At 39.5% G+C, this 120223-nt stretch overlaps 4 protein-coding genes and 1 long non-coding RNA gene across 8 annotated transcripts in view; all 5 read right to left on the reverse strand.

The window, feature by feature from the left end:
- Positions 1–2696, reverse strand: part of LOC124122608 (ankyrin repeat domain-containing protein 29-like) — a 9284-nt gene extending 6588 nt beyond the window's left edge. The window contains exons 1-2 of the mRNA XM_046485686.2: positions 2587–2696; positions 2171–2181 (exon numbers count right to left, since the gene is read on the reverse strand). The gene's annotated coding sequence lies outside the window, so the exon portion shown is untranslated. The remainder of the gene's footprint in view (positions 1–2170; positions 2182–2586) is intronic.
- Positions 2697–5937: 3241 nt separating this feature from the next.
- On the reverse strand, positions 5938–19292 carry LOC125377428. The gene is made up of 4 exons (XR_007219585.1): positions 19241–19292; positions 12415–12470; positions 9394–9459; positions 5938–8182 (listed from the first exon to the last, which is right to left on the reverse strand). It is a non-coding gene; the product is annotated as an uncharacterized LOC125377428 (long non-coding RNA).
- A 1721-nt stretch (positions 19293–21013) lies between these two features.
- On the reverse strand, positions 21014–118029 carry LOC124122616 (multiple epidermal growth factor-like domains protein 6). 2 transcript variants are annotated; one of them, XM_048390316.1, is made up of 4 exons: positions 117620–118004; positions 116171–117160; positions 22480–22606; positions 21014–22165 (listed from the first exon to the last, which is right to left on the reverse strand). In XM_048390316.1, the coding sequence occupies exons 1-4, from the start codon at positions 117798–117800 to the stop codon at positions 21478–21480; spliced, it is 1986 nt and encodes a 661-aa protein (XP_048246273.1). In that variant the 5' UTR covers positions 117801–118004; the 3' UTR covers positions 21014–21477. The 2 variants fall into 2 exon arrangements, with proteins under 2 accessions (XP_048246273.1, XP_046341654.2); XM_046485698.2 differs by lacking the exons at positions 21014–22165; positions 22480–22606 and adding exons at positions 110344–112308; positions 115682–115808 and having other exon boundaries at positions 117620–118029.
- LOC124122617 (multiple epidermal growth factor-like domains protein 11) lies at positions 23027–31401 on the reverse strand. 2 transcript variants are annotated; one of them, XM_046485700.2, is made up of 3 exons: positions 31146–31401; positions 30923–30981; positions 23027–24003 (listed from the first exon to the last, which is right to left on the reverse strand). In XM_046485700.2, exons 2-3 carry the CDS (start codon positions 30972–30974, stop codon positions 23105–23107), a joined length of 951 nt encoding a protein of 316 aa, XP_046341656.2. In that variant the 5' UTR covers positions 30975–30981; positions 31146–31401; the 3' UTR covers positions 23027–23104. The 2 variants fall into 2 exon arrangements, with proteins under 2 accessions (XP_046341656.2, XP_046341655.2); XM_046485699.2 differs by lacking the exon at positions 31146–31401 and having other exon boundaries at positions 30923–31125.
- LOC124122611 (ankyrin repeat and KH domain-containing protein 1-like) lies at positions 54029–101257 on the reverse strand. 2 transcript variants are annotated; one of them, XM_048390315.1, is made up of 10 exons: positions 101192–101257; positions 93603–93659; positions 85531–85798; positions 77159–77167; positions 74427–74531; positions 67928–67941; positions 66678–66752; positions 65647–65721; positions 65355–65429; positions 54029–55543 (listed from the first exon to the last, which is right to left on the reverse strand). In XM_048390315.1, the coding sequence occupies exons 2-10, from the start codon at positions 93634–93636 to the stop codon at positions 54201–54203; spliced, it is 1998 nt and encodes a 665-aa protein (XP_048246272.1). In that variant the 5' UTR covers positions 93637–93659; positions 101192–101257; the 3' UTR covers positions 54029–54200. The 2 variants fall into 2 exon arrangements, with proteins under 2 accessions (XP_048246272.1, XP_046341648.2); XM_046485692.2 differs by lacking the exon at positions 77159–77167 and adding an exon at positions 78214–78483 and having other exon boundaries at positions 74427–74529; positions 85526–85798.
- Positions 118030–120223: the final 2194 nt, after the last annotated feature.

Genomic DNA, 120223 nt, shown 5'->3' on the forward strand with positions numbered 1-120223 from the left:
GTGAACAATTCACTTGCCTTTGCATGTTTTTGTGATGTGTGCCAACGGCGTGGCAGGATAACGCTCACATTTTCTGTGAAAACCTGGTATTATTACTATTTGATAAACACATTATCATGCTTTCGTCGGAATTGTACAATCGATGCCATAACCTCATCAGTGACATCCCCTAGCACTGCACACAATCCTGAATATGGCCCTTGAACACAGGAAGTTCAACGACTTCAATGCATAAACATCTTAGCATAAAATACGAATTAAGTTCTCTCAGCCACAGCTTTGGTACATTTAAACGGAAGCCATCGGATGGGAAATCCTAAGTGTTTTTAACTGGCAGAGCATGGCATAGGTTGTTTGTAGAGATTATGAACATTTAACAGAGTATGTTATAGTGACCCACTAAATAAACTAAGCAAATGTTATATAATACATATGTAGGCTATGCATTATTATTTCAATCTTCATCAAGTAAGATAAACAGTCAGAAGTTATCACTAAATTATATTCTATCACTCTAGTGAATGAATGTGTGCTAGTGTTGTTTCACTACTAGAATGTTTTATAAGCTTGTCTAGATCGAGTTTGTAATGTTTGGATTCAGATGTGATACATGTGAATAATTTTTATTAGAATGCACATATTAATATATTAAATGTAAATGTATTAAGTCTATGTATTACTCATTGAGGTCGATGAATATGGTGCTGCCATTACTGTGGCAGTTGGGTAATATTGATGGCCTTGTGTCACCTACAATGTAAGCATTGAATTGTTTATGTTTGTGTGACTTTCTGTATAATCTAAATGTTATCATTACATTTAATGAGTAGTATAGATGATCAGGGAACAACGCCAATCCACATAAAATTATATCATGACGCAGCAAGACGCTAACATTTACAAAAATTATGTGGTACCACCCAGCATCAATATTTATCAAGATGCCATCCTATATCGAGGAAAATGTTTATTCTTAATCTCCAACCAGAAATGTTGAATATAAATATGTCCGAAATAATGGTATGCGTATGAGTAAAAATAATAGAGAATATGTTCATTACAATTTGGTTTAAAGGTTACTTAAAGAATAACACCATATTTATATGGATTTTCAAATGATAGCACATAATACCACATAATTTTTGTAAAAGATAGCAACTTGCCGCATCATGATATGGATAGGTGTCGTACCATCATCTATACTACTAAATGTAATATTATATATCATTCTGTCTCAAAGTATTGTATATGCTTATACACTATTGTGTAAGCATAATGAATGTATATTGTTTATATAGCCAATGTCAAAGTCAAGGAGTTATTTCCCTTGGATTATTTATCTCAACATTGCATTGTGTAGTATGTTTATTACTGTATATGCTACAGCAAAGTTATCTTGAAGTGTCCGGATTTGTCAGGTCGTCGACTCATCATGTGCTCTACGGTATTTCACACGTGTCTGTAGCAGGGCGTGGAGTCATCCCACAGATGACATCCTTACCTTGTCAGCTTGCTGACGGGGTTAACCTCTTTGGTCATGTGGACAAGGCGTCCGACCTCGGATCAGAAGGTCCGTAGTTCGAATCCCATCACAGGACTCGGAAATTTTATGGCCACTACATTGGCGCCCAACATGGGGCTGAGCACGTTCATATCAAATTTGATGTTGAGACTTGATATTCAGCTATGGCCATTTGTGTTGTATGCTTTATCACATACTGTGAACTCTGATCCGTTATATATATATTACTAAAGAGAATGGAGCTGTTGATGTTGATTTGTGGCAGGGGAATTGTAGGCATGGACGAGTGGACTTACAGGAGCTTTCCAATCCTTCTTCCTGTCATGATCGAGGGTGCATATCCCAGTTTAACGATAAGTAAACTCAGGTGGCCAGTAAGCACTCAGAGCTTCTGGGCATGGGGCATATTCATGTCATAATTATGACTTATTCCATATTTTTTGGAGTGTGCTCTTTTTTCCCCAAAAACACAGCTTTGTAGAAGGGTGTGCGCATATAATACACGTCATAATGAGTTTTGATGTTATTTTGTTTGAAGGAAGCTGGATGAATCTGTAATGATGGGTGTTTTTTAACTACAGCTTTAACACTTACCTATGTTTATTTTGGTGTTTGTAACGATCTTTCAACTACTGTGTTCATACTTACCCCGATAAGATCTGAAACAGAACAGCAAACAGTAATTAGCCGACTAACAAACAATCATGAGATCATCATTTACATGTACTATCAATACTTGAAATCTATTTTCTCCCTATTATGAAACAAAAGATAATTAAGGGTGTTTTTTATGTTTGTTGTGCACATGATAAGTCACAAATTTGATTGTATGGAATAACTTGACCTCTGTGAAATCCCGCTAGATCCAGTCAAATATGCCAAACATGTCCTGCATCAAAGTAGAGGAAGATAATCTTGTATTTTCCCAATTCACCCAGTTTATAAAGTAGGGACGTAATATATACACTAAAAGCCACGGTTTATGGTCTCAAGTTGCAGAACTGATCATTTATCCTCGAAAGGCAACTTCATGGCTAATCATGTTGGAGTGAAAAAACTCATACTTTCTGTGTCTTATGCAGAGTACAGTCACAGTGATGATGATGATGATGAGTATGGCGAACACGGGGACAAGTATTGCAGCAAGAGGTGTTGAGGCATTTTTTTTTGGTCCTTCTCTGTAAAATAATACATCTATCTCAGTAGTGCTAGGCTCCGACAGAATACTTTTCAGGAATGTGTCACTATTATGACAGCATGTGTATCTCCTATGGTTATTCATAGTTTTTACTTCTAACTTTTTAAATAGAAAATCTATCAGGATGTGACGTCTTTCATACATCATATTTGGTTAATATTGTTAACCAAGTTTGAAAACTGTCATTAGAAATCAATATTTTACAGTTACGGCAGAACATGGACTACACTGTACCACAAGTGCGACAGATTTTCTTGGAAACTGATACAGGGGACATGGCTGCTAATAATTTTGCATATGTCATAAGAGATAAATATTGATCAGATTTCAAAACCATCATCTAAACTTCATGTATTACACAGTTACGATCTTTGATCTTTTAGACAGGATGCACAGTACCTCCAATTTCTCAGAAACTTGTAGGGTTTCGGGGAGGAAGATTACTCATGATGAAATAGCGCTGGTACTCTCAAAAGTATATACAATGATAACTATTCCTTTGAATACCCGTCCTCTATTACATCATAGCCAGAACACACCAGAGGGAAAGGTGTGATCTGACATCAGATGATCACAGCATAACGTAATAACTTCTAATGGGGGGATACCATTCTGAGCTGATGAACGCAAATATAGACACAGAGAAACGGTCTACGCCAGCGGAAATTAAAAAAGTAAAGTATGCGTGGCTAAAATAAGATTCCAAGATTAATGTTATGATTTGCACTTGTTGTTGTGTACAAGCTGCATACTTCATAGTTGGTAGTTCCAATGCTAAAAAGTCAAGGCTGACCATACATTATCTAAGTGGGAAACATTGCAGAGATTAAAGGAAGGTTTTTAAAAAGCTTTTTGTGGCTACTTAGAAAAAAATATATTTGAACTTGGTCAAACATTTAACTTTGAGGGCTGCATTTCCAAAGAAAAAGATCAAAAGGTGACAATTTTGAAATATTGTATGTACAAAAAAAAAAGCAAAATCATATAATAATAACCTAAAATTTTAAAATACAAATATAAAATTCAAATGTTTCAAAAATTTATTTTTTAGATATAAAGAGTTTTTCTGTCACTTAAAACTTGGGAATGGGTGAGTGGAGTTTAATTCTGCTTTGGACAGTATTCCAGCTATATCATTTCATGTTTGAAACTTTAAGACACAGTACAAATGAAGACATTTAACTGTCACTCCTAAAATGATTATTTGAAAAAATAAATCTTAATTTTCTACAAGATACAGTACATGCCGTGAAATGATAGATCGCCTACCTACCCTTATTTTAGTATTTTGTTATAATTGTAACAATCACAGGTGCCTTAGTATGTACATAACAGGAACTTCATGGACTTTCAGTGTCAAAAAGTGTCAAACACATTAGCTCCTAATATGACGCAATACGTATGATACTATTGCAATACCTATACCTGTATCACAATATTTTGCAATACAATTATTTTGCCAATACACAGCCCCAGTAATCTACCAGTGAAAAAGGCTACGGACCTGTAAAATATAACCCTATCGGTCCACTGGACTGGGAGTAAATATGACATTATAATACTAACATAGAAATCTTAACCAAATCTCAATAACATTTGTGAAAAAATGCTGTCTTAGAACCGAACAATGTTTTCGTGTGTTTATTATTGCAAGAGGCAGGGAAATTGATAGTCTGATAAATTGATCATAATTGTTTAGCCGAGCTAAACCAATTGTTCATATGACAGCCTCATAGCCAAATGTGAACAGTGAAATAGGGCTTTGTCTTGACATGGGAGGAAAGCAGACAAATCTTTTAAAAAATTTTTTGGATAAAATTAGAATGGGGAAAACGAAAACGAGATTCAGAAGATGTTGTTGATTCTGATATGGTTATGAAATGCATGTTCTGGGGCAAGTGTACAATTCATATAGGACCAACTGGAGCACATTTATCAATCACTTAGATATTACTTACCTCTTTGATATTATATGGCAGTGTAATTCATTGTTTAACAATGATTGTAACTGTGTTGCATTGTATCTGTAGAGATTTGGTAGACGCTTATTGTATTGTGTTTGGACAGTGATTAGTTGTCAGCAATGCAGTACTATATAAGGTAAGCAGTTGTCAGGAAGTTACTTTATTTAGATGCTAGTGTGGTTCGTAAACTTCAGGAAACAGCAAGACTCGTCCAGCTTTGTTTAGAGCCTTACAGCATTGTCTTGAAAGTTCCAGAAACTTCCAGTGGCTGGGTAGGTTGTATATATAGTGGGACAAGGGTGGGTACAGGGATCTTTTACACATGACGACTCTCACACTTTTCATCGCTTTCGGAAATTAGTTTGATGTGAGGATCGCTCATCATCCCTGATTCCCTGCCTAGCCCATCTCGGAAGCCTGACCACCGTCGCCGCTGGGTGAATATACTACTATCACTGACATTTGCCATCACCACTGTATCTGTGTATTTGATACTGACTACTGCCATCATAGTGTGCACTGTCATTGTAATTGCTATGCAGTAATATGTATTGATTTGTAAATTTGTTGAATGGAAACCACTTGTTGGTTGTTTGTTGGTTTCACACTAAGTTCTTCTTTTACGTGCAGATTACTGAATTAACATACTGTGACAATTTTGGAATTGACACGTAACATGATAAAGACACAATTCAGGAATCATTGATGGACAAATAATTGTGTACCTAATAGCATGCAGGCCAAATACATAAACACATATTCTTAAGTCCACATACCTTTGATTGTCTCACAATAACGTCCTGAATAGTTCACTTTGCACTTTATGCAAGCTCCATTTTGTACGTTACAGACATTGTTGAGGCAGTTCTTGCTACACTTGTGATTACATTGGTCACCGTGCCAGCCTGTCTTGCATCCTTCCGAACACTTTCCAGTCAGTTTGTGACAGTGGACTGATTGTGCCCCAAATTTGGCACAGTTATGGTTGCAGTTCCTATCACAGTTTAAACCATATTTACCAGAGGGACATTCATCACCATTTCCATGGATTGCTGGAACAGAGAAATAATCAATGTTACTTACACTATTGGCACTTTCTTATCATTTATTGTGCTATTAAGGATTTTTACATTCAGCATGAGTCCACTGAGAACACTGAAAATAGCTGCAACCCAGAGTGTCACTGCACTGTAGCTCACCTAGATATGTAGTCAACAGTTTGAAATGTCAATATAGACAGTGATAATAAATAATTAGGCAATCCACAAGGCTATCGAGAAAATATCTCTTAAAATTAAGAGAAAAGTTATGAGTGGCTAGTACCTATCGTAAATCAAACATTTCTGTCGTAACTTTAGAATCAGTTGCCTTCATATTTGTTGCTTGGCTTATATGAAGAAAAATCAAAACGGTCACAACCAAGAGACCGAACTAGGGTACCTGACAACACTGGACGAAGACAGCATTATCCAGCCCTACCGGTTACCACATCATGCAATATTTGCTTACAAACACTAAAACCATATCTTGCTTCCCAAACAGAGCTTTCCCATGCATTGTCCCCGGAAACACAGGTTTTGCTTGCCCTCAGATTTTATGGTCAGGGGTCGTTCTTCACTGAACTAGCAGACTTGCATGGGGTATCCCAGTCCACTGTGTCACGGGTGTTTACCCGTACAAATGAAGCCATTGTCAAACAACTAAAACTGATTTTGTTCCCAAAGACAACATCCGACTAACGAGTTACAGAGGAAGCATTTTATAACATTAGTAGATTTCCAATAGCGCTTGGTTGTATAGATGGCACCTCATACCTAGTGTGTGACCCCCCGAAGATGAAGACGTTTGCAGGAAGGGCTTCTGTGCCATAAATGTTCAAGCTATCTGTGACTCAGAACTAAAGTACATCACACTGCACAGACTTTAACAACTCCCAGCAACATCCTTATTTAACAGTAAAATAAATTAGTTGTTCACATGTAATAACAAAATTAGTAAGTGAAACATCGAAGGATAGACACCTTGATTACGCCATTAATGACCTTGAGAATGACTAGTACTGTCACCTGTTAAGAGCTTGATGTTACCAGACGTCACTACTATCAAGTCATAACAGATAGAAGTGGTTGGTCAATGGATTTACTTCTTAGTTTCAAGAACACCATCAGACAACAACAGTGACGTAATACACAAGTGCGTACAGTAAGGGAGGTAACTCTCAAGTCATCAATATGTAATACCACCTACTCATTGATATTAAACAAAATCATTACCTGAGGCACGATATTGGTTTTGTCATGAGGTCCAAAACAGGTTTCTATTACCGAAAGAATTTCCATTGTGATAAAGGACGATTGTTTTACAGCAATGCTCACTACTGAATACAGAATGAAAAAAGGAAACTGTAAACAACCAGTTGGATGATCACACACAGACATAGATTAAATAACTTTAACATTCATTAATGAATGCATGGCTGATATAACACAAGAGTGCGTATTATACCCGAATAAATAAGTCTTTTGTACATTGATCAATCGGAAGGGTTGCTAATTGGGATTTTTCACTAGCCAATATCTTAGCAAATGTCGCCGTGGGCACTTATTAGAGCGGAGCGCTTATAGCGTCGTATACGGAAATACAAAATTTCACAATGTAAGCTGACACCATTAAAATTGTCACAAAATGGAATAACCTTTGAAATTGGGACATTTTAAGTTGTTTTTCAATTTTTAGTGGCATGGTCAGTATGTTTAACGCATTGACACTTTTTCAATCAGATAATCATGTCGCCCATTGCTGCTATGTAAGAGTCAATCCTATCCGCCCCTATTTTTTCTGCCGGGGATGAAATTCTCTTGCGTCAGGATAATTCTCCCTAGTGAATTTGAACCTATACCAGTGTGGCACTAAGGTAGGATACTATACTCTAGAGTAAAACTTCCCCCAGGATAATATTTAGGTAGGATATAATCCTTGCCTACACTTACACCAATAGTGAACCCTACAACACCGTCTGAGGAACACTACAACACTGCACACTGTAGAACACATCATACCGTGGAGAGGGTTTTGGACTCCTTAAGTCCAGGTCACGGCATGTACATCACTTATTTTACTCACTGACATACAACATTTATCAATATTTGAGACATTAGTAAGGTGCTGATGACATTAAGATATGATACTTTAAGATAATACTACTACTGTTTCTCTTAATGATTGTGTGATAAAGATTATTATGTCTTTTAGTAACCGATCATCAATGAAAGCAGAAGCTACATTTACTGTCTGAATTGTTTTATTTTTGAAAATGACACAAAGTTTATATGAACTGAATAATTGGTGACACATTGAGTCAGCCAGAGCGGCCAGCTTCCAGTGAAATGATGTTGGCCCGTTTCTGTTCTTCCAAGTGGAGTCTGTTTTTTTGGACCTCAAGAAGATCCTTTAGGACTTTCAGTGTCTCCCTCTCTATGTCAACAATGGTATCCTTGTCTGAAAGAAAGTTTCATGACATGACACAAGTCTCACAGCAACAGTTATATCATCCATCTGTATACAAACTTTATCAAAACAAAAATCAGGGTTTCTTCAGTAAATTACACTTTTTTACAACTTTCCAATGTGATGTATTGCTGTATACACCACTGAGAGTGTTTGTGGCCTTCAAGTGTGAAACTGCATCAACTGTATTAAAGAAACAAATCATTTAACTGAGACTTATGAATGTTGTCTTTAAAACATAACCACATGAATACGAAATTCTGAGTTAAATAAAGAAGTTATGAACTATATTTCTAAGTCCTGTGATATTGTATACATGATTTCGTGTTATGTTGTGGAAGGTATACTTACAATAAACTATCAGTTGTAAATCTCTCCACACCCAGAATCCTTTAAACATAACGTATTGTGCAGTACCGGTATTTCCATTATGTATATGGTAATGACCTTGAGGAATATTATCTGCTGACATCACACTGTCAGAGATATAGTCATTAACATAAACTATGAGACCTGTTTAGTAAACAACTGCACATACAACCATTCACACTACCTATCACACAACTTACAATCCCATTCTTCGCTTTCAAAGCCACACTCACAACCTTGAATTAAGCAGGAAGGTGTGAAATCAATATTCCTATTATTGCAAAATTCCTAAGAAGCAATAAGTTCTTTACCTAAATACTTATTGGTCCAATGAAGACTTGTTATAATCACAATCTAACTGCTCTATTAAGACTTTTTCATATAAACTGTTAAGTAACAATTCAATATCAATTACAATCACTTGTACAAAAAAAACGAGGAAGCTGGTCGTTAAACAATCATAGAACATTCATGAAATGCATGATTGAATAAATACAATGAAGGCTCACCTGCTGTTCCATTTCAGGAAGGCTGGATGGTGGAGCCCCCCCCCCCTACACCAGTGTTTGTTGCCTCTCTCCCTCCACCTTTCTGCTTCTTCTTACCATGTCTGACTCCCGATGGAATACAATGTGGAAATAAGCAAACATACCTTGACTGATCTCCAAAAATGTTTTGTACCATTATAAATAACTTCTCTCTATATATTAACAGTCTAATATGAGGGTTTCCCTCAACATATATAGTGCCAGGACATGTTATTTTACATGCAATAAGTATTTGTTTACATAAATAATATCATGTTCACAATATTTCTGTGTGTATACACATACTTGTAGTCCATCCACTTCTTCTCAACATCTTTGGTCAGTCTCTTGACACCACTGTTTGCAATAATGCTGAAACAATATCAGTGAACTTTTATAAATGCCCAATGAAGCGAGTCGATTTTGGTTCTTTCATATAAGTTATTACTTCGGAAAAAGTAACCGAACTCCAAATCCCAGCAACATATCTAGAGAATGTCTCGTCTAAAATACGGATAGAAAAAAATGGCTGCCCTTATAACTGCAGCGCTAGTTGCAGGTTATATAGATATATACCCTTCACATCAAGTTATTACAAAAAACAGGCTGCTGAAATAACACTGTGTTGACAGGTTGGTGAGATAAGCTACAGATACAACAGTCACTGTCATAATGTGTTACTCTTCCTTCAATATTAAACACAAAACATCAATGTATTATGTGATCATTATTTACATATTTCTTCACACACACACACACACACACACACACACACACACACACACACACACACACACACACACACACACACACACACACACACACACACACACACACACACACACACACACAAAATTCCATTGATTCACTCACCTCTGGGAAATGTCCTCCCATGCTTTCTTCTCCATGCTGTTCGACAAATTGTTGGAAAACAACGATAACAATGTTTTCTTTTAGTGAACAACCCTTATTAGAAGGGCTAACTCACTGTCCAGTTTTTACTCCTTTGGCGTTAAAAATTATGGTAGATGACTGACTCGAATCACAGGACCATGCAACTGACAATAATAACAGAAAAAAAAATTGGAAAAAAAATCGTACACGAAGCCGAAGGCTTTTGGCCTCATCTGTGAGTTTTTTGGTTGTCATTATTAGTTACATGGTCCTGTGCTCGAATCCATTGATACCAACAATGGAACATGTTGATTCTCACAATCACTGTTTGATACCAATGAAAGTAATTTCAACACACTGGATCATGAAATAATCACCTTATTTTTTCGCAGGAAATTTGTACATTATGCACTCAATTTAATGTAATTAAATATAAAATGACAATATAGTTCAAAATGATATTTGAGAACGTATTTGCCAAGACTCTTCAAAATATATCAGATTTATGCAGCTGTCAGAATGCAGAGAAATGACAAATTGTGAGGGGGGAGCCATTTTTAATGGAAAAAACATCGAAGACCTAGTGTGGACTCAAGACTTTGTTGATTTTGGTAGCAGGGATCATCCTGGAATTTTTTGCCTATGAGAGAAAAAATCTCCCCTGGTCCAAAAGTTACAAGCTTGTTTGGAATGTGATGAAATTTTGATAATTATCAGAGTGAGTGAGTGAGTATGGTTTTACGCCGCTTTTAGCAATATTCCAGCAATATCACTGCGGGGGACACCAGAAATGGGCTTCACACATTGTACCCATGTCGGGAATCGAACCCGGGTCTTCGGCGTGACGAGCGAACGCTTTAACCACTAGGCTACCCGACCGCCCCGATAATTATCAGAGATACTTTGTATTCAGTGGAAACTATATTTGATTTTCGATATTTGTGACTCAAATTATGTTGCAATTAATGTTTCTAGATGATATAGATATATCCTTGCATACAAACACTTAATTATTCCACTGCAAGTTTTAAAAGAAGTGTATATTATTGGATAATGAGCACTGACAACTGAAATATTAGACTAATTAAATTATTATTTAATTATTTCTGTTCATTGTCAACTTTAGAAGGAATTATTCACGAGTACAAATATAATTAACAGTTTAACAGATATTTGTATACTACGATCAGGTGTTCATTATATTAGCAGGCGGGAGACAACAATCTGCCATTATGAAATTTCTCGGTCTTCGATAATATGTGTTTAAATCCTATATATATTCAAAGTGATAAGATATTCCGAATAGTGCATTATGTAAATGGTGTTACAGTTTGCTGGCAAAAATATATTATTTACAATCTAGAATGATATTTTATGATACACAGGGATTTCGTCAGTTTTGCTGTCTATTTCTGTTTGAAGTGCGTACAGTACAATATCGAAGGAAATATTGTTGAATTTTCAATAGATTAGTAGTGACAATTCATCATATGTTCAGTGAAAAATGACTATTGTTCCAGGTTCACACTTTTGTTCAATTAGTAACAGTAATTCATTTCCCGCCGAAGGCAGTGTGTTTGCCATGTGCAGCAGCCAGAAAATGTTGACGAGTAACCAGAAGTTGAAAAGACTGTTGCCATTCACAATGTTTATGAGTTACTTTTGAATGATTAAGTCACATTTCCAATTTTGAGACAATTCATGGCATGGTATAAACTCTAAATTAAACTTGCGGTTTGGCCACTAGAAATAGATAAATATTTGTAATTCTCGCACGGTGACCATTCTTGCTGGAGGGTACGTTCATGAAAACGCTTCCACAGTTGCTTCCAGCTAGGATAATATCATCTAAAATTTGATTGTTAGTGAATTGAAATTTGTATATTATTATGGAGAAAGAGATGTAGGTACCGTATTCGACGTAATAAGCGCCCTGCTCTGGTAAGCGCCCACGGCGATATAAATATGCTGATATATTGGCTAGTGAACAATCCCAATTAGCAATCCTTCCGATAGATCAATGTACACAAGACTTATTTATCAATGTACACAAGACTTATTTATTAGCGTATAATACACACTCGTGTATTATGTGCACCCTTAATTATGAACAATTAAATTCTGGAAAAATGTATCTGTCGTACATAAACATTTCAGGCTGTCACTATAAACCACAAAATTTATCTTTCAACTCTGTTTTTTTTCCACCAACATAATGTTCTAATAAGAGCCTCCTACTACTAATTTTGAGAGCGCCCTGGGCGCTTATTACGTCGAATACGGTATATCCATTCAATATTTGTTTTGTTTTGTTTACCCGAGATTGTTTTTTTTCTTTTGATTTCTGGTAGGATTTAAGTAACTAAAAAATATGTTTTAATAACTAAAGATTAGTGTTTCAAACAGAATACTGATGGACAACATGAAACTCACCAAGGATTATAACAAGCAGACTGTACTTCAGCATCTCAAAATCCTTGGCAGACTATCTAAAACAAAAAAGAACTTTATATCTTTTATTTGTTAATATATAGTTTGTTATTGTACCTATTCCTGTTGTGATGGGGTGGGGAGCTGGATAAGGGGTGGGGTGGGGGGAGGAGGGGGTGGGGGGGGAGGAGGGGGTGGGGGCATGGGGGCATGGGTTGCCCAGTCATCTAAGGCGCCGCGATTCGCTGTGCAGAGTTGCGTCCCTTGGGCACGCCAGATACCTATGATTGTGGGTTCGAATCCCGGTTCGAATCCCGGTTCGCCCCGATTATGTTTCTAGGTTTGTCAGCACCATGCCCGAGCTCGTGGGTTTCACCGAAGTGGTAAACGTCTAAGACCTGCATCACTTCGGGCTTTCCTCCCACATTAAGCTGACACGCCGTGATATGACTGTAATACTGTCAAAAGCGCCGTTAAACCAAACTCACAAAACAATGACTCACTAAAAGGACATATGATTGCATTAACAGAAGTATTGTATGGTAGAAAGTAAATATACTATGCACAAGAAGTAGGGGATATTTTGTTTTGAGGTGAAACTACAGGAAAATACACCAATGTCTGGCAGTAGCGAGAATATTTCCGATGAAATCAAGCTCCTAAACACAACACTGGGACAGTCATGAAGCACTAACCTCGGACAACATGCAAGGGGTGGTATAGTCACTCAGACTTGGTTGTGAGGTTCAAAGACACTTGATTAAACACATTTCATTGAGGAAGCAACATCACTGATCATGCGACGTGCTGAACGTTTACGTGCCATAGGCATGTTGCAGGTGGCACACGTCAGAATATTGTTGCCCAAACGCTGCATGTGCCTCAGTCTGTCATCAGCAGACTGTGGGCCCATACCAACAAGTCATAAGAAAGATGACATATCATCCCTGCCAGCTGTCTGTAAAGTAACCACAAGTAAATGTGCAACTCTGTATGTAATGAGTCAAGAGTTGAATGTTCTTGAAGAAGCATACATTGTTTACCCACACAAGATCCACCATGGTCGCATCCATATGAAATGGAAAGTAAAACAAGTGTGTTTCTGTGGTTTTTTTTATGCAAACAAATGACAAATTACAAGAAACAATAATAAACAAGTCATCTTGTCAAGGAAGTCATCTATATCCCCCACCCATTTTAACACCTTATGGTCCCAAACCAGGTAACTGACCCAACATTTCTCTTAGCCCATGTCAAAATAGTTGCAATGGAAATTCTAAAATAAACATTTCTAAAACACCTTAATTGATATCAAATGGCACCAGTTATGGAACCTAAGTCCAACTTGTTGCCATGGAAACGTAAAAAATAAAAATTTCTAAAATTCCTAAACGAAACGAACCCCATCCTCAATGGAGTCTATGTCCAACTTCTTTCCATAAAAATTTAAAAAATAGCATGTGACTGATAGATTTGCCAAGTTTTGATCAAATACAGTTCATGGTTTTCGAGTTCTGCCCTGGAAAAGGAAATGATTATGGACAGACAGACGGACAGACGGACGGACAGACTGGCTGATCACTATATCCCCCTGCATTATATGCCGGGGGGATAACAAACACATAAGCGTGCCTCGAAGAATTTTTGCATGTCTGACAGAAGTGGTTTTACCCGATAGTAGTGACGTTAGCTGCAAAATGCAAATTTGAATTTCGAATTAACGACCTAGTGCGACACCATCTCATCCCAACAACCATTGAAGTGAGTGAGTGAGTATGGTTTTATGCCACATTTAGCAATATTCCAACAATATCACAGCAGGGGACACCAAAAATTGGCTTACACATTGTACCAATGTCAGGAATCAAACCTGGGTCTCCGGCGTGATGAGTGAACGCTTTAACCACTAGGCTACCCAACTGCCCCCAAACAACCATAAGAACCCATTGGATCTGACCGCCTACTCCGCAGCTCCCTAAGATCGGAAAGGTAACCTCCCAATTGTCAAACCTCCCATTTGTCAGACAGCTTATACCAGGATTAGTCAAGGTTGGTTAGTCAAGCAATACCCAGTAGTTACCTGTTTACCTTTCAACAGACCAGAAAACACACATTTTTAGGAATTTACAGACTACATGTGAGGCTTATTATGCACTTTTAATCATCACATCATACCAGAAAACACACATTTTGAAGTATTCACCAGAAATCACAGTTTTAAAATTATTTACAGGATATATTTATTCAACTTTAACTTATTTCACTATTAGCACTTATAAAAGTTTGTTTACATTCATGAATCTGTAGCAGGGCGTGGAGTCATCCCACAGATGACATCCTTACCTTGTCAGCTTGCTGACGGGGTTAACCTCTTTGGTCATGTGGACAAGGCGTCCGACCTGTGATCAGAAGGTCCGTGGTTCGAATCCCATCACGGGACTCGGAAATTTTATGGCTGTTACATTGGCGCCCCACGTTGGGCGCCATTTTGTAGCCGGGCGTGGTGTAATGTGTCCAGCCACTGGGCTGCTAGTCAAAACATGAGGCAGTTCTTGAAGATGATGATGATATTTATTCTGGTGTAGTAGATGGTGGGAGGGAAGCTGTAAACAAGAGTCCTCCCTCCATAAAGAGTTCATGCAGAATTGTTAGAATTTAATTTAAGCCAAAAGGAAACAGATTAATTTATAAGGATATGTTGGGTAGCACATGGTTGAAGCACATGGTTGAAGACCATGTGCTCAATTAATGTAACACAAAATGTGTGAGCTGGCAAATATTTAGATATGACAAATTAAATAATAATGCAATTAAATATATTTTACTTTAATGAAAAGCTGTGATACCCTTTCTATGAATATATTTGTTTCCAAAGCAGGATGGAAAGAGATAAGAATATTGAAATGTTTCTCACCTGTAAACAAGAGTCCTCCCTCCATAAAGAGTTCATGCAGAATGCATGAGGAGGGCAGGTGAGAAAGGAAGTTAAAGAAGTGGACCAAAGGGCCAATCAAAAGAAAGGTAGCATCTGACAGGTATTAAAGGAAGTCAAGATGCTTCAGTCACATAAAGTGGTGGACATATCTAAAAACAGATAGGGGGAAGTCCAGGTGAAGCTGGAGAAATTACAGAGGCTGCAGAAGGGTATCAGGTTGGTGTTAGTTGGCTGACATTCAACTGCAGACAAGGACAACATATAATGAACATATAATGAACACAGAATGAAGTGATGGTGATAATAGATGAACATGTATATATATGTATAGAATGAATCTAAGGGGGTTATAAGTGGGTGGTACTTATGTGGCTATAACTCATTCAGAGTTAGCACCACCACCCGGCTACAAATCTATAAAGGCGGCGTTTGTTTGGGATGTTATAAAAATTTGCTGTGAGTTTAGCATTGAGTATGAATTGTATTATTGTGTTGTAGACTGTAGTGGGATTGTTGGGGCTGAAAGGTAGAGACATATAGTGAGAGGGGATAGAGTGATAAGGTTGGGAGTGAAGGGTGCTGTAGAAAGCATGATTTAGATCGTCAGGTAAGATCTCTGAAGAGAATGTAATTTAGTATTGTGTTACCACTAATGATACTAAAAATTAATTTATCAGAGGTTCGAATGGTTAAAGTTGTGGCATTTATTTATATGTTTAGTAAATAGTGTTTTGTTCCAGTTGGAGTTAGAATTTTGAATCAGGGTTTTAAAATTTTGAATTTTGATGTTGTGTTTGCTTTTAGATTTTATTGCGGTCTTGGATGTATTAAAGTTAAGTTTAGGTGATGGGTTGCTATGTCTGCTTTGTCATTCCCACTCATTGTTTTGTGAGCTGATTTAAGTTATGAAATTGGGTGAATGATGTTTTTTATTAAATCAGGTCAAGTTTTTTAATATTTGTTTAGAAATTGTTTTAATTGGGCCAATTTCTGAAATAATAAGAAAATTGGATTGATTTAGATTTTTGATTTGATGTAGAGCTGCTGAGATGGCAAGTATAACAATCGATCTTAGGCAACTACAATCAACTTTACAATCACCATACAATTGTCCTATTCCACTTGCACAAACCGATCTTAGCCTGATTGTAAGGTGACTTGGATTTAAGATCGCGATCTCAGCTGAGATCCATGTTAGATGTTGGTCAAATGTAACTTTTTTTGCTTCTTTTTGGAAAGTAATTTCTTCATTAGTGTAGTTTTGGTGTATAATTTGTCTAAATGGTTTTTTAAGCGTATGCCAATTATATTTTTAGTTTTGATTTGGCATCCCCACTTGTCAGACGATTTTGTAATGCTATTTAAGTCACATTGTACCTGTGTTATTGAGCTGGAGGAGGTCCAGAGGGAAATGTCATCTGTAGTTTCTGCTGATGATATATTATTTTGAATGGAATTTGGAAATATGTCATAGATCATGAAATTAAACAAAGTCGGTGACAGGATGCTGCCTTTTGGGGTGCCATTTTGTAATGGTTGTGTATCTGATAATGTGTCATATGATTTTACTGTTATGTTTCTGTCAGTTAGAAAAGAGTGAATGAAATTTAGGATCTGCCCATTAATGGCTTTATTTTCTAGTTTTTTTATAAGGCCCTTGTGCCAAACCATGTTTAAAGCTTTTAAAAAATCTATGAAAATGGCCAAAGTGTATTGTTTTTGTGCTTATGCTTTTCTAATGTCTTGTTCCAAATGTAAAATATGGTCTAAAGTTTGGAGTGAAGCTACTCTGGTCAGGGTTTATTAGATATGTTTGTGAAATGTCTGCTATTAATTATAGATTCCATGATTTTGCAGATGTGAGAAGTGGGAGAAATGGGGTGGTATGAGTGGGGCTCATTTTGGAGTTTCCCCAGTGTCAGGATTGGTACTACTTTGGCATGTTTCCATGCTGTAGGTGTGGTGCCTGCAGTCCATATTTGGTTGTAGAGTTGTAGAAGTAGTTCTTGTATTTTAATTTGAAGTGCCGGGTTCTTAGTTGGGCAGGGTCTATCTTTCGGGATATATATACATGTATATAATTTGATTGGTTTGATTGGTTTGTATGGGGTGGGTTTGTGGGGTGAATGTCAGCTGTGGTAGGGGTGGAGGAGATGGATTGTAGAGTCAAGTGTTTGGTCTGTAAGTGGATTGAATTCATCTTCTGAGCTAATATTCTATATTTGGATGGTTGCGAGGTTTGGTAGGTCTGATTGTTTAGTGTTTCTGTTAGTTTAAGTATGTATTGTTGTTTAATTGGGCATGTGTTTTGATTTGTTGTGTGTCCTTCAGAGTGGCAATTTATACAAAGGCGGCCCATTTGCATCCTTGTATTTTATGGTTTTCATAGCCATATTTGGGGCACAGTGGGATATTTTTACATTGTGAGGAGGCATGTTTGAAAGAGTTGCAGTGTTGGCCTTGAATGGGATTTTACCTGAAGGGATGAATTTTATAATATAGGCCACCCAAGGTACTGTGTATGGGTAGTGTTGTGTATTTGAATGTTATGAAGACTGTTTGTGAGATTGGTTGCTTCTTGTTTATTGCTTTGTAGGCTGTAGTGAAGTATTGAGCTGTACTGTGGAGATCGGGGGAGCTTTAATGGTTGTTGATGGACGAGGAGTTGACATGATGATGAGATAAGTGAGTGAGACTCTCACAGGTGGAAATGATATGAGATACATCGGAAGACCATCAAGAGAGAAATGACAAAAAGGGAACCGAATGATACCTTACTGGCTTAGACTTCATGGAATATAGTACGGTACGAATAGTACATGTGAGATTATACTCAGGTTATGGAGAAGTTTAATCTAATTTAATGTGTTCTTTTTCTAAATAACATTGTATTTAATGAAAAATGCAAAACAAACTCAACAGTTAAAAGTTTTTTATTAATCTCTCAATAGTTTCCTATATTCTTTATCATTGAAGAAACTACTCGAATCTACTGTATCGAATAATGTGTTCGAGCAGCTCAGTAATAAGTAGGTAAGATCAGGCAGACACCGGTCACACTTGACTGGTCTGTTGCATGAATGGGTCGTCGGACATTTGGGAGTGAATCATCGAAAGGGGGTGGTGGATACACAGGGGCCTGTAACGCAAGGAATAGCAGCTACAAGATACATGGTCACACCCAGTGACAGTATACTATATAAAAGGAAAGGGATGCAACCAGGCCAACTCACTAAGTTTGTTCAAGGACGAATCCATAGTAAATACCCCTTTGAAACTATACTATCATTTCAAGCCAATACATTTAGCTACACATTGAGGCATAGATGAAGCAAAGACGTAGCTACATATTTATATACGTCTTTGGATGAAGAAAATCGAAGCAGTGCTAGTGTCCAGAAGCTTAAAATATCGTGATTTTTCTATTCCGAGTCAATCAAACGAACTTAGTAAGTTGGCCTCGTTACACCCTTTTCCTTTTTATTTAGTATACTGACACTTGGTGTGAGCAGCATATATCTTGTGCATTTGAGCGTGAGCCACGGTGAGGGTATAGCGAGACAGCGGTAGCGGGGAAATTGAGCTGTTGGCAGATTCTGAAGCTGCGCCCGGTAAACTGCATTGTTGACGTAAATTTAGTACTCACCGTAGTCTTCTTACCAGGGCGTTGTCTTAGAGAGACTGTATGCGGCCATACGTTTTCAGATTGACATTTTAAAACACTGCGTCAACAACCGTTTTGACAACATTCCACCTGTCCTCCGATCCAAACACCTGTCCATACCTTCCACACCCAATGTGACCCATCTACAACTATTGAGTTGCAATCGCAATATAGTTTCCTGTCTAACTACGATACTCGGTAGTTAAATGATAGAATTGGTGCATACTTACAGCGCGAACTGCAAACACGTCCTCTTCCTGGTCGGTATAAAGATCTACTTTCGTTATTGGAAGGGAGACAACTCATGATTTTACGTTATCCTACGGACCCGTGAAGATCCAGGGTAGAAAAGGTCTTCAGCAACCCATACTTGCCGTAAAAGGCGACTATGCTTGTCGTAAAAGGCGACTAACGGGATCGGGTGGTCAGGTTCGCTGACTTGGTTGATGCATGTCATCGATCCCAATTGCGTGGATCGATGCTCATGATATTAATCACTGGATTGTCTGGTCCAGACTCGATTTTTTTACAGACCGCCGTCATATAGCTGGAATATTGCTGAGTGCGGCGTTAAACAACGACCAACGTTATCCTACGGCCTGCACCAGACTGTGGAATATATTTGTTTTATGGAAAAAAATAATCTAGAAATGTATACAAAAGCAAGTCTAGCCAGCTCTAGCTAGCTCTATTCCACAAAGGGAAAAATTATTATTTTTAGAGCCGAGAAGGGTATTGTGTAATATAAGATTTCATAGACTAAATGTTGGCATAGGGAAAATTATTCATTTATTTATTTAGAGTCGAGAAGGGTATTGTGTAATGTAAGATTTCAGAGACTAAATGTTACTCTAGGTTATCCTCATCAGTGCAGAAAGCGATCGTAACGCTACGTCTGTCGGAAGTCATATACTTTACATAGGCTTACGACAGAGGTAGCGCTACGATCGCTTTCTGCACCGGGGCCCCGCGGTCAGCTAATTGTGATATATCCTGCTTGTCTTACCCTGCAATGATGAGGGTCCCATCAAACAAGTAAAAGATCTGCATCACCATGCATCCTAATCATACATTAGATTAAGCAAAGACGAATATAGATACGTCTTTGGATTATGATTAAAAATGCTTATTTATATCAGTTTGTATGTGTGTCATTTACACCGGTGATCGTAAAGCCACTTTCCATGTACCGGTGTAAATGACACACATACAATCTGATATAAATAAGCATTTTTAATCATAATCCAAAGACGTATCTATATTCGTCTTTCCTTAATCTAATGTATGGTGTAAGATGCCGACTATAATCACGAGCATGTGTTTATGAATCACGTTCAATTAGTGATGATACCAGGTGTTCGCGGAAAGGTGAGAACAGCCTGTCAGTGTACGCTGTAGGTTTTAGACTTACTCTCAAATACTTTGTTTCATAGAAAGTGAACATGCAAAAACCGGATTGGGTTTTGGAAAACAATAATAAGGTCCACACGAAAACACCACCGGTTACTCAGCTGTTACCAGACGCGAGAAGCGATGAGGTCCGTTAGATAGGTCTCGAGTAGTGGACCTCATCAAAAGATTCAATGTATAGAACACAATTCACCTTAAACCAGAATATAAAATTGACAAAGCATATTATTTTCCATTCAATTACCCATAAACCCCAAAACTATAATCGCATCAGACTCCAGACACTCTCTTTAAAATCAGCTAGATCAACAGTATTGTAAACACTCGCATATATAGGAAGGTAGTCTATTGTATTTTACGTGGACTTTCCTTTGACGGCAAAAGTCGTGGATCAATTTAACACGTATACATATATACTTAGGGAATACGGGGGCACGGGTGGCCCAGTCGTCTAAGGCGCCGCGATTCGCTGTGTAGATTTGCGTCACTTGGGCACGCCAGAAACCTATTGTTGTGGGCTCGAATCCAGGTTCGCTTCGATTATGTTTTTAGGTTTGTCAGCACCATACCCGAGCTCTTGAGTTTCACCGAAGTGGTAAACGTCTGAGACCTGCATCACTTCGGGCTCCCCCATCCCCTATTAAGCTGACACGCCGCGATATAACTGGAATACTGTTAAAAGCAACGTTAAATACAACTCACTCACTCACTTAGGGAATAAGCAGCAAGCTGTCCGGGTGAATGAATGGTGTTAATCCCGAGCCCTTAAATCTTACCGAGGCAAGGAAGTTAACTGACCATAAAGCCCAGTTTAAATGTGAAGTAAAAACAGATGTAGAAAATGTCCAGTTGCGGTCCATGCAGCATCTATAAATTAATACCTTCAGCAATATAAGTTTTTCATTAAACATAGCACCGGCTTTTCTCCATGTCCCAGACGAGCGAGAAGTGGGGCAGTACAGTATATTTACAAGTGGTATTTACGTCATCATTGTTGAAGCGTAGAGTATTTATCTGTGTTAATGTAGAGAATATACACTGTATCAAATCACGAATGTTAGTCCTCAACTGGTGATATATATGTGACGACCGTTCCCGGATCAGCACCGACCAAGTCCCGCACGAGATGTGTGTAAGAAAGGTTGTCTGTGACAGAACTGTCTGATGCATTGTCATTTTCTACGGCTTCAATGTCGGCATCTCCTGCTTCAATGTCACCATCACCGGCTTCAATGTCTTCACCCCTGGCTTCAATGTCTTCAACCCTGGCTTCAATGTCACCATCTGTATCTTCAATGTCATCATCACCGGCTTCAATGTCGGCATCTCCTGCTTCAATGTCACCATCTCCAGCTTCAATGTCATTATCACCGGCTTCAATGTCATCATCACCGGTTTCAATGTCATTTTCACCGGCTTCAATGTCATCACTGGCTTCAATGTCATTATTACCGGCTTCAATGTCATTATCAACGGCTTCAGTTTCGACATCTCTGGCTTTAATGTCATCACCGGCTTCAATGACGTCATCACCGGCTTCTCCCGGAAAGTAATCTGCTAACACGAACATTGCAGCATCACTGGCATCACTGCTACTTTCGTGGTTCTGGTTCCGAATCTCGTCGCCCAATTCTGCTGCATCTTCTCTGATTTCCCAATAATCATGTAATACCTGGTACTCCATATAAGCGGCGTCCGCCTGCTCCAATACATTGTTGCGTGTACCAGTGGCAGCTGGGTTTGTCCTATTTGAAGAGATAAAACAGAAATATATGGCACCACAATTAGTAATGTTTTATATTGTTACTTTGTCGCCAATATTCGAGCAATATGACTGTGGCGCATATAATCAAATGAACAATCTCATTTGCCCTAATGTTGATATGATGTGGCCCAGGCGGCGTGGGTCCTTGCTCGTGCTCTCTGTCACTGGTCTGGTCAACACTTGTATGTCAACACGCTGTCGTGATATGGCTGGAATATTACTGATCGCACTCGCGTTTACAAACAACATTCACTCACTCACTCATACTGTTCTGGATAATTCAGCTATACTAACCTTTGTATACACGGGCATTTGCGGAAACAGAAACAGCATACGGAACTTGCTACCAGAGCGAAAAGGACGACTGCACACACAAGCGACGTCAGTGTGGTTGTGCTGACATAGGGCCAGTTCGGGAGAGCTGACAGACAAAACACAAGCATTAGCCCTGGGACAACTGCCAACCGGGACAAAAAAGCCATATTCTTGTTGTGAAATAAAGTCAATACTGTCATGTACACATCAATATTGGCGAATAATTAATCGCAAGCACGTCTAAGGCCTACGGCACCAACTGGCAAACGTCTCATACACCTGGTATCATAGTATGATACTACTTAATAGTGATTTATAAACACATGCTTATGATATTGGAGATTTCTTTACGATTATGGAAATGGTTTTGTGAATTCTGTTACACACGTGTTGGTATGCTCCATTAAAAGAACAGATACAGAGTAAAGAGGGAAACAAGTAATTGAAAATTCTGCGTTAATTTTAAATTAATAATAGCCATATTGGATTGTAGCTATGATTTATAAAGCCTCACTGGAGTTACCATAGCCTGTCGAGCATCCTGGTGGGGAGCAAGGCTGTGTACAGTTGACCTCACGTCCTTCCTGGGTGACATGGCAGTCTGTCACACAGATACCAGTGTGCTGATCACAGACACCACGAGGACATAACGTACAGGTTTCATTGCAGTGTTCCCATACAACCCGTCACGACACCCAGCTACACAGGAGCCGTTGTTAGAGTCACATGTCTGGTTGACGCAGTTCTCAGGACACGGTTCAAAGGCTGGACCGAAAAGCTGAGGTTCACAGCCTTCAGCACAAGAGCCTGTAGCATTACATCTTTGATGTCGGCATCGAGGATTACAAGGAGAAGAACACGTCGACCCGAACCAGCCATCCACACAGCCATGGAGACACTCGGCACTGTGTTTGTGACAGTCACCTGGACAATTGTCTGACGTCATGCCAGGAAATGGAAGACACTTGTGTACTGACTTAGGGCGGCATGTTTTACTGCAAGTCTCGGCACAGAAATCCCCGTAGAAGCCAGGGACACATTCACAGCTGGACTCACAGGATCCTGCACAGTTCTCACACGACTTCTCGCAGTTCTCTCCATAATGTGCTGGGTCGCACTCGTCACATACTCCTGTCATCCTGTTGCAGGTTCTGCAGTGACTGGGGCACGTCTTGCATCCCGCTCCGTAGAAGGAATCTCTACATCCGGCAAAACAAGCCCCACCCAGCTGGCAGTAGTCCACATCACATCCCCCTGGGCACAGCGTACATTCGACTACCTGGTCACAGGGTCTGTCACAGCTTGTGCCCTGGAATCCTGGTACACAGCCATCAGTACATTTGCCTATACCTCTATCCTCAACTAGAGTGCATGTATTGTATCTGCATTTGGTGCTACATGGCGACTTGCATATCACTCCAAAGTATCCCTTGTCACAATCTTGTAAGCAGTTGCCCGTCGTGTCGCAGTCTGAGCAATGCTGACCCTCTGTACACCATGCACCTGTCAAACACAAGGAATATAGTTATAACTGCTGCAATATCCTTTCTGCACATATCAGATCGCTTACGTCAAAATAACACCTGTGATAAAATTGGCATCCATACAAATAAACAGACAGAATTCTTTTTCCCTTGTCTGATATTCATAATCCATGTGACACTGTAATGTGACTACATGAATATAATGATGAAGATATCATACAATACCAATTGACCGACCATTTGATTTCTTTGTGGGATTGTGTTTCGAAATTAGACGTTTTTCAGCCAGTGCTGCATAAAAACAGATATTTTATTTTTAAAACTATGAACCTGACTATGTTTAAGAAAAACACCTTAGTAGTAAAGAACGGGTCGCAAGAAGGTAGTTTTGGTTGATCCGGTTGATCCAGGCGGATGCGAAGGTGATTGGTTGATCCAAGTCACGTGATCGGATAGGATGACTCATGCATCAACAGCGCGTCGGGAAAGGGGGCAATGAAAGGTGTGTGTTTATAAGGCAGAAAAGAATTCGTAAGTGAACAAAAGTAAAGGGTTATGAATAGAGCTATGTGTATGGCGTTTCAAATTGTTTATAGGTCATAATAGTTTCGTTATTTCAGGCGTTAGTAGAAATTACAATTAGTGTACAACTCACGTAGTCGTTTCAAATTGCCCGCTCGCTAGAGCGTGCGACCTGGTTTGATGAATGCAGGGCGTGTGTTGAAAGTACAAGTACCACCATAGAGACGGGTTGTGTCAACATGATATACGCCGGGTAATGTAAGGAAAAAAAAAATGTACGTCTAGCTGGATCAAATTCGTCTTATACGGTCTACACGTTGTACACCATAAACGTTAGACAACCTGTATGGAAAAAATATAGACAAAATAGATAAGACTACGCAATCAGCAAGCTAGCAGTTTACATTTAGCGTGTAAGAACGAGCAGAGAGACTAAGCGACCGGCCACCCATAACAATGTCAACATACACTACCCCGGCCTTACAATTAATGTTAACATAACAGCCTCGCCTGAAGCTTCCCATTCATAAACTGTGTGACCAGTGTCCCGTATTTATGATACGTTAGGGAACATGTGTTGTACATTTGTTATTTTAAAAGGGAGTTCAGAGAGGATATATATGGGTATTCCCCCTCATTAAACCTTTCTTTCGTTGGTGTCTATTAAACGTATCCGGTATTTAATACATTTGAATGATGTAGGAAAGTATGTGCGTGAAGATGTTGTACCTATATCCGAACACGAATGTATGACACCTTTCAATAGATCAATTACGGTTCTAACCACGACACGAAACATGACTATGAGCGTGGTTAGCAGTTCATATTTATAAACACATCGTAAATGACAGACTTCTGATGAATGAACTCGCCCGCACACATGTCTATAGGGTTATGTTCGCCCGAACTGTAAACAGTGACACATTGATAACAGGAAGGGTGTGTGGAATGCACTCGTCCTTGTAAGGGTAAAATACGCGTTTAAACTCACCATTTAAATGATGACATTACTTTTTAGATGTATTGGTATCAGTGAGTGAGTGAATTTAGTTTGACGCCACACTCGGCATTATTCCAGCTCTAGGACGGTGGTCTGTCAATAAACGAGCTTGGACCAGACAATCCAGTGATCAACAGCATGAGCAGCGAAATGTGCAACTAGGAACCGATGGCACGTGTCATCCGAGTCGGCGAGATTGACCAACAGATCCCCGTCAGTCGCCGATAAGCATGGGTTACTGAAGGTCGATTCTATAACCCGGGACCTTCACGGGTGTAGTATGACGAAGACTATATACTTATATGCAAAAACTGAGAAAAAAACCAACAATTCATTTGTTTCATTTATTGATTCGAGTCAATCGGTTCCATACAAAGCCGTGAATGGACAATAGTATTCACTCTGGAACATTATTTAGTCACTCATATACACATGCTGCTGCTGCTGCTCGAAGGCCCTATTGTTTAAACAGCCAGTCCATGTTTTGAAACACATTTCGCACTGTTGAATGTTTTAGGGTTGAATGGTTGTCTATAGTCTATGCTTTATCCATTGCTTGTAACGATTTCCGTCCAGGAGGTCCCAGTTTCACAATTCCTCTCACGTAGAGGGAAATTCGGCGTTGCTTATCGTTCAAACGCTTCAGTTCACGAGGTGTTTTCAAAATATGAATCAAACTAGACGCGTGGCGTTGACTCGGCATTCTCTTCTGACTGTTAGACTGATATAGTAGTGATGGGTATTTATGCCTAATCGTTCTGCTCACGATCATCCTCCTCCTCCTCGTCATCACCGTCGTTATCCTCTGCAACGCTATCAGATTCAGTCTCACTTTCTATTTCCGGCATATCAATCAAAGGCAGGATCTCTTTCATCTTGGGTTTTAGGAGGAGTTTGATTTTATTTTTGAGAACGGATTGTTCCGTGGAAGGATTCATGTCTCCCAGGTTGTATAGCATGTTTTGAAACAGATATGCCTCTTTAAAGTACGTGGTATATTCCAACGCATAGTTGAGAGTACTATGCACTAGATCCTCCCACCTCAGATTCAATCATCTCTCAATCCATTCTTGCGTTCGTCCCTGTCGCTTGTACTGTTTTTTCTGCAGTTTCATCTTGTCATGAAACGTATCGTACACCTGCTTCCAGATGCGTTGTAAGCCTACATTTTGCCACTCCTCGTCTTCCATATTAGTGAATGTTGACTTCCCACGTGGAGGTTTGACGGCAAGACCACTGCCTTTCTGGGAATAGGCTAGGTCGTCAAAGTCACTGTCATCGTCATCACTCTCGAGTCTGGCACGCTTTCTCTTAGGTTGAAGGCTATTGGCCGGACACCAGTGTTTGATATGTCGCTGTAGATCGTGCATGTTATCTATCAGCACCCCGCAATCTGCGCAAGCCGTGGCCATTGTCAATGATGTCTCACTACTCGTGTCTGAATCGGTTTCAATTGGAGTGAGCTGATGTTGGGGCAATCTCTCTTCTTATGTCGGAGGACTATCCAGAGATTCTGTTGTAGTCAACTTCTCCCTACGCAGATCAGGTTCAGACTGTGCTGTTGTTCTCCTGTTTTCCTCATTTATGAGGTTAACATGCAGTCGATCTTTATCTTTGGTGGTAGGTTTTAGATCGATGGTGAGTTGTCCATAGGGTGTTTCAGCAACCTTTCATACATAGCCATAAAGTGATCCATATGTTCGGGGAAAATTCTACGAGCGAAGAGTTTGATTTGCTGTTTATCTATGGGGGAATGAAACAGGGTGACATAATGCGCGTTCAAAGCAATGTCTCTCGATTCCTTACCTCTCGGAAACAGATTTTGTATCAAGAGAAAGATCAATACATTCTTGTGATGTGAGGTTTGAGTAAACAGCCGCGAAATACGCTTGTCGTGCTTTGCTTCGGCCAGGAAATCATCCAGGACCAACACGTTCTGTTGACGAGCATCAAAGTAATCCTCGTCCAAGATATCGTAGGGAATTCCTTTTACAAAGGTCAGCTGAGGCAGCTGCTCACCGAGGTCCTGATATAATGGCTGCGATTGAGTATAACACCAAATGATGCGGGAAGGTTGGGGTTGGATCAGGCCATGCCGGAGTACATGAGAGGTAAACACAGACTTTCCACAACCACTGGGTCCAACAACGAGCGCATTTGAGGGAATCAGGAACTTGAATTGTTCTCGAAGATCAGATATACATGGTATATGAGGCAGCCACGAGTGCACCTGCGATGGCGATGGCGGCGGCGGCGGCGGCGGCGGCGGATGTGCTTGTAATGGCGGGTTGGCTTGACGCAGCGGCGGCGGTGGGGGGACTTGCGGCGGCGGCGTTAGCGGGTGGGCTTGTAATGGCGGGTGGATTTGCGGCGGCGGCGGCGGCGGCGGCGGCGGCGGTAGCGGGTGGGCTTGCAATGGCGAGTGGACTTGCGGCGGCAGGTGGGCTTGTAACGGCGGCGGTATGCTATGTTTATTTCTCCTGTGTCGTAACATGACATCTCTCCTTGAAAACATATTTTCACAGTCCGGACAGGTGGCAACCCCCATGGTGATCCAATACGGTGTGCGATAAGAGGGTATGAAGCTTTCTTTTATACCCTTGACTCTGTTGACGCTTCAAGGCAGCAAGTGCCCGTTCCACCACAGCCTTTCACCTCCGACACATGTTGTATTTTTACGGGTTTAGTAGTTGTCTTCGATCCCTGTTTGGTTGTCATCGTTTAAATTTTAGGTGTTACCTGTCTCTTCTTTGTCTTCAGCGTCGACTTCTTGGCTGCTTGTGGTTTCTTTCTCTGTTGTGATTTTCTCAACGTAGTCTTCCTAAATATATCTCTAGGGTCAAGTCTAATCTCTGATGCTTTCTTCATGTTGTTCACGTCCAATCCGTTTGCTGGCGAGAGTAAAACTGTTTGTCGGGTCTTACACGTGCAGGGATTCTTGGAAGACACTCTTTTCTTCACAGCACACTTGTGAGTATGTTAAAAAAGCGATCATATTAGTATATAGTCTTCGTCATACTACACCCGTGAAGGTCCCGGGTTATAGAAGCGACCTTCAGCAACCAATGCTTATCGGCGACTGACGGGGATCGGTTGGTCAGTCTCGCCGACTCGGATGACACGTGCCATCGGTTCCCACAGATCGCTGCTCATGCTGTTGATCACTGGATTGTCTGGTCCAAGCTCGTTTATTGACAGACCACCGTCCTAGAGCTGGAATAATGCCGAGTGTGGCGTCAAACTAAATTCACTCACTCACTGATACCAATACATCTAAAAAGTAATGTCATCATTTAAATGGTGAGTTTAAACGCGTATTTTACCCTTACAAGGACGAGTGCATTCCACACACCCTTCCTGTTATCAATGTGTCACTGTTTACAGTTCGGGCGAACATAACCCTATAGACATGTGTGCGGGCGAGTTCATTCATCAGAAATCTGTCATTTACGATGTGTTTATAAATATGAACTGCTAACCACGCTCATAGTCATGTTTCGTGTCGTGGTTAGAACCGTAATTGATCTATTGAAAGGTGTCATTCATTCGTGTTCGGATATAGGTACAACATCTACACGCACATACTTTCCTACACCATTCAAATGTATTAAATACCGGATACGTTTAATAGACACCAACGAAAGAAAGGTTTAATGAGAGGGAATACCCATATATATCCTCTCTGAAATAAATCCCTTTTAAAATAACAAATGTACAACACATGTTCCCTAAGATATAATCAGGTGTCACCAATTCTAATGACGGGGTTGCTACTACCACTTCTACTACTGGTACCCACGTACCTATCACTCCAACACCATAAACAACTGCATCAGCTGTTGCTGCTGCTGCTGTCCAATCAGTGAATAAATATGTCTCAAAACTTGAATATCTTGTTTTTCCTTAGTTTATCGTAATGTTGTCAGTTTTGACTACACACGTAATGCATTTTCATCTCATGACAAAAAGATAAATAAAATAAAATAACTTCTCAAAAACCCTTCAAAATCATGAACAACAACACACTTGTATGTGTATGAAAATGCATTACGTATGATGAGTAGTCCCTCGCTGAAGCTCACGTTATACGAGGTCAATAAACACACGCTGCGGGTGTCACGGATTCACCTCAATGCTTACACAGTGGACGAAGGGAACAAAGTTCCGACGCTGGTCCCATTCATTCATTTATTCATTCATTCGTGACACGAGAGTACGCTACGCTACCTTCTGGCGCGTGTGTGTGTGACATTTCAATTCCAATAACGTATATAGTTGGAATTTATCACCAGTGCGAGAGACCGCGGTCCTTCCGTTCCAAAACTATTTCAGGCATCCTCAAAGTAAATAGCCGTCTTATTTGCTCACTTAATCCTTTCTTTTGTTGTCCCCGCATAGTTAGAGGAAAACCCTATTGTTTTCATGAAGTACTACATTATTATCTACTCACCTTGCAACAGTGTATTTTTTGTGGCAGGCAATTCCTTTTTTTCAAGAGTCTAAAACATAATTTTTTTTTTCAGAAATTTTCGAGGACAATATATTTTTTTCTATAGTGAAATAAACCTTGAATAATATGATATTTGGTGACCTTGAGCTTGAACAAGTTTTGGATGCTTGTCTCATATGAAAAACATTGACATCCAGTCACAGGTAAAAACTCTTTGCACGAAAGTTCCATACCTTACTGCCAGGAACTCCTACATTCTACAAGTCTTTTTCATGAGCTCGACATTAAAACTGATCGTGAAAGTTTATACAACCGTGACATCCAAGTGTTAATTTAGTCACGTTTTTTTTATCCTGACTTCTTAGAAACATTTCATTTCTCACGAATTAAACCAAACGTTTCCAGATGTTGACCAAGGTGCCATCACATGACCTGTGCTGCTCTTGGCCATCACCCACAATCTAATCAGGTTCAGACCCCAACGAGACAACGTATAGAAAATGTCCTTAAATACCAATCTTAAATATTAAGATTCTTTTTAGAAGCTTTCTGAGCCTACAACACATAGAGTGACCTTCGACATCAACATCATCCAACATCATATGTCGGAAATACCAGCATATCGGATATGGGGTATATCGGAGGTATATCAGAAATACAGTCAACTATGGGTTATGTTAAACGGCTATCAAAATGGCGTGAGCGCTTGCTTCAGGCGAGATGTCTAAAGTTTACGACTGACGTAAAGGACGGACCGGCGGACAGAGAAACGCACAGATTAGGTGAGCTAAACATCCATCGCGACAACATGACTTTGATATCTTAACGTGGCGATACATATTGGAACAGCATCGTATTTTTTATTATTCAAAACTCACAAAGAGAAGAAATATTTATTCAAGTGAGCTTATGCCATGGCATGTTATCCGTCATTTCGTCTTTAACGTTTACATTCGTCCTTCTTACCTTGTGTGGAATCAGCCATACAGACCATGACCATGACAAACAACAATGCCATCGTGCACCTGAAAACACGAAATATACACACATTAATTTCAAATGATAGTACGCCCACACTTATGACTAATTTTATATTGAACGAAACACAAATATGACTGTAAATGAAACGAGTCAGTCAAGTAAACCTGACAAAAGCAGCTTCTGCAGTGTCAAAATGAAATATACCTACTTGAACGTCTCCCCTGATCGGTATTGCAGTGTTTCCCACCAACACCTCTATTCATGGGTATCATTGTTTTGATGGTTTCCTGCTCTCGGTCTTCTTTACCCTTTCAGTTTCGTCTCCTGGTTGTCGGCGACTAGTACGGCGTGTGTGAGTATCGACATCACGGATGTGTTCCTTTATTGATGTATTATTAAACTGAAAATGATTCGGGGCGGTCGGGTAGTCTAGTGGTTAAAGCGTTCGCTCGTCACGCCGAAGACCCGGGTTTGATTCCCGACATGGGTACACTGTGTGAAGCCCATTTCTAGTGTCCCCCGCCGTGATATTGCTGGAATATTGCTAAAAGCGGCGTAAAACCATACTCACTCACTCACTCACTGAAAATGATTCAAAGGCATTTGATTGGTTAACCAGGAACAATGCTACCATAAACGAAAAACGTTTACGCCACGTCGACTAATTGACAACTATTTCTCGATTGACAATGGACGTGAAACACCGGTGTGTAGACAACAACATCAATTCTGTAGCATCATTCAGCTCAACAATGCAACACAGTGTCCCGACCCTACAATTTTCAGCCAATCACGAGACATTAGTCTTGTCCGTATGAAACGGTATTAATTATCTTCGGTTTTTGGAAACGTAAAAAAACCCACAATTGCCTGGTTAGCCAATCATAATGAACAATCTCGCAGAGTGCAGATCTCGACGTTTAAATTCCGACAAGGCAGAGGCAATCTGTGTGCTGCGGCAAGGTAGACCATTTACCTGACAGGCAGACATTAACTTTGAAGTTGTGGCCTCGACAAACTTGACAGCGTTATGTACAGATTCGATTCGATTGGGACCAGCGACGTTAGAACTTCTGTGAATGGTGGTGGCACATTTTGCCCATGGGCTGTGACATTTGACATTGTATTATCAGTCGTGTTGAAATATTTAATTAGGTACTATATCGAACTTATATATTATATATCGTGATGCATGTTCTTTGTGGTAATTCGAAAAAACATAGCATTATTTTTCGAATTCATGGCATGAAAGTACATTTGCATATTGACATATTCGCTGTTATACTAATTATGTTCTGGAAGGTTCAAAGGTTTGATCATTACTTCGATAATTTTCTTGTCAGTTCGCGTATTTTCTTGTTATTTTAAGTTTATTTTTAAAAATCGAAATTGTGAATTATCAAAATATATTGAAATAGCGAGAAATAATTCGAAATTACGAAACAATAATCGAAGTAACGAGAAAGAAAGTCGAAATTTCGAAAAAATAAGATAATCAAAATAAAGATTGAATAATGGACATTATCAGAACATAACTGAAATTACGACAATGAACTCGGAATTCTTTTAGAAAATTAGAAATAATGAAAAAAAAGCATAATAATAGAAAACATCGAAATTTCGAAAAATATGAAAATAAATAATTGAAATAACGAGAAAAATACTCCAAAATGTGAGCTGCCAAAGTCGAACCTCGGTGGCTTCAGTTGATCATTCTGTGACGAGCCTCTCCAGTCCAGTTGATTGCGTATTCAGAGATGGACTGAAGCTTGGTAAAGTTTATGTATCAAACCTTGTGTTGTGTAAATGCTTGGGGGGGGGGGGGGGGGGGGGGGCAGCACATGAATAAAGGTTATCACGCGAGTGTGTTCGGGGATATTTACCATCCCCAGACACACAAGCGTGATAACCTCTTTATCATATAATGTCTTTCTTTAATTCTGTGCTTCAAAATCGCTTTGCCTCTCTCACAAACATTACCGAGTTTTCCTGGAATGCGCGCATTAATATTTATTACGTCACAGGGTAAGTGGTGTGTCAGTCGGACAGTGACAGTAGGCAATATAGTTCCAACTGAAATCTGTTTCTTATACAGTGGCGCAGCAACATATACGCAAAACAACAGTTGTTTTTAATTGCCTTTCGCGCCAATCCATCGGTCTGTCCGCTAGAGTAACTGCCCTTTGTCAAAGGGGAGCTACTCTAACCCTAGTCTATGAGACGTCTTGGCCACGGTCAGACGTAGTTGACAGTCTGTCTGTCCTGTCATAACGTTAAGAAGTGTAGTCAGATGTACCCACAGCGACAAAACGAAACAAGGTAACAATTCAAACATATTCCGGCCAAATCCAACTATTTTAATTTGTGGAGAAGGTTTCAAGCTGCAGAGGTCTACAAGCACAGATATTGCTACTGATCCCGCTTGGCTAGGCCTCGTGCCCTCGCAAAATTGTTTCTCCAAAGTTGCCAAAACTTATAAAATGCCTTCGCTACGTCACAGTTAGACACTGATTTTCAGTATATTAGACTGTTCTTTTGATAATGATAGCAATTATCTCTAGTTTATCCAGATTCCCGATGGTGCTGACAAACCTAGAAACATAATCGGGGCGAACCGGGATTCGAACCCACAACCATAGGTTTCTGGCGTGCCCAAGGGACGCAACTCTGCACAGCGAATTGCGACGCCTTAGACGACTGGGCCCCCCTGTGCCCCCCGTGAACAGTGAAACCTACGAGCACGGATATAGTGCTGACAACCTTAGATACATGGCAGGATATTGGTTTCTTGACGTGCCCAAGGCACGTAACTCCCCACAGCGAATTGCGGCGCCTTTGACGCCTGGGTCACCCGTGTCCGTGCCCCAATTATTAAAGCGATTAAAATATAAATCGTTTGAAATGAATTAGTTGAAATAAAAAGAACTGTAATGGACGCCTTACTCAATTAATGGGCATAAAAAAATGTTTGAATGCCAGTAAATGAATAATCAAAGACAAATGTCGTTTTCAACATAATGTGACCAATAAGGTCATTTGATAGTATCACATTGAAAACATATTTCCGTACGACGCAATGAATGATGTGCTGATGTCTTTCGAGTACACATTAGATCCAAAAAGTCCCTTTTCGCCCTGAAATGGAAATATATGCTTTCCTGGAAAGTTACTTAGTTTCTTCCATTACAGACTTAATACTACATAATACCATTGATACATTAATTCATAAAGCCTACAGTAAGAGTACTGTTACAGTCACGTCACAGACTTACATTATTATGCCTCAATGTATCACCGACCAATCAGAGAGCAGTTCTACTGACCCTACATAAGCCCGCATACCGTCAGTAAGATACGACAAAGATAAAAGCAACAAGTCCCATGCACCACGCAGATAGGTTTCCTGGTCACGGTTCATGGCTGGCTGGTGTCTCCTGATGTCAATGGCTTCTTGTAGTTATCTTTTGCCGCCAGTGGCTACTGCAATCAAGGATAGTGCCCAAGCCTTGAGAGCAGTTGACGTAGAATTCCTTATCGTTAGCTTTCCATAGCCCCGGGTCTTCAGGCTGTCCATATGAACTCCCCATCCTGAGTTGGATGCGTCAGTGAAGAAGTGGAATGCCCTTTATCACAGGAGTGGTTATAATCTCAACCTTTCTCTATACGTCATATCCTGTAGTGACGTCAGGTTCCCCAGCAAGGACATCCACCGGGGAAAAAAACAGTTGGGGCAACATGACACTTCATTGATCATATTCAACTATTGAGATAACAAGAACAGCTGAAACCGTGCTCCGATGTAAAAGATCTCTGGCTTGAGATAATGATACTAGCAAGTGCACGTATAATGCACCAACTTCCATACACCGAGTGAATGGACGTAGCGCTGCATTATTAAGACGACCCCAGTCAATAGATCAGTTTCTCAGCTCCCTGGGGAGTATACAACCCACGCTGCCTGTAACGTGCCAGAAGGTTAACAGTCACATTATCATCTCCTCCTATCAGGTACCCACTCACTGCTGGGTGAACCGAGGCACTTGCCTAGGGGGACACTACATGTGCTTTATAGAAGCGTAAGAAACTCTCAGGAACCAAGCTGCCGAACACGGTCACCAATCAAATTACACTTCGCGACCAACACTGCTTAGCTTCGCTTGGTTTGTGATCTGTGCACTGTGCATAGGACCACGTGCCACCACAAGATCAATCACGAGTTGAATTAGGAAATTCATGTCCTTTTTGGTGTTGTTTTCATAGCCCTTTTAGATGGACCTTGTGTGACCTATAACCTGAAAACTACTTCAGTGATTCGTTTAAAATTAGGGGTAGTTTCTATACCAATAGGAAAGGTGCAGTGCCAAATTTTATTTCCATAAGCGAATTTTCCTAGAAAATATGATTTTTTTCATACTCGTAAACAACATTTGTGCGACCTGTAACTTGAAAACTTCTTCATGGATTCTTTTCCTCTTGTTTCTATACCAATAGGCAAGGTGCAGTGCCAAGTTTTATTATCAATAAGCTGATTTTCGGAGAAATACTGTTTTTTTCATATTTTGAATATAGTGAGTGAGAGAGTATGTTTTTACGCCGCTTTTAGCAATATTCCAGCAATATCACGGCGGGGGACACCCGAAATGGGCTTCACACATTTTACCCATGTCGGGAATCGAACCCGGGTCTTCGGCGTGACGAGCGAACGCTTTAACCACTAGGCTACCCGACCGCCCTTATTTTGAATATAGAAAAATGTTGGAGTCGATGAAGGGGTAATAGTGAGCCCTGCTCACTACTTGTCTTGTTTATTAATTGAGAAAGTTAAAAACACATGGTCAAAATTCACATTCCAATAATTGTAGTGAGTGAGTTGGGTTTAACGCCGCTTTTAACAGTATTCCAGTCATATCGAGGCGTGTCAGCTTAATGTGGGAGGAAAGCCCGAAGTGATGCAGGTCTCAGACTTTAAAACTTCGGTGAAACCCACGAGCACGGGTATGGTGCTGACAAACCTAGAAACATAATCGGGGCGAACCAGGATTCGAACCCACAATCATAGGTTTCTGGCATGCCAAGGGACGCAACTCTGCACAGCGAATCGCGGCGCCTTAGACGACTGGGCCACCAGTGCCCCCCAATAATTGTAGAAACTTAAAGATATTTATTTTGGAATCGGTTTTAAAAAAAAGGTTTGGTAAAATATTAAACATATATTATTGACTGCAATGGCGTCATCCTTCAGCAGGACAACGCCAAACCCCACCTCGCACGTGTTTGTACAGAAATTCTGCTTGGCCTGCCCGCTCGCCATACCAATTGAACATCTGTGGGACGTGCTGGACCGTCATATCCGTGAACGTCAACCACCGCCACAAACACTTAAGAAACTTTTTGTGACCCTAAAGCAGGAGTGGCAGAACACCCCCCGGGCTGTTATTCAGACTGCCGTGAGGTGATAGCAGCTCCAGGAGGCCATAATCTTTACTGAATTTCCATCTACCCCGGACGTCTTTGCACCTGTTTTTGTTAAGTGCATATTGTGCATAATTAACCTATATATTATTCCACTATTTATAATATTTATGAAAGCTAAACTCGAAAAATAAACCAATACTGATGTATAGTTTCTTTTTTTGAAGAGTATACTTACATGAGTACAGACATTGCACCAAACTTACTACAGTTGACTCTTAATCAGGCAAATTGAACTTACACTACAAAACCTAATTGCTGGAAAATAAGGAGAGTGAGAAAGTTGATGTTCACTCTAGCAAACACAGAGGTGAGGTTTTCCCGCCTTGGCACACAGAAGAGCTACTGTAGAGAAAAACTAGTTGTGTGTAGTTGACAGTGAAGAGGACTTCTGTTGAAACTCTGAAAATTTAGTTATGGTGTGATTGCAGCTAAAATACAGTAATTTGAAATACACAAGAATCACAAGAATTAGAGGTTATACTGTTAGGTCTTGATTCCCAAATTGAAACAATATGTTAATCCATAAATCTGTTCGTAAAAGAACTTAGTGTGAAACCAACAAACAACCAACAAATGGTAAAAATCAACAAATGAATTACAAAATTCACAACATTGTCATATCAATACAAATTACAGCACAGCACAGCAACTACAATATGCAATGGCAATACATAATATGATATCAAATACAAAAATACAGTGGTGATTGCGAAAGTCAGTGATAATATACTGAACTGCAAAAGTAACGTCACCATGGATACATATATGAGAAACCTTATTTGTCCAAACACAGTAAACATTCTAAAGAGATGAAACTTGGAAAAACTAATCATCAAGGTTGAAATTAAAGTGTCAAATGTTCTCAAAATGAAACACAACACTACTCTCTGAGAAAATGGCATCACAATGTGTCCGCCATGTGCATTGATGACTGCCGTGCAACGTCGATACAAGGAATGGATGAGGCGGTTGATGAAGGCCATAGGCACTTGAGCCCACACTGAGGAACGCCTGACGCAGTTCAGCTGCAGTTGTCGGCCTTGGTCGGACGTCTTTCAGCCGTCTTTGAATCTCAATTGGATTTAAATCGGGACTGAGGGCAGGCCACTTCAAGGCTCTGATGCGATTCTGCTGGAGGAAGTCTCTTGTTGCTGTCACAGTGTGGGCACAGGCGCTATCATGCTGAAACGTGTTGTTGCGGCGACGCGCCAAATGAGGTATGGCGTGTGGTCTCAAGACTTGATCAATGTACCGAGCTGCTGTGACACCATTGCCTCTCCCTGGACCTGATGTTCTGGAAGACCACAGAGCCGACCCTCTTTGCAAGACCAATTCCACCCCACACCATGATGCTCGGACCACCCCACGAGTCTCTCTCAACCACACAAGCATCCGCATAACGTTTCCCACGGCGTCGCCAGACTCTCTCTCTTTCTCTCTGCCTTCTGCTGTTGAGATACAGTAATGGCTCTCGTCTGAGAAGAGGACTCTTCTCCACTGCTGGTGGTGCCAATGCTGCTGCTGTGTTGCCAACTGAACCCGATATTGGCGATGACGTGGTGTCAGAATGGGACCTCGGTATGGCCTGTGACAGTGGAAGTGTCTGCTCGCCAATCATCGACGCACGATGTCTGCACTAATGTGTTGCTGGGTGTCCCCATGGTCTGTTGAGCAGTTTCCGTAGCAGCGACAAAGTGATCTTGAAGATGCTGTCGCACAACCTGACGATCCTGACGTCGGTAGGTGACCCTTGGTCTTTCACTACGTGGTCGGTCATCTGTAGTGTTGGTTGTCTGGTACCGTTGCTGAAGCCTGTATGTGGTCCTTAAGTGGACTTGAAATGCATTGGCTACTTGCCGGGCGGTTTGTCCAGCTTGCAATCGTCCAGGTTGGTGTCGCTGATTTCTTGTCAATCTTGGCATGTGGTAGCATTTCAAAAACGAATGAATGTTATCCGATCTGGGTGGATTTTTATAGGGCAAGAAATGGGGGATATGTGCATTTCAATTTGCACGGAACTCAGGTGTATCGGGTTACCATGGCTGTTGCCATGATGCATTTGGACGATCGGTTTTATTGTCATCTGCTTTGTTTTTGTTATCATCAAATTTCATTTTTCTGGAAAAGGTAATGTTAAATTTTAGAAACTTTGAAATAAATTACCAAGATATTTCAATGACAACTTTTCATACAATGTTTCTTGGGGTGACATTTCTTTTGCGGTTCAGTATAGTATATTCACCCAGCAGGGACGGTGGTCTAGCTTTCAAGAATCAAGGGTGATGAGTGATCCTCACATGAAAGGTGGTCTTGATGTGATGAAATGTGTGAGAGATGCATAAAAAAGCTCTTGTCCCTAACAGCCTAACTGGCAACTGGAAATTTCTACACAGTGCCGTCACCAATCTAGAGGCACTAGAACATTCCACATGTTTCTATAACACACTATCACTCTCCATGGTATACCGGATGTTTACACACCACACTGGCATCTTAATATAGTTACTTCCTGATGACTACTTACGTTAAATAGTACCACATTCCTGACCCATTGTTGACCCGTTACAATTGCGATTCTGTTAAACGTGATGTCTGCGTCCATTGTGTCAATCTTGACTGACAATAATAGGCTGCGACTCTCGACACCTTACTGATTACATTATGTGAACCTCGGTTCTACATGAGACCATTGACAGCAGTTTTCATTGATGTCTCCAGCAATAATAACTTTCTTATGTATATCAGCAGTTCACTACCTCAACTGAATGGTTAATCCTATCCTAAAATGCAACAGTGGTCTATAAGCTACACATAATAAATATGTTACATCCTTGGAAGTCATTTCAAGTTAAAGGGTTGGATCGAGATTATTTTCTAAGTCTAATCTCCTCCTGTATCAGAAACCTACCTCATGACACCCCTACTTTTGTATGTATGTCGAATGAATTTCACTGTACATTTAAACTGTTTTGATTGAGCCCATTCCGTATGCTTCTGGTGTTCATATGAAAGATATGGAATATATGAGAAATATATGCGTTTCTTGGAAGGTGTTCTGATCTGGAATAAGTAACATCTCTGGAAAGAAACATTAGCATATACATGTATACATTTTCATATAAAATGTTATGTGTCTGGAATGATGTGAACAGACAAAAATGGCCAAACAAAGCAATTAATCAGGCCTTTTGACAAATAAAAATGGTGTCACCAGTTATAGTCAGCTGAAAATCACAAGTGTCATCAATTGTCTGATCCCTTTCAAATTAAATCTATTAACCTGAACAGAGTCTGACAACAGTTGCTTATGATAGTTTGCTTTATTTTTCAAGGCATATAACAATTTTCTCAAACTACATTAAATGTTGCACTGCACTTTTCTGATATTTCCAAATCCGTACATAAGAATAAAAATGTAACAACAGCCTCAAAGTCAACTGATGGAAATGACAAGAAGTAATCAGCAGCTTCAGGGGCATGTTTGATTTTGTCGCTGATTTCGGCTTGCATAAGAGTGGCAGATTCTCTTGCATAGGCTGTCATACAGATTTGTTATCTTCGGGTGGGAGGTTTTGGTCACTTCTGATTATCCTTAAGTTATACTACCTTTGGACATCTTCCCACTGCATCTCGAGTGAGTGCAAGTCTGACAACATTCTTGTTGTAGACATCATTTGGGGACCCGTTAGCGGTAAGATCTGGCTTAGAATAGGTCTTCAGCAACCCATGCTTGCGTAACATGCACCTATGCTTGTCAAAAGGGGCGACAAACAGGATCAGGTGGTCAGGCTTGCTGATAAGTTGATGAATGTCAGTGTAAACCAATTGCGTGGATCGATGCTCATGATATCAATCACTTGATTGTTTACAGACTGCCGTCATATGGCTGATATATTGCCGAGTGGAGCATTAAACAATAAAGAAAGAAACAAAAAAACATAATTTGGGAAAACAAATTGAGAAAAGAAACTCTCTGAAGTAACTTACTGAAACATGGGGCATGGAGCCTTAACATATGACAATAACATCCAAACTAACAAATTCAAACAATTGTCTTCTTTTCTTAGTGTTTCTCTTTTATTTCATAGTGCAACAAACACTTGGTGAGTCTACTCAATTTCATATCAAAACAATAAAAAAAAGTGACAAAATTAATTGGTTTCAGTGCAATGTTGCTGTATGTTGCAATCATATTCTTCACACTGATCATATGTCCTGTATTCTTTCAAAGTCTATCCATTTAAAGTCACTTTAAAATCAAAACACAACTTTAGCATGAACAATTCAGGCATATCCTTCTACCCAACCAAATCTCACATCACTAGATAAGTGCAATAATCTGTAATGCAAGGTTAAACCCTATTTCACCTCATCAAACCTCGCCAACAAATACTAAATCTAAATGCAATTGGGCTGTCCCCATTCTAACAATACCTAGACCAAGCATGTCATTCATTGAACCATATGATAAATGAACCAATGAAAATTGATGAATCCTGTACTTTGCGTGGTTTCAGGTAGAATAGATATGAGGCTATTTAGCTACGAAGTGTCTCGGAGAAAAAAACAACTGAAACAGCTCAGTAGCCCCTTGATAACTAAAATCTAAAATGAAAGAAACATAACTTACTGATGCTGATGAGATTGTGATACCAACTGAATTACATATCATCCATTAGATATCTTGTTTGTTTGTTTGTTTGTTGTTTAACGCAGCACTCAGCAATATTCCAGCTATATGTATGACAGTGGTCTGTATAAATAATTGAGTGTGGACCAGACAATCCAGTGATTGAAATCATGAGCATCGATCCACGGAATTAGGATACAATGACATGCATCAACCAATTCAGCGAGCCTAACCACCACCTCTTACGGCAAGCATAGTCGCCTTTTACGGCAAGCATAGTCGCCTTTTACGGCAAGCATGGGTTGCTAGAGACCTATTCTAACCCGGATTTTCATGGGATCCATTGCATTTGAAAACCAGTCAGATTACTTCTGGCTTTTCTTCCACATCAAGTTGACATGCCAGGCTATAACTGAAATACTGTTCAAAGTAGCGTTCAATCCAACTCACTCACTTCTTTCAATAGAATATTTCAACTGTTGTGCAGTGGAACTAAATATTTTTGAGCATGGTTTAACATAAAATGAAAACTAATCTAAATTTGAATGATTTACCTTTTAAAAATGAACAAGGAAATAAACCTTTTAATAAACTATGGAAGATCTACAAGGAGCTAATATGATTCTCTTATTTTTGTTACAAAACAATGTATAAACTTGAATGAAGAAAGTAAAATATGTAATACTAATGCTAATTCAAACTGTGTACATCACCCCTACAGGATTCTAACACTAAATAACTCTCTTACGAACTCCAGAGATCGAATGCTACCTAATGCTACCTAACATCACACACATTAATCTTGGGCCGGGGATTTTATAAAAAAAACAGTTGTTACACAAAATGCTTTAAAAAAGTAATTATGTTTCAGAGTGATGTAAACAGAGAAATTGTCTGCCATACATTTTGTAAAATAATTAACTAATGTGCACGTGAAGACTTATAAGAGTAAGTAAATTTAATCTCCTATTTTCTTTCTCTGATGCAAAGACAATCAACCTTACAATAGTCAACTTTTCTATCCCCTGCCAAAATTTCTCACAAAATATTGAAATTTGAGAATTGAAATTTTTTCACACTGATTTTACTGATCATGATCTTAACTTAGTTTGAAAATTGGTGTCATAAATCCTTTTTTACAGAGTTATGGCCCTTGCACCCTGCTTTACAACTTAGTGCATACTGTGTGGACAAGTTTTCTCAGAAACAGCAGTGAAAATCATAAATACAAAATTTATTGGAATAGGACTGCCCTTATACAGCCTCAGGCCTATCCAGGCCAACAAACCTGGTCTTGTCCTTTTTGATGAATCCACTGAAATCATTTATATCATTAAATTTTCTCTCCCTTTTGATACTAAAGTCATTGACAAGATTCAAGAAAAACATGGCAAAGCTGCGGATATGTTTTATGGAACTTGGAATTCTGAAATAGCTTCCACCTCTGCTTGTACCATGGCCTATGACATGACCTAACATACGAGGGGTGTTCATTAAAGATTTCCCCTGACCCACTTCCGATGGACCTAGTGGAATGAAACTTTGCATAGGTATTAGTCTTTCTCCACATAGGAACCACCAAGAGTTACACACTTCTTCCATCGTTTTATGCAACTATGGAGACTATAAAAGCCCTCATTTTGCGTCTCAAACCAGGACTTGACTTCAGACATCAGTGTTTCATCACCTGTGAAACGTTTTCCCTTCAAAAATGACTTCATGGTTGGAAAGAGGTGGAAGTCAGATGGTGCAAGGTCAGGAGAGTAAGGAGGATGTGGAAGGATTTCATAGCCACAGGACCGCGCTTCTGTCTGGGCAACATGAGAGTTGTGTACTGGAGCATTGTCTTGCAGGAGACGGACACCCTTGGTCAGCATGCCACGCCTCTTAAGCTTGATAGCGTCCCCCAATTTCCACAGCAGTGAAGCAAAATAAGCGCCTGTAATTGTCGTACCCTTTGCCAAGAAATCCATCATCACTACTCTGTGCTGGTCCCAAAACACCGTGAGCATGACCTTGCCTGCAGAGGGTTGGACATGTGCCTTCTTTGGGGGTTGGTGACTCCACATGCTTCCATTGCATCGACTGAACTTTAGTTTCAGGATCATAGTGATGGACCCATGTTTCATCCTGTGTGATAAGTCTGTCAAAAAAGTTAGCCTGGTTCTTTTGGCACATGTCCAAAAGATCCTTTGAGCAATTGACTCATTGCTGCTTTTGGAAAGGTGTGAGCAACCTGGGAATCCATCGTGCAGACACCTTATACATGTTCAAATTGTCATGGATGATTTTTTCCACAGACCCTACACTGATCTTGACATCTTGACCAGGAATGGCAGCTGTTTCCACAGATGTCCGACCACACTTGAACTGGCGTTGCCAGTGTTTAACAACGTCATATGATTGGGCATCTTCCCCATAAGTTGCTTTCATTTCATCGAAAGTTTCTTTTGGTGTGCGACCTTTCAAATATAAAAACCTAATCACTGCTCGGTATTCTACTGGCTCCATTGTCACACCCTACTCGATCATAACACCTGTAAAAGTGGTAAGATTAATAGTTTGGTGCTGCAAATTCAGACATAACCCATAGATACATGTATCATTACACATGTGAAATTTCAACCAAATATGATAACCCTAAGTGGTTTAGGGGAAATCTTTAATGAACACCCCTCGTAACACCCAAGCTAAGACTTCAGAATTGTTTAGCGTAAGGATAGCATATTCATCAATGCCATCAAACTTAACAAAGTCTCATTTCTCATCACTATCACTATCTGATACAGTTATCATGGGATAACATTTATACTAAGTTATTATAATAATTAGATCTACATCAAGTGCTTTTATGAGTTATCATGATGTAATATTTATACATCATTTCATATAATTGTAGATTTAGCAAGTAATAATTATCATTAGGTAAAATGCATATATAAAATATCAGTAGTTTCAGTTAAAGCTTTTTAGATGGTTGCTAGCCTAAGGTAATTGGAGCGCGTCTTCTAGACATACTATTCAATAAGACAAGAGTTACGTCTACATAGTTTAATTGATTTGAAGCTTTTAGATAAATGCTAGCCTAAGGTATCAAGATCCTATCTCCCAGACAAAGGATATTTATTTAAGTATATCTGTCATCACCTACCGGGGTATATTAGAATAACATTACTTCAATTAAGACTCATTAAGGATTAGCCCCCATACAAACTCGTCTATAGTGCATTAAGGATTAGCCCCCATACCAGCTCATCTATAGGGCATTAAGGATTAGCCCCCACACAAGCTCATCTATAGTGACACCCTAATCTCTTTCAAAGCATCCAGTAAATATGTCAACAAGATTAGTGCCAGTCCAACAGGATAAACAGGATTTAGTATTCCCCTCTGTTTAGCCATCCATTTAGCTTAGGACACAACCAATCGTGTATCATCCAATCACATTCCATTTTATTGTTTAAATTTTTGTTAAATACATACTGTAGGCAGGTTTTAAGCAGAGAAGGGGTTTGACTCTCTTACCAAGCAGACCTCTCTCCCACAGCCCAGAGTGTGTACCGACTCTCTGTGGCACCCTCAGTTATTATCTAAGTATATTGTAAATTGTTAATTGTTCTTGTAAATAAAATTGTGATTAGTCTCCTGTGACTCTGGCTCTTTGCTGACTAATTCCCCAAGAAAACCAGCACGTCATTTGGAAGGTATTGTTCACCCAGAACAGTTCCATGATAATTTGGCGGAGAATCATCGTTTTCGGAACCACAGAGTCCAGGAACTAACTACGACCAGCTACAAGAAACCCATTGGAGGACATGCCCAACCGTGATCATCTGATGGAATAACAAGCAAGCTGCATCTACCTCTGACCTCAACACTGGATTAAAGACAACCAACTCCTCCAAAGACACCAACAAAGGAAGAAAAAGTCTTCAAATATTGTAAGTAATACATTGTTGAATACTTGTCATCCTTTAATTTAGTACGGTACATACTAATAGGTGTCATGGCAAATATGGAGTCTGGAATGGAAAGTAACTTTGAAAGTGAAATTCCAACAGTGTCTTTAGTTACGCCCCTTGCCAACAGTGTAATTCAGGCAAAATTTGGCACAAAAACAACAAATTATTTAGTAGATACAGGGGCATCCATTTCTTGTATTTCGTCTGCTTTTCTTAGCACAGCTTTTGAAAACCTTACTCTTGGAAACTCACCCTTTCCACAGGTTAAAGGTGTTGGCGGCGAATTGCATAAAGTGTTAGGTTCAGTTGTGTTAGATTTTGTCATTGAGGATCAGGAATTTTCTCAAAGATTCCACATTCTGCCTACACTTCCAGAGGCAGTGATACTAGGTGAAAACTTCCTTGATGACAATGATGCAGTCTTAGATTATAGCTGTCATTCCTTGATACTTAACAACAGCACCTCAGACAGGCAATATATCAATTTCATAGCCAATTCAGTACAAGAGATTAGTGGATTAGCAAAAACAATAGATCAGATTTACATCCCCCCTCAGAGTGAAATTCATTTCAAGGTTAGACTATCAGAGACCAAAGAGGACTCCCTCATCCTCATTGAACCCATTGCTTCCCTCACTGCTCATTCTGAAGTAGCAGGTGGTAGAACTCTTTCCAAAGTGAAAAGCAAAACTGCTACATTTAGGCTTATGAATCCCTCCCAAGAAGAAAAGGTTCTTGACAAGGGTACAGTTGTAGGCAAATTTAGTTACATTGACAAAGACTCTGTTTTTGAAATCGGCTCTGACCAACCATTCATCAGTACCGTTAACACTGACAATGAGAAGAGAGACAATAACACCAGGGATTATGTCAAAATTGCACAGGAGTTAGGATTTGATTTGACCAATACACAACTGACTCCAGACCAACGACACAGACTACTTAGATTTTTGGGACAAAATAGAAACATGTTTTCAACGAGTCTTGCAGATTTAGGTAAGACTGACATGCACCAACATATCATTGACACTGGCAACCACCAACCCGTTAAGAGTAGACCATATCGTCAATCTCCTCATCTCCAAAAAGTCACTGAAGAACTTATAGATGATTTTCTGAAGTATGATTTGATCGAGGAATCTACTTCTATGTATTCAGCTCCAATTATCCTAGTCAAGAAACGCGATGGCTCATATAGATTTGTTTGTGACTACAGAAAGTTGAATTCTGTCACTTTACCAATGTCTTGGCCTCTTCCTGTTTTTGATGATGTTGTTGATAACATCGCCAATGCACATGCTAAGATCTTCTCAACTTTAGACCTTGCTAATGGCTTCTTCCAAGTGCCATTACATGAAGATTCAAAGCATAAAACTGCTTTCGTCACCCATCAAGGCCTTTATCAATTCAAACGATTGCCCCAAGGTTTGACAAATTCCCCACTTTGTTTTCAACAGCTCATGAGCAAAGTGCTACGAAAATTGCTTTTTAAGGTTGCGCTGATCTACATTGATGATTTGATAATCTACAGCAAAAACTTTGAAGAGCATCTCCAACATTTGGAGCAAGTATTTTACTACCTGAAACAGGCAAAATTAACACTAAAGCCATCCAAATGCAATTTTGCAACGGACAAAGTATCTTTTCTGGGTCATGTTTTATCATGTGGAGGTGTTCAAGTTGATGACAAAAAGATTGAAGCAATTAGAACCTTTCCAGTGCCCAAGTCACAAAAGCAGATTCGCTCCTTCTTAGGTCTCACAAACTTCTACAGGAAGTATGTGAAAAATTACGCTCACATAGCGCTTCCACTGAATGCCTTGCTAAAGAAGCATTCAGAGGCAGAAGTAGGAAAGAAACCAAAGTTCCAATGGTCACTTGAGTGTGATCAGGCATTCAACACACTCAAACATGCTATGAGTAATACACCTGTTCTGGTTTATCCAAATTTTGACAAAGAATTTCTTCTCGCAACTGATGCCAGTGATATGAGCATAGGTTTTGTTTTGAGTCAAAAAGATGAGAAAAATAATGAACATCCAATAGCTTTTGGTGGTAGAGCTCTTCATGGCAGCGAAAAGAACTGGAGCATTACAGAAAAGGAAGGCTTAGCCCTAGTTGAAGCAATTAGATCCTTTCGTCCATACCTTGCAAATTCCAAATTCACAGTCTACACTGATCATATAGCATTGAAGTGGCTGAAATCCATCAAGGATGCCACAGGTAGGTTAGGACGATGGTCTTTGGAACTTTCTACCTACACTTTTGACATTGTTCACCGCAGCGGCAAAGCCAATGGGAATGCCGATGCTCTCTCACGTAGGGAATATGAGGAAAATATTAACTGTAATGATCAGACAGAAGCAGATGCTGAGAAAACAGTCTTCTCAGTAACTTCAACTCAGCAAAGCAAATCAACTAGCAGTCCCACAATCTTGCCAAACACCCATTCATCCACACAAGTCACACAGACAACTCAGACTGAGGATATTTGCACACCTATTGTCAATCACTTAGAATCAGACACACAGACAACACATTGGTCAGTCACCTTTGAATATGAAGAGGATTATCAGTCAGTACCAGTTAATGTTGTCGCAGCATTACATGCTACAAATGCTGATGTTACCCAAGACACATTGGTTGAAGTAAGTATAAAAGAACATCCAAATTTACGTCACCTACAAAGGATTTGTCCAGATTTCATCCAAATCTTTGACTACAAAGAGGATGAAGTCCTTCCACAAAATGAAAAGGATCGTCAAAAGATTCTTATTGAAGCCAATACTTTTGAAATTGATGAAGGCATCCTATACTGATTCGTTCCACAAAGACAGAAAGGCCACGCAGACAAGTTCATTAAACAGCTGGCAGTCCCAAGAACCCTCAGAAATCAAGTCCTGCAATCCTATCATGACTCAGAGTTTGGCGGTTGCCACCATGGGAAAGAAAGGATGCACAACACCATGAGACCTAAGTACTACTGGCCCAAAATGTACAGCGATATTGCTACTTATGTCCAGACATGTGAGGTATGTCAACAGACCAAGAGGCACTACCATGGCAAGAAGGCACCACTTCGTCCACTACCTGTAGAAGAGGTCTTCACCCGATGGCACATTGACATTCTCGGTCCCCTGCCAACAACACCAGATAAGTACAAGTACATTTTGGTGATCACAGATGCTTCATCTAGATGGTGTGAAGCCTTTCCACTTCGGACCCAAGAAGCCAAAGAAGTAGCAGATGTTTTCGTCAGAGAAATATTTTGTCGGTATGGCGCTCCAAGGACCTTAATTTCAGACAGAGGTCAGAATTTCATGTCCAAACTTATCAAAGCAATTTGTGAACTTTTGGCAATTAAATTTACCCATACCAGCCCATACCATCCTCAAACAAACAGCTGTGTAGAAAGGCTCAACTCTTACATCAATCAATCACTAAGAGCCTATTGTAACAAGTCTCAAAATGATTGGCCCCGTTTTATTCCTGGCATCATGATGGCCTATCGGATGGCTCCAAATTCATCAACTCAAAAATCCCCATATGTTATGCTTTCGGCCGCGAAATGAGAGCTCCACAAGATGTAGCATTAATTCCAAAAGAAAATTTAGGCCACAATAACAAAAGTTATCTTTCCAATTTGCTTGAGGAGCTTGAAATCACTAGAACAATCGCAGCTGAAAACACTGCTCGGGCTAAGGAGGTGTATTCAGAACAATATAATAGAAAGGCTAAAGAACCAGAATTCGCCCCAGGTCAAAGAGTTTGGCTTTACTGTCAAAAAGTTGAAAAAGGCCTTTCCAACAAATTAACCAAAAAGTGGTATGGTAGCTATTATATCATCCATACAGGTCCAAATTATACCTACAAACTGCGCCGATGTTCTGACGACAAAATACACAAACCACTGGTCCATGCCAACCGTCTGAAGCCATATTTTGATCCTGCTGATCGTCCACAGTATCCTCCAGAACCATACCTCAATAACCCCAGTGACATAGATTCAGGAGTCATGGATGACAACGAGGAACCAGTCAATGATACTCATCTTGACAGCAACAATTCCCCACCAACAAGTTCAACTTACCAGGCTACTGATCAATCACCTCCACAACAGAAAGGTAAGAAGGTCAATTCCAAAACAAAGGCAGGTACTTCCAGCAACAAGAGTCCAAAGCAAAAGACCCCAACAAAGAAGAAAATCCCTGCTTCAAGTACAACAGAAAAACCTACCAGTCCCACGGCAACAATGAAGGAAAATCATGCCACACCAGGTCCTAGTGCTCCAACCAAGGTAAATGAAAAGGTAAACAAAGGGGAAAGAGGAGTGAATAGTAAGCATCACCAGCCCAAATCCAGAAAACAACCTGACGACAGCCAGGTACAACCTCCAAGTCCAACATCAGGTAATCAAACCAAGGATATCCCTCAGGTCTTCAATCCAGAGGGCATCCACTCAATTGTTAGTTCCAAGAGAGCAAATGGCAAAATCTACTACAGAGTAAAATGGAAGGACCCAGAAAGAGGAAACACATGGGAGTATGGCAGCAGCATTCCAGACTCCATTCGGAGAGAATTTCACCTCAAAAGAAGTATGTCAGGAAAACGACGAAAACGTCCACTGAAGAATCATAAGTTTTTCGACCAAAAGGAATCAGCACAAGACAATAAATCAATCAATGTTCTGTCAGGGAATACAATGTCCGGAAATGTCAAGCAAGACAACACCAAACCATGCATAGAATTAGATGTCAAACCATATCCGTTTTTTCCAAAACACCTACGAAAAGTAGATCATAAAATGGAAAGAGTTATGGGCATTGAAATTATTCAAGGAGACTGCTATGTCAAGGTCTCATATAAAGAATATCCTGGTCAATTCACATGCTATTTCGAAAGTGTTCCTCCCCACCTCATACAGCGCTACCTTGATGATAGCTGGAACGATCTCCATGAGTGGCTGGGTCTAGAAGATAATCCTCGATATGATCCAGAGGAACCACCAATTTATAAATCCAAGAGGGTTATTTTTCAAGATATAGACCATGAAAACATCAACACCTTTTCCTACCGTATTTCACTCACAGACAGTATTCATCCATACCAGGATCAACGCACCATACATACCGAACAATGCCAATTGCACATATTCTTGATAAAAATACAAAATCTCCTGAATAAACGGTGCAAATCACGAAACAGCTATTAGCTGTATCTTGTTATGTTTTCTTGTGTCCAGTCTTTTCACTATGGGTCGCCAGTTGAGAACAAATGGCATCAGCCTGATCATCTGAGTTATTTGTATCACAACAAATTTTGAGCATTGACCTGATCAACCAATCTCAAAAGCGAAGTGAAATGACACAAACCCAACCCGTACCGAAGCGAACCGAACCCAAAACGTACCGATGCAAACCCAAACCCCACCGAAGCGAACCCGAACCCGTACCGAAGCGAACCGAACCCAAAACGTACCGAAGCAAACCCAAACCCCACCGAAGCGAAACCAACCCGTACCGAAGCGAACCGAACCATACTGGGAAACGAACCCTAAATGTACCGAAGCAAACCCAACCCGTACCGAAGCGTACCGAACCATACTGGGGATCGAACCCAAAATGTACCGAAGCAAATCCAAACCGTACTGAAGCGAACCAAACCATACTGGGAATCGAACCCAACCCGTACCGAAGCGAACCGAACCATACTGGGAATCGAACCCAAACCGTACCGAAGCAAACCCAAACCGTACCGAAGCGAACCAAACCGTACCGAAGCGAACCAAACCATACTGGGAATTGAACCCAAAAACGTACCGAAGCAAAATAAACCAAACCCTATCGCATTGAACCGAAGGACAATCAAAGCGAAACAAACCAAATTCAAATAAAGCAAACTTAACAACCGAAACAAAGAAAAGGCAAACCAAATAGTTACGAAAACTAACAATGATATACACCTTTTGTATACCGTATTAATGTAACAAATCAATGAACTTGTTATATGCACATGCACATATATGTATATATAATGCGTCTAATGATTGTATCCAAAAGTAGAAGGATATTACTATTTTTTTCATGATAAACTTTTGTAATTTGCCGCCAATACATTCTTCCTGGTCATGACACCGTTTAGTAATAATTATGTACTGATCTTTTACATCATAATTATCATATTTGTTTTATTTTCTAGTTATTACAGACAAACTAAGGAAGTATTTATATATGACATATTATTTGAACATGCTAACTCTCTTTTCTTTGTTTCCATGTAACACCTCCATGGACACAGCCTACTACCTTACAACCCCAATCCAGGATGTGGAACTCAAGGCCTCCTACATCACCCATAAAGCCACCAGTACAGAGTGCCAAGACAAGCCAGCTCCACATCCAGAACCCTTGATGACAGCATTTTTATATTATGTTTCCTTATGTCAAAGAGACTCTATAATAATTATTATTCACTACTACCAGTTTAAACTTTATACATTGTCCATCTAAGCCTTAATTATTTTTATTTTTACACGTTTGGGGTCCAAACTTTTTCAGACGGAGGGGAAGTTATCATGGGATAACATTTATACTAAGTTATTATAATAATTAGATCTACATCAAGTGCTTTTATGAGTTATCATGATGTAATATTTATACATCATTTCATATAATTGTAGATTTAGCAAGTAATAATTATCATTAGGTAAAATGCATATATAAAATATCAGTAGTTTCAGTTAAAGCTTTTTAGATGGTTGCTAGCCTAAGGTAATTGGAGCGCGTCTTCTAGACATACTATTCAATAAGACAAGAGTTACGTCTACATAGTTTAATTGATTTGAAGCTTTTAGATAAATGCTAGCCTAAGGTATCAAGATCCTATCTCCCAGACAAAGGATATTTATTTAAGTATATCTGTCATCACCTACCGGGGTATATTAGAATAACATTACTTCAATTAAGACTCATTAAGGATTAGCCCCCATACAAACTCGTCTATAGTGCATTAAGGATTAGCCCCCATACCAGCTCATCTATAGGGCATTAAGGATTAGCCCCCACACAAGCTCATCTATAGTGACACCCTAATCTCTTTCAAAGCATCCAGTAAATATGTCAACAAGATTAGTGCCAGTCCAACAGGATAAACAGGATTTAGTATTCCCCTCTGTTTAGCCATCCATTTAGCTTAGGACACAACCAATCGTGTATCATCCAATCACATTCCATTTTATTGTTTAAATTTTTGTTAAATACATACTGTAGGCAGGTTTTAAGCAGAGAAGGGGTTTGACTCTCTTACCAAGCAGACCTCTCTCCCACAGCCCAGAGTGTGTACCGACTCTCTGTGGCACCCTCAGTTATTATCTAAGTATATTGTAAATTGTTAATTGTTCTTGTAAATAAAATTGTGATTAGTCTCCTGTGACTCTGGCTCTTTGCTGACTAATTCCCCAAGAAAACCAGCACGTCATTTGGAAGGTATTGTTCACCCAGAACAGTTCCATGATACAATATCCACAGGAGAAACAGTGGCAAAACACTGACTAAGTACTTTGTCATTTCTTTCATGATACAGTAAACTACGGTTATAACGAACTCAAAGGGACCACTAATTGTAGTTTGTAATAACCGTAGTTTGTTAAAAGCATATGTATACAGCATATATACAACAAATGGCCGGGACTACAAAATAGGTTTGTTATATAAATATAGTTTACTGTACTTTCTAGTCATACTGACATGGCAAGGCTGTGTCTTATTACGACGGTCTGGTGTTTGTAAACATAGTCAGTTTCATTGATTTTTCTGTCAATAACCTACGGACCTTGGTACCTAGCAAGTAATGATTGACCAGCGATTGGCAAAAACACTAAGGCTTTATTGCAAGGCCAGAAATTTCTCTCTTGAGGATGTTTGTCATAATTCACTTTAATTTTGTCCTTGGGTCTCTTCAAGTTATCCAAAGTGACTTCACAAGTATTTGAAAGTCTAGACTGAAATTATGAGACATACTCCAACAAACCCATGTCAGACCTATCATTAAGCCAATGTCCCTTCAAGTGCTATTAAGGTCCACAAACAGTGTGGCCAAAGACAAGGTCAAAAGCACTTAAACCCAGGGACTCCTGAACTGACTCCCAAAACCAAACAACAAATGAATGCCTTCATCCCAATCCTTCTCAGTCTAAAAACAGTAAGTCCTTGTCATATTCTTAAGAGTCTGATGAAAGCCCTCTAACACTCCTTGAGATTCAGGATGTTATGTCTAACTGGCGCATAATTAGGTACTGATTGTTAATTGTTATGTTATATTGTGGTTGTTTCACACATTCATAAATGTATGCAATGTTGTTACTTTTGAAGGATTAACAGAAATAGCAGAAACTGTACACATGTAACGGCTAAGAATCACAAGATAGATAAACATGACAAATGTATCAGCCAATGAGAACAGTTTTCAGAGCTCTGCCGGTAGCTTTAGGCCACCACCAAATAGTTTTGTTTCGGAAGTCAATTACGGAGCATGTCATTTCAGCACATTTTTTGACTATTATGAATTTTACTGATATTTGCAACAAAATCACAATCAGTTTTTTCTGTTCACTCGCCATTTAGCAGATTTCTTAAGAATATGGAAGGAGTTTTGTTACTTATATTTTTTGACACATTGTAGCCATCTGAGAAATCAGATCAGGACCTTCAACGTGGTAAGCAAACACTTTAACCACTAGACTACCCAACCACCATTAATATCTCTGAGGGCAATGTGCAATACAGGATAAGGAATGACTGTGCCAATTTAATGCTGACATAACATGAATCATTGAATCTTTTTGGGGATGTCATGCACACAGTCATCATAAGCAATGTGATACTGTTTTGAACACATCCTGAAATAAGAAATGGTTCACTCTGTGATGCTTTTCAGTTGAAGTGAGCTAAAAAGGTTGAAGGGCTGATACTTTGTTACAGATTCCGTCTGTCAAACTTTATCACAGTTAGGAATGTGCGTCAGTGACATAGTGAGGATGTTCATCCAATTTCCCCCAAAAGGACATTGCCGATAGGACGAGTGGACATGATCAGTGGTCAGTCAATCCTAATTTCAATTGACCTTTCCATCTGAAGCCATTTGCATTATAGTCATATCAACACAATAACATTGTTCCAAGGTGTTTGACACACCAGCTCTAAAAAAGGTCATAGACTGAGCTACGTCCCCAACGTTTTGCTGCCTCTTTTGCTGTTTGATCTCTTTTGTTCAAAACATGGATATCGATCACATTTAGAGAGAGAACATACTTCACTATCTCCAGATGGCCCCACATACAAGCAATGTGAAGGATGTTGTTACCACCCTCATCCTGAAGACCTAAATCAGCCTTTTCACTGACAAGATGTTTCAAAACTTCTGTATGTCCCTTCTCTGCTGCCATCATTATAGGGGTCCTCTTGCCACATCCTCCATCATCAATGTTTACAAACTGTTCTGATAGGTTATACTTCACTATGTCCAAATGTCCTCTCTTGGAGGCCACATGAAGTCCAGTGTTACCGTCAGCATCAGTTACTCGGGGATTACCTCCACTTTCCACAAGATGTCTGAACATTTCCAAATTTCCCCTAAAAGCTGCCTCAATCACTGGTGTCTTCCCACCATCTGATATTTCGTTGATGAACTCAATTTTCTTTGAAAGGACATACTTTACCATGTCCAAAAGTCCTCCACTACAGGCCACATGAAGGATAGTGTTACCACTATTATCCACTATTGATAAATCAGCACCGTTACTCACAAGGAAGTCAATGTTTCGCATGCCCCAGTATGTTGCTTCCATCACCGATGTCCTGCCATGTTGCCCTCTAGTGTTGATGTCCACAATATTCCTTGAGATGATATCCTGTACAATTTCCTCATTTTTCCCAATGCAAGCAAGATGGAGGATGGTGTTACCTAAATCATCCACAAGAGATAAGTCAGCTCCTCCCCTGACAAGAACGTCAAACAAGTCTTTATCTCCACGCCATGCTGCCTCCATCACTGCACTCCTCCCATACTGTCCTTTACTGTTGATGTTCTGCATGTCCTTTGAAAGGATACTCTTCACAATATCAACATGCCCTCCCTGACATGCCAGATGAAGAATGTTGTTGCCATCATCATCGACCAGTGACACATCTACTCGTTTACTCACAAGTAAGTCAAACACTTTTTTGTGTCCATGCCTTGCTACCACCATCAGTGGAGTTCTTCCCCTCTTTAGTCTAATATTAATGTCAACACTGTCATTTAAAAGCACTGCCTTCACTGTAATGATATCTCCAACATTGAGGACAGCCTCGACGATGTGATTCAGCAGTTTTCTGAAACTCTCAGTTAGTGTCACATCATCATCTTGTTCGAATTGTTTTATCCATACTAACATTATCTCTGGAGGCCTGTCTGGCCAGTCTCTTCTCATGATGTCCACCCGACCATCACGAACAAATCGTGTAATCCAGGTCTCTTCTGCACTTCTTAATGTTGGTATTACTGTAATTATATAAAATTTTAAAAAAACATGAATGACATAATTCTTGTTAATCCTCTACCTCTATTACATCATTGCCATCAATTAGTAAAATCGAAATATTTTTTACATTTGGATACTTATCTTGCATTACTACCTCAATGCTATTACTGCTGTTTTTTTACTAGAAAGATGGAGCTGTGAGAGGTCCAGGCTGCAGAAGACCACATGACAAGAAGTGACGATGTCACATATAATCACATTACTGCTGGAACGAACATCTGAAACTTTGTGACCTGTGAAGATCCGGGGTAAAACAGGTCTTCAGCAACCCATGCTTGCCATAAAAGGGGACTATGCTTGTCATAAGAGGCGACTAACGGCATTGGGTGGTCAGACTCGCTGACATGGTTGATGCATGTCATCGTATTCCAATTGCGTGGATCGATGCTCGTGATGTCAATCACTGGATTGTCTGGTCCAGACTTGATTATTTACAGACCACAGTCACATAGCTGGAATATTGCTGAGTGCAACGTTAAACAACAAACAGACAACTAAAGGCAAGCATAAGGAGGCCAAGACCACAGTGTCCACCTTGACAACTCCTCAGCCAGACCCACCTTCTGGTTTTCTAATCAGCACATTGGAGAAACTTCTTGCAAGGCAGCATTTATGGAGGTCTTCCTTTACTCCTGTCCATCAGCCTTATTGTCGGAGGTCAACCTTGTAAAAAGGCTCAGAAGAATCCCCCAGACAAGAAGCCAAATGGCGGAATGTTTCCATTTGAACCCCGATCATCTTCATTTGGCAGCACCTCCAGATGACCAGCTGTGTAGTGGTGACCATGCCTTACCCCTCATTGACAGCCACCGGCCCACAACCCACACGGTCCACATGACCAAGAGAACTGAGGTTCAGCCTGAGGGCATGGGTTCAATTGAGGTCCCATATGGCTCCCGCACAGACTAGGTCGACCACACAGACTACCAGTCTTCACCGTAACGGGGTCTAAACGACTACAGCACGGTTCTCACAAGTGTTCCCCGGGATTGTCTGGAAAGCCATGCAGTTACGCACAGACTCTCACAGTGTCGCATGCAGATTTTGATTATACCGCACAGCATCATCATTCAGGCTGTCCAGATCCATGCAATTACCTCTGACAACACATCAACCTGGAATCATGGACTCTGCTGGATGAGGATTTACATGGGGGTGACACAGATTCATTGAATGTTATGGATGTACCTCATCATCATCCTTCCCACGGATTCAGAATCAGACTTTGGTGACGATTATGGCCATTCTGACTTCAACTGCCTCCTGTATCAAACCCATATTTCACCATTCCCGGATTTGTAACTGGTTAATCACAAGTTTATCAAATTAGTCAAGAATCCAAATATGAAACTCACCATCCATGCCAGCTATCTCAAGGATTTATCAATGGTTAACAGGTACTCCATGGATGTGGGCACATATCTCAACTGGTTTGTTGGGATTCGCCATGCTATGCTTACTTTGTCACTCTCCTACAACGATGTCCCGGGGGACATACTGACGCCCAAACACACTGATCAGGTCTGACTTATTTACAGTCAGCACATTATGGCTCAGAAGATTTTCAATGACCAGTTTGTGAAAATCGTTGGGGAGGTCTGTCAAAACACGACTGAATGGTTTCATGATTCTTCCAGGGATTCTACATTCTGTGAACTGGCTCTGAAGAAATTCATACCTTCTGGGAAAGAGTCGTTTCCTAGTCAGTCTCTGAGTTTTTTTCGTCCCTCAGACTCCAAATATCGTGGATCCGTATGAAGAGGCTTCAAGTTCGGAGGTATGGGGCAACACAAAGGACTCTATCCCACTCCCCCCATTGTCGCAGATCTGTTCGACCTGGGTTTGTCTACAGACTTTGATACATGCCTACCACTTTTCAATGTAACACCATTGCTTGGTCCAGTGGGACGGCGTCTTTTGTCATACACCAAAAATTGGACGCACGTTACGTGTGACTGCTGGATTTCAGACGTAATTCTTTACAGATCCAAGTTCCACTTTAACAAACACCCACGCCTTCTATCCTGGCCTGTATGTCACAGATTCCGTATGGTGGGAGCCAAATTGGAGGCAGTCAATCTAACCATCAAGACATTGATTGCCAAACGGGCCATTTTACATCATGAAAGTGCCTCTGTTTTGCAGTAAACGATTGACACTACAAGTTCCAGGTCTTGCCATTAGGGATTTCGATTGCGCCCTGGCTCTTCACCCGGATCACGGCATCCGTTATCAGCTTTGCCCATCTTCAAATAGTGTATACCTGAACATCTCTTTAGCGCCCCCTTGCGGTCGGGTAGCCTAGTGGTTAAAGCGTTCGCTCGTCATGCCGAAGACCCGGGTTCGATTCCCGACATGGGTACAATGTGTGAAGCCCATTTCTGGTGTCCCCCGCCATGATATTGCTGGAATATTGCTAAAAGCAGCGTAAAACCATACTCACTCACTCACTTTAGCGCCCCATCGGGAAGTTTTCCGGAATCTTACTCACCCAACTCCTGACTTATCTTGGTTTCCTCATCCATCTGTTCCAATCGGAACACCTACTGATCGAGGACAGATAACATTGGGGCCAGATTTCTCCTCCATGCAGGATATCTCTATCGTCCAGAGGATCAGTGTACCCAGACTCTCATGATGATCCACACGGTACTGGATCGACCAACTCACTCATTCAGGTGGTGGATGTCTTTCTTGGGAACCCTGTCCTCTCTGTAAGATATGACTCAAAGGGGCCGGTTATAGTTTCACCCTCTGCAGAACTGGATCAACATCCTTCAACCGCTGTTCTCATGCCTCTCCACCTCTTTCACGATCTGTCCTGGTGGACTTGACGCATAATGTTTGGGATTCCTCTCGAACCTCCCGACCACCATCACTTTACGGATGCCTCAGACTCATGCTATGGAGCCCATATGGACGATATAGGGTTTATGAACAGAGCAGGAGATGAGCCTGGCATCCAGGACTTCTGTTTCTGTTGAACAGGTCATAGCTGGATGCCAAAGGGCATCACACTCTACCTTCACTAGTTCTTACTCGCGGGATATCCAGCAAGATATGCATGGCATATATTCCGTGGCCCTGTTGTCACAGCCCATTCTATCATTAGATCTTAGTTTTTTGTCCTTCAATTGAAAAAAAAATGGGCCAATGATGACATCAGCAGTAACAGGAGGTGAGTACACCTATTCTTAGAGTGAGTGAGTGAGTGAGTTGGGTTTTACGCCGCTTTTAACAGTATTCCAGTTATATCATGGCGTGTCAGCTTAATGTGGGAGGAAAGCCCGAAGTGATGCACTTCGGTGAAACCCACAAACGGGTATGGTGCTGACAAACCTATAAACATAATCGGGGCGAACCGGGATTCGAACCCACAATCATAGGTTTCTGGCGTGCCCAAGGGACGCAACTCTGCACAGTGAATCGCGGCGCCTTAGACGACTGGGCCACCCGTGCCCCCTATTCTTAGAACAATAGCTACAGAGTGTAAGAGTACCAAGGTATAGCTGTATCAATCCAGAGTTGGAGGTTGCTGACAGATCATCAGAATTGACGTCACAATTGGAAGAGAAAGAGGATCGGAAGTGACATCATATCCAGAAATATGATAGACCAGAGAGATTGGAGCAAATGATGAGCTAGAATAGAACTGAAGTCATCATTTGTGGAACATCAGCAATATAATGATCTGTTTTCAAATTAACACTGGTTCATTCAACTATTTTAAGTCCCCTAGAGGTGATTCCAAGAGGGTTTGAAACGGTAATATAAAATGAAATCACATGAGGTTTATAGGATTGCTGTTAACTATACAGGGAGTGTCCTAGAGGCAGAACCCACCTGTCAGTGTGGTATATTCTGGCAATGATGTAATAGAGGTAGAGGATTTGCAAGAATGATCAAAACAATAGTTGTCATTGTTAATAATATAATTCTAAACATACTACCTCTATTACATCAGGATTACTCCCATCCACCTCCCCAATCATCTTCCCCTAGTGGTTAGATGTTTTGGAAAGAAGCGAGGTCTTTCTGCCTTTGCGCATTGAAGAGCTGTTAGGCTACTGGTACTATTGCCTGAACAACTAGATGTGTGTAGTTGACAGTGAAGAGGTCTTCTATTGAAAATCTGAAGATTTAGTCATTGTGTGCTTGCAGCCAAAATGGATGATTTATGGCAATGTTGTAATAGAGGCAGTATTCTCAGAATTAGTAACAATGATAACTATCGTTTTGATATTTTGCACTGAGTATACACTGGGTTCTGTATTGTCATCATTTGTCACTATGCTAAGGCAATAATTAACAAAATAGTCCCACTTGACTGCAGCTCACCTCTTTGTGTATTCAACAAAGGCAGCCATTTAATAGGTATACATCTCCATTTTCTGCAACACTGATCAGGACGAAATGATATGTATGAAAAAAGTCACTACATTTTATCAAGTGACCATGACCTCTAACCTTATGACAGGTAACTTGAATCTTCTTGTAGCCATTATGCACATAAACATGACAAAGCACCAATTTTATAACAATATAGAAAAAGTAAAACAAATATAAAAATTCAATTTCTTAATCTGCAAAAAAGAAAACACAATGCAGCACAAAGTTCAACTCTGAGCATTCTGTTTAACAAGTTTATCCAAACTGCCAGATCCCCTCCAATGCTGAGACATAACACTGAGCTTGCATATGTCTTCAAAGGAGATTTATTTTACTCTCAACCACAAAAAACAAAACCCCATAACGTTGATCTGAAATTAACCTGATCATTCTTGGGAGAGTAATTCTACTACCTGAAATTATCTTTATATGAGTAACCGAGTTATGTTTGTTGTTTTACGACGCACTCAGCAATGTTCCTTATGAAAAGCATAGTCGCCTTTTACGGCAAGCATGGGTTGTTGAAGACCTATTCTACCCCGGATCGTTACGGGTAGGAACCAAGTAATCATCTGCCAAAGTTACAGCATGGTGTAAATGATCTATCTTCTGTTCAAAACTAAGTCTTGATCTCAGAAGACACACACACACACTGCTTGAAATCTTTCAACAGCTGCTTTAACTTATCAAAATATTGGCAACCATCCTTTGACAAACAGCACCTTTTAGACAAAGTCTCTTTCTCCCAGCAAACCCAATCACCCTTTTCTTTGATTGTATAAATATTTGCCTAAATGCCTCAGGAAGCCTTCGAATTTACTTTTTTTACTTGATCATATACTAGCCACAAAAAGAAACTGTGCACGGAGAAAATATAGATATAAGGGCACACCGTCCATATATGAAATATAGGTTTGTACACAGCAATTATTGGAGACATTCAAACGCTCATGCACGTGCCATGCGATATGACGTCATTGATGGGGGCCTATGGACGTGCAATGTGTTACTGCACGTGCATCCTGTGCAGCTGTACACAGCATGTGCAACTCAAAATTCGTTGTCACTTTGGAAAGCATGATCTGTGGTCATTCAAAAAATTCAAAACTTCTCAGGCGTAGACACAAGCATATCACAAACAAATCATGCCAAGATTGACAGCTGCACAGCGTCATGAAGCCATTGGAATGATCCGAGCGGGAATGAGGCAACAACAGGTGGCAACATATTTCCAATGCCATCGTAACACGATATCGGCATTGGTGAGGCGTTATCAGAACACAAATGACGTTGCCGACCACCCACGTTCAGGACGTCCCCGAGTAACGCGCCAGGACAGGACAGATGGATTCGAGTTACACATCTCCGACACAGGTTCCAAACGGCAGTAACGACGTCCCAGACAATTCCTGGACTGCGCCGTATCCATCCCAACACTGTCAGGAATCGTTTACGTCAGTACGGGATTCGACCACGATGCCCTGCCATACGTCCCATTCTGACACACCGTCATCGAGTCAACCGTCTAAGATGGTGTCGAAATCATGTTCGCCAACCTCGAATATGGTGGAGAAATGTTGTCTTTACAAATGAATCGAGGTTCAACATTTCCCACAGTGACGGGCGCCAACGTGTCTACCGGCGTTTGGGAGAACGTTATGCACGCAACTGTATTGTGGAGAGGAATCGTTTTGGAGGTGGCTCTGTGATGATTTGGGGTGGGATAACAGCACGGCACTGAACCCCTTTGGTGGTTGTTCAGGGCAATCTCACCGGTGTTGGCAACAGAGATCAGATTCTGAGGCCTGTGGTCATTCCTTTCCTGCAACGTCATGGCCCGGAATTTACATTTCAACAGGACAACGCTCGTCCTCACACGGCTAGGGTCGCAATGGATTTCCTTCACCATAACAATGTCATGTTACTGCCATGGCCTGCAATTTCTCCAGATCTCTCCCCAATAGAGCATGTGTGGGATGAAATGGAGCGCCGTCTGCGTTGACTTCCACATCCTCCAGATAACGTCCGTGACTTGGCACAGGATTTGAGGAGGATATGGCAGGCCATTCCCAAGGCCTTCCATGCCCATTTGGTGGACTCCATGCGTCCCCGGAAGCACTGCTGTGATTCACGCACAGGGTGTTCATACCCGTTATTGACTTTGTGACTTTGTCGTTTGACCCCCTACTCCATTTTGATCTTCTGATGTCATCGTAACAGATGTTGTTCAGGTCTCTTGACGTTTTCTTATGGTCCGATCATTCAGCTGCTACAGCGTCTGCATCATTTTGTTCTTGCTGTGTTGTATTTCAATCCAGAATATATTTTCTCCGGGCACAGTTTCTTTATGTGGCTAGTATATTTTGTGCTGACACCAACTAGGCGTGTTCGGGTGGATTGCTTTTTCAGAAGCTGGAAACATTTGTTTAAGCACCTTTCAACATATGATCGAAAGAAGAATGAGAAATGCATAGATAGGATAAGTTGTAAAATGTAATATCTCACATATAATCACAACTGATTGGATTGGCAAGTAGTTTAACTTGAGCTTCAGGTATACCAATGATCTGATATTGTCCAGTAGCCATCAAATAGCCAGTTCCCTTCCACTGATATACCCACCTGAACTAGAAATAGCAGAGATCGCCTCATCTGTTTCATAGTTAGACCTATGCATAAAGATTCAGAGTGACAAAACACTCTACAGACTGTATGACAAGAGGGATGACTTCAACTTTCAAAAAAACCCTTGAATTCTTATTATGTTTGAATAATTTTGAAAAAAAAATTCAATAATTATATTGAGTTTATTACTTCAATCAATGTGAAATAGTTTCTCAAGCTGACTGGTAATCACAGCTCTTCCTATAGCCAGCCAAAAAAGTCTTAAACCTCATTGCTGATTCATTCATACAATTTTCACTGCAATTTTGCCTCTTAAAGGGGCACTGATCTAAAGCAATTCCCCGGGACTGGTTGTTGCCTTTGTTATTGTTTTTCCCTGTGAGTACCCGGATGATACACAACACAACTGAGCGTGACAAGAGACTGGGCTACTGTCTGCAAGGACAGCTAAATAAATTTGGAGGCAATATTTGTTTTACTCATTTTTGAACACTGATTGGTTAACCGTGATCAATAAAGATTTCGACAAAGGGCGCAATTTAATTTATGTCTTTAGCAGCCAAGCAAGAGATGAATGATCAGTTGATTTACTTTTTTTGTAAATCAACGGATCGTTCCTAGTCATCAAGGGATTAACAGAAAATACATTGATTGATTAATCACTGTTATCTTGCACAGTGGATATGTCAAAAGTGAGTGTTCACATGTCTAGGTTTATTAAAACAAAGGGAATACACTCCTATCATGGCGTGAAGTGCTGATGTAAAAACAACATACTTTGTTCAAAGGGTTAACCGATAATACGTTGATTAATTGCTCATTGTTATCTAACTCAATGGAGTTTTTTAGGAACCGTGGTCGTTATGAAAATAGTTGTCACGTGGGCTTTCTCAGCCGACCTTTGAGACTTGACACCTTTGTGAAACACCTGAAACAATCTAAGTGATCAGTTGAGAAACGAACACAGGTTATAATATCCTGAAACGATATATATCTTTTAAAATAGTTGATTGGTACAGAGACACGTGACATCGAATAAGTTTCTTTGTACAGCTGCAGACGCGTGGGATATTGTTCCTTTGTGTGGATATTCACGGATACATTCCTCGAACAAGGAAGCTGCCTAAAATTATACACATAAATTTGGTAGGTTGTAATTATGATATTAGCGATAGACGTTGTTTTCACAAGTCTTTTCCTTTGTAAGCGTGAATATATTACAGTCGGGGCGGTCGGGTAGCCTAGTGGTTAAAGCGTTCGCTCGTCACGCCAAAGACACGGGTTCGATTCCCAACATGGGTACAATGTGTGAAGCCCATTTCTGGTGTCCCCCGCCGTGATATTGCTGGAATATTGCTAAAACCGGCGTAAAACCGTACTCGCTCACCCATATATTACAGTCAATTAGTAAAATGTGATTCTCTCAGGTAATTTATAAAATGTGTAAATATTTCAGTCTTTTTTACTGTAAAATCTGTCCATTTCTTTAACAGATTGGCTAAAATTGATTAAGATGATCAAAAGGGCCTTAAAACATCACAATAGATTATTATGTAGGATTAGAAGCCAAACAATATAGAAATGTACAATTCATCATAACATTTTCAGTCTCTTGGTGATGATATTAAACATAAACATGTTTTAAATTCGTTGTCATAATAATACAGATGGACATATTTTTTCAGTCACTTTGTAAAATAACTGAATATTCAGGCATTTAATATATTTCCTAAGTAAAAATTTTGCACATTTTGACTGTAAAAATATAAACACGATAACATAAGCAATGGTCAGGAGAAATATTTACTTTGTGTTGCAAGTCAAAATAGTGTAAACAAAAATCGCACAATTATCAAGCAAGTGACTTATCAAAACTTCGTCACCATTACCGATGCTACCCACAAAGAACCAACATTTCCTTATTATTTCGGAAACTGTATTTCCTTTTATTGATCAATGTGACCATACGCCCTTATACTATCAATGAAAGTGATAATTGCGCTTACAAATTGCGCAGCACAGGTCGGGAACTAGTCTAGGTTTCTGCTATATCATCCGGATACTCAGGGGAAAAAACAATAACAGAGGTAACAACCAGTCCCAGAAATTGCTTTAGATCAGTGCCCCTTTAAGCCCAAGGAAATCTGTTAAGGATAATTGTGACAGATTATTCTCCAGTGTTAATGTTTAATAATTAATGTCTTTTAATTCTTAAATCTTTTCAATTATATTATATTAATTTGACTTTTTAATAATTCAAGCTCTTATGGTTAGAAACATGAAAAAAAATCAACAGTTTATAAATGACACACTAACTTCTCTCCTGCCACACACACACACACACACACATCCGCCACACATCTGTACATCAATGGACTATGCTTTTGGCATAGGTCAAACTAGGATCAATAATTGAAACATCACAAAAGATACTGAACCTTTTTTGAGCTACACGAATTACACAAAACAACATTTCAAAAGTGGCAGAGAATTGGCTGAACATGAGCCTGGCAACATGGCTTCCATGGTGGCCAGCTAAATTGGTCCTATGACTTTTGAATAACGCTTCTGACAACACTGCCAAGATGGACAACAAACAAGAAAGCACAAATGCTCACATGACTTTAAGACAGGTGAGCTAGTAATTGAATGTTAAATATTGAAACTATAGCGGAAAATATTTCAAAAGTTTAAATTGAAGTCAGACACATCAACACTCTACATCTGCACTTTTCTCAGCCATATCCTTTCTTTCACCTTGTGTGTCAAGCTCCACTTGATGGGGGTGCAATGAATCCTGTTCCTGCAGTTCAGTTTCTACATTTTCTTGGGCTGCAAATTAGAGTACCCTAAATTATGGAGTGATCTAGATGAGATGTGACACAGAAACCGAGATCATATCATGAGATGGAAAGCACCAGGGTAAATATATAGAAGCACAGAGAGAAATATCATGGCAATATTATAATAATACTGTTGAGATAATGAAGAGGGATTGCAAGTTGTGATGGACACACAGGTCAGCTGACATGTTACACCTACATCTTACCTGAGGTGTCAGGATCCCCTCGAGGAGGGTCGGGTGAATCACCTTCCTGTCCTTCAGGTGCTGAATGTACTGTGGCTGAAAATTAGAGTCCATTAAAAGTATGAAGAGTGATTTACCCTGGGTGTATAGGGTATCTACAAGGACTTCAAACCATAACATACAGGTCATAGGGTATGTGTAATACAAAATAGGCCAAAATAGTAGCTCACTGTATATGTAGCCAACTGTATTAGATATAAAGGAAAACAAACACAAACAAAATTTAGTAAAATTCATTTCCAATGGTTATTTAAGCCAATAGTTGTTTGTACGCAGACCAACTGTAGGAAATCTTCAAAAAATGGAACTGCATCGCTCTTTGAATCTTGAACCTACAATCAGTCACTTACACCATCAGTATCCCCTATGTTTCAGTTTCCTTGATCTATCAGTTGAACTTACATCCTAACAATACCATTTTGGGACATCAGATGTACAGTAAGGATAAGGATTAAGAAGTTGTAACAAGCAGTTTTTCTACTAATTGAAAACAGTCTTTTGCTTGAATACATCTTTATAAACAGATTGGATGTAATGTCCTGTTTGTAGGAGTCTTTTCAATTACTATCCAATCAGCTTGTTATAACTTCTTAATCCTTATCCTTACTGTACATCTGGCTTCATTACCTGTTTTCTATTTGTTGTCCTTATTGTACATTTGGCTTCATAAATATCTGCATGCTACGTATACTTGTTCTCTATTATCATTTGCAGTTAATGTTAATGTGCTACTGTCATCACTTGGTTGGCATCATTCCCGCCTGATAATGGAGTAGAAATGTTGCTAAATGTAATAAACCAGAAGCTGTTATCCACAGAGTTGTACATCTTATTTACTCAACAACTTCCAGAATGCCAATCAAGCAGCTTGATGAAAACCACTTCATATTGGAAGTTTCTTTATCCTGTTAATACCATGTTTGGAGGTAACAAAGTAAATACCTTATGCCGGCCGTGACATAATCTCACCTGGCATTTTACATCTATCTTACCTAAGATGCTGGTCTCCTCTGGAGGAGGGTTAAGTGGCTCTCCTTCATGTCCTTCAGTATCAACATGTTTTTGGGCTGAAAATTAGAGTCCTTTAGATGTATGGAGAATGACCTCTAGACGAGAGTTGTTTTTGTCAATTATCATAATATCATGGAAGACCAGCATGAGAGTGAAAGTCTTCCACTTTGTTAGGTACACCTTGCTTAAAGCTACAGCAGTGTTGCAGGTTCTCCTCCCACATTAAACCATCTTTTTGTGGCCTATACCAAGCTTAAAAATAACAAAATAAATACCTTTGACCAGACCAAATTAATACCTGTTTACAGGAATTCGTTTTGAAGAATAATAGTCAACAAGCATCATTTCTGATGATCAACATGTGCAATATAATATAAAATATAGACATTATTTCGGAGTTCATGATTTTCTTTAGATACACAACTATTTCTATCCAAACATCTTTTATATTTGCTTTAAATGTGAAAATAATATTATCTGTTCCTATTCACTCCAGTGATCCCTATTTTATCATTTTAAATAGATCACTTCATAATTAAGAAAACATCCCCATCACAAAAGCGTTGTTAGTGAAAGAAAAGTCTTGTCACTTGATTTGGTCTTGACATTAGAATTGTTCCCAACATGGGTAACACAGTTGTAGCCTGTTCTTGGTGTGCTGTACAATGACATGGCTGAAATAATGCTTTCCAGTTTTTGCAAACAAAGTCTAATCATCTAGAGACCTTGCCAAGGTGGTAATGTAGTCTAAAAATTATGTCTCATTCTTTCTGAAGAGAAGTTCTTGGTAATAGAAATATGCTACTGTTGTGGCCGTTTTCAATGAAAGCAGTCATATTTAATTTCCAACAATGACTTTTGTAGCAGAAATATATGAAATTATTTCTTTTAAATATTTACCATTTCAATTTTCATACATTGCACCCCTTCAAACTTGAACCCCTTATAAATAAAATATACATCAATCCTTTAAAAGAAAGAGTTGAAAATGGAAATTGTTTAGGGACGCTGCTGACAGAAGATGGACAACTTGCGACAGCATGGGCTCACATGGCAGTGTAGGCCAGACAGAAGACTGACAGGACTAAAAGCATATTGAAGAGTGAATGAAAGTTTCTGGAGCATGGTACATATACCAACTGCACACTAAAAGTCAGACAAGAAACAAATGGCTGAAGATTGGGAAGTACATAACATTCATGTTATTGATAATACATTTTCAAATACTTACGCTTTTTTGATTTCCTGAAAATGAGAAAGACAATCATCTACATAATTTATCTATCAAAATCCTAATCATAGGCATATGTAATGTTTGATCTCAATCAAAGTGTTTCCTAAAAACACACAATATTTCTAGTATTACCTTTTGCCTCTTCCTTGATCAGGCGACCATAGACACACTGATAGTGATGCAACAATAATAACTTCAGAGACTGCACATTTAACACAAACCAAGAATATGAAATAAGTGACACTGTTCAGAGCAATAATGCAACACAAGTGACAAGACAAATATCAATCAATTCCTCAAGTTAATTCCCACCTACTCTATTAACAGCCAATCAGGATACAGATTTGTGTTTGAATGACTGAGTGAGTGAGTGAGTTGAGTTTGACACCGCTTTTCACAGTATTCCAGTTATATCGCGGCGTGTCAGCTTAATGTGGGAGGAAAGCCTGAAGGGATGCAGGTCTCAGACATTTATCATTTCGGTGAAACCCACGAGTGATGGTGTTGACAAACCTAGAAACATAATCTGGGCGAACCGGGATTCAAACCTACAATCATAGGTTACTGGGGTGCCCAAGGGATGTAAATCTATGCAGTGAATCACGGTGCACTTAAACAACTGGGCCACTGTGTCCCCATTTTCTGGGGTGCCCAAGGGACGCAACTTTGCACAGCGAATTGTGGTGCCTTGGACGACTGGGCCACCCGTGCCCCCTGTGTTTGAATGAAGTGATATGGAAATAATACATTTGAGTTGCCCATCAAGGATTAAAATCTTTGTCAAGAAAATCCATACTTCCTAAACTCACAATATCTTTCAAGACATTGGAATGTATGTCAGAAACATTCAATGTTTCATAAATGAATGTCTATGAAGGTGTAAATTGTTACTGGCCATTACTGCAAACATAGGACAAACACTATAATTGGGAAAACATTTTTATTTGTCAAAAACTCTTGTTGTGTGTAACTTAATATATCTAAAACAATCAAATGACAAAATAATATAAGTACAAATATTTTAAATTGAAGTTTTCATTTATCAGTTTTATATGGCCTGGAGGCTATGTGTTGCTGGTAGTGCTGAGGAGCCTGCTTGTGGTCGTGGCCTATTTTGTTTTAGGTTTATGCGAACAAATCACTATAATTACTCGGTTTAGTTGGTTAGCCAATCAGATGTCATGAAATCACTTGTAGTTTATTCATAATGATGATCTACTTGCTGTCCCCTACTGACTTCATGTCATCGTGACCAGAACCCATGGATTAGAGGTTCACCCCGTTTACTTATTTCTTGTTTTGATTTGTGAATAGACAGCCTGTAGAAAATGAGATTGATTTCCAGGATTCAAACAAAACCTTTTATTACCACATACAATCTTAGTCACCAAATTCACGACTGTAGAATTAAGCAGACTTGTAAATCAAAAGTTAAAAATTTTATGGTCATTGTAAGTCTCAGGATGATCACCGCCTTTGAAAAGTTACTGTCCATTGAACACAGAAACATGGTCCTTGACCCTTTAAATGTTTCATGATTGGGATACATATCAAGCAGCACTGGGCCAACCAATGCAATTTAACAGAGTTACATAGTGCTGGATTTTCTACTCCATGGTGTAAAATTAAAGACTGATTAGAAAAGCAGAAAGGGCTAAATGTAAAAAATTCTGTCTTGTTAACGAAAAACCCATTAAACTATAGCCACTTCTTTATTTGCAATGTAAACTGTCAGTGAACAAACTAATGCCTTATTTTTGAATGACATGACATATACTCTGACAAAAAAGACCGTATAGTGCAATCAACTGATTATGACAATCTGAATTGCATATTTTCTTCTAAAATTGCATCAAATACCCAGGATTTCTGCATCAGGGAAAACCCTGATCATATAAATATGAATATTCAAAATTTGCACACATCATTGTCATTGACCCAGGTTCCCATATGGCACATATGGAACAGTAGATTTTCAAGGTGAAGGTCATCTGTTCTCAATATCTTGAATGTTTTCAAATGGGTTTAAATCTGGAGACCTGGAGGGCCATGGCAGGACCTGAATGTTGTGATTCCTCAAAAAGACTGTTGTCAGTCTTGCCTTGTGAGGTCAGGCGTTGTCATGTTGGAAAATGACGTTCGCTTATTGCATAATGGGAAGGATGTGTGGCTGAAGAATCACACCTGTGTAACGTTGTGCCGTCAAATTTCCTTGAACTTGGACCAAGTCTGTTCTACCAATGTAAGGGAGGCCTGCCCACATGATCACACTACATCCACCACGACGTCTCTCATCCACAAGGCGAAGCATAAAACATGTCTCATCAGTAAACCAAACTTGTCTCCATCCCAGTTGTGGCCATACTCTGCCATCTTGACACCATTGACTTCGCAACAGACGATGCAGGTCCGCCCAAATGACACGTCGAGCTGGCCGTCTAGCGTGAATACCTTCAGTTCCTCACTGTCTGGGCTGATACCCTACACGATCCTGGTATTGCCGTAGTTGTAGAGGTTGCCGTGGTGGTTCTTTGACTCAAGTGACAAAGCCGTGTGAATCTGTCCGGTCGTGCTCTGGTAGTGAAACGTGGTCCACCAGACCTGGGAAGGTCCCGTGTCACACTTGCTTGTATCTTCTCTCACCTTGTCTGTGATGTCCCAAGCTGGTCGTTGAAAAGTTTGGGGGTCATCATGGATGGTGTCATAACCATCTTTTTGTCCTGAGACGAGACTGCTCAAGAATGGACTTGGGATAGGAGTTGTTGCCGTTGCATACATAGAAGCTGGGATGAAGTCCAAACTATACTCAACAACAAAAGTTCCTGTGACACCAATATCTTAGTGCATTTTTCAAACAAGTAAAGTTTGGTTTTCAATATTGTAGTACATGTATGGAATCAAGTCACAAAATGCAACTGCTACAGAAAAGCATGCATTCCATGCTAAAGTTGACTTTTATGCAAGCCCCATGCATTTCACTACCCAAGAATGGGTATAAAAACATGTGCGTTAATGGGATTCCATATGCCTTGTTTAGCATCGTGCTGACAACAACCACTCAGAAAAACACCAAAATTACGCAATTATTCAACATTACGAAATGCCACGCCTGTCTGAAAATGAGCATCTGCGAGCCATTGGTATGCTTGAAGCAGGATCAAGTCAATGTGATGTTGCAAGACAACTTAACGTCCACAGAAACACCATTTGGTGTTTATGGCAACGTTGGCAACAGACGAATGCAGTCAGAGACCATCCTCGGAGTGGCAAGCCTAATGTAACCAATAATCGACAAGACAACTGGATTCGAACAACACACCTACGAAATTGATTCCAGCCAGCAACAGTGACTGCAAAAAGCCTACCTGGCCTTCAACGAATAGCTTTACAAACCGTACGTCGCCGCCTCAGATGTGCAGGGATGTCGCCAGAAGCCCCGCCTGACGTCCCATTTTGACAGGGAACCACCATCAAGCACGTCTATAGTGGTGCAGACAGCATCTACGCTGGACAGCCATGCAGTGGGGACAAGTTCTATTCACTGACGAGTCTCGTTTTCACCACAGCCACAGCGATGGACGGATTCGAGTGTACCGACGTCGAGGTGAACGTTAAGTCAATCATTGTATCATGGAAGATCAGTTCGTGGGGCGGCAGCATTATGGTATGGGGTGGGATATCAGCAAGTTTGATAGTGGTAGAGGGAAATCTTAATGGACAGTCCTGTTGTTCTACCGTTTTTGCGTCGTCATGGCCCAGGTATTACCTTTCGACATGACAACGCCCGGACTCATATTGTTCGACTTGTTCAGGATTCTCTTCAACAAAACAACGTGAATGTCATCCCCTGGCCGGCTCACTCCACTGATCTCTCACCAATTGAGCACATGAGGGATGAGATGGATCGGCGCCTTCAACATCAACCACGTGTTCCACAGACACTCCAGGACACGCTTTTGATTTGTAATTTGACATTTTGGCATGTTCATGTTTTCTTATGAAATCTCGCATTTTCTTTTCTGAAGTCAGTATGACAAATTAAACCATTTAAACACTTACAGGAGTCTTTTATCTGTTGCAAACCAAAATTGTTTCAGATTTGGTAAAAAACATAACTTTGCATTAAATCTCATTCAATGTCACAGGAACTTTTGTTGTTCAGTATATATAATTTTCACCTGATTAATTTCATGAGTTAGTGTTTGAAAATAGATTTGTTATATATGCTAAAAAATAGTAGGTGTACCATAAGGGCAGTGAAGTTTGTTTTAACAGTACCATCGTGATTGTAATCGGCACACTTGAATTTATTCATTTCGCACCCTGGTAGGAAAAGACATACGGTGGAAATGGCAAATATTACTGGCAAATGACCTCGGTGACCTTGACCTATTTGTGGATCACTCACAATTATTTCTAATATCACCACTGCCATAAGGAGTATATAGGAGATATACTTGACATATAAATAAAGTGTGGCAGTGTCATTAATGATGGCAGAGGTCCAATTCTGACAAAACCTTAGTGGGCCCACTTGCACAAAGCCATCTTAACGCTAAGATCATCGTAAGCCTATGTTAAAGTATGGGAGTTATGATCATTTTGTGCAAGTTGGTCCAGTGCCTGCCATGCTAAGGGAACTCTTAGCAGTTGCAAGGATGTTAAGGGTGCCTTTACAAAATATCAAAACTGGTTTCACAAAAGCGCCCTTAGAGTCATCGTAAGATTTCTACAACTGCCCTTTGCACTAATCTGAAACTCTTTTGCAATGGTATAATCGCACAGATGACAGAAGAGGTTGTAAAATGTCTATACCAACTAAGACAAAATGAGTGTGAAGGCAGCAACAGGCTAAATATTATTGCTGATGAAGTAAAACTTCCACATTTTCTAACATGATGACCAAAGATAGCTGCTCTTGGCATTCTGTACCTAGCAATAAGATCATCATCAGATAGCATGTAGGAGCAATCCCCCAAAAAATATTCTTTTGCTTTTGATCGGATTCTGTTTCAAAGATTCATTCAATATGATGAATGCCACCATTATTACGGGAATTGTCATGGCTGAGGATGGGTCATTCTCACCGATTTTTTACTAGCTTGTGATCTCTATTTAAGGGGGCTTTGTGAAAGAGGTTTGTGCCGTTAGTGTAGGGATCACCTTAAAGCTAAGGGGGCTCTGTGCAAGCAGGGCCAGTTGGTGAAAGTCATGTCCTAATTGGGGAAAAGAGTCTTAGATGTCAAATGAAATATCCCCTTTTATTTTTTATGTTTACAAACGTTAGTCCAGATATACAAAGAACACTTTTTATAGCCAGACAGTGTAATTACATGATTAATTTGCGTACTTCAGTGTGGAATTGTTGGCATGGTATTTCCGGTGTTACGTGCTTACGGTAATGTCTTTCAAAAAAAAACATCCAAACTCATAACTCGTGTATAATGCGCACCCACTTCTACACAGCTGTGTTTTTTGGAAAAAAAGTGCGCACTATTCTCAAGAAAATACAGTTAGTCACACCATCTTCCCGAGGCAAGTGAGTTAACTGACTTAAAAGTCTAGTTTCCACCCTTGCCGAACTAGGCTGGTATTATGGAGTTACATTTTGGCTGGACTAACGAGTCTATGCATAGTCCAATCAAAATCGTGCACTGAAATCGAAATCCGGTTCGTAAAGTGTCATGCAGATTTCGGTCGACTGCAGGATTTGCAAAGCATGTGCACCACTAACTCGTTGTCAACAGATATTTTCTAAATCTTTTCTCACGTGCTCACATGCTTTGATGCACTTTGCGATGTAAGACTCGTTTTATCACAATATAGATCTTGATTATCGATCAGATCATCTTGACTGGGCGCCACCGTTTTATTTGAAGCAAATGCAAGTGATACGAGAGGTTGAATCTGATTGGTCAATAGGAGATGCGTATAAAGGACATAACTCGTAATAGCCACTGTCGGCTCTATGATCGAGCCCAGGAATTCCAGCCTAGTTCGGCAAGGGTGGAAACTGGACTTTTAAAGTCAGTTAACTCTCTTGCCTCGGGAAGATGAAGTCACACATTCTCATCATAAAGTGCCTTTCCACTCAAACAACTTTCTCTTACAATTTTCCTAACATGTGAGTGAGTGAGTTGGTTTATTGCCGCTTTAACAGTATTCCAGTTATATCATGATGTGTCAGCTTAATGTGGGAGGAAAGACCGAACAGGTCTCAGACATTTACTACATCAGTGAAACCCACGAGCACGGGTATGGTGCTGACAAACCTAGAAACATAATCGGGGCGAACCAGGATTTGAACCCACAATCATAGATGTCTGGCATGCCCAAGGGATGTAAGTCTATGCAGTGAATCACGGTGCACTTAAACAACTGGGCCACCGTGTCCCCATTTTCCTAACACATGTTAACACAATTCTCAACTTACAACTACTTACTAGCATATACATTTTTATAGGAATTTCCAAAGATCCCATTGGAATAATCTTACCTCTTATACACAATGACTCCAATGGCTGCCAAGACTGCAATGACTGCCAGGATCAAAATCACAGGGGTCAGTATTGCAGCCAGGTTAGGTGGTGGGGTGGTACCTGTTGACAATACAATTCCATTTTCACTTTCATTTCTCAAGTTCCCAAAGTGAAATAACTAGTCTTTATCATATAATGGGAGGGTTTCTCAGCAGGATAAAACCAACAGATAAAAATTATATCCTTTGGGGTCATATGCGGATAGATCAAAGGTCAATTAGGAACTATTTTCAGTGTTTATAAACAAACATGGCGTCGCCCTCGTCATTCTGCGATCGAGTCAGAATTAAACATCGGGAATGTGGATAAACTACAGGGATAATTGCTATCATTATCAAAAGGATAGTCTAACATACTGAAAATCAGTGTCTAACTGTGACGTAGCCGAGGCATTTTATAAGTTTTGGCAACATTGGAGATATATATTTCGAAACAATTTTGCGAGGGCACGAGGCCTAGCCAAGCGGGATCAGTAGCCATATCTGTGCTTGTAGACCTCTGCGGCTTGAAACCTTTTCCACAAATTAAAATAGTTGGATTTGGCCGAAATATGTTTGAATTGTTACCTTGTTTCGTTTTGTCGCTGTGTGTACATCTGACTACACTTCTTAACGTTATGACAGGACAGACCGACTGTCAACAACGTCTGAACGTGGCTGTGAGGTCTCATAGACTAGGGTTAAAGTAGCTTTCCTTTGACAAAGGGCGGTTACTCTAGAGGATAGACCAATGGATTCCAGCGAGAGGCAAGTAAAAACAATTGTTGTTTTGCGTATATGTTGCTTTGCCACTGTATAAGAAACAGATTTCAGTTGGAACTATATTGGCTACTCTCACTGTCCGACTGACACTTCACTTACCCTGTGATGTAATAAATATTAATGCGCACAATTTTTCGGTTATGTTTGTGAGAGAGGGAAAGCGATTTTCTAGCACAGAATTAAGAATGACATTATATGATAAAGAGGTTATCACGCTTCTGTCTTTTGGGGATGGTAAATATACTGTAGTAGGAATAAACACTATGTATTTAGCTCGCCAAGGCTTGCTAAATACAATGTTTATTCCTAATACTGGATATTTACCATTCCCAAACACACTCACGTGATAACCTCTATTTATTCAAGAAGAATATATGCCATCATTATGACATGCCTAAAACATTGACCGACTGTGGTTGACCAAGTGCATCATGTACAATTATGTGGAAGGAAACAAAAACTAGCAAGAATCTCTCACAGCAATAAGATAACAAAAGGTGGAAACTTAACAAGTGAAGCCAACAGCCAGATAATTGGCGTTGATAGGTGATTAGCAATAGACAGTGCTAATTACTGAAGTGTTGGCTTCTATTGTCTATTGCTGTGATCACCACTGTGATGATGATTTTATTACAGTTGATGTATGTACTAACTTGTGTAAATATGGAGAGACAGTGGTCAGTTTATGTTGATGACAATTTGAAGCTGATAGTCATATATATGAATTTGCATTCGACACATATACATCAATTCCATGTTATTTCAGTTAAAGTCAACTAATAAATATGGACCTTACTGTGCGTAGCATATACTAAGTGTCTTTGTGATAAAACAGTAGAATGTGTACATTTAAACACATTTTACACATACAGTACAGGCTATTACAATCAAACAGATGGCCAATACGACAGCTCGATATAAGACGCAAGAACTGAAATATTGGATATTAATTATGCCGTTAACAAAAGGAAATCAACAGGAATTGATGATGTTCTATCGGAATATGTAAACATTCCTCAGATATAGTTATTCATTATTTAGTCAGTATTTTTAATAATATTCATGAATTTGGAATGTTTCCGGAAAATTGGTCTCCAGGAATAATGTTTCTGTGTGTGTCGGGTATGGGATACCCTTCTACCTCGGCAACTGTTCTTCTGTAGCTCTCTCTCAAAGTACAAGTTGGATTTGTTACTCACAGTCCATTATTGGAGACAGAATTCTTGAATATTACACACAAGAGGTCCTAAGTTGTTTTTCTGAAGCCTGACTTGTTTATGCACAACACATATCTAGGGGATAGCGGCCATAAAATTTCCGAGTCCCGTGATGGGATTCGAACCACGGACCTTCTGATCCGAGGTCGGACGCCTTGTCCACATGACCAAAGACGTTAACCCCGTCAGCAAGCTGACAAGGTAAGGATGTCATCTGTGGGATGACTCCATGCCCTGCCACACTCTGATACACTCTGAGTCTGATATATTTCTGATCCGGATTTTTAATATAGAGAGAGAACCTCTCTGTTCAGCCGTGAGTCTCCAAACCCCCACACTACTCCTGGACAACAAACAAAATACTATCAATAATAATTTCAGCTCCTCCCCTGAAATAATGTTCAATGTCATGCAGAATGAGTCATAAGCTTATCTCAATAAAAGCTAATTGCCCTTCCCTCAAATGGTAATTTAGTTCGTGCTATCAAACTCTTCTTGTCTAAAATAACTTGATTAACTACCTAAATTTATCAGTCAATCAGAAATAGTTAATCAGTCAAGTAAACATAGGATGAAAACCAAATACTATGTCAGGCTGTTTGGTGCCAGAAAACCTTTAATCAGACCATTCCATTCAAGCAGTAGTTCTTACAATATTTGGTCATGTCAATACTGATAATTTATTCCATCTTTTCATTTGCTCTTTGGCACTTGTATATCAAGACCAGATCTTGGTAATTCCCTTCAACTCTTAAGAAGTTAATTCTATTACAAAGAGAAACGCAATCAATAATCCTTGACCTCATAGGTGCTTTGTACAGCCTCCCGGTACAATCACCCTTCTCATTTCCATTTCATATTTTAACCCAGAACTTTGTAGAATTTCATTAACAACATAGTAAGATTATAGTGATAATGATCCCACCGCACAAAAAAAGCTATTTGTGTAGTTGTCTACCGGGAATTTTAGTATTTCATTACAAATGTAAAACCTTGAAATGTAAATTCTGCCTACCTAATACACAGGTATTCCACCCCTTGTATTTGCGACTAAAAAAGTAGTTTTGCATTTGCAAAATCTTAAAAAAAATATAAACAAAAGTAGCGAAAATTATTTAGGGGCATGAAAATTCTGCATCATACATATGAATATGATTTATATACAAAATCAACTTTGACGAAAAATATACTTGAAAACTACCCAAACGCTGTTGGAAGCAAAAGAATACACGCTGGTCAATTAAATGGTGCTTTGCAAAACCAACAGTCTAAATTGATGAGATAAGAGAGAAATTTACAGTGTATTACGAAACATTTTCAAGAGCATAACAAACAGCCTGAAATGATATTTACTCCATAAATGGCCATCGCTCATTATTTTTGCCTTGTCAATGTGGAACAAATGTATAAAGGAACTCAACAGTTTGAGTAAGGGCTAGACACTTATGATAAAGGGAGACAATTTGAGGGGAGGTCACTCTTGTATGACAATAGTTCTGTCAAAGTGTTATTTTCACAGCAGTGAAATATTAAGTGTTATGTACACTGCTGTTAAATATCAAGTGCAATGAAAATATCACTTTTCTCAACTTTGGTAAACTCAGTCTTTCACACTTACGTATATAATAAAATAATAAATCACATATGTATCCTTAAACAATTCAGCAATCAATCTGTCATCACTGTATGGATGAATAATAATTTTTGTGTACATGTTATCATGCAGACAAAATAAAATATAAATGATTCATTTTCAGTTCACGTACCTGTCTCACAATCATCCCCTGAAAAGTGTTCTTTACATTTACTGCAAGCTCCATTTTGTACGTTACAGACATTGTTGAGGCAGTTCTTGCTACATGGCTGCTTACATCGGTCCCCATGCCAGCCTCTATTGCATCCTTCTGAACACTTTCCAGTCAGTTTGTGACAGTGGACTGACTTGTCAGGAGAAGGGGCACAGTTGGCGCTGCACGTTTCATCACAGGATGCACCATATTTACCCTGGGGACATTCTTCACCCTGTCCTTGGATGGCTGAAACAATCATGTTGATTAAACTGTTGGTGATTCCTTATTATGTTTTGTTCCATTACAGATCTTCACATTCAGTACGTGCACAGTGAGTTGCCAGACAAGTAGTGCCACTGTAGCTCACATGGATATGTTATCAGCCGTTTGAAATGTTAACAAAAACCAGTCGCAGACGTAACGTGTACGCGTGACGGCTCTGCCGTATCTTGTACGCGAGACGGATGCATCTGTGAAAACAGCCACAAAGATGCTGTGAGGATTCATATTCAAAAATTTCAAATAAACAATCATAAAAGTCACTCAAATATAAAGTTTTATCTAAGCATGATGTAATAATAAGCAACACAATACAAGCCAAACTTCACCTCCCCCAGCTTAGCAAGTTTAGAGAAGTTTCCATAGCCAAATATGTATTTTGAGAGAATGTAAGAGCATGGTACAAATGTAAAGTGAAATCAAGGCTATTTTCAACACGATAAGGGAAGGAGTTTACAGAGCCCTTTTGGGAGCTTTTGTAGCAATGTCAACATGATGTTATACATTGTCAACATGATGTTATACATCGTCAACATGTTATACATCGTCAACATGATGCTATATATCGTCAACATGATGTTATACATCATCAACATGATGTTATACATTGTCAACATGTTATCCATTGTCAACATGATGTTATACATCGTCAACATGATGTTATACATCGTCAACATGATGTTATACATCGTCAACATGATGTTATACATCATCAACAAGATGTTATACATTGTCAACATGTTATCCATTGTCAACATGATGTTATACATCGTCAACATGATGTTATACATTGTCAACATGATGTTATACATTGTCAACATGTTATCCATTGTCAACATGATGTTATACATCGTCAACATGATGTTATACATCGTCAACATGATGTTATACATTGTCAACATGATGTTATACATTGTCAACATGATGTTATACATCGTCAACATGTTAAACATCGTCAACATGATGCTATACATCGTCAACATGATGTTATACATCATCAACATGATGTTATACATTGTCAACATGTTATCCATTGTCAACATGATGTTATACATCGTCAACATGATGTTATACATTGTCAACATGATGTTATACATCGTCAACATGTTATACATCGTCAACATGATGCTAAACATCGTCAACATGATGTTATACATCATCAACATGATGTTATACATCGTCAACATGATGTTATACATCGTCAACATGATGTTATACATCGTCAACATGATGTTATACATCGTCAACATGATGTTATACATCGTCAACATGATGTTATACATCGTCAACATGTTATACATCGTCAACATGATGCTATATATCGTCAACATGATGTTATACATCATCAACATGATGTTATACATTGTCAACATGTTATCCATTGTCAACATGATGTTATACATCGTCAACATGATGTTATACATCGTCAACATGATGTTATACATCGTCAACATGATGTTATACATCATCAACATGATGTTATACATTGTCAACATGTTATCCATTGTCAACATGATGTTATACATCGTCAACATGATGTTATACATCATCAACATGATGTTATACATTGTCAACATGTTATCCATTGTCAACATGATGTTATACATTGTCAACATGATGTTATACATTGTCAACATGTTATCCATTGTCAACATGATGTTATACATCGTCAACATGATGTTATACATCGTCAACATGATGTTATCCATTGTCAACATGATGTTATACATTGTCAACATGCTGTTATACATTGTCAACATGATGTTATACATTGTCAACATGATGTTATACATCGTCAACATGATGTTATACATCATCAACATGATGTTATACATTGTCAACATGTTATCCATTGTCAACATGATGTTATACATTGTCAACATGATGTTATACATCGTCAACATGATGTTATACATTGTCAACATGATGTTATACATCGTCAACATGATGTTATACATCGTCAACATGATGTTATACATTGTCAACATGATGTTATACATTGTCAACATGTTATCCATTGTCAACATGATGTTATACATCGTCAACATGATGTTATACATTGTCAACATGATGTTATACATTGTCAACATGTTATCCATTGTCAACATGATGTTATACATTGTCAACATGATGTTATACATTGTCAACATGATGTTATACATTGTCAACATGTTATCCATTGTCAACATGATGTTATACATTGTCAACATGATGTTATACATCGTCAACATGATGTTATACATTGTCAACATGATGTTATACATTGTCAACATGATGTTATACATCGTCAACATGATGTTATACATTGTCAACATGATGTTATACATCGTCAACATGATGTTATACATTGTCAACATGTTATCCATTGTCAACATGATGTTATACATCGTCAACATGATGTTATACATCGTTAACATGATGTTATACATTGTCAACATGATGTTATCCATTGTCAACATGATGTTATACATTGTCAACATGATGTTATACATTGTCAACATGATGTTATACATCGTCAACATGATGTTATACATCGTCAACATGATGTTATCCATTGTCAACATGATGTTATCCATTGTCAACATGATGTTATACATTGTCAACATGATGTTATACATCGTCAACATGATGTTATACATTGTCAACATGATGTTATACATTGTCAACATGTTATACATCGTCAACATGATGCTATACATCGTCAACATGATGTTATACATCGTCAACATGATGTTATACATTGTCAACATGATGTTATACATTGTCAACATGTTATCCATTGTCAACATGATGTTATACATCGTCAACATGATGTTATACATTGTCAACATGTTATCCATTGTCAACATGATGTTATACATTGTCAACATGTTATCCATTGTCAACATGATGTTATACATCGTCAACATGATGTTATACATCATCAACATGATGGTATACATTGTCAACATGTTATCCATTGTCAACATGATGTTATACATCGTCAACATGATGTTATACATTGTCAACATGATGGTATACATCGTCAACATGATGTTATACATTGTCAACATGATGGTATACATTGTCAACATGTTATCCATTGTCAACATGATGTTATACATCATCAACATGATGTTATACATCGTCAACATGATGTTATACATCGTCAACATGATGTTATACATCATCAACATGATGTTATACATTGTCAACATGTTATCCATTGTCAACATGATGTTATACATCGTCAACATGATGTTATACATTGTCAACATGATGTTATACATCGTCAACATGATGTTATACATTGTCAACATGATGTTATACATCGTCAACATGATGTTATACATCGTCAACATGATGTTATACATTGTCAACATGATGGTATACATTGTCAACATGTAATCCATTGTCAACATGATGTTATACATCGTCAACATGTTATACATCGTCAACATGATGCTATACATCGTCAACATGATGTTATACATCGTCAACATGATGTTATACATTGTCAACATGTTATCCATTGTCAACATGATGTTATACATCGTCAACATGATGTTATACATCGTCAACATGATGTTATACATCGTCAACATGATGTTATACATCATCAACATGATGTTATACATTGTCAACATGTTATCCATTGTCAACATGATGTTATACATTGTCAACATGTTATACATCGTCAACATGATGTTATACATCGTCAACATGTTATACATCGTCAACATGTTATCCATTGTCAACATGATGTTATACATCGTCAACATGATGTTATACATCATCAACATGATGTTATACATTGTCAACATGTTATCCATTGTCAACATGATGTTATACATCGTCAACATGATGTTATACATCGTCAACATGATGTTATACATTGTCAACATGTTATCCATTGTCAACATGATGTTATACATTGTCAACATGTTATCCATTGTCAACATGATGTTATACATTGTCAACATGTTATCCATTGTCAACATGATGTTATACATCGTCAACATGATGTTATCCATTGTCAACATGATGTTATACATTGTCAACATGTTATCCATTGTCAACATGATGTTATACATCGTCAACATGATGTTATACATTGTCAACATGATGTTATACATCGTCAACATGATGTTATACATCGTCAACATGATGTTATACATTGTCAACATGATGTTATACATTGTCAACATGATGTTTCCTGCGTTACATGCTCACAGTAACACGTTTGCATTTTTTTCTCCCCAATGCAAACATGTTACTGTGAGCATGTAACGTGAGCATATAGAAGAAAATTATCTTGTTCTCCCTGCAAGAAAAAGAAATATGTCTCCTTTCTCCCCTTTTTTCAAATATATTAATATGTAATACAATAACTCTTTACATGATGATGGGACTGAACACATCGTCTTTACTTGTCCCATTATTTTAACCAAAAATGTAGTCAAGGATAATAACAAAATCAACTAACTTGCAAGCATCAGCCTATTTCATTCTGGAAGACAAGTAGTAAGTGGTAGCCTGTTGTCTCGCACTTTGAGGTACCATGATGCTTATACTGATTCTTACCACATATTGCCGTCTATAATGCGACCCCACGTGTAAGGCGACCCCCTGTGTACAAGCCTTCAAAATGGATGCTAGTTTATATACCCCGACTATAACATCGCATACAAAGGCTCGCTAAATACAATGTTTATTCCTAATGCAGGATAGTTTCCATCCCCAAACACACTCGTGTGATAACCTCTATTTATTCCAGAAGAATATATGCCATCATTATGGTGTTTCATTATGACATGCCCAAAACACTGACCAACTGTGGTTGACCAAGTACATCATGTACACCTTACAATTATGTGGAATAAAACAAAAACTAGCAAGAATCTCTCACAGCAATAAGATAACAAAAGGTGGAAACTTAACAAGTGAAGCCAATAGCCAGATAATTGGCGTTGATAGGTGACTAGCAATAGGCAGTGCTAATTACTGAAGTGTTGGCTTCTATTGTCTATTGCTGTGATCACCACTGTGATGATGATTTTATTACAGTTGATGTATGTACTAACTTGTGTAAATATGGAGAGACAGTGGTCAGTTTATGTTGATGACAATTTGAAGCTGATAGTCATATATATATGAATTTGCATTCAACACATATACATCAATTCCATGTTATTTCAGTTAAAGTCAACTAATAAATATGGATCTTACTGTGCGTAGCATATACTAAGTGTCTTTGTGATAAAACAGTAGAATGTGTACATTTAAACACATTTTACACATACAGTACAGGCTATTACAATCAAACAGATGGCCAATACGACAGCTCGATATAAGACCCAAGAACTGAAATATTGGATATTAATCATGCTGTTAAAAAAAGGAAATCAACAGGAATTGATGATGTTCTATCAGAATATGTAAACATTCCTCAGATATAGTTATTCATTATTTAGTCAGTATTTTTAATAATATTCATGAATTTGGAATGTTTCCGGAAAATTGGTCTCCAGGAATAATGTTTCTGTGTGTGTCGGGTATGGGATACCCTTCTACCTCGGCAACTGTTCTTCTGTAGCTCTCTCTCAAAGTACAAGTTGGATTTGTTACTCACAGTCCATTATTGGAGACAGAATTCTTGAATATTACACACAAGAGGTCCTAAGTTGTTTTTCTGAAGCCTGACTTGTTTATGCACAACACATATCTAGGGGATAGCGGCCATAAAATTTCCGAGTCCCGTGATGGGATTCGAACCACGGACCTTCTGATCCGAGGTCGGACGCCTTGTCCACATGACCAAAGACGTTAACCCCGTCAGCAAGCTGACAAGGTAAGGATGTCATCTGTGGGATGACTCCATGCCCTGCCACACTCTGATACACTCTGAGTCTGATATATTTCTGATCCGGATTTTTAATATAGAGAGAGAACCTCTCTGTTCAGCCGTGAGTCTCCAAACCCCCACACTACTCCTGGACAACAAACAAAATACTATCAATAATAATTTCAGCTCCTCCCCCGAAATAATCAATCAATAATCCTTGACCTCATAGGTCCTTTGTACAGCCTCCCGGTACAATCACCCTTCTAATTTCCATTTCATATTTTAACCCAGAATTTTGTAGAATTTCATTAACAACATAGTAAGATTATAGTGATAATAATCCCACCGCACAAAAAAGGCTATTTGTGTAGTTGTCTACCGGGAATTTTAGTATTTCAATACAAATGTAAAACCTTGAAATGTAAATTATCCCTACCTAATTCTCAGGGACGGTTCACCACCCCTTGTATTTGCGACTAAAAAAGTAGTTTTGCGTTTGCAAAATCTTAAAAAAATATAAACCAAAGTAATGAAAATTATTTAGGGGCATGAAAATTTGGTATCATACATATGAATATGATCTATATACAAAAACTTTGGCGAAAAATATACTTGAAAACTACCAAACTGCTGTTGGAAGCAAAGGAATACACGCTGGTCAAGTAAATGGCGCTTTGCAAAACCAACAGTCTCAATTGATGAGATAAGTGAGAAATTTACAGTGTATTACGAAACATTTGCAAGAGCATAACAAACAGCCTGAAGCGATATTTACTCCATAAATGGCCATCGCTCATTACTTTTGCCTTGTCAATGTGGAACAAATGTATAAAGGAAGACAACAGTTTGAGTAAGGGCTAGACACTTATGATAAAGGGAGACAATTTGAGGGGAGGTCACTCTTGTATGACAATAGTTCTGTAATAGTGAGATTTTCACAGCAGTGAAATATTAAGTGTTATGTACACTGCTGTTAAATATCAAGTGCAATGCAAATATCACTTTTCTCAACTTTGGTAAACTCAGTCTTTCACACTTACGTATATAATAAAATAATAAATCACATATGTATCCTTAAACAATTCAGCAATCAATCTGTCATCACTGTATGGATGAATAATAATTTTTGTGTACATGTTATCATGCTGCCAAACATAAATGATACATATTCTTCAGTCCACGTACCTGTCTCACAATAATCCCCTGAAAAGTGTTCTTTACATTTACTGCAAGCTCCATTTTGTACGTTGCAGACATTGTTGAGGCAGTTCTTGCTACACTGGTGATTACATCGGTCCCCATGCCAGCCGCTCTTGCATCCTTCCGAACACCGTCCAGTCAGTTTGTCACAGTACACAGATTCATCAGTAGAAGAAGGGGCACAGTTGGCGCTGCACGTTTCATCACAGTTTTTACCATATTTACCCAGGGGACATTCTTCACCCTGTCCTTGGATGGCTGAAACAATCATGATTCCTTATTATGTTTTGTTCCATTACAGATCTTCACATTCAGTATGTGCACAATGAGTTACCAGACAAGAAGTGCCACTGTAGCTCACATGGATATGTTGTCAGCCGTTTGAAATGTCAACAAAAACAGCCACAAAGATGCTGTGAGCATTCATATTCAAAAATTTCAAATAAACAATCATAAAAGACACTCAAATATAAAGCATGATGTCATAATAAGCAACACAATACAAGCCAAACTTCACCTCCTCCAGCTTAGCAAGTTTAGAGAAGTTTCCATAGCCACACCTTCCTGCTTAATTCAAGGTTGTGAGTGTGGCCTTGAAAGTGAAGAATAGGATTGTAAGTTGTGTGATAGGTAGTGTGAATGGTTGTATGTGCAGTTGTTTACTAAACAGGTCTCATAGTTTATGTTAATGACTATATCTCTGACAGTGTGATGTCAGCGGATAATATTCCTCAAGGTCATTACCATATACATAATGGAAATACCGGTACTGCACAAAACGTTATGTTTAAAGGATTCTGGGTGTGGAGAGATTTACAACTGATAGTTTATTGTAAGTATACCTTCCACAACATAACACGAAATCTTGTATACAATATCACAGGACTTAGAAATATAGTTCATAACTTCTTTATTTAACTCAGAATTTCGTATTCATGTGGTTATGTTTTAAAGACAACATTCATAAGTCTCAGTTAAATGATTTGTTTCTTTAATACAGTTGATGCAGTTTCACACTTGAAGGCCACAAACACTCTCAGTGGTGTATACAGCAATACATCACATTGGAAAGTTGTAAAAAAGTGTAATTTACTGAAGAAACCCTGATTTTTGTTTTGATAAAGTTTGTATACAGATGGATGATATAACTGTTGCTGTGAGACTTGTGTCATGTCATGAAACTTTCTTTCAGACAAGGATACCATTGTTAACATAGAGAGGGAGACACTGAAAGTCCTAAAGGATCTTCTTGAGGTCCAAAAAAAGAGACTCCACTTGGAAGAACAGAAACTGGCCTATATCATCCCATTGGAAGCTGGCCGCTCTGGCTGACTGAACGTGTCACCAATTATTCAGTTCATATAAACTTTGATTCATTTTCAAAAATAAAACAATTCAGACAGTTAATGTAGCTTCTGCTTTCATTGATGATCGGTTACAAAAAGACATAATAATCTTAATCACACAATCATTAAGAGAAACAGTAGTAGTATTATCTTAAAGTATCATATCTTAATGTCATCAGCACAAATGTATACCTTACTCATGTCTCAAATATTGATAAATGTTGTATGTCTGTGAGTAAAATAAGTGATGTACATGCCGTGACCTGGACTTAAGGAGTCCAAAACCCTCTCCACAGTATGATGTGTTCTACAGTGTGCAGTGTTGTAGTGTTCCTCAGACGGTGTTGTAGGGTTCACTATTGGTGTAAGTGTAGGCAAGGATTATATCCTACCTAAATATTATCCTGGGGGAAGTTTTACTCTAGAGTATAGTATCCTACCCTAGTGCCACACTGGTATAGGTTCAAATTCACTAGGGAGAATTATCCTGACACAAGAGAATTTCATCCTCGGGATAAAAAATAGAGGCGGATAGTATTGACTCTTACATAAGCAGCAATGGGCGACATGATTATCTGATGGAAAAAGTGTCAATTCATTAAACATACTGACAATGCCACTAAAGACAGCTTAAAATATTCCAATTTCAAATGTTATTCCATTTGGTGGCAATTTTGATGGCGTCAGTTTACATTGTGAAATTTTGTATTACCGTATCGACGTAATAAGAGCTCCGCTCTAATAAGCGCCCACGGCGACATTTGCTAAGATATTGGCTAGTGGAAAATCCCAATTAGCACCCCTTCCCATTGATCAATTTATTCACTTATATTACGCACTCGTGTGTTATATACACCCTTAATTATGGGCAATAAAATTCAGGAGAAATATATCTGTCGTACCTAATCATTTCAGGCTGTCTGCATTAACCACAAAATTTATCTTTCAACTCTCTTTTTTTCCACCAAAATAATATTCTAATAAGAACCCCCTATTTCTAATTTTGAGAGCGCCCTGAGCGCTTATTACGTCGGACCACCTCCGTGGTCTAGTGGTAGAGCGTCCGTCCGGAGAGCGGAAGGTACGGGGTTCGATCCCCAACCGCATCATACCAAAAGACGTTAAAAGATGGTACTTGTTGTGACCCTGTCTGGCGCTCGGCATTTAGGGGCTAATACAAGGACTGGTCGGCTCGGAGTCAGTATACTGTGTCTGAGTGAGGTATTCATGTTAAACTACGGCATGGTATCGGCATCAGTCCGGACTAGTACAAGCAGCCATACACACACAGGTGCATGCACATCGCTATATAACTAAGGAAGTGTTATCATCAATATAAAATTTGGTCAATACAAATTGGAAATGTTAGATAAAACATCCCTAGTCATGATGATTTACCGAGTAAATTGTATTTCCTGTTCTGCTAGGCTTGTGTCATATGAAGAGAATATAATTACCATTTGTGTTGTCGCGTAAACTGAGCCGGAAGTAGCAATCAGCTGTGCACACAAATCTTGGAATCTATTGGTGATTCGAATACACAATGCCATTTAGAAAGTGGTCAAATGTAACAAATGTTATATTTGTGATAACATTTCCTTAGTAAAGTACAGATTCTCGTACTTTTAAGGGTTGAGTCCCGTCCGGGATTCGCAGCGTTATCTCAAATATAACATTTGTTACCGGTTATAATTGGGAATCTGGATAAACTACAGGGATAATTGCTATCATTATCAAAAGAACAGTCTAATATACTGAAAATCAGTGTCTAACTGTGACGTAGCTAAGGCATTTTATAAGTTTTGGCAACTTTGGAGATAAATATTTTGACACAATTTTGCGAGGGCACGAGGCCTAGCCAAGCGGGATCAGTAGCCATATCTGTGCTTGTAGTCCTCTGCGGCTTGAAACCTTCTCCACAAATTAAAACAGTTGGATTTGGCCGAAATAAGTTTGAATTGTTACCTTGTTTCGTTTTGTCGCTGTGTGTACATCTGACTACACTCCTTAACGTTATGACAGGACAGACAGACTGTCAACAACGTCTGAACGTGGCCGTGACGTCTCATAGACCAGGGTTGGAGTAGCTTCCCTTTGACTAAGGGCAGTTACTCTAGCGGACAGACCAATGGATTGGCGCGAAAGGCAATTAAATACAATTGTAGTTTTGCGTATATGTTGCTTTGCCACTGGATAAGAAACAGATTTCAGTTGGAACTATATTTTACTGTCACAGTCTGACTGACACATCACTTACTCTGTGACGTAATAAATATTAATGCGCGCATTCCAGGAAAACTCGCAATGTTTCGGTAATGTTTGTGAGAGAGGGAAAGCGATTTTGAAGCACAGAATTAAAGAATGACATCATATGATAAAGAGGTTATCACGCTCGCTAAATACAATGTTTATTCCTAATGCAGGATATTTACCATCCCCAAACACACTCGCGTGATAACCTCTATATGTGTTAGTTTTTAATCTGTACAAATTCAGTAAAAGCAGAAATTAGTGAAAGTGAACATGCAAGTGAATGAAAGGGAGACAATTCTGTAAACTTTCTAGAGTTACACGGGGTCGAAGCGCCACTTCCGTCCATTGAGGGAGGTAATTCTAAATCGATGTTGTCGATCGGTGTATTGTTTACACTTTGCATGTTGCAAGTAAATAGCTATAACTTTGCTGTAACAGTTAGTAATTTCCGTAATGGTTTGAATTTCTGTTTTAATCAACATTACTGTAATTCGCTTTCTTTGCAAAATATATTAATACTTTGTACCTTTTAATGTAAACAAATCTAGTCCGCTGTATTTATAGAATATTCAATATATTTGTCAAGGACCATTATTGGTATTGTTTTACAAATATTTTCCAATTACTGTCAAAGCAATTTTCAAGTATTTTTATATTTTCATTTTATTATTTCACACATTATTACACAATTGTTCCAACTTTTTATATTTCATGTCAAAATATAACAAAAGGCTAAATTAATGTTTTGTTACTTTATTATCAATAATTTAATTTGTGAATCATTTATATAAGTGCAACTATCATAATTTCACATATATAATGCTTCAAGACTCTTTTATTCTGTAATAAAGGCCTCCAACCCAGAGTACATGTGTATATAATCAAGTTACAACAATTTTAAGTTACAAACAACAATTACAATCATTAAGAAGAGATCTACTATAATCTTCAAAAGTAAGTGAAGCACTCGTAAACTGTATATAAAGTTGTCTCCCTTTAACCTCTGAGATAAACCTGCCTTGCCTGTGTGCATTTAACAATATACAGTGCTAAAGATTCTGACAAAGAATTATCTGTCATAACTTTCTCAAATGTGTCGAGAGTACAAAGATTACTAGTACAAATACTTGGCAAAAGCATATTTCTGAACTTGTTATACAAGTAACATGATGTAATAATACTTTATCCTCTCTAGCAACACCTCCCCACAGCCCAGTTTCAACAGCCAGTTTGTGGTTACCACATCTGAATCGACTAAGAACAATTCTTAAATTTGTACTCTTCATATTGTGCACTGATTTGATAATGGAATAATAATAAAGCTTACTTGTTTCACTTATAGATAGTGCCCATGTTTGTTTCCAACAATCCTGCAACCTTTCCCTACAAATTCTAAGGAAATGGGTTATGTCACCAACACCCTGTTCAAACCAAACTAGACCAAATCCAAGTATGTTCAACAGATAGTTTATTCTAGTTGCCCATGTGGCTCTACCAGCCCCATCTAACTGATATAACATCAGATAGCAAGCCTTAGGATACCTATTTGTGGACATGTTTAATATTTTCAGCCAATACTTAATTGAATTGAACATGGTTGTTACATGTAATGGATACCGTCCTAGCTCCCCATACAAGACTGCTGCTGGAGTGTTTGAATTAACATGGAGAACTTTTCAAAGAAATTTGCAGTGCACATTTTCTATAACTTGGACACTTTCAAATCCCCAAACACATGATGCATAACATAAGACTGGAGAAACCATCCTATCAAATAGAAACAAGGACTTTTTAATGTTCAGCTTAGACTTTTTCAAGAATCCAAACAAAATATTCAGAGCTTTTTCTCCTTGTTGTGCCAGGGTACTTCTAGCCAAACACCATGAGAGCTTAAGAGTGAAAAACACACCAAGATACTTATAAATTGATACTGCTTCCAGAGGAATACCATCATAATACCACTTTTCCTTTTTTGTTACTATACCACCTCTTCGGAATACCATGACTTTCTCCAAATTAACCTTCATCCCATACTGATTGCAAAATCCTGCTAAACAATCTATCTGGTGCTGTAACCTTCTAACAGAATCTCCAACATTAGCAATATCATCTGCAAACATTATCAAAGTGATGTTTTCAGCATACTCATTGACAAAAATACCCTTGCAATCATTAAACCTGTAATTATCTACTAGCTCATTCAAAAACAGATTGAATAACAGTGGGCTTATCATACACCCTTGCCTGGTTCCTATTGTACACTCAAAGAACTCAGACAGTGAGGACTTGTTAACTAGAACACATGATTTTAGCTGACTATACAGAGATGAAATAACTGTGAAAAATTTACCTTTTACACCTTTTTGTAAAAGTACATATTTCAATAAATGGTGCTGGACGCTGTTGAATGCCTTCGAAAAGTCTATGAATAAACAATAGCAGCGCCCTTTTGACTTGGAGAGGTATTTCTGAATAACCAATTGTAATACAAATATATTGTCTATGGTGCTATATCCATTTCTGTAGCCAGCTTGTTCCTCATACAGCTTTTCTTTTTCTTCACATCAGCCAACAAGTCTATTACTTAGTATTTGGTAAAGGCCTTTCCAATTACTGATAACAAAGATATTTCCCTATAATTATTAGGATCTGTATTTTCACCATTTTTATGAATAGGAAATATTATTGCTTCTGTCCATTGTGATGGGTAAACTCCAACAGATAATATCTTGTTAAATAACCTGTGGATATGTGGTAAAAGTATATGAGGATACACTTTTTAAATGTTCATTTAAAATTCCATCAGGTCCTGGCGCTTTGCCATTGGGGTGATCATTAATTACAGATCTAATTTCCTCCATAGTAATAGTCTTATCTAAAACTTGTACACTCTCAACATTGTCACAACAGGCTGTGTGATCTTCATTATCCCTGATAAATGTATGTACATGTTCACAGAAGTCAGGGTCAGTATCAAAGTTACTGTTGTTGAGCAGTGATGAAAAATGATCAAACCATTCCTCTGGTAAAATTGCTTCACTGCCAGACCTCCCTTGCCTGTTGTAGCATTTGATGAATTTCCATAAGTCCCGTGTGGTCACACCCGCATTATTTATCACCCGCATTACATCTGGTTTATCCGCCATGTCATATCTGGCTTTTTTTTGTTTACATGCATTCTTAAATTTATTTCTTGATAAAATGTAATTCTTGAAGTTAATGTTAGAACCAGATAATCTAAACTTGTCTAAACACTTATATTTTTCACCTTTGAAAATCTCACATTCATGGTCCCACCACTTGGGCTGACTAGGGGAACGCCCCTCTGACCCCTTATTTGATTTCATACCACTTAAAATAGCACATTTACAAATAACTTCAAACAAGTTGCTTACTGCCGCATTAATGTCATTATCATCCAGATTCTTTACAAATGTCATTTGCAGCTCGCTGTTGCATGTTTCATTTACAAGTTTGTCAACATATAGCTGGCTGGAGTTTGATTTCCAATTTAGCTTATTCCATGACTTTAACTGCTGGCCTGTCTTGTGTGGATTAACTTGAGGGATTAAAGTAAGTCTACGTGTCACTGGTAGGTGATCTGATTCTGGTATGGCAAGTATGTCAAAATCTGAAACACTTTTGTACAAACTTGTAGAAACCAAGACATAATCTATTACACTCTTTCCCGTATGTGAGATGAAAGTGAAATTACCACACCTATCTCCTCCAGATCTTCCATTTAGCATGTGTAGCCCCATCACTCGACATAGTGATAGTAGTGATCGTCCAAATAAATTCACAACATTATCCTTGGATATTCTTCAAATGTTAAAACAGTCAGTATCATATTCTGCATCCAGGTATGGGATGTCATCATCAATTATAAAATCTTGCTCAAGTCCAACCCTCACATTCAAATCACCTATTACAGTAAACTGTATATTATCACCATACTCAGATATGACAGTCATTAGTTGACTCCGGAGGCTCTCAATCCCATTTGTCTCATCTACAGTCCTGTAATACGTTGAACTTTCTGGAGGGATATAATTGAAACACAATACTGTTTTCATGTCAAATGTACAAGTGGTCCCATCAAACAATAATAATGCATTTATAAGCAATATTGTCATAATAGTAACTTAGTGAATTTTCCAAAGTAATCCAAGGGAGTTAACTATGCATTCACTATTGCTCTAAGGTTGCTCCACCTGGATCGGCTAAATGCTAGGTGTAAGCCTAAGTCATGAACTGAATTTCAACTTCAGTGTTAATTGATAATTATCCGTTTGAATTGCATCTCACATGTGATGCCATCTCATATGTGACGCCATTACTGTTTTGAATAAACAGAAGTTGTCCGGGATCTCATTCTTCTTTTGAATTCTTTCAGGTAGTAAATATCTATAGAAAGTTACACCGTTCGGGGGGTGTAACACAAACTTCTATATAAAACTCACCAAGGATTAGGACAAGCAGGCTGTACTTCAGCATCTCTCATTCATTGCTGACATCATCTGAAATGATAAAAACTATCTACGTTGTATTTACCGTATTCATCGTAATAATTCTCCAAAACCACACTGTAAATCATGAAATGCACCACCAAATTAAGGAGGGTGTCGACCCCCTGGCCCAAAATGTATTATGAAATTAATACAATTACTCCTTCCTTTGAACATCAAAAACGATAACACCAAGACTGTACCCTGTCAGTAAGTGAGGTGAGGTGAAATTGGGTTTAACGTCGCGTCAAAGATTATTGCACTTATATAGCGACGTGCATGCACGTGTATGTGTGTGTGTGGCTGCTTGTACTAGTCCGGACTGATGCCGATTTATAGTGCTAGCTCACTGAGATACCATGCCGCAGTTTAACATGAATACCCCACTCAGACACAGTATACTGACTCCGAGCCGACCAGTCCTTGTTTTAGCCCCTTAATGCCGAGCGCCAGACAGGGTATCAACAAGTACAATCTTTTAACGTCTTTTTGTATGACGCTGTCGGGGATCGAACCCCGGCCCTACCGCTCTCTGGGCGGACGCTCTACCACAAGACCACGGAGGCGGTCTGTCAGTAAGTGGGTGGGTGGGGAGTGAGTGAGTGAGTGAATGAATGATGTTCAAGCAATATTCGAACGATATCACGGGTGACACCAGAAATGGGCTTCATACATTGTACCCATGTGGGGAATCAAACTTGGTCTCTGGAGTGATGAGCAAATGCGTTAACACAGCATATATTCAATTCATACCATAGATGCAACACACAGAGGTAATTTCTTTCACTGGTGTCAGTGTATACAGGCACCCACAACTCAGTCAGCCACAATAATGTATGTAGTTATCAAACTTGTTACCTAAAACGAGTCACAAGCATTAACAGCCAGGGCGATTAAACACATGGCCTCAGACCCATGACACATGACACATGACACATGACATCATAGTAACCTTACAGGCAGCCCGATAAATTTGGCTGTTGCCCAAAGACAGCAGGACTGTTGTAACCAAAGCGCTCTACCGCTTATATAGTCACCAAGGGAGGCAACTCCACATTAGCCAGAAGCTGTCTGTGACGGCAACACGCTCCCATACCAAATCAGCAACCACCTCGCCGCCCCCTCGGGAAGGGATGTGCGCTGAATGAAGGACCAAAACTGAAAGACTACCATGAACATGTGTTTATTCTAACAATATCATTGTCTACGTATTCCTCTTTGCATGTCCTGTTCACTGCCTCACAACTCTTCAAATACATGATTCCCAGCCGTGAATTATCAAATGGGTGACATACTGAAAATAATATCACAAAATTGTAGAGGTATCAATGATAAAACTAAAAGTAAAGAAAAAGAAAGCAAGTATCTACTGTTTGCAAGATGTGCATTTGACAAAAACTATGGAACAAAATATTGAAGAAGAATGGAGAAACAAAGATTGCTCTTTCAGCTTTCATAATAGGATTCTAGAGGTGTAGCCATACGAAATATGAGATGTTAAATGGCAATGAGCTTATTGTAAAGATGGACATTAACGATTACCAACTAGCTAGTTTCACTGTTTATTGACCAAATATAGAGGATGTGAAATTATATTACAATTTAGATAAGACATTTAGATCTGAGAAAACAATTCTAGTGCAGATCGGAGCGAAGGCCTTCCAGATGTTTGATAAAAAGATTCTACCTATACCATGTATACTGACATATGGTTCTGAAATTTGGGGATTTACTCTTAATGAAAACATTTAAATTGTACATAGATCTAGAAAATATTGTAAATTTATCTTGGATTTAGGATATAGAACTCCAAACTGTGTTACATATGGGAAACTGCCAGATATACTCTATTTATTACATATTTTGAAAAATGTATCAGATGCTGGCTCTGTCTCCTGAGAATGTCACATTAGAGGCACCCATACAAATGCTATAGAATGTGAGTAGGCATTATTGATACAAAACACCCAAATTGTGCTAGCAACGTAAGAAAGATACAATTCCAACCTGGTTTTGGGTATGTGTGGATTGCACAGGAAGTGGAAAGAAAGGGCAATGTGTATCACAACATAAGATCTATTTGTTCAATCTCTAATTCAGATTCTGTTTTTAAACTTGCCAAATATCTCATATGTGTATTTAAAATATGGGAAGAATTGTAAACTCTTTGTAATGCTCACTAGACAACAGTTGTAGCTATATTTGTGATATGAGTCTTTAGGCCTGAACTACAAATAAACTCATTTGTATCTTGAATCTTGTTGAAAGTCAACAAAACTCTTTTGTAACAGGCTCGAGAGGTTTCAGAACAAGCAATTTAGATTGTCATATGGAAAATGACATACACATTTAGTTCGCTGCAACAATAAAACCTGGACAATCCCAAATAGAAAAGGGCATTTTTAATCGAAATGAAAGAGGTTGAAAAGCTTACAAAATTGTTTAACACAACTCATCAGCTGGCTCAGCGTGAGATGACCTTGACCGAGTTAGAAGAAGTGTTACTCTTGCAAACTGTTAACTTTGGTGTGGATTGACTGAGAAATTATGTTCATGTCACATCGACAACGTATTGCCACAGAGCAGTAATTCAGCCTGAATTATTCAGGTGTAGAAATGCATTTTCTATCATCATGATAAACCGTGACCCACTTATATTGTTTGAGGCAGGACGAGGAGAGCAGATATCGTTGATGGACCAAGGGAGATAATGCAGGCTTTATGCTGTAAACTACTTGTTGTGGGAAGACACAGATTCTTAATTTGGTGTGTTCAGTCATGACATCAGATACTCGACATCCGGAGGCCGTTCGAGGGATGTGCCAAAAGACTAACTTGAGCCAAATGATGGATATCCCAAAGACAATAGACTGATGGTGCTCATAGATAGGAGGACATTTAGCCTGTAAAAACAATGACTTATATCAGTGTTGTCTGTCTTGCATCAAAGGACTTCCTTTATCAGTTCAGTGTGAGGGTATTCATAAACCCAGCAATAAGAAGGATTCATAAATTTAAGTTTTCATAGCAATTTGCTTCAATTTAATCACATGACTTGTAACTTCCACAAGGTTATTGTGGGGCCGAGCTAACATGTATAATAAACATAGCTGAAATTCGGTATCGTTGGTTATTGTGAGTTGAGGTGTTTTCTGTTGTACAAGTTTTACTTTGTATCTGCCACTAATGTTAGCAGACTGCAGCAACTATAAGCCATGAAACAGTGTGGTAACCGAGCTGGCTGCACTATGTGATACCGCAACTGAGGTGAATTGATGGCCTGGGGTGTGATATGGCCTTGCCACGGGACAACCATGGCGGAGGAAGAGCAACAACGGCCGGTGTGTTTGACTAGTGTGTGTTGTTAAATGCCTTACATTGAGCAGCAATGGCCGGTGTGTTTGACTAGTGTGTGTTGTTAAATGCCTTACATTGAGCAGCAATGGCCGGTGTGTTTGACTAGTGTGTGTTGTTAAATGCCTTACATTGAGCAGCAATGGCCGGTGTGTTTGACTAGTGTGTGTTGTTAAATGCCTTACATTGAGCAGCAATGGCCGGTGTGTTTGACTAGTGTGTGTTGTTAAATGCCTTACATTGAGCAACAACGGCCGGTTTGTTTGACTAGTGTGTGTTGTTAAATGCCTTACATTGAGCAACAACGGCCGGTGTGTTTGACTAGTGTGTGTTGTTAAATGCCTTACATTGAGCAGCAATGGCCGGTGTGTTTGACTAGTGTGTGTTGTTAAATGCCTTACATTGAGCAGCAATGGCCGGTTTGTTTGACTAGTGTGTGTTGTTAAATGCCTTACATTGAGCAGCAATGGCCGGTGTGTTTGACTAGTGTGTGTTGTTAAATGCCTTACATTGAGCAACAACGGCCGGTTTGTTTGACTAGTGTGTGTTGTTAAATGCCTTACATTGAGCAACAACGGCCGGTGTGTTTGACTAGTGTGTGTTGTTAAATGCCTTACATTGAGCAGCAATGGCCGGTGTGTTTGACTAGTGTGTGTTGTTAAATGCCTTACATTGAGCAACAACGGCCGGTGTGTTTGACTAGTGTGTGTTGTTAAATGCCTTACATTGTGCAGCAATGGCCGGTGTGTTTGACTGGTGTGTGTTGTTAAATGCCTTACAGTGAGCAGCAATGGCCGGTGTGTTTGACTGGTGTGTGTTGTTAAATGCCTTACAGTGAGCAGCAATGGCCGGTGTGTTTGACTGGTGTGTGTTGTTAAATGCCTTACAGTGAGCAGCAATGGCCGGTGTGTTTGACTGGTGTGTGTTGTTAAATGCCTTACAGTGAGCAGCAAAGGCCGGTTTGTTTGACTGGTGTGTGTTGTTAAATGCCTTACATTGAGCAGCAATGGCCGGTGTGTTTGACTAGTGTGTGTTGTTAAATGCCTTACATTGAGCAGCAATGGCCGGTGTGTTTGACTAGTGTGTGTTGTTAAATGCCTTACATTGAGCAGCAATGGCCGGTGTGTTTGACTAGTGTGTGTTGTTAAATGCCTTACATTGAGCAGCAATGGCCGGTTTGTTTGACTAGTGTGTGTTGTTAAATGCCTTACATTGAGCAGCAATGGCCGGTTTGTTTGACTAGTGTGTGTTGTTAAATGCCTTACATTGAGCAGCAATGGCCGGTGTGTTTGACTAGTGTGTGTTGTTAAATGCCTTACATTGAGCAGCAATGGCCGGTTTGTTTGACTAGTGTGTGTTGTTAAATGCCTTACATTGAGCAGCAATGGCCGGTTTGTTTGACTAGTGTGTGTTGTTAAATGCCTTACATTGAGCAGCAATGGCCGGTGTGTTTGACTAGTGTGTGTTGTTAAATGCCTTACATTGAGCAGCAACGGCCGGTTTGTTTGACTAGTGTGTGTTGTTAAATGCCTTACAGTGAGCAACAATGGCCGGTTTGTTTGACTGGTGTGTGTTGTTAAATGCCTCACAGTGAGCAGCAATGGCCGGTTTGTTTGACTAGTGTGTGTTGTTAAATGCCTCACAGTGAGCAACAATGGCCGGTTTGTTTGACTAGTGTGTGTTGTTAAATGCCTCACAGTGAGCAACAATGGCCGGTTTGTTTGACTGGTGTGTGTTGTTAAATGCCTTACAGTGAGCAACAACGGCCGGTTTGTTTGACTGGTGTGTGTTGTTAAATGCCTTACAGTGAGCAACAGATGGACATGTTGTTATGAAACTTTTCATGGATTGTTCATTCCTTCGTCCCAAGAGACATACATAATTAGTGGGAAACCAACGCCCGCCTCGGACAATTCTGTGACTGCTGTGGCAGTGACACATTGGTTTGAAGGTGTTTGGGATTAGTCTGAGAGATAGCTTACATCATCTTTCCATATTTCTTCCAAGGCAATAACATTCAAATTCAACAAGTTTAATGAACTATTTCACCAATAACCGATTTGGATGCGCCATCTTATAATGGCAGTAATGAAAGAACCATGTTACCAAGGATACGCTAGGTCCAAGGATAAAGTATATACACTCAGCACAATTGATCTTTTGTGAAGCATCTTAGAAAGTGCTATAGAACTGTATGTGTCAATGTAACAAATATTACACCAATGCAACAGATATTCCACCAATGCAACAGATATTCCACCAATGCAACATATACTCCACCAATGCAACATATACTCCACCAATGCAACAGATAATCCATCAATGCAACAGATATTCCACAAATGCAACAGATATTCCACCAATGCAACAGATAATCCATCAATGCAACAGATATTCCACAAATGCAACAGATATTCCACCAATGCAACAGATATTCCACCAATGCAACATATACTCCACCAATGCAACAGATAATCCATCAATGCAACAGATATTCCACCAATGCAACAGATATTCCACCAATGCAACATATACTCCACCAATGCAACAGATAATCCATCAATGCAACAGATATTCCACCAATGCAACATATACTCCACCAATGCAACAGATAATCCATCAATGCAACAGATATTCCACAAATGCAACAGATATTCCACCAATGCAACATATATTCCACCAATGCAACAGATATTCCACCAATGCAACAGATATTCCACCAATGCAACAGATATTCCATCAATGCAACAGATGTTCCACCAATGCAACATATATTCCACCAATGCAACAGATATTCCACCAATGCAACATATACTCCACCAATGCAACAGATAATCCATCAATGCAACAGATAATCCATCAATGCAACAGATATTCCACCAATGCAACATATACTCCACCAATGCAACAGATAATCCATCAATGCAACAGATAATCCATCAATGCAACAGATATTCCACCAATGCAACATATACTCCACCAATGCAACAGATAATCCATCAATGCAACAGATATTCCACAAATGCAACATATACTCCACCAATGCAACAGATAATCCATCAATGCAACAGATATTCCACCAATGCAACATATACTCCACCAATGCAACAGATAATCCATCAATGCAACAGATATTCCACAAATGCAACAGATATTCCACCAATGCAACAGATATTCCACCAATGCAACAGATATTCCATCAATGCAACAGATGTTCCACCAATGCAACATATATTCCACCAATGCAACAGATATTCCACCAATGCAACATATATTCCATCAATGCAACATATATTCCACCAATGCAACAGATATTCCACCAATGCAACATATACTCCACCAATGCAACAGATAATCCATCAATGCAACAGATATTCCACCAATGCAACATATACTCCACCAATGCAACATATATTCCACCAATGCAACAGATATTCCACCAATGCAACATATATTCCATCAATGCAACAGATATTCCACCAATGCAACATATATTCCACCAATGCAACAGATATCCCATCAATACCCTAACAAAACTCAATATTCATATCTAATGTTGATTCAAGATTGACCTTTCTACATCATCACAACTTCCAAATCCAACCCAAAAATCAATGTCATATCAACGTTATGCACAACATTCTTCCAACAGTACTTGAGTTACCCGTCCAGCCCCAATTAATAGTGTCGTGTCTGTGACAGACTGAAATGATAAATGATAAAAAAGGCCTTGGTAAATGAACTCTAATAACTAAGATTCATTTCATACTTTAGATTATTCTTCCTATATGTTTACGTAGGATTAAGCAGAAATAGCCCATCTCCAGGAGTCAGGGGTCATGGCCCCGCCGCGCCGTCAAGTACTAAACCGTAAACGTGACGGTCCAGTGAAAAGTAAACTTAGTACTTTCAGCAGTAAATGCAATACTTACACCTTCTTCTGATTAGTGACTTTTTGGGACACTATCTGCGGGTATACGTATTTAGACTCAAATGGTAAAACACAACTAGTCTAGCTGAAACTTCTCCAACTTTCTAGCTGTGCACTGTGCCCATTCATAGGCCGGCCTATGCATACCTTCCGTGTCTAAACCTGTGTTACAACTATTGAGTTGAAATCGAGATATTGTTTCATGTATCACTACGTCACTCGTTCCCTTAGTTAAATAAAATTATTGGCGCATACTTACAGCACGAATTGCAAACATGTCCTCCTCCTGTTCGGCTAAAAATCTACTTTCGTTATTGGAACGGAAGGGAGACAACTCTAAATGTTCCTCTCTCTGAGCAATGTCACTTTGCTTTTTCCTTGCCGGTGTCACGAAATATATTCGCCCCCAGAATAAAATCTCCCCTCGGCGAATTTATACCAGTACAGTTCCGCCCCTCTCGAAATGAACTCTCCGTCGCACTACGAAATAACCCCCCCCCCCCCCCCCCCCCCCCCCACACACACACACACACACCCCACCCCCGGAATATTTCCTCCCCCGGTCGTTTTACAAATACTTGCCATGCAGTTCAATAGTTGAGGGCATTGACTAAAAGTCGGGCCGGGCCAAGACGGGCCAAAGTGTTATTGGCTAAGTACTTCATTATCGGCGTTCATACCTACATATTATTGATGCAACATACACACATGACACTACTGAACAATCACCAATCCTAAACGTGCACCATAATTAAGTAATTCGGAGTAAATCACTTGAAAACCAGAAAGTGGAGCTGTGTGTAAGCGTCGCTGATCTAGGTAACATGTAAAAGATCAATCGTTAATTAAATATTGGAAACGTATCAAATTTTCAAGCTATCGTGATACAAATTTCCATCTGTCGGCGTAGCGTTTAGATATATAGGAACGTACTCAGTCTTAAAGACAAAGTAGATCTAATCAGTGCTGAATTAGATAGTTATGATGTTGTGTGTTTAACAGAAACCTGGTTGCACCATGATATTCTAGCCACTGATATTACACTGATACCATTTTCAAATCGTAGCCTGTATTAAGGAATATATTTTAAAGGAAGGAAAGACTTTATCCTGATGGGGGGGCGCGAAATATATCCGCCCGGGGGAGATTTTATTTCAGAACAGATTCTCCGGGGGAGAATTTGTACGGGGGAGAGTTTATGCCGGGACACCGGGGCAAAAGAGTAGTGGCCTGACCCTCCTCAACTTGTCGACACAAACCTCCCCATAGTGGAACAAAGCAAGGTTTTCTTTATGTTTTGATATCCATCAGACTAGAAAATGATGTTTGTGGTCAAATGTTTCGGTGGCAGTTACTGTTTTGGGGTAAAAATGCACATTTCTGTTGTAAAAATACAGAAAATAAAATAAAGTCCCCTAAAAAAGTAGTGTGTGCATTGAGTCCTCTGTTTTATCATTTATGTGATAGTTTACACATAGAAGACTTGAATTATATGTTTTAAAAACCTAGAGCCTCGCACAAATTGCGTTATTAGTAAAAATAAACAAAAGAAATGTTACATCCCTCTATTTACATTTTCCAATTATTGGAAACTTAACCGCAATGTATTATTAGCAGGTCATTTGATATATCAAAATTAGCTGACACGTCTTATGATGAGATGGCAGTGTTCATATTCCACTTATCGTTTATGAATTTTATTAAAATTGGTAATGTGTTATCCCACAATTGCTCTCAAAACCCGAAGATTGCGCTATTATGATAATATTTGTAATTTCATTGATAGTTCATAAGACTAAAGTCATTTCAACCATAAAATGCGTTCAGTTCGTTATGACTAAACAGTGAAAAGCAGTCAAAAGTAACAACAAATAAATATGACCGTGATATAACAGAAAAATATATTTACTCAGGGCATAACCGAATAGCGTGGCTATGTAGCATGAATCACCATTTTGGCCTTACCAAATGCATTCTTAAGGTCAGATTTAATATTGCTGGAATATCAGATATGTTATAATGTATTAATATTGTTATTATGACACTAGTAATAGTTTTAGACTTTGTTGTCCTCGCTCTGCATGGAAACCTCCTTGTGTGTATATTTTGTGCTGACAATATGCGGTAAAATGTACATGTTCCCAGTTAGAATACTATCTGTGTTACTATCACCGACATTAGCAGAATCTATCACTTAGATATTACGCCATTCAGATTTACAGTATGTTGATAAAATTCCTGTCACCTTCAAATCTAGTATATATAGAGGTTATCACGCGAGTGTGTTTGGGGATGGTACATATCCTGCATTAGGAATAAACATTCTATATAGCGAGTCTTGGCGAGCTAAATACATAGTGTTTATTCCTAATACAGGATATGTACCATCCCCAAACACACAAGCGTGATAACCTCTTTATCATATAATGTCTTTCTTTAATTCTGTGCTTCAAAATCGCTTTCCCTCTCTCACAAACATTACCGAAACATTGCGAGTTTTCCTAGAATGCGCGCATTAATATTTATTATGTCAAAGGGTAAGTGATGTGTCAGTCGGACAGTGACAGTAGGCAATATAGTTCCAACTGAAATCTGTTTCTTATACAGTTGCGAAGCAACATATACGCAAAACAACAAATGTTTTTAATTTCCTTTCGCGGCAATCCATCGGTCTGTCCACTAGAGTAACTGCCCTTTGTCAAAGGGAAGCTACTCTAACCCTAGTCTATGAGACGTCACGGCCACGGTCAGACGTTGTTGACAGTCGGTCTGTCCTGTCACAACGTTAAGGAGTGTAGTCAGATGTACACACAGCGTCAAAACCAAACAAGGTAACAATTCAAACTTATTTCGGCCAAATCCAACTATTTTAATTTGTGGAGAAGGTTTCAAGCCGCAGAGGTCTACAAGCACAGATATGGCTACTGATCCCGCTTGGCTAGGCCTGGTGCCCTCGCAAAATTATGTCAAAATTTATATCTCCACATTTGCCAAAACTTATGAAATGCCTTAGCTACGTCACAGTTAGACACTGATTTTCTGTATATAAGACTGTTCTTTTGATAATGACAGCAATCTTTTATCCAGATTCCCGATGGTTAATTCTGACTCGATCGCCGAATGACGAGGGCGACGCCATGTTTGTTTATAAACACTGAAAGTAGTCCCTACTTAACCTTTGATATTTGCATCTCTATCCGCATATGACCCCAACGGATATCGTTTTTATCCGTTGGCTTTATCCTGCCGAGAAACCTACCCATTATATGATAATCTATAATATGTAAAATATTCTGTTCTGTTATTTGCTGCAATAATGAATTTTAAGGGTCGTGTCATTAAGATGTTACCATGATTATAGACTGTAAAAATGTGTTAAGCTATAAAACAGGTGCTAAACAAACTTATCCTAAAACGTGCTTATATGATTTAAGTTTAAATCCCAAAAAGGAACCCATTCTTTGCGTTAAACACGTTAATGATAGGTAACGCATCAGGGGCTCAATATCCCATAATATCAACATGTTTTAAACATAAAGATGTTCATGAAAAATGTGGAATATGGTTATTGGTGTCATTTATTAGTTACCCCTCCCGTTCCTCCCGAGGCAAATTTACATATATCTATCTATTGTCGTTATATCAAACTCACAAAAAGTCTATAAGAGCAAGCAGAGAAATGTATATGTAAGATACTTAAACGATTCATGTATTCAAATAAAACAATTTGGTGTACAAGAATGTAAGTGTTGTCATAGTAAATGGTTGGGATCAAATTACTAAATTTTCATACATTATATTATACCTACATTAATTGTGGATTTTGTTTACGCTCCTATAACATGCGGGAAATTTTTTACATGATTGTCAATATAGACGTTACATTATCTTCAGTTTTGTAATAATTTGAAAATGAAAATGAAGTCATATGTTTCATGTTTTGGGCTCATAACTCTATTAAAACAATTTTGCTTACTGTTTATTTGTTCTCTTGTAGGTTCCCTACGTCAGCACATTGTTTTTGTGATAAAAAGTGCATTTTCACACCAAAACACATGTCTGCCACCAAAATAAATCACCCCAACCAGCATTTTCTAATGCATAAATGACTTCTTGTGATGAAAAATGTGGTTGTGCTTTGTTCTACTGAGGGCTTGCTCCTTAAATAAGCCGTTTATGGGTTGGCCGCTACTCTATGGTGTTTAACTATAACTCTTGCTGGAAAAGTATATATACCGTGTGGTTATAACAAATGGCATATTTGGGATACCACTTTCTAAGTAAAGAAACCATTCTAGTACTTTTTTGGGTTGAGTCCAATCCGGGATTCGAACCCACACTCTCTCAGAGTGAGGCACCTATTCGCCAGCACAAAAGAGTACACGAATCTGTCCTTTACTAAGAAAGTGTTATCTCCAAAATAACATTGGTTACATTGACCACTTTGTAAAGGCATTGTGTATTCATACGGCGTTGTTGTTGACGAAATGGTAGCAGAACGGGTCTCAAGACTTCAACTCGATACCCCTGTACATAATGGTTGTCTCGAATGATAACCAACCTTGTTTTCAAGTTCCCACATATTCCTCCACGGACCATGACATCACCTCCTGCAAGCCCCGTGAAGATCCGGGCTAGAACGGGTCTTCAGCAACCCATGCTTGTCTCCACCCGTGAAGATCCGGGGTAGAATGGGTCTTCAGCAACCCATGCTTGTCTCCACCCGTGAAGATCCGGGGTAGAATGGGTCTTCAGCAACCCATGCTTGTCTCCACCCGTGAAGATCCGGGCTAGAATGGGTCTTCAGCAACCCATGCTTTTCTCCACCCGTGAAGATCCCGGCTAGAATAGGTCTTCAGCAACCCATGCTTGTCTCCACCCGTGAAGATCCGGGGTAGAATGGGTCTTCAGCAACCCATGCTTGTCTCCACCCGTGAAGATCCGGGGTAGAATGGGTCTTCAGCAACCCATGCTTGTCTCCACCCGTGAAGATCCGGGGTAGAATGGGTCTTCAGCAACCCATGCTTGTCTCCACCCGTGAAGATCCGGGATAGAATGGGTCTTCAGCAACCCATGCTTTACTCCACCCGTGAAGATCCGGGGTAGAATGGGTCTTCAGCAACCCATGCTTGTCTCCACCCGTGAAGATCCGGGGTAGAATGGGTCTTCAGCAACCCATGCTTGTCTCCACCCGTGAAGATCCGGGCTAGAATGGGTCTTCAGCAACACATGCTTGCCGTAAACGGCGACTTTGCTTGTCGTAAGAGGCGACTAACGGGATCGGGTGGTCAGGCTCGCTGACTTGGTTGATGCATGTCATCGATTCCAATTGCGTGGATCGATGCTCATGATATTAATCACTGGATTGTCTGGTTCAGACTCGATTATTTACAGACCGCCGTCATAAAGGTGGAATATTGCTGAGTGTAGCGTTAACAACCCAACCAACCTCCTGTAACCGTGGAGGGTGTTCATACGTCATTATGGCACAATGCACAGTTTTTTTTAATGCATCACACTTTCATCGGTTTTAAGTCATCGGATACATTTGCTTGTATTTAGGGGCCATATTTAAACATTTCATTTCCAACCCAAAATTCAGGTTTGGAAATTAACATGAGTCCGAGACTTGTCACATTCAGGAATGACAAGTGATATTTAATTGTGGACGACCATTTATTGTCATTAGGTAGAACGCATGTCATTTGTGGTGGAAAAGCGAAATTATAAAGGAATTACAGTCCTTTTTTCTTGGTATAGTTTCTTTTGGACGTCAGTACAAAACCAACATAGAACAAATACAGATATATGTTAAATGACTGCTGCTTCGAGATACAATGTGTATGTACTCGAGATTGCAGTAAATTTTTGGGATTGTATATTCTAAAATCGGCACAATATGTACATCCCTCCTGTTCATCAACCAGTCTGTTTCACACACACGTTTAGATGTCTCGACATGCTATTGATGGTATGTAACCCAGGTTATACATCGCACTTCAGTTGTGATACGTTCCATTGAAAGCAGGAAGCAGTAGGCGATGACTCATCCAGACATACGGTAAGTGAATATGCAGTAAGGTTTACTCTTGTATATTAAAGCGACGAAACCCTCTCCATCATCAAAGGAAATCTCTGCTTAAAGCAGAATTGTAATAACAAGTCACAAATTGAGGGAAGAAGAGTTTATTTGCGCTTCGTGTGGCAATCGACAATTGATGACCAAACATGGAATATAGCTATATAGTATGTACATGAGTAAATGCACAACATAGAAAGCTATATTCTTCCAACATTATTGCCTAGAAGTATGTGCATGCACTCATACTAAACTAAGATTGACAATAGTAAAGGATAACAAAATGTGTTGTACACCTCACCTTCCAACGGGTGCACTAAGGATATATTTACAAAGGGTAGAAGTACACAGAAGGATAATATATGAGTAAAATAGGTACATTTAGTATTCAATTAGGCAGATTATTGACAAAGCACTTATATAATTGGAGAGGATGTAAACACCCTTTTTGTGACATATAAAGTGAAAACATATATAGTTAAGTGCCCATTAGTGTTGGGAATGTCTTCATACATGAACACACACCGCAACATACAGAAATGTGGTAACGTGGCTGACCTCCCTGGAAACTGAAACGTCTGGATTAATTAGAATCGTGAAGGCTGTGACACTGACAATATGGTAATCTATCTACCGTAAACAAACCATCTAACAGACTTATGAATGAATATATATCCGACACTTTTTAGAAACACATGATCGATTTAATATATCAGAAAGCAAATATGGTTTCTGAAGAAATGAAGAATATTGCACATAGTTCTCTCAAGAAGTCCTGTCTCGTCGAGGAGACCCCGACCCAATTGCTTGTAACGTACCGACAAAATCACAAAAAATGACCGCTGACAGAGGCCTTAAAATGAATCCAACGCAATACTTCAATGACTGCTCCAAGTTCAACAAAAATACTGACAAATGAGTTGCTGGGTCTGGTTTGATACGCGCCTTACATGGCAACCACACATGGACTATCTGATTGAAAAGTGCACTTAAGTCCTGAAGCTTATGAGAAGTATTTCTAGTACCACATGGGGTGCAGGCAGCAAGTGTTTATTAACGTTATATTGAGCCCTCATTAGAACTCACTGCCTTGGAATAAGGGATTTAGTGACGTAGACTTGCTGCCAGTCTATGTAACCCTACCCTCCTACGGTTCACGCTTACTTCTCAGCTGCTTCCAGCGCGTGTCACATTTGAGCCTTCCTCTACTCCAACAGTAGCGTATAGAAACACTGAAGAACGGATGAGGGGATACGGTAACCACAGCTACTCAAAATGCCCGGTTGAATCCACCGTACCTTGAATGGTCAATGTTGTCAACACAAAATGGAAACGTTTTACTCTTTCATGACATGTATGTGTTGGCTATCGACTTCATGGCAGCGCTCGGCTGCATCGTAACTATATATTCACACACTCATCAACAGAACGAAATTTCTGCAATGACTGCAGCACCCCTCCAGCATCAGGCTATATATTCCTGCTCTGTTGCTCTAATGGATCCACGGATTTGTAAGGTCACAAATACATATTAATAGGATTAGGAGTAAGTGAGTTGGACTTAACGACCTTATTTCAGTTATATCCCAGTGTGTCAGCAATATAAGCCGTAACGCCAGTGTTGTTCCATATTTACACTTCACCTCTGGGAGATAATGCTCGGTCACATCGGCTTTCCTTCCACAAGTATGCAGATGACACACAGCTATATTTGGCTTTCAAACCTGCTGATAGGTCGTCAATAGAAAATGCTTTCGATCGCATAAGAAGTTTCATTGAAGTTATTTGGAACTGGATGACGATAAATTGTCTTAAACAGTTTAAACAGACAGAGCCACATAATTTAATTTACACTAAAATCGTCCCCAAACGACAGAATCCGCCACAAATGGGGAATTCCCATACACTGGTTAAAACGGGTACTGGTGTTTAACTTCTGTGCAATTTCAACGGTCGCGCCGGTGTCTAGTCTGCATGATTGTTAATTTGGGGGTCTTCCTACTTGACCAACACCTATTGTTATATGTACAAATTCACACGAGCGTTGGTAAGAAAATAGGAGAAAAGGGGGATATCTCATATATTACACAGGAACTGGTGTATACCTCACAAAATATAACGACACATCTAATTGGTGAACTATATTCACATACACTGTACTGAGTGAAAATATTTGTCAATGAATGAGTGAACATATTTATCATTTCGTACGATTTGGCCTAAATAGGGAAGTACAGACAAGAAACAGTATTTCACTGAGGCAAATGCGCAGGTTGATGTTCAGTTTATTCCGAATTCTAAGAGGGGTCGGCACTTGGTTTTTGTCGAATACAAGTTCTTGATTACGCCCGGACGTCAAACTTCCATTCATTGGAAATGTCCACCAAGAGGATGCTCGGCCACCATTAACTCTAAAGAGACTTTGTTACGAAGCACAATAATATGCCACTGAGCAGCGGGTCGACGACAACAAATCACCTGAAAGGGTGGCATCCAAATCTGTACAAATATTTATTGAGATACTGCAAGTTGAGCGGGATAATACAGCAATCCAGTCAGCTTGACGCCACCCAAGAAGAAGTTGCGAAACCTAGACCATGCCCATGAGAGGGAGAAGAGACAACTCCTCGCCAACCAGAAACCAGTTAACAAGGGTCTTTCACATTTAGTTGGACTGTGAATTATGTAAATTTGAGATGTGAATGTTTTAAAGGAAAAACGTACCTATTGTGTTTATTGAGTCTCAAATGGTTATCCATGTGTTACAAGCATCCGTCGGTTCCATGCAGTGTTTGATATGTCACGCACCGCGGCGCTGGTAACTTTAGGCCAGGCCCCCAGATATGTTTGTTTTGGAAACCGATTACACAGCGTGTGATTTCAGCACTTTCACTTTCACATTTAAATACTTTCTACTAACGTTATGATTCGCATCCCCCACCCCTGAAAATTGACTTCATATTTGTAGAACAATTGATATTTGCAAACAAATCGTAATAATTCTTTCACATTACATGCCCTTTAATGTATCCTGTAGGACGAATTGTTCACATGCTCTTTTGAGAAGTTGTTTCAACTGGATTTCAGCTGAGTACTACACATGTGTAATTATTATTATTTATTATCAATTATGTGGGTAGAAATCCGAACGTGATGCGGGTTTCAGATGTTTACCACATTGGTGAAACCCACGAGCACGACATAAACATATATAACTTCTTTGATAGGCAATTAGAAGTTGGAATACTAAGTAAGGATAAGACTTTATCGATGAACAACTTCTTTAATAGAATCAAGAGCGACGTTTCGGTGTAGGTTCTATCACTTGCTTGATAACGGAGTTAGAACCTCCACCCAAACGTCGCTCTTAATTGAAATATAGAAGTTGTTCATCCATAAATTCTTATCCTTACATAAACATATGTGTAACAACATCCTTAACCACACATTAACACAAAACGACAAAACCCTTTCCATGGCCACATGAAATCTCTGCCAATAGCAGAGTTGATTGTACTATTCCGACTTCACCAAGAGCATATATCAAATAGTGATAGTGAAAAGATGAGCGTATATCACACGCAGAGGCAAGTCAAAAGGTTACTGAGAAAAAAACATGGCAACATATGGTGCAAGTCAAAATAAGGAACCGGACATAAAGTTTGTCACTGATACATCAAATTTGGAAATGTCCTGCGCATTGAAAGGCCTTGACTGTTGACCTTGGTAAAACAACTTTAACATCTTTGTAGAAAGAGCATGCTCGATTGTACATCAAAGGTTGTGAAATGTGGACACGCAAGGCTGGTGCTGCTGGTATATAGTGCTCGACATGAAGGGAAAGTTGACATCTGGAAAGTTGAAGCCAACCCTCTTGTCATACAGCCTTGTGGAAAGTGTTTTGTGGCTCTGAATGCATAGATCTTAATATATTACAGATGAGGAGATCTCACTGGTCTCCTTTATGTCTAGTTCAGGTGGGTAAATCATTGGAAGGAAATTGGCTATTTGATGGATATCAGACAATATGAGATCATACCTGAAGCACAAGTTAAAATTGCCTTGTTTTGACTTTGCTAATCCGACAGACATTTCGATTCATATGCACAATGAAACAAATAAGCAGGAACGGGAGTACAACTGGGGCTACTACTTACATAAATGTCTTACTCCCAACTTTAACATAGATGTTATCAATGAGGAAGTCCAGCATTTCCCGTATTGTTTTCTCAGTGAACTCCAGATAACATTTGCTTTCATTTTTGACAAATTGGCCTGAACCTTTGAAGATAGATATGTAACTATATCTATGCTCGCCACGTTTAGTAATAAATACCCCATGGATCAAGGATTGACGTTTTCATGAAGTGTGTTGTGTGGGAAAGAAATCTAAAGATAGAACTTCCAGTCTTGGAGATACACTGCTTTTCAGTATCTCAGACTATTGTTTTGATAATGATAACGATTATCTCAGTAGTTTCTCTAGATTTCGATGATTAATTATTATTCGATCACTGAATAACAAGGGCGACGCCATGTTTGTTGTAAATAATGAAAGTTGTACCTACCTGACCTTCCATATTGGCATCTTTATCCATATATGACAGATACAGTTTGCATCCGTTGGCTTTATTGTGCCAAGAAGCCTACCCGTTATATCATAAATACATTTTATGGAAATGACAGAGATTGACGAATGTTAGTCCTCAACTGGTGATATATATGTGACGACTGTTCTCCGACCAGCAGCGAAAACGTCCCCCATGAGGCGTGTGTAGGAATGGTTCTGTGTGACAGAACTGTCTGATGTACCATCTCCTGCGTCAGTGTCGTCATCATCACCGGCTTCCATGTCGTCATCATCTCCGGCTTCAATGTCAGCATCATCTCCGGCTTCAATGTCAGCATCATCTCCGGCTTCAATGTCAGCATCATTACCGGCTTCAATGTCAGCATCATCACGGGCTTCAATGTCGACATCACTGGCTTCAATGTCGTCATCACCGGCTTCAATGTCTGCATCTTCGGCTTCAATGTCGTCATCATCTTCAATGGCATTACCTCTGGCTTCAATACCTATATCTCCGGCGTCTCCCGGAAAGTAATCTGCTAAAACATGCATTGCAGCATCACTTGTATCACTGCTACTTTCGTGGTTCTGGTTCAGAATCTCGTCGCCCAATTCTGCTGCATCTTCTCTGATTTCCCAATAATGATGTAATACCTGGTACCCCATATACGCGGCATCAGCCTGCTCCAATACATTGTTGCGTGTACCAGTGTCAGATGGGTTCGCCCTGTTTGAACAGATACAACAGAAATATTTGTAGTAATGAATTGTTCTTTTGGTTTGTTGTTTATTGCGGCGATGGCGGCTCATAGAATCAATTGAACACTCACATGTACTTTCATTGCTATGGTGTAGTACAGGAAAACATTGAATATCATATCGAATGATGTATGAATAATCCATGAAACTTCCAAAGGCAATGCGTGCGATCGACAAACAGTTCTGACGTCAGAAAAATATATTTACATGTTGATTATGTCTTTCTTTTCCTGTTATTAGACTAATAATTATAGAATAACCCACGAGGCACGAGTGATTACGGAAAATACGTCACGGGTGAAATTAATGTTTTAAGTTGAATTTAAAACATTAACTTCACGAATGACATAGTTTCCATTATGTATATCATTTGTTTCAAGAAATAACCTGTCGCTGATCAAGAATCAGCTGTTTTGTATCAATCCATATTTAAAAAAACACGTTGTTTTGTTGAAGAGAATCCTGAACAAGTCGAGCAATATGAAGCCGGGCGTTGTCATGTTGAAAGGTAATGCCTGGGCCGTGACGACGAAAAAACGGTAGAACAACAGGGCCGATGATCTCATCGCGGTAGCGCTGTCCATTGAGATTTCCCTCTACCACTATCAAACGGGTCCTCTGTCTTGCTATATTCCCACCCATACCATAACGCTGCCGCCTCCGAACCGATCTTCTTCCATGATACAATGAATGACGTAACGTTCACCTCGACGTCAGTACACTCGAATCCATCCATCGCTATGGCTGAGGTGGAAACGAGACGCGTCAGTGAATAGAACTTGTCCCCTCTGCATGGCCGTGCAGCGTAGACGCTGTCTGCACCACAGTAGTCGTGCCTGACGGTGGTTTCCTGTCAAAATGGGACGTTTGGTGGTTCTTTTGGCGATAATCCCTGCACATCTGAGACGGCGACGTACGGTTTGTGAAGATATTCGTTGAAGGCCAGGGATGCTTCTTGCAGTCACTTTTGCTGGCTGGAATCGATTTCGTAGGTGTGTTGTTCGAATCCAGTTTTCTTGTTGATTATTGGTTACGCGTGGCCTGCCACTCCGAGGATGGTCTCTGACTGCATTCGTCTGTTGCCAACGTTGCAATAACGTTAAATTGTCTTGCAACATGACGTTGACTCGATCCTGCTTCAAGCATACCAATGGCTCACAGACGCTCATTTTAGGACAGGCGTGACATTTCGTAATGTTTAATAATTGCGTAATTTTGTTGTTTTTCTGAGTGGTTGTTGTCAGCACGATGCTAAACAAGGCATATGGAATCCCGTTAACGCACATGTTTTTATACCCATTCTTGGTTAATGAAATACTTGGGGCTTGCATAAAAGTCAACTTTTGCATTGAATGCATTCTTTTCTGTAGCAGCTGCGTTATTGTGACTTGATTCCATACATGTACTACACTATTGAAAACCAAACTATACTTGTCTGAAAATTACACTAAAATATTAGTGTCACAGGAACTTTTGTTGTTGAGTATAGTTCTGTTAAAGGTGAGGTGAGGTGAAATTGGGTTTAACGTCGCGTCCAAGATTATTGCACTTATATAGCGACGTGCATGCACGTGTATGTGTGTGTGTGGCTGCTTGTACTAGTCCGGACTGATGCCGATTTATAGTGCTAGCTCACTGAGATACCATGCCGCAGTTTAACATGAATACCCCACTCAGACACAGTATACTCACTCCGAGCCGACCAGTCCTTGTTTTAGCCCCTTAATGCCGAGCGCCAGACAGGGTAACAACAAGTACAATCTTTTAACGTCTCTTTGTATGACGCGGCCCGGGATCGAACCCTGGACCTTCCGCTCTCCGGGCGGACGCTCTACCACAAGACCACGGAGGCGGTCAGTTCTGTTAAACAACTGATTAGATCACATTATTGTAGTTATATTTCTGACTGATTTTCAGTGTGCACTATCTAGCATAGATATGTTCTCGTCTCCAGTGACAAATCGGTAAACCAGGTAGGCAAGTGTTTTGTTTTTGTGTTTTTAATTTAAGTTTCTTTTCTTTCCTAACCTTTTATGTGTTATAGTTTCTCAAAATCTTTGATGTTTTTCCCGATACGATTGTTTGGGATTGACCAGGAACAGTCGTTTTGACCTGTGTCAGCGGCCACATCTGAGCAGGGTACGGCATTGTTTTCATTCGCAATTGTCTTGGTGCTAGATTCCTGACTTTTCCGAAACTAAGGCATCAATTGCAAAGTCAATATCGCTACATAAATCAATTTCATTCACCTCAGTACTTTTACCGAATTCATTGTCTTCACTTGCTTTATTAGCATTGATAGATAGACATTCCACATCCAAATCACCGTAAGGACAATCCATTTTGTTTCATCTCGCAGCTAGACGACACCTAGCAGCTAGACCAAAGTATTTATTTATTTTTAAGACAGATGAAATGTTACAAGACCAGGCAAAAATACTAAATTAATTATATTGCTGATAAATGCAAAGACTGAAAAGAAAGTAGAAAAGCTGGTTGATTGTAAACACCGATCGAGAATTCGGGGAAACCCTGGAAAGCAGTTCCGGCAAAAGTTCAATTTCACAAAAGAAATGTTCACATCGTGTGGAATTTTTCAGTCCGTTCACAGGTGTGTGAACTCCAAATACCACGTGACTACCTAATCAGCCAATCAGCATGAAAGAAACAGTGTACAGTTCAAAGTATGAAATTATACGTTTTTGAAACCGCGACGTCATCACAGTGCGACACTGAGCGGTGATCAAAGCTGGCTGACGACCAGGCACCACGAGGGTTAAAAGGTAAGGCATATGCTCCCTTGAAAGAGTCAAATAAACCTTACTTGTTGTAGAATCAGTTTACACAGTTTGATGTTGTTGAGAATGTGCAGATAAAAAGCTTTGGTTATCTTTTCGTAGTCACGAGAGCTAGTGACCTTGAGGCGACTGACAGCCATGTCGACCGAAAGAAACTGGCAAACTGTTTGAACTACACGTGTTTGAATTTTCTATAAACAAGAATGCCAAGTCAGTTTTAAAATCAGTTAACTCTCTTGCCTGGGGAAGATGCATGTGCCCTCGTGTGTTGTTGTTGTAATGTTGATCGTGTTGCCGGACGTGTTGTGACTGGGCGATTTATGTGTCATCGTGCTCCGGCGGCGTGGGTCGTTGCTAGTGCTCTCTGTCACTGGTCTGGTCAACACTTGTATGTCAACACGCCGTCGTGATATGGAAACTTAGTTGCTGCATTAGTGTTCGCAAACATTACTCATTTAGTCACTCACTCACTCACCCAGTCGTATATTTACGCACACGATGAACCCCGACACACAGACGACTGAACAATGCAGCTAGACTGACCTTTGTATACACGGACCTTTGCGGAAACAGACACAGCATACGGAACTTGCAACCAGAACGAAAAGGACGACTGCACACACAACCGACGTCAGTGTAGTTGTGCTGATATGCCGCCACTTTGGAAGACCTGACAAGCAAAATAAATGAACATGAACCTGCGGACAACTGCCAAATGAAAACATCCTTCTTGTGAAATAAAGATAATGTCATGTATACATCGATATTGGCGAACACCTGATACCATCACTATTTAATAGTGAATGATAAACTTAGCCTTGCCTTAGTCGAGATATTTTATGATAATGAAAAGGTTTTTGTGGATTATCTTTACACACTGGCCTGAACACTGTTACACTTGTGTTTGTATGCTTCATGAAATGAATATACTGTATAAAGTTAATCAGGAAACGTACAATCGAACATTATGCGTTACATTTTGAATCAATCTAAACCAATACACATTATAATTATGATTGAAAAATATCTCACTGGAGTTACGATAGCCTGTCGAGCACTCTGGTGAAGAGCAAGGCTGTGTACAGTTGACCTGACGTCCTTCCTGGGTGACATTGCAGTCTGTCACACAGATACCAGTGTGCTGATCACAGACACCACGAGGACATAACGTACAGGTCTCATTGCAGTGTTCCCCATACAACCCGTCACGACACCCAGCTACACAGGAGCCGTTGTTAGAGTCACATGTCTGGTTGACGCAGGTCTCAGGACACGGTTCACAGGCTGAACCGAAATACTGAGGTTCACAGCCTTCAACACAAGAGCCTCCAGCATTACATCTTTGATGTCTGCATCGAGGATTACAAGGAGAAGAACACGTCGGCCCGAACCAGCCATCCACACAGCCATGGAGACACTCGGCACTGTGTTTGTGACATCCACCTGTACAATTGTCTGACGTCATGCCAGGAAATGGAAGACACTTGTGGACTGACTTAGGGCGGCAGGTTTTACTGCAAGTCTCGGCACAGAAATCCCCGTAGAAGCCAGGAACACATTCACAGCTGGACTCACAGGATCCTGCACAGTTCTCACACGACTTCTCGCAGTTCACTCCATGATGTGTTGGGTCGCACTCGTCACATACTCCTGTCATCCTGTTGCAGGTTCTGCAGTGACTGGGGCACGTCTTGCATCCTGCTCCGTAGAAGGAATCTCTACATCCGGCAAAACAAGCCCCACCCAGCTGGCAGTAGTCCACATCACATCCCCCTGGGCACAGCGTACATTCGACTACCTGGTCACAGGGTCTGTCACAGATTGTGCCCTGGAATCCTGATACACAGCCATCAGTACACTTGCCTATACCTCTATCCGCAACTAGTGTGCATGTATTGTATCTGCATGTGGTGCTGCATAGCGATCTACATTTATGTCCAAAATATCCCTTGTCACAATCTTGTGAGCATTTGCCCGCCGTGTTGCAGTCCGAACAATGCTGACCCTCTGTACAGCCCGCACCTGTCAGATACAAGGTATAATGTAAACATGAATTAGGACATCTTACGTCAAAGTTAACAATACTTAAACTAACACTCCAAAAGACAAAAATAATTAATGAAGTATCTGTGATCAGTGTGGGATTGCGTCAACTCCTACTCCTAAGGGCTGTTGGCATGTTTCACACTGGTAGAACTCAGCCAATGGGTCTCAGTCTGTGACTTTCAGACCGGCGTACGGACATGTAAGGTGAGCTAAACATCAGTCGTGATGCGATGACATTTGATGATGATGCAGATCACCCCATGGCGATACATATTCCAAAAACAATATTAGTGTAAGCTTTGACCAGAAGTAACACAAAACATTAAGATTTGTATGAAAAAGCATTGTATTTTATCAATTTACACTCACAGAGAGAAAAATTAATTTAGGTGAGTTTACGTCTTGCTTCGTCCGTTTGTCCGTCGTCCTTCTTACCTTGTGTGGAATCGGCCATACAGGCCACAACTATAATCCAAAACACAATACCATAGTGCACCTGAAAACGAAATATACACACTTGAAATTTATGCATATTGTTGTGTTGGGTAGTGACGACCGCATCTATTCTCTGTGTGTCGCCTGATTTCAGTGTTTTAATGGTTTGCTCTTGATTCATGGTTTCAGTTTCATCTTCCGGCTGTCGGCGACTAGCATGGCATGTGTGAGGTCTGATCACCCGATCCGATCACTTTGTTTAACGCTTCAGGCAATAATATGACAGTTATTTGAGAAATTAACATAAATTATGTATCTGCGTATTGAAGTCAATTTTTATAAATAACTACGTCAACAATGATAATTACTCATTAACACACAACACTGTAGACAACAATACGAATTCAGTGGCTTCTTTCAGGGCATTAATGCATCACATGTCTGCCAATTATGTTATCAATCAATCAGGAAACACTAGTCCGTTGGTGGGCGCAGACTTTTTTTTCGGCACCACTTCAAATTCCATACAGTGATTATAAACCAGAGATCACATGTAAAAGAAGTGAGTGAGTTTAGTTTTACGCCGCTTTTAGCAATATTCCAGCAATATCACGGCTGGGGGACACCAGAAATGGGCTTCACACATTGTACCCATGTCGGGAATCGATCACGGGTCTTCGGCATGACGAGCGAACGCTTTAACCACTAGGCTACCCGACCGCCCCTTTAAAAGAAGTGGGACAAACAGATGTGTGAGCTGCACAGATGTTTTTCAGAAGTTAGGTATGGGTTTGTTGTGAAGTGAAGATCCCACAGTTTCATTTTCCTACTCAACACCGTTTCATCCAAGTTGTTCATTCATAGGATCTTGTTGCGTGGACTATACTGCTCATGATGTAAATTCGACTTCTACAGCCAAGACTCAGCATACTGCTAACAACCTGTTGGTCATAAAATCACATGTGACTTCTCTACTGTTGTCAATAACATCCTTCGTCATTTATTTAAATATGGATCAAAATATCGTGATCGGTCTCCTACCATTTCGGATCACAACTTTAAAATCATTATTGGTGCTGTCGAATCATATGCCAATAAATTGGGCAAAAGAGAAGAGGAACCCGTTGAATGTCTTCCAGAGTTGGTTAAGTCAGTGAGTGATGTTGTCATTTGTAGACTGCACCAACTGAAAAAGAGGAAACATAAATTGAATATACCCTTTCTGTCCCAGGCAGCTGTCATCCAACGTATGGCTGCCCTTTATGTTAGGTTTACAGTTGTTTCCACTGACAAGTCTCCAAACATCATAACCATTATCAACTTTAAAAAAGGTAGAGCATCAAGAAATATAAATGTTATTGTAAACAATAATGAATATACATAAAGAATGTTCTTTATTCCACCTATTAATTTCGGAGAGTGACAATCTTTTAACCCAACATCTTTAAGCGAGTGGGTGAGTGAGTTAAACAAATAACATCACATCGGCATTATTTCAGCCATATCGTGACGAGAAAAAGTACTATATTGAAACAGATTTATTTAGACTATAAAAACCTGTCGTCGAAGGACAGTAAAATAACTAGATTTATCAAAGATTTTATTTAAAACTAATAGATAACCATAAAAATAAAACACCATACGTAACAATGCAAGATAAAAATGAGCTATAGATCGCCAGCCACTGATGGTAGATCACCATACTGGGTCCATAGGGACTTACAGTACATATACGCTTTTAAGAGAAGTAGGGGATCATGAAATATCAATGTAAATACCAAGTATTAGAACAATGATAAGTGTTGACGACAAACATTCTATGCAAGAACGCTTATGTCTTTAAAACTTAACGCCAAAAACACCATTGCTGCAAACTTTCATCTGACTTCTGGAGTTATGGATTAGACGATTAGAAATCGTGTACATGAAGTTTATATCCATGTTCGACGGTCACGTGTTGTGCCGCCCCTTACAAATCGTCATATTGTCAACAAAAATCAATGGTTTACACAATGTCGAAACTGGGGTAATCGTTTCTGGTCACGTGTCATGTTTTCAGAGCCCTGATTCTCTGTCTGGCGACGTCGAAATGAACGTCAACCCCAAGTCAACCTGACACCTCATGAACGGTTTGGCGGCGGAAAGGTTATTGTATTGGGTGGCATCACTATGACTGAGCGAACCCCACTCCATGTTGTCCAAGGAAGGGTCACTGAACAGTACTATCGGGACATCATACAGGATGACAACATCCGTGCTCACCGTGCACGTGCTGTCAAATCTAAACCCAAGAAGCACAACATGCATAGAATGTAATAGCTAGCAATGAGCCAAGACGTTTCCCCAATTGAACACGCCTGAAACGAGATAGGGAGACGTGTGCGTTAACGTCATAGGCCGCCGACCACGTTGGCTGAACTTGGCCAGGCCCTGCTAGAGGAGTGGGACAGACTCCCTCAAATCGCCAAAGGGAGACTCGTACTTTCGTCGAGTGAATAAATTGTAATAACCAGAGGCCCATGTTTACTGAAAAAAAAAATATGCCTCGAATTACTGGAACAAAAATAATGTGCCCATTCTTGCAAATTCACTACAGCTTTTATT

This window comes from Haliotis rufescens, unplaced genomic scaffold, assembly GCF_023055435.1.
Source record: "Haliotis rufescens isolate VD_foot unplaced genomic scaffold, xgHalRufe1.0.p SCAF_9, whole genome shotgun sequence".
Taxonomy (NCBI): Eukaryota; Metazoa; Mollusca; class Gastropoda; order Lepetellida; family Haliotidae; genus Haliotis; species Haliotis rufescens.

Coding starts and splice junctions, on each gene's coding strand:
- LOC124122611 (XM_046485692.2), bottom strand. CDS start 93,636: ATGCTGAAGTACAGCCTGCTTGTCCTAATCCTTG. Junction 74,530..78,213: donor AGGGGATGATTGTGAGACAG/GTACGTGAACTG, acceptor TATTGTCAACAG/GTACCACCCCACCACCTAAC. Junction 65,430..65,646: donor AGGGGATCCTGACACCTCAG/GTAAGATGTAGG, acceptor TCTAATTTGCAG/CCCAAGAAAATGTAGAAACT.
- LOC124122616 (XM_048390316.1), bottom strand. CDS start 117,800: ATGAATCAAGAGCAAACCATTAAAACACTGAAATCAGGCGACACACAG. Junction 117,161..117,619: donor TATGGCCGATTCCACACAAG/GTAAGAAGGACG, acceptor TGTATCTGACAG/GTGCGGGCTGTACAGAGGGT. Junction 22,166..22,479: donor AAATGCCCGTGTATACAAAG/GTTAGTATAGCT, acceptor CTCTTCAAATAG/GACAAACCCAGCTGCCACTG.
- LOC124122617 (XM_046485700.2), bottom strand. CDS start 30,974: ATGGCATTGTTGTTTGTCATGGTCATGGTCTGTATGGCTGATTCCACA. Junction 24,004..30,922: donor TATGGCTGATTCCACACAAG/GTAAGAAGGACG, acceptor TGTGTTTGACAG/GTGCATGGTGTACAGAGGGT.